The following is a 113,553-nucleotide window of genomic DNA, read 5'->3' as shown; positions in this document are numbered from 1 at the left end:
GGTAACATGCACCACAGTAAATCCACTTTCACAAACTACACTTTTGGAATAAACCTTCCTTTTCCTCTCTCCCTTTCCCTCTGTTCAATAACCCCTCAGAATCCTAACAACTTAACCTCCTAAGTACCTCCCAAATGTTTCTGCATTTCAAACTCCATCACCATCTCTACTGTCTAAGCCAAAAATCATTCCTTGGCAATAGTCTCCTAACTGGTTTATAAATGTGCATTTTCCCTCTTCAATCTAGGATGCATGCTGCAGCTAGAAGGATTTTTTTTTTAAATAAAAATGGCCTATAAGATCATGCATTACATGGCCCCAGCCCACCCCTCCAACTTGTCACGCCACTCTGTTCATTACTTGTCAATCACAAGCCCCACTAGCCTACTTCATCTCTTAGGCATGTCACAGACTTTCCATCTTCAGGGTCTTCACTAAGGCTATTCTTTTGGGGTGAAAGTTTCTTTTCCACTCCCTCTGTCCAAAATCCCACACTCTTCCCAAGTTCAACCGGGTCAGGTTCTGTTGTATGCATTCTCATGGATCGCTCTACTTATCAAACGGAAAGAAATAGTAGTCTCAATAGTTGTCAAATGCCTTACTCTCAAACCAGAATACAAACTTGATGAGGACTGGGTCCACTTTTATCCATTCCAGAGTGGGTAAATAGTTATCGAATAAATAATAAGTATTAACATAAACTTAGGGGAAACACACAGCACTCAATTACTTGATTGCTGATTCTGTAGTTCCAACTACCACAAAAATATATTAAAAACAAATAAGTAGTATAAATATTGGAAAATACGCCATTGGAGTATTGTTGGCAAATTATGTCTGTCTATTTGAAAAACACAAGAATATTTATAAAAGAAGTACTCAAAAACACTTTACAAATGCAGTCAGATCTCAAATAAATATCCAGTATTAGTACAGGTATTGATTTGACTAATAATAATGGGGAATATAATGGAAAAAAACAAGAATAAAATAATAAAATGTGTATTTCCTATGTGGGGGGAAAAACATGAAAATTTACTGAGGAGCATAAAATATAAATGGAAAGATATCTGTTTCTGGCCTGAAAAATGAAATAATGGGAAAAGACAAGTTCTGGGTTCATGCTGACTTTCTAGCCCAGCTCTTCTACTTACTAACGGTGCAAATTTGTACATCTTACTTAACCTCACTGATCCTCAGTTTTATCACCTGTGAAGTGAGATAATACTACATCCACATACTATATCTATCAAAAGGATTGCTGTAAAGAGACAGTCCTTGGAAAGGCACAAAGCCAGATAAGCATTTTTTAAAAAATAGGTTTATTTATATATTTTGAGAGAGAGAGAGACAGAGACAGAGACAGAGAGAGAGAGAATCCCAAGCCTGACCGGAGACTCAATCTCATGACTGTGAGACAAATGCCCTATGATTCTCCCATAAAACAAACAAACCGAACAAAAACCAGGTACCACCTACTACCCTAGAGTGGCCTGTCTCTTCCTTCCCTTGCTGCGCCCCCCCCAGTGGGAGTTTACATCTGGAAAGTTCCCAAGGTTTTGAAGCAACAGAAAGCCTTCTCAGTTGATACCCCAAAGAAAGAAAACCATAAAGAAAACTACTGATGGATTTAAATACATTAAATTAAAAAGTGTTTTTTTTTCCTATGTCAGAAAAGACAAGTAGACAAATGAGGAAATCTGCAACATTAACTGGGGGCTAATATGCTTACTGTTAAACAAATTCTTACAAATAAGTATTTTAAGGCTGCCCAGTTAAGTAAAAATAAGTAACACATAAACAGGCATTTACTGCAAAAGATATATAATTGACCCACCCTAAGAGTTAAATGAAAATAACATAAAATGCAGATTTTTCATCTATAAAATTGATAAAATAATAATAATCAGTGTTGACAAAAATCTAGAGAAAAGGAAAATTCAGAACAATTGCAATTTTCATTTGTTAATCTTTCACAAGTACAATTTAACAAGACAAATCCAAGGCTTAAGAGTGAATTTCCACTTTTGGAAATCTAAGGTGAAGAGAAAATAGATGCCCATACCTTTGTTGATTGGAAAAAAAAAATAAAACAAAAACCAAAAAAGGTTAAGACCTCATAACAGTGAATTGCTGAATTGCAGTACACTCAGCAATACAATTCTCTTTGACAATGTTGTTGAAAAATCTATGTCATTGAGACATCTAAAATCTATTTTTTAATTATTATTTTTTTAAGTTTCATTTATTTTTGAGAGAGAGAGAGAGAGAGAGAGAGCGCGAGCGAGTATAAGCTGGGGAGGCACAGAGAGAGAGAGAGGGCGCGAACGAGTATGAGCTGGGGAGGGTCAGAGAGAGAGGGAGACACAGAATCTGAAGGAGGTTCCAGGCTCCAAGCTGCCAGCACAGAGCCAGACGCTGGACTCGAACCCACGAACCAGGAGATCATGACCTGATCTGAAGCCGGATGCTTAACCACTGAGTCACCCAGATGCCCCAAAATCTATTGTTTAATGAAAGAAGGCAATACAAAACAGTATGTGCAGTATAATTTAACTGCTTAAAAAAGAAAGTAACACATGGGCGCCTGGGTGGCTCAGTCAGTTAAGAGTCCTACTTGATTTCAGTTGGGGGTCATTATCTCAGCATTGGTGCCGTTGGGCCCTGCATCAGGTTCAATGCTAACAGTGCAGAGCCAGCTTGAGATTCTTTCTCTCTCCCTCCCTGCCCCTGCCCTGCTCACGCTCTCTCTCTCAAAAACTAAATAAACTTAAAAAAAAAAAAAAAAAAGAATATACTACATATACACATAAGTAAAAAATATATATATAATAGAAAATGTTGTCTTCTTGGGGGCAGACTTAGGGTGGGTTTTATTTATTTTGAGAGAGAGAGAGAGAGAGAGAGAGAGAGAGAGAGAGAGAGAGAGATGGAATGCAGGCATGTGCCAGTGGGGGAGAGGGGCAGAGTGTGAGGGTGAGAGACAATCCCAAGCAGGCTCCACTCTCAGTTCAGTGCCCAAGGAAGGGCTTGATCCCACGACCCTGGGATCACGACCTGAGCAGAAATAATGGTTTGAGGTTCAACTGACTGAGCCGCTCAAGCGCCCCTTAGGGTGAGTTTTATATCCAGTTATGTCTACATTTCCTATAATGATCATCTTTTCTAATAAAAATGTATTACATACGCATTTATATATGGGGGTGGGGAGCAAGACAGAAGAGATTTACAAAATCCAAACCGCCAAATGTGGGGGGTAGGGTGAGGGGCTGGAGGTGGGTTAAACCTCCATTTAGGTAATTCCCTGGTTAAAATCTGGAGACATGGTGGACCTCGACTGCACACCGCCCGGATCCCAGAGAGCATCGTTCCACCAATTCTCCCGGCTGCGGCAACCTGGAGACACCCAGAAGAAGAATGCAGACCGATACCTCTTTTCCCAAAGATAGTAACTGTTAAAAACAAAACAAAACAACAACAACAATAACAACAGCACCCCATCTGGCAGCACGGCCGCCCCCGTCTGGCTGCGAGATCCCCAGCAGAAGGGTGAGCCCGCAGTTTAGGACTACAGCCCTGGGTCCAAAGCCTCCGCCCACAGCCGCAAGGCAGCGCTGGTAGCTGAGGTTCCGCGACCGGCCCCACGGGCTCCCACACTCACTAAGGTCCCCGACACCGGGCTAGCAGTTTCCAGGCAAGTGGGTAAAAGGGTGGGGCGCCTGCGCGAAGCGTCGTTAGGTCCGTCCCAGCCGCGCTCCAGGTGAGCCGCGCGCTCCAGGTGCAGGGTCAGTGGAAGGCCACGGTGTCGGTCAAAGCCCCGGAGCATTTGAAGGCCTCTGGGGATCTGGGTGTCGGCAGGTAGCCAGTCGCTCGCCTTCCGTGCTCCTCGAAGGGTTCCGACTTTGATGTTTGATATTTGGTGGGGATGGCAAAAGACGTGCCTCCCTCCCTCCCCCATCCCGCCGGGAGCAGGTTGCCAAATTGTGCTTACGCGCGCGGAAGGCTTATTGTGTCCCTTTGCAGAATTTTTATGGGCTCAGCTGGTTCTAAATAGTTGTAATCGCTGTTGTAGGGGGTGGGTGCCTAGGAAGCAACACGCATCAGTCCTGAAATGCCATAAACTCTTAGCTGCCTTGCAGTCTTTATGGAGTTTCACGAATGACATTATTTTTGGGTTTCTCTCATAGCCTACTCTACAGCTTTCATAAAAAAAGGTCTGGAAGTTTTTATATTAGTGCTAAAAGTGGTCATCAGTTCTGCACAGCAGCAGATGCAGTTTTGTGTTAAAATGCAGTTTATCAAATTAATGTGCAGATGACAACAGTGACTTTGACTTTGTTAGTGCAAATTCAACTAGGATTGATGGGATTAATTTTATGATCCACAATTTTTTTAAAAAATTACTTAAGAATTGTTTGTACAGGAATTACTTTTACAAATAAAAGTGGACATGTGGACAATGTTTCCTGCCCACACTTTTATTTTCTAATAATCCTTTGAACTTTTAACCTTAGTTTGATTTGGTACTAATAGTTTCTTTTCAGAATTTGACATTATTTCTTTGTAGATTATGTCCAGTTCAAGATATAGATCAAATTAATACAGTGATAGATTGTCATTGTGGAATAAATGTACAAGCAGTTTTTCCTATTAAGGATGTTTATATATCAAGTATGTAATCATTGGTAATAGTCTAAGGAAGCCATGTTTCCTATGCCTCTAACATTTTTTACTTAAAAAAATTTTGTAACATTTTTGAGAGAGAGCGAGCACGTGTGCAAGTGGGGGAGGGGAAGAGAGAGAGGGAGACAGAATCTGAAGCAGGCTCCAGGCTCTGAGCTGTCAGCACAGAGCCCTATGTGGGGCTTGAACTCACAAACCGCAAGATCATGACCTGAGCTGAAGTGGGCTGCTTAACTGACTGAGCCACCCAGGCATCCCTCTTGCTGTCTTAATAATCTAATGTCTAAATTTGACAGAAGGTCTCAAGGAAGAGAACTTATAAAGCTACTTAATTTCATTGTTTGTATGTTACACTTGAGATTATCTGTACATAGAAATGTGGTATGTAAATTAAAATAATGTACAAAGACTGAAAAAGTTTCAGCATTTTGGTCCTGCTAAAAGTAACTGCATCTTCTGGCCCCTTTGAAGGCTTCTAGGGATGTCAGATCCTTTGCTCTATAGGCTTTTTCATTCACATCTGGAAGTGACTGGAGGACTCACTCTACATGAACAGCTGGTCCATCTGACTGTTGTGACAGCAAAGGAAAGATTGGTATTTACAGGGCAACTGACACGACAATGGGCAGTAGGGGTGGAATCTGGAGAGGTGCATAAGAGTTCATCCAATATAGGCCCTGTGCTATAAATACCTTTCTGATTCTTATTTGTGTTTGTGTGAAGCAGACTAAAACATCTTGGACAAATCTGCCATGATGACCACTCTGTGACTTGAAGCCTTTTTGAGCGCAGGCCATCTTTCCCCATTCTTTCTCTTGGCCTAACTACACCCTTAGGTAGATCCTTGGGGCATAGCATCTTTGATGTCCTCTGGAGATACAACTGTTCTCAGGTATTTCCTCCTGAGTGGTCCTGCAGCATATACTCCCAGCCTCCAGGGCTGTAAAAAAGTAGGTCCTAGGAAAGCTGGACTTGTGGAGATGTACTCATGTTGTGGCCATCCAAGACACGCTTCTGTCCCTTCTGTCCTTAAGTCCCCCTAATAAACCATTTCTTGTCAAGCTGGACTCATAGTCCTTCAGTCTTAGGGCCTTGGTTTTTGGAGGTCATTTTGCATACACCTCCCTTCCTTTTACAGAATGGTGTTTAACCACCTTTACATTTAAGATCTACTCACATTGCCTTGTTAGTTCTACTTTATTCCTTCTGAATTCTACATAGTATTGCATCATATGTATCATATTGCACTTACTGATTCACGTAGTGATGGGCACATAGGTTGCCTCCAACTTTTTACTAAGATAAATAATGTATTGTGTCTGCCCCCGCCTGCCCCCACCCATTCCTCTAACCAAGTTTGAATCTTCAAGGAATACTCATTGCATGGTACTGACTGGAGTGCTGGCAGCTAGTAAGTATTATTTGATAAGTATTTTGGGAACTGACTTATGGAGGGCCACAAAAACCAGGTAGTGTGTTTATTTGACTCTAGGTCAATTGCTGAAACTAAATTTATAGAAAGCCATTTCCAGTATGAAAAATGTGTTGATCCAGTTTGCCAAGACCAAATTTTGTAAATTACCAATCTGATGAGTTGTTGAAATCTGTTGAAAAGTTTGAGCTCTGGTGCCTCAGCCTTCTGTGAGGTGAGCCCAGGGACAGGGACAAGGGAAGTATACCAAAATAGAGAGGAACTGCCAACTCTGTTCAAGAAAAACTTCCACCTGTTTGTGTATCAAATGGCTGGGTAGATGCAAAACTAAGACTTTGGGAAAAGTCTACTTGGCAATCTGGCTTTCAGCTGCTAGTAACAGGCACAGAAAATGAAATGAAACTGGTTTTATTTCATAACAAGCTGTCTAGAGATAGGCAGGGGCTGGTGTTGGATCGGCAGCTCAACAACGTAGGAACGGGCATCTCTGTGGTTTTCTTGGCCCTTCCTGCCCTACTGCAGCTTCAGCCTTTTCTGTAGTGTCTGTGGCAGGAAGGGGAAGAAGAGGTGCCCTCGCTGCATCTGTGCTTTTGACCAGGAAAGCAGAAGTTTCCCCAGTAGTCCCCCACCCAAAGTCTTGTGTTGAGACCACCCCTAGCGGAAGAGAGGCTGGGAGAGTGAACATCTAGCTTTTCCATGTTCTTAGTGGAAGCAGGGCTGGGGGGACAGGCGGGAGAAGATGGCAAGCTGGACCTGCCTCTCCCTCTGGTGTAATTAATTTCTCTTTCAAAATGGGTAATTTCTATGTCAAGAACATTCTATCAACGATTTTAAGATTATACTTAAAACAGTTCTCCTTTCAGTTATGACATCTTTTTAACAGATACATTTCAGCTATACTACCTTTTTTCCCTCTTTTTTCCCCCCTAACATTCTGGAAGGGGGCTAAAAAAGAATTACTTCATCTTTCAAGAGACAGTGGAGGGAAAAGTCGAAAGGCCAACAGTGACAAAATACTTTCAACTACTCCTCTGCCCAGTCATTGTCCTTCCACACCAAAGAACATCTGGAAAACATCTGCACAACCTTTGGAATTTAAAAACTGATACAGCTGACCGAAATCCATATGGTTTCCTCGGGCTCCATTCACGCTGAATACTTTTTCTTCAAAACATGAAAATTTTCTCTCTCTTTCAATTTTGTCATTTGCACCATCAAAAGGAATGTCTTCTCGATGGCGAATTAAAATTCTCTTCCAGTTTAATTTTCTGAGTCTGAAAAGAAAGTTTCAAAGTAGAAATAGTGAGAATTTGTTTTGCCTTCTAGAGCACTGAAAATACAAGTTATATAACAGACTTAGCAATGCCTCTTCCTGGAAGTAAAAAACCTACTTTTATCTCACAGGGATTTGTTTTAATCAAATATGATGCTGGTCACCATCCTATCCCCAAACTCATTTATTGCTACCGCCTCATATCAACATTTTAGAAATGTGGAATCTGCTCTCAGATTCTCAAGAGGACGTCTTAGAAATTCATTTAGGAAGTCAGTACAGAAATAAGAAGATTAGAAATCCCTTTGTTTCATAGGTATGCACAGTTTGTCACATCAGTAAGAAGAATCAGATCAATGGAACTGGAGGGGATCATAGCATATTGGGCAGCGGCTCAATTCAACAGTTATTTATAGAACATCTCGTATGTGCACTGTGTCAGGGAGGGGGGGTGATGCCAACCATGTGTAAATTCTGTCTTATCCACTGACTTGAGACTGAATCCCCATAAGGTACAATCCCGGGGATATACTAATTCCCTCATCTCTAGTATCCTGTTTACTACTAAAATTATTGACCCAGCATACAAAATTTGTGAAAGCAAACCTTGACCAGAATTCTTCACAGGCACTTTGTGGGCCTTCCACACAGACAACACCAGGTTTCCCAGGCATGCTAAATCCAGAGAGGGAAAGCTCCTTTGCCCACTCTAGAATATTCTTTCTTTTGCATTTGTTGTAGATGTGATGGCTATAGATCCACAGTCTTGTGAGAATGAGATCAACTGGCTGGACTGTACTTCCTGGAGCAGGGCAAGGTGTGGTGTCTCTGCTGATATAGCCAGAAGCATGGTCTCTAACCCACTCTGTGGCATTCAATATACAGACATCTCCGAGACAGTTCTTTTGCAGGTATGCAGTTAGATCTGTGTTCAGCTGAGTCTGCTGAGATCTACTTAGTGATACTGATCTGATGGAAAAGATATGGAATACAAAAACTAAATCAATTTTCTTGCAACATAAAACAAACTTAAGAATTGCTTTCATTTTCAGATAAATTTGAAGTCTAATGTTGGCCAATTTCTGTAACATACCTGACAGTAATTTCAGGCAGAACTTCAGGGTATTTAAAGGGAAGAATACAGGCCAGAGAAAACATCACCTGATAAAAAAGGAAGAACATGTCCTAAGTGCTGTTTTAAGTCTTGATATATTTTAGTTCTTCCAAAAGCAAACTGAATTACCATTTCTTCCTCAGATATGTCCAGGTTCATATTGATAGTAAAGTAAACTTTTGAAGATCGTCCATCCATTGTCCTCTTTTCAATACAATCTTTCACTTCTGCTAAAGCCAGCTGGTCATTCACTATGAGCTCGTTTTCACCAGGGAACATACTGGCGAGCAGGTCTAGCTCAGAGAGCTGGGCCTCTGCCTGTTCAATCTCAATCATTTTTGGATATCTGTAAAATTCTAAGGAGGTGAGGATAAGAGAGATAATTTATAAATACAATCTTGGGAGAACTTAATAGATCAACAGAGGTACTTATTGAAAGCGTATTTGATTTCTTCATAAAACATGAAATTTAAACAGATGTAATATACTAAGGATCCAAACCATAGGCCAGTCCAGTGAAAGCCATAAAACTCTAATAATAACCAGGCACCAAATTCCTCTGTATCTAGATAGTTGATCTGGCATCTTGAGCTACCACAATGAGCAATTTCCTTGAAGTAAACTAATTATGTAGTCAAAAGTCATATCAATGATATAGCCAGGAGAGAGGCTATGACTGGTTACTTTGGAAACCTAGAATGAATAGAGTAGAGTTAGTTATGTAGATGGTAAATATTTTTCTCTTAATATTAGTGTTTACTGGTTTTTAAAAAGCAGAAGACTGTGAAGAAGAGAAAATAAATGCTAATAATCCACAGTGCAAGTAACCCCTACTAACATTAAACAAACAAACAAACAAAAAACAAAAAAAAGGACAAGGTAAAAAAGTCCAATGGTAGAAGGTTGAAAAATGAAGATACAGTTTCTGCTGGTGATCTCTTCCTCTATCTGCCTAAGTCTCCCGTCCAAGACAAAGAGTTTTGGTATTTCAGAAACAAAACATTTTAGGCATGACATATATACCTCTATAGAAAATAGATGGTGGTATAAAGTTTAAATGTATGTAAAAAGTGAGATATATAATCAAAGTATACCCACAGGGATCACATATACATATCTTCCCCCTCCCCCCACTTCTTCCCCTCCAAATATATGTTGCAGATCTATTCACAGTCAGTACATAGGGGTTTGTCTCATTCTTTCTAGTGGTTGACTGTCAGACTGAATCATGCAGACATGTCATGATTTATTGCATTCTTTACCTATTGATGGGCACTTGGGTTGTTTCCACACTTTTGCTGTTATGAACACTTCTACAATAGAAGTTCTTTTTAGATATACAGTTTGGCAAACTGTTAATACTGTGTACTCAAGGGTAAGTTTGTAGAGGTGGCTTGCTGGAGCAATAGGTACAACATTTAAAATTTTGGCAGATATTGCCAAGTTGTCTTCCAAAAGTTGCCATACTAAAGCTTAAGTTTTTACATAGTAACCCCTCTCCTGTTTAAAAACAAAGAATTCTTTTTTTGATTTATTTAAGTAATCTCTATCCCCAACATGGGGCTTGAACTCACGACCCTGAGATCAAGAGTGGCACACTCTTCTGAGCAAGCCAGGCAACCCTAAGAAAATTCTAATAGTCTTTTTTTGTGGTATTTTGTTTGTGTCTGTGTGTACCACTCATGAGTTTTTAAGTAGGCATATTCATCAACTTTTGCTTTCATAGCTTCTGGATGTTGAATCTTTGTTAGAGAAGTCTTCCTCATTCCAGGCTTATAAAGGTTACTGAGATGCTAATCAAGTAGGATTTTTAAAAAATGTTTAGTTATTTATTTTGAGAAAGAGAGAGAGAGAGAGAGAGAAAGTGCAAGTGGGGTAGGGGCAGAGAGAGGGAGAGAGAGAGAATCCCAAGCAGGCTCCACACTGTCAGCGCAGAGCCTAACCTGGGGCTCGAACCCACAAACCGTGAGATCATGACCTGAGCCAAAGTCGGACATTAAACTGACTGAGCCACCCAGGCACCCCCAAGTTGGATTTTTTAAAAGATAATTTTAATTGCATTTTCCCAAAAAAGTGTGGGGACTTCTGATAAAACACGGAGGATGAGCCTTGTATAAATATTTCCCTTTCTCTGGGACCCCATTAAAATGAGAGTAAAAGGATAAATTCTCAAAGACAAAGGGAAAGGGAATAACAAAAGCTATTAACAAAATTTTGAAAGGTGGAAAGTGGCAAGTGAGTTGTAATTTAGATTTCAGCTTTCTTTCCTCTATTAGCTGCTTGGTCAGGTGGGTAGGGAAGTTGCAGAACTTTAGGAAGGCTCAGGAACCAGCACTAGGTACCTTAGAAAGCAGCTAGAAAACATGAATTTGTTGAAAGTCTAGAGTCTAGACTTAACTAGATTCTAGTTTAGGATTTCTCAATCTTGGAACTATTGATATTTCAGACCAGATAATTCTTTGTAAGTATGGGTTTGTGTGGGGGTGAGGGGGGCAAATCTCTGCCTTTTAATTACTGTATTTAGACAATTTACATTTAATACAATTACTGATATGTTAAGGCTTAAGTCAACTATTTTATTTTCTGTTTGCTTTCTATATTTTTCATTTCTTTGTTTTCTTTTCCCTGCCTTTTGTAGCTTGAAGATATTTTGGAATTCCATTTTGGTTAATGTATAATGTTTTTGCATTTCTTTTTATAACTCTTTTAGTGGTTACTCTACACACACCTATATAAAACATCACACACACACACACCCGTAAAACATCACCAGTGTCTTATTTTAGCAGTTTGATGTGCAGACACTTTATGTTACTTTATGTTCCTTTACCTTCCCCCATTTGTAATATAACGACCTTAAAATTTTCTTCTGTATACATTTAGAACCACAAGAGTGTTATACTTTTTGCTCCAGCCACCAAGTATAATTTAGAAAACTCAACAGAAGGGAAACCCATTTTATTTGACCATACTGTTGCCTTTTTCATGACATTTCCTCCATAATAATTCTTTTTTTGTTTCTTTTCCATATAGAGAACTTACTTGAGCCATTTTTTTAGGGTAGGTCTGCTGGTGACAAATTCTCTTAGTTTTCCTTTATGTTAGAATTGTCTTGATTTACCCTTCATTCCTGAGGATATTTTCACTGGATGTGGTATTCTAGGTTGACAATTCTTTACTTTCAGCACTTGAAAAATATTATGCCTCTTTATTTTGGCCCCCAGTTTCTGGCAAGAAATATTCTCTTATTTGAACCTTATAGCTAAGGTTCATGTCTTGCTTGCTTTCAAGACCTTTTCTTTGTCTTTAGTTTTCAGAAGTTTGACTATGATGTCTTGATTTGAATTTCTTTGAGTTCTTTGTGCTTGACATTCATTCAATTTCTTGAATCTGTTTATGCTTTTTGACAAATTTTGGAAATTTTCAGCCATCATTTCTTCAAGTACTTTTTCAGCTCTGTCCTCTCCTTTTGGAATGACATGTTAGATCTTTTGTTATAGTCCCACGTGTTCTTAAAATTGTTTGTTCATTTATTTTTGGCCTATTTCACTCCATTGTTTAGATTGTATAATTTCTATTATTGTGTTTTCCAGTTAAATGATCCTTTCCTCTGTCTCCTTCCTTCTGTTGTTGAGTCTATCTACTGTGTCTTTAATTTTGGTTATTGCATTTGTGAGCTCTAACATTTTCATTTGGTTCTTCTTTATATCTTCTATGTCTTTACTGAGACTCTTGTTTATTTATTTTGAGAGACAGAGGTGGGGGGGAGGAGCAGAGAGAGAGGGAGGAAGAGAATCTTGAGCAGGCTCTGTGCACTGACAGTACAGAGCCTGATTCAGGGCTCGATCTCATTAACTGTGAGATCATGACCTGGGCTGAAATCAAGAGTCAGACGCTCAAATAACTGAGCCATCCAGCTGCACCACCCCCTGCTTTTTTTGCTTGAAGTGTGTAATTGTCACTGAAAAATTTTAATGATAGGTGTTTCGTTTATTTTTTAAGATTTATTTATTTATTTATTTATTTATTTATTTATTTATTTATGTAAGTAATCTCTATACCCACTATTGGGCTTGAACTCATGACCCCGAGATCAAGAGTCCCATGCTCCTCCAACTAAGCCAGCCAGGCAGACTTATGATGGGTGTTTTAAAATCTTTGTCAGGTAATTCTACCATCTCTGTTATCCTGGCATTGACATCTATTTTTTGTCTTTTTCACCTAGTTTGAGATTTTCCTTGTTTTTGGTATGTGAGTGATTTTTTTATTGAAATCTGGACATTTTAGGTATTGTGAGACTGAACACTACTCAAATCTTCCATTTTAGCATACTTTTTCTGATACTGCTCCAGAAAGGAGGGTAAAAAAATGGGGGACTTATGGCTAGGAGGGGTGGGAGTGCCTCCTTATTGCTACCCATGTGGCCTCTGCTAACACCATGTTGAGGGGATCCTTTGTTACTGACAGGCGGTGGTGAAAGTCTGGACTCCCCACTAGGCCTTTTGGACATCACTGCAGCTGGGTGAAGGAGAGATGCCTTGTTATCGCTGCATGAGAGTGGAAGTACAGGCTCCCCATGTGGTCTGACATGGATGTGACACAGGTCTAACACCAAAACTGTGGTAAGGTCCTTCTTATCACCAGGCAGGGAGGAAAGTCCTGGGTCCCTAATCAGATTGTTTTTGGTACCATCCTGACAAGGAGTGGGCACTGAGTGCTTATTATAGCTCAGTGACGATGGAATCAAGGCTCCTTTTGCTGGTGTGGGTCAGGTAGAGGCTACAGTATTTTCTGTGCTATTTGCTTGGTGTAGAGCATTTAACTATCTAAATGTTTTCCATCTTGCTTGGCTGCACCTTTCTTGGTACTTTAGAGAGAGCAGGCTTTTTGGGGGCTTTAAAATTCTTTTTTGGTCTGTACCCTTGGTATTTCTGGTTTGCTGCTTCTTTAATCAAGTCTGGGATATTTGAGGCAAAAAAGAATACCGAAGGAAGTTACCACTGTGTCTTTCCTTGGGTCCCAAGGTCCCTAGTTGATCTGCCTTCTTCTCCACTTCTTTTGTGTTTCCTTTAGAAATAATGTTCAAGATTCCTAGTTGTATTTAGCAGGACAACTTAGGAAAAGTATACCTATTATGTTGTACCAAAAGTGGAAGTCACCCCAACATGATAATTTTAACTTATCAAATTGGCATGTGTTCACACACACACACACACACACACACACACACACAAAGGTGGTTAATGTGGGGTAAGTGTCACAGAAGAAAAAGTTGCTATAGGAAAAACTGGTCTAAATATTCCAATTCTGTGAAGCTGACCTATGGAAAAAAATCAGACATTATATTAAAAAAAAGTTTTTTGTAAGGATGTTCACTGCTTATTATTTACAATAAATCAGAAATGACCTAAGTGTTCAACAATAGATCAGTTAAATAAATATGTATCTAAATAGTAGAAAATCATGAGATCATTAAAAAAATGTATATTAACACTGATGTTCATGATACATGGTTACCTAAAAAAAGTAGATTGTAGAAGGATATAAACAATTATGGTCTTACTATTCTTGTTATATCATTACACATACATGAACAAAGTCAGAAAGAGAATTTACCAAACTATGAACAGTTGGATAAATGTGGGTGGAGGGAAGAAGGGAAGGACTGATTTGTATGTTTCTGTATTGTTTGAAGTTTTAGGATTACTATTTAGTGCTTCTGAATTCAGAAAAAAAGAAAGGTTACACATCTGAAAAGAAAAACAGAGCTCAGTCCCACTGCTCCAAAGGAAACATGGCTTACCTTCTCCAAGAGAATTTACTCTGTGAAATCAAACACCATTATCTTGGTTAATCCTGTCTGTCTTCATGGAATTCTTCTCACCTCTGATAAACGTTTATTGAGTAACTACTATATGTAGAGCTTCATCCTTCATTCCTTCCTGGGGTTTTCTTTTTAGTTTGAGGATCAGGACGTATTATCTAATAAGATATATAACAATGAAGATAAAAAGGCTAAGCGTTAAATGACCCGTATAGGCATTATTGTGGGGATTAAGAGGAGTGCACGATCAATGAAATGGGCTATCAGGAAAGATTTAAGGAAGGAGACAGGATCTGAGTCAAACCCTCAAGAGAGGCTGAGACCAGTGGAGAAGGAGACATAGTGGGGAGAGAAAAAAGGTCTGTGAGGCAGGAAAGCACAATTAAATTGGTATGGGCCTGAACCTGTCCCTTCCTCACAACCCTGACCACCAAGGCCTGGTTAGGGGCTCATCATTTGGACAATTTTCTCTTGTGCTAGTTACTTTTTGTTTGTCCCCTAAACACATGCTTGGTCCTTCTTTTCCCTGCTCTGGACTCTGAAAAACTGACTTCTGCAGCCTATACCATTCAACTTTTCTGCTTTTCTTATGGTTGGGTTCAGCTAATGCCCTGTTAGGAAGGAGGAGAATGGCAGCAGAAAGAGGCTAGGGCATTTCTTCACTACCCCTTTCCTGTTTGGGTGGGATTCTAACAATGGCTATGACCCCTTAAGACCATAGCTTTTGTGGGCAGTCCTTCCTCAGTGCCAGCAGACCTTTCAGGCCTCGGGATAGTAAGCGTTTCTTTAAACCTGGCCACACCTCTGTAAACAGCCCCTTCATTAAGCGGTCTCTTCAAAATTTCAAAGTTGAGTGTATATCTATTTCCCTCTAGAACCTTGACTTCTCTTACCTGGACTCTGCCTCCATCAACTCATGCTCTGAACTGTCATTATACGTATTGTATGCAGTGTCTAACAGAGGTCTATGAAGACACTCAAGAGAGTACTGATTATCTAACAGAAAAATGTTCACCTAGTTTGTGATTGAGTGAGAGAGTTGCAGTCTGAGAGGAGGGGTCCGGCTGTGTTAGGTTTCCCTCGGTTGATGGCAAACTAGCCCAAGACCCTGACAGCTACTTAGTGGAGTGAATTCATCCCAGTTCGTGATCGGGCTGTTAGTTTCACAGACTGGTAGCACAAAACACCAGCACATGTAGAGGGGATCCAGGTCACGAAGGTGCCTTGGATGATCCATTATCAAGCCCTCTAGCAACATGTCTCTTCCGTTATTCAAATCTTCTTTATTCCATCCAATATAACTGATCATTTCTTTAATATCAGAAAATGGTATTTGGTTGACAATTGAGCTAGTTCACTGTATGGTGCTTTTAAAGAATAAAAAAGTTCTACTTAAAGAGAAATGTCAATTACTCACAGGTGGCAGATCAGTAACAGTAATGGGTTCTGTCACAGACACTTCAAGGATTATGAGAATGACTAAATGTGGTGGGGTGTTAAGTTCATTAGGATTAACTGGATAGGAATCAGGAAAATTTGAGGCACTCTTGCACACAATGGGCTGTCTCCACAGATCAGAGTATAAATCAATGCCAACACATCATTCCTAATCCCAATGCTTTTTCAACTTAAAGTCATTAAAACATGGTTTATCAGGGTGTCACTGCCATGCTGGGGGAAAAAAAAATTACACAAAGAATTTTGGGCTTAAATAAGTTCTGGAAATGCTGAATGACACAAAGTTTAACAAGCTTCTTTAGGGTGACCATGAGTCATGCCGTTGTACCAACTTAGTTTAGCATTTATCTTAGACAAAAATAACCCCGTTTGGAAAGTAAATTATATGGGCACACTTTTTGTGTGTGGCATCTCGGTCTTTATTGTTACATTCCAATATGCATTGTGAATTTCTAAGAAGTTTAGGATACTGAGTGTCCCAAACCTATTTGACCCCAGAACATTTTTTTTCCCTAGACCTTCTACACAGATCAGGAATCCCTGGTTTGTCCTCAAACCACCCCAATTTAAGTAGTTTAAATATTACCAGCCCTACTCACCATCTTTAGGCCTTTTCAAAACTGTTACAGCAGCAAACACTTCTCCCTCCCTTAAACACAATGTTTCCCTTACTAGTGACTTCGTATAATTTTATACCCTATTTCCATTTGACATGCTACCTTAAGGATTTGCTCTGTTATTAAAAAAAATACTCATGTAAGTATTTAAAATCCCTGACCTCACTGGAATTCGATGAATATCTTTTCTAGTCTGTTTTATTTTTTAAATGTTTATTTTTGAGAGAGACAGAGAGAGAGGAAAGAGAGTGCACGGAGGGGAGAGGCTGAGAGAGAGGGAGACAGATAATCCTAAGCAGGCTCTGTGCTGTCAGTGCAGAGCCCAACATGGGGCTCGAACTCAGGAACTCAACTGTGAGATCATGACCTGTGCGTCAGAACCAGACATTTAACTGACTGAGCCACCCAGGCACCCCTAATCTATTGTTTTTTTATTTTTTAATTTTTTTTCTACATTTATTTATTTTTGAGAAACAGAGAGAGACAGCATGAGCAGGAGAGGGGCAGAGAGAGATGGAGACACAGAATCAGAATCAGAAGCAGGCTCCAGGCTCTGAGCTGTCAGCACAGAGCCCGACGTGGGGCTCGAACCCACGAACCGTGAGATCATGACCTGAGCCGAAGTCAGACACTTAACCGACTGAGCCACCCAGGGGCCCCCCGACTGAGCCACCCAGGTGCCCCACCCCTAATCTGTTTTAAAAGGAATCCAAGAAACAACTGGGTAGATGGCTATTAGAGGAAATGAATTTACTTTGGCTTTTTATCATAGTGGCTTAAGGATGTACTCTGTGACTTAGACTGCCAACGTGCCCGTACCAACTGTGTGACCTTAGGCAGGTGGCTTAATTTCTCTGTGCCTCAATCTCCCCATCTCCAAAATGGGAATGATAGGGTCACTTGAGGATTAAATGATGATGTGTGGAAAGTGCTGAAAACAATGCGTGGCAATACAGCAAGTACTATAAAAGTGGTTGCTATGATTGTTATTTGTTCTTCATCCACAGATGTTTCTTGAGTCCCTATTGTGTGTCAAGCATTGTCCTTGGCATTAAGACTATAACAGTGAACAAGAATCACACAAAAATCTCTGCTATCATTGAGACTTAATTCGGTGGGAGAAGACCATGACAACAAAAACCAAATATGTATGTCTAGTGGATAAAGACTGAAGAAGATGAAGGGGATAAGGAACAAGTGGGTAGGAGGGAGGAGAGGGTTTTTCAACTGTACACAGGGTAGTCAGGGACCACTCCTCTGCTAAAGGTGACCACAAGGAAGAGACTGGGAGGGACTGAAGAATGAATCTAAAGCATTAAGAGATTGGAAGAATGGATTTGGCGTTTATTTAGGTAGGGAAAATGGTGGAAACTTGAAGCCTGGTTTTAGAAATACTATGGAATGGGGGTGCCTTGATGGCTCAGTCAGTTAAGCCTGTGATTTGTGATTTCTGCTCAGGTCATGATCTCACAGTCCTGAGTTTGATGGGTGGCTCAGTTGGTTAAGCAGCTGACTCTTGATTTCTGCTCATGATCTCATGGTCTGTGAGTTCCAGTCCCGTGTGGGGCTCTGTGTGGACAGCATGGAGTTTGCTTGGGATTGTCTTTCTCCCTCTGTCTGCCATTCCCCCCTCGCACACACACCCTCTCTCTCAAAAATAAATAAACATTAAAAAAATAAAAATAAAAAATTCTCTAACAATACATTAAAAAAAGAAAATATGGAATGAAGTGCCTATTAAGACACCTATTCAGTAGAGATGTTCAGCAGACAGTTGGATGTAATTATGCACTTTATGAGGTATCCAGGTGGAGATGTAATTTTGGGAGTAACCAACATACAATAAAGGCATGTTTGTTTGGTCACTCAGGGAGTGAGTGAAGTTGGGAGAAAGTCCCACAGAGTCTGGAGGTCTGGAAGATGAAATGGAACCAGCAAAGAAGTTTGAGACCCGTGTGCGGACAACTCTGGGAGTGATGTCACAAATATATAATTTACTTGTCAAACTTATTTCCGTAGATGAGATTTCAATGCAAACAAACAAAAAAATCTTGAAGAGAATTTTCTGACTCAAGATTTCAATGAATGCTGTACAAACGTAGAATGCAACTTGAGTTTCCTAAGTGGAGTCATTCTTTTTTCCTCGCAGATTTTTATTTTACAGAGGGGATGGGGGCCAGGCTGCACAGGACCAGACACTGGGCAAGCGGCTGGAGCCCGTAACCGAAGCCCTGTGCGCAGGCGCCGTCGCCCCTAACACCTGACCGGCACGAGGGGTAGTGGCCAGGATGGAAAGGGGGGGGTGGGGGGTGGGGGGGGTGGTCCCGGCTGTGGGCGGCGTCAGGAATTGCTCTAACCAATGAGCAGCGTGTAGCCCGCTGGAAGGCGGTGCCACTACGTCGCCAAGTTGCCTTAGGGTAAGACAGGCCCGCAACATGGGAAACCCCCGGTGCGGCTGGGTGGCAGTAGACGGAAACCTCACCTGGAGCGCTGGATCCCCTCCGTGCTGGAACCCCGGATTTTCTGGCTGCACGAACAGCTCAGGTCTCATCCAGAAGGAGCCTCAGAATTCCAGAGCTAGGCAATCCGAAGCCCACAAACTCCAGCGGGGCGGCCTACGGGAAGTGAGAAGACACCCGCCCGGCTTGGCGCATGCGCGCGCTCGGGGCCGCGCGCCCCGGAAGCCCAGTGATGCTGGCCGGTTTGTCCTGGCACCTGCTGGGTGGCTGGGATTCTTGGCTCCGCTCTGTTCTCAGTCATAGAGTTCTTCTTATTCTACCCTATGGGGATTTGCCAGCTGCTGCCACTGTCACGGAGAAGTATTAGCACTGTTTCCTGTCAAGGAATGGTCTATTAAAGTAACTAACGCTCCTCAAATTCAAGCCCGTGTAGGAATCATTCGGTTTAATGTAGCTTGGGTTTCGGTACGTAGATATAGGGCCCCCTGTTCTGCGTTCCTAACATCTTCCCACACAATAGGGATGCTGTTGGCCCCTGAATGGCAAGGCATTAGGGAGAGGTGAGCCTGGATGGTGGTTGTGGCTGACGACCTTAGGAAATGCCATGTGCATGCATAGAACTTTATCTCGGCTAATAAAAGGGTAGTTTGAAGGCGACTCCACCATTAGAGTAATTTTTAGATTTTTCTTCACAGTCTAAATATCGGTAATGCACTTTTTTCTTTGTTATGTTATTTATTTTTAGAAATCTCAAGATTTTTTGCTAAACGCTGATTGATATTCACTAGTATTAATAACTCGCACTTTTTCCCCCCAAAATAAGATTAGTACATGTGTTTTCATGGCGTCATCTTTTACTTGGTGGTTTGTGGGCATTTTCCAATGTCATTAAATGTATTTTTTTTCCAACTTTTATGAAAAATTTCAAGCATAAAGTTGAGAGAATTTTACAGTGAAACAGGAGCAATTCTTAAGGGTGTGGAAAAAAAGGGTGGGCGATTTTGCTCCCGGGGGGGCAAAAATGTCTCAGAAGACATTTGGTAATGTCTGAATATATTTTGAGTTGTTACAACTGGAGGAGTGCTTCTGGCATCTAATGGGTAGGGCCTAGCCATGATGCTCAACTTCCGCAATGCACAAGACGTCTCTCTACAACAAAGAATTTGGTGGTTTAAACTGTCTATAGTGCTAAGGTTAAGACACTGACACTATCATGAATCTAGACACACTATCATAACATTTTATTCTACCAGCTTTGTTACGTATCTAATCCATTCATCCAATCCATCTGTTTTGATCCATTTCAAAGCAATTTGCAGACATTAGCACACTTCTCCCTAAATACTTCAGCATGTATAACAGACTTAAATATTTGATTTTTTTATTTTGGGGTAAAAGTGAAATGCACATCTTAAATGTATATTGGTTGAGTTTTGACAAACGCATACGACTTTGTAGTTCAAACCCTATTAAGATATAGACCATTATTAGCACCCTAGAAATGCTCCTTCCTAGTCAGTCCCCCTCCAAACCCCCAACAGGGAACCACTGTTCTGAGTTTTTCCTGCCATAATTAGTTTTGCCTGTTCACATGCATGGAATTAGTAGGTATTTTTGTATAAGGCTTCTTTCAGTATATTTTGAAGATTCGTCCATATTCTTGTGTCTATCAATTTTATTGCTTAGAATTCCATTATAAGACTATACCACAGTTTTCCTATTCTTTTGTTCAAAACATGAGCTGTTTCTAGTTTTCTGGCTATTATGAGTAAGGCTACTATGAATACTCTTGTAAAATTTTTCATTTCTAATGACCTTCAATAAGCATTAAGCATTTACTATGTTGCCAACACTTCTGGTACAAGGGAGAACCGTGAACAAGACAAAGATGTTTCATCTCTCAAAGCTTACATTTGCACATTTCTGTGTAGGTATGGGAATTGGGGGGGGGGAGGAGAAATATATAAGTAAACATGAGAAAAAAATACTAGATAGTGACAACTGCTGGGTAGTGGCATAAAATAAAGTGATGTGAGTGATCAGGTGGCTATATAACCTAGATTGCCCAGCCAATTTCTCTGTGAGAAAGTGACTTTTAAGGTGTGAACAGAATTACAATTACCAACCACAGAATATCATGGGGAGCAGCATTCCTAGGCAGAGAGAGCAGGTGGTACAATGTCCCCAAGGCTGTGTTTTAGAATGGAAAAAATAAAAATGCTTGTGTGCTAAGATACCTTAATGAAGAAAGCTTAAAAAATTATATCAGCAGTAAAGAGCAGGAAAGCCAGATCCCCCCCCACCCCGCCAAGAGCCAAATGTAACCATTGTTACTCTGGACAATTCGACAGATTAGGACGCCACTATCTTAACCTACTTTTATCTGCTCACTAATATGGATGAACATTTCTTCATATCTTTTAAGACCAAGTGTCCTTTTATCGTGAATTACCTGTTTATATCCCTTGCCTATTTTTCTACTGGCGCTTGCATCTTTTTTTTTTTTTTTTCCAAGCGATAACTGTGTCTTCTGTAGAAGACTAAATAAACCCCAGGGCAGCGAGCCTGTGTGTTTAACTCACTTCACAAGGGGCTCGGCACGTACATATCTTGAAAACGAACACAGTAAATGTTTGAAAAATTTACCCTCCCTCGGCAAGATTAGTTCAAGACACTATACGTACTTAACTTTAGAAGTCGATCGGACAGAATTAGGGGAACTGCGTGAAATGTAAATGTCACCCTTTTGGCCAGCCTTCAGATGTAATATGAATAAGGTAACCCATCAAGGAGATTCCAATACTCTGACCACCATCAGGTACTTATGCTTCCGAAGCATTTAAACAACCCCATAGTTAACCAGAGTGGGGAAAACTGCTAGACTCCTCCGAGCAGCTGCATCTGAACTTCCGGAGGGAGCCGCGCGCAGGCGCCAATAAAATAGCGTGGGCTCCGCCGGCCCCTGGGGATAAATTACTTCCCATAATGCCGCGTACCGGAAGTTGTTGCTTTCTAGCGGTCACTCAGGCTTCGGCTCTGTCGCTGTCTCTGTCACCAGGAGGAAGACGGAGCTGGCTGTCCAGCCCAAAGGCCCATTAGGGGATGCAGCTATGGGCGCTGTCGCCGTGGGTGAGTTCTGTTCCCACTGACTCTCAGTCACCGCTCGCAGGACGTCCTGCATTCCGAGAGCCCGAATTTCCTGCCTTGACCTCGTTCTCCTCTCGAAGGCTCCTCTTCCTTAAGCACGTTACCTGGCCTCGGCCCGGTACCGCGTTCTCATTGGTTTCATGTCCTGTCAGTTCCAGGAGCTGGCCAATGAGTTGTCGGTGCTGGCGCCCTGTTCGACCCCGGACCCCAAGGTTTCTCCGTGGGTGCGGAGCAGTTGGAAGGGAAGGGGAGGTGTGATGGGCGCCGCGCGGCCGGGAGCACCCTACTGGTTGGGGTTGGGTTTGCTGCCGTGTCCATATGGTGGTTAGTAGGAAAAGCAGGATCTGTCATCTCTCTGAGTCAGTGAACCTAGGGTAGGTCAGACCTGTGCCAAACTTGAAAGCCATATTTAAGACTTGGTGACAAAGTTTTCTAAATACTTCCATTTTTTTTTTTTTTAATGGAATCGAGCAGGAATGGGAAGACTGGGAAGGGAAGGGAACTGGATTAATATGCGAGCTGGCAAGACCAGCTTTGATTTACATTTTGTGTGGAGTCCTGCAAAGAGTAATTTGGCTAAGAAGCTGACTCTCCTCTGAAGACTCGCCTGAAAAACTTAATAGGTTTATTGATGTTTTATAGCTGATGGTACTCACCACTCTCTTCTCTCGACTCATTTGATGCCCTTTAATAGCTGCTAAAGATTTACTGCAGCGTTTTCCACAGCTTTGCAGTGACCCCCTACTGTCCTCTCCCTGTACTAGTTACAATTAGTCTTTGAAGTTTTTCTTTGGAATCTGGGCTACTGCACTCCTCAAACCAGATTTACTAGTTCTGTTGTCTTCACTACTGGAGACTTCTTCATTCTTTACCTTTTTGATTTCCCAGGAACCTGTTTGCTTCATTCTAATGTGTGCCTACCTTTGCGCCTTGTAATCACCTTTATATCTCAGGTACTATGCTCTTTTCTATTTCGATGCAAGAAGTATTTCTGAGGACCTACTATGTACTAACAATCATTAGATGCTTTAGGCAATTCGGAAGTAATACCTAAAACCTTTCTTTTTCTCCTAGAACTTTAGATTCCAGACAGAAATAACACATGTCCAGAACAAAGATTTAAGAAGCCGCCCATTATTGTATCAGGTTAGGGGACAAAATGAGTAGTGCACATTATAAAGATTGGGGAAATTCAGTTGAGAGATTTATTTAGAGTAGAATGGTTGTCTACAGTTTCATTGAGAGGGACAGCTTGGAGGATTGATGAGATTCGGATGGATGGAGAGAACTCCCAGCTAGAGATCAAAGGCCTTGAGGTGGGGCCATGGTGTTTTGGAGGGGACACTAGGGGAGACAGTGGCTTGACTGGAATGTAAATAGTGGTGGTCTTGGAATCGAAAGATCTGTGTTTTCAATCCGTCTCTGCCACCCTGTGATCTTTCATCATTTTCTTTCTGAGTTCCTTCTTATAACAAAATACCCCACTTAAAGGGTTGTTGTGAAAATCAAATAAGATAACGTTTATGAAATGGCTTGGAAGATGGAAAGCACCATGTAATTACACTTCAGTGGTTTTTTGGGGGAAGTAATGAGAGTCAGGATTACTAGAGCATTGGGACAGTTTATAAAGGACTGTGAATGTACAGCTCAGGAGCATGGATGTGATGAAAATGGTATTATTAGATCTATCTGGTACTGGGATGCAGCACAGATTAGAGCAGTTGGATTGGAGGCAAGAACTTGAGTACTATTTTTTCCCCCCTAAAATCTACAATTCTGAATAAGATAAATTATGTAACATGTTATTTTAGGATGACAAAATGTACACAAAGTATACCCTAGTTTTATATATATCCATATACTTTGTGTTCTTTTGTTAGTTGTTAGTTAATTCACGTATATTGTGGACATGGAGACTTGTTACATTTTAGATGATCCTTGGAAAGTTTAATAATTCCTTGATGTGGCACTCATTTTCCACTAACTATTTTGAATTAACTATATTTACACTAACCAATTAAGAGCTAGAAGATGAATATTTCTAAGATGCTAAGCCAGGACAGGATGACAGCTAAGTATCAGAATTAATTGGGAAGTGTTTTCAAAATATATCTTCCAGGTCCTACTTTTCACTTACGTAATCAGAATTTTAATAAGCACTCCAGGTAAAATAACAATTATAGTCATTTAATTGACTTTGGCACTAAGTTATCCTATGTGAAGAACAAGTTTTTAAAATCATTATTATTTAGTTAGGTAGACCTGAATGTACTTTCAGCGCTCTTGATGTTTTCTAATTTTGAATTGTTGACTAAGGAGGTGAAGACTTGATGTGCAGCTAGATTTGTCATAGTCATCCAAACTGATTTTGGCAATAACATAATAATGTAAACAGTCGAGAATGTGGTTGTAATAAATTCTCAGCTATTATCCATAGGAAGTCCTGGTGTGGGAAATGCGGAACAGTGGATCACTTTTTAATTTTTTTTTTAACATTCATTTATTTTAGAGAGAGAGAGACAGAACATGAGTGGGAGAGAGGCAGAGAAGAGAAGGAGTCACAGAATCCGAGGCAGGCTGCAGGCTCCGAGCTGTCAGCACAAAGCCAGATGCGGGGCTCAAACTCACGAAACATGAGATCGTGACCTGAGCCTAAGTCGGACACTTAACCAACTGAGCCACCCAGGTGTCCTGGCTTCGGCTTTTTATATTTGGCTTTGAAATTTGTAAATTTTCTGACTCCCTTTAGAAGATTATCTTCAGACTTGTTTTAAACTTTTCTTGGAGAAATGATCAGTTTAGACTGCAGACCTAAGAAGCATAGTTTAGAAGGAAGGGGCATTATCCTGTTTCAAAGTGCTTACCACCATTACACATTTATGTAGTGAGAAATTGAATTCCCAGTAGTGTGAACGTGCTGAGATTTCTCAAGAAAGACAGGTTCTTTCCTGACCTTTACATTCATTGCCAAACTCTAAACCTTATTAAGAATCAGTTTTCTAAGCTATGAAAAACAGGGGTAATACTATCCTGTCTCCTTCAGAGTTCTTACTGATAATATGTGAATGGTCTTTGTATGTTACAAAGTGTGATGGACATGCAAAGTATGTGGCTTAGTTATATTACTGTCTGCTAGAGAAATATAAAACCTACTTTTTTTTTTTTTTTTTTTTTGTCAAGCTAACTTTATCTTGTTTTCTAGATTGTTATTTTGTGTCAGTAAGTAATCCATAAAGTGCCAACATGGGAAAGAAACGGACAAAGGGAAAAACTGTTCCAATTGATGATTCTTCTGAATCTTTAGGTATATTTCACCAATTGAATCTTTAAAGTTATGTTTATATCCCTAAATGGACATATATTTTAATATGTACAAATGGGATCAAAGTGTACATTATCATTCTGTAATTGCATTTTAACTTAATGTTTATATCTATATGTTATTTAATAGTTTTGACAGCATTAAAATTTTTTTTTAATGGTTATTATTTATTTTTGAGAGAGAGAGAGACAGAACATGAGTGGGGGAGGAATAGAGAGAGAGGGAGACACAGAATCTGAAGCAGGCTCCAGGCCCCAAGATGTCAGCACAGAGCCTGATGTGGAGCTCGAACTCACGGACCATGAGATCATGACCTGAGCTGAAGTCGGACGCTTAACTGACTGAGCCACCCGGGCACCCCTTGACAACATTTTTAATGGCATGATATTCCATTGATGTAAGGACCATGGGTTCTTATTTCATAATTTAGGTAATTCCCCACTGTTATACATTTAGGTAATCTTTACGTTTTCAGTGATACGAATGGGTTGATCTTAAACATTTTTGTAGCTAAATCTCTGTGCACATCCAGTTCTCTTTTTAGTACATATTCTGGAAGTAGAATTGCTGAAATAAATGGCATACGTATTTTCAAGGCTCTTTTGGTTCTGTTGCCAAAATGCCCTCCAAAAATATTGTAGTAATTTACAGGCCTGCTAGTAGTGAAATAAAGTGCCAGTTTCCCCAACCTTTATCAATACTGGCTGGTATCATTTGTAAAAACCTGCTGATTTGCTAGTTGAAAAAGAGTATTTTCTTTTTTTAGTTTGTGTTCCTTTGGCCACTTGCTGGGATTTAGTAGTTTTTTAATATGATCTCATTTATATTTATTTTCTTTTGGTGCAAGTTCATTGTGCGTAAGCTAAATGTGCCACTTGACTGGTTTCTGAACCTCTGGGGTCCTTGAAACAACTGAAGCGCTTTAGAGTGGCTTGCAGAGCTCTTTATTGATCTGGTCCCAACAGGGTTTTTGGTCTCAGGTCTCATTTTTATACACATGTGACTGCCAGTCTGAGGAGACAGTATGACATTTTATACCTCCGTACTCTGTTCATGGGATGTGGCCTTTTCAGTTGTTTTTCACTCCCTGAGTTCATAGCTTCAAGTGTGAGCTTTGAGGTCAGAAAGATGTGAGCTCAAATTCTGGCATAGCCACTTAGTAGTTATGTGATCTTGGGCACTAAATCTTAGTTTTCTCATCTGTCTTTGGGGATAGTAGTGTCTTTCTTTTAGGGGGGGAATCTGATAATTAAATGAGATAGTGTATGCAAAACATTTAGTACAGTATTAGGCTCATAGTAAGTACTTAATATCAGAACATTTTATTACTGTTATTAAGGCTGTACAGATGTTACCTCCTGTATGTAAACTTTATTAATTTTTAGCCCTTCTTGTACTGCGCTAGCACATTTTGGAGATTCTTATGTGTTTATTTATTTATCTGCTTCTGCCAGAATATAAGCTGTTCAAAGAGAAGGGCTGCGACTTGGTCTTTTTTAGGTTCCCTGGCCTTTACCACAGTGCTGGCCCTGTGATAGTTTTATTGCTGACTGAATGAAGGACCTTCTCCGTGAACCTTTTAAGATAAAGGGGATAATTAATATGATAAAAGCCTTAATTTTAAAGGAAATAGTTAAATAAATTGAAGTGATTGGAATTGGAATGGTGATGGTTGTACCTAGGAGTTCAAAAAACAAAATTTCAGATTTGTGTAAACTCTCTTTCTCACATAATCATAATATTCAAACATCAAACAGGAATTTAAGTTTTTAGATTATCTAACAGTCTGTTAATGGAGTAAATTCATTTTTAATGTTCACATGAATGGTAAGTTTTGAGATTAACTGCAGAAAGCCATATTTTACCTCACCTACTCCTTTTTATTTGTCTTAATAGAACCTACGTGCAGACACATTAGAAAAGGATTGGAACAAGGTAATTTGAAAAGGGCCTTGTTGAACGTGGAATGGAATATTTGTCAAGATTGTAAGACGGACAATAAAGTAAAAGATAAATCTGAAGAAGAAACGGAAGAAAACCCTTCAGTTTGGCTGTGTCTTAAATGTGGCCATCAGGTATGCTTAGGTTTTGATCAACATGGGTTTTGTAAAACTCTTTGAATTTATTTTCGAAGGTATTACCTAAAATCGCAGTTCGGGTGAGTAGGCTGCCAGCTGGCATAGGCCCTGTTCCCTGGAGACCAAATCTGGGGACTGAGGTTTGTGTATAGGTGGTTTACTGCAGAGTGTTTCCTGGTACCACAACCTGGAGGAGAGTTAGGGAAGCAGGATTAAGCACAGAGAGAAGTTGAACTAAAGTGGAAGTGCGATGGGGCCTCACCTGATCCCATGATGAACTCTGGCCTTCAGAGAGGTTCTGAATTGAGGCAAGGGGCCAGGCGTTTGTACTTGTGCGTAGGCTAAGCATTGGATGCGGGATGCCCCTGAGAAGGGGGACTAACCTTAGGCAAGGCAACTCCATTCCACTGAGGATAATTCCTGGGGATGGACAGACTGAGCTGTGAGCTGTGAGCAGGCCACATTTATGACAGCTGGGGGATGGGTAACTTCATCGTGGGGGATGGAGGGTATCTAGGTAACAGAACAATTGACAGATATTGCCAGGGTGCTGAAGGTCAGGGACTCTTAGTTTCTGTTAGTGGTGGCAAGTCAGGTTCATATTTTGGGCAACTGGGCTGCTAGGCATTCCTGTCATGAAGCTTTAAGATGAGGCAGAGAACTTTTGTTTTCCCTCTTCAATTGAAATTTCTATTGAGATAATTACAGATTCACATGCAGTATAAGAAATAACAGAGATATCTCTATGTAGTTTGCCCCATTTCTCCAAGTGGCAACATTTTACAAACGTCATAGATGTCTGTAGAGTTTTGTCACCTAAGTACATTCATGGATGCACCACCACAGTCGAGATACCAAGTAGTTTGAAATCACACGGATCTCTTTGTTGCCCTTTTTAAATCATACCCACTTCTCCACTGCCATCTCTCGCCCAGGCCCATGACAGCCACTAATGTGTTCCCTATTTCTAAAATTTTGTCATTTCAAAAATTTTACGTGAATGGAATCACACAGTATACAGCAATTTTGGATTGGCTTTTTTTACTCAGCCTAATCACCTGAAGAGTCATCTAAATTGTGTGCATCAGTAGTTCTTTTTTTTATTGCTGAGTAGTGTTTCCTGGTATGGATATACCTGGTATATCACAGTTTGTTTAACTGCTCTCCTGTTGAAGGACATTTGGGCTGATCCCATTCCAGATTTGGTGATTACAAATAAAGCTGCTATGAACATTTGTGTACAAGTTTTTGTGTAAACTTAAGATTTCCTTTTTCTGGAAAAATGTCCTCAAAGCGCAATTACTAGGTCATATATTAATTGAATTTTTAGTTTTTAAGAAACTGCCAAACTTTTCCAGAGTAATGTTTTTTTATTCCTACCAGCAGTGTATGAGTGATCAACTTTCTCTTCATTCATGCTAGCATTTAGTATTGTCATGACTTTATTTTAACCATTCCAATAGGGGAATAGTGATAGTTCATGGGTCAGACAATTTGACGATATCTGAATGTTAGCAAAGAACATATTTATTGTATTTGAAAGGTTTTCACTGAAGGTCTTAAGTATATAGGTGAGAATTGTTACTTCAAATTTTCCAGGATACATTTCTTATTATATATTTTATTTTGCTATCTTTTTAATTCCTAAGGGTAAGACAGTATCACTATCAAGTGTTAACTTTTGTCCTACTCTAGTTACCTTTTGCCCTGTTAGCAGGTGATTCTCTCAAGACAGGGCATCTCATTCTTAGGTTTCAGGTGATCTCAAATGGTGTTATATTTTTCAAAATTAATGTCAAATTTCAACTCATTTATTTTAGAATCGAATGTTGAGTGGGATAAATTAAATCATTAGTGTTGATATCATAGTTAAAAGATTAGAAACCATTGACGAACATTTCCCCTTCAAAGTATGTTTTTCGTTATTATAGAAACAGGACCACTTCTGTAGTGCAATCCAGTGGAGTTAGTTGGTGGCCTGGTTCAGATAGATACACAGGGAAGATATATCTTAGCAGTGATTTGACCAGCAAAAAGCAGAAAATCCAGTCAAGTTCTTTTATGAATAGGCCTCTACATCTTGTAGGTGGAAATCTCCCATTTACTTGTTCAGTTAATGCTTATTAACCTCCTTCCATTTGCTACATTTTTTGGGTAACAGAAAGATTGATTCTGTTTTCTGGACTTTCAATATTTATGGTCCAGGGGAGGAAAGGATACAAACATTGGTAACTTTATTTTTTTATTTATTTATTTTTTTTCAATATATGAAATTTATTGTCAAATTGGTTTCCATACAACACCCAGTGCTCACTTTAATGTAAAGTGGAAGATGAAGAATGCCACAAGGAATTTACACCATGTTTTGTAGGAGTTTGTTTACAGTAAGACTACAGTGTTTTCTCATCCGGGAGAATAAGCATAGGCTTCTGAGAGGAGGTGGCCTTTGAGCTAGATCCTGAAGACTGGGTGGGATTTGATACAGGAGAATATGGGAGTTAACCCTGGAAACATAGGTTGAGGTCAGATGGTATCAGGTTTGTTAATTAGGGGTTTCAAAGCAATTTGTAATTTTTGAATGGAGTGTATGAACAGAGCTTTGTTTTAGATACCAATAAACTGAAAAATATGATTGTGAGGAAAATGCTTAGGAAGCCGTTAAGTTGCTCACACCATACCTACTGAAAGACTTCATTAGCGTGGTGTAGTTGGGACTAGAAAGGACAAGTTGGAGACGAAGAGTGCTTTGAGTGCACAGTTCCTAAATACCTTCTTCCTGAGTTGTCCTCAGTTGCCTGTTCCTATTTAAGTTTTCACAAAATTTGGAGTCTGTCTAGAATCTAACACCTTATTTCCAAAATTGTAAGAATGACAGTTTCTCAGGCCACTTCCTTGTGCATTAGGGATTATGAATTCTCTTGGTGAACGACTGTGGCTTTGAGGTTTATGATTATGATTCTCTAGGGCTGTGGCAGAGATTCTCAGGAGCAGCATGCATTGAAGCACTATATGACACCAAGGTCCGAACCTCATTGTCTGGTTCTCAGTTTGGACAACTGGAGTGTATGGTAAGTTTCAACTCTTGTGCCTGTCGGTTGACTGGAAACTGTTTGAAGTATTGGAGAATGGGAGTGTTTGAAATGTCTCGGGAGCAAGAAGGTTTAAATTTTTGTAGAATTTGTTTAAATACCATCACTTATGGAAGGCTAGAGAATGTCATATTTGCGTGCCTTTTGCTTAGTATTGTACACACATAGAAATGGTTGCGTGTGGAAGACATAAATCTTTCATTCTTTTGTTTTTCTTGCTTGTGATACTATAAATGGCATGTGGTCGGTTATTATTTAAAAATTGGGACGCTGAAAACAAATTTCAGATGAAGTGAGAATATAGTAAAATTTTGACAGTTAATTTGCGTGAAAATCAACGTGGGGCTGGTGTGTGTATTTCCTGTATTGTACCATCATCAAAACAAATTTTCACATCTTTAAAAACCATTTACACAGTGGTGTACATTGAACATCATCTGTCAGTTGTAAGATTTGTTAATTTTGATGATGTAGATCTATATTTTGAAATCTGTGTAGAAAAAAACTTTTGACTTTAATATTGTAAATAGCCATTTCAGTAAAATATTTGGAGTTTTTTTCACCCTGTCTGTCTGTAGCCATGGTTCTGGCTAACCTTACTAATGGTCTCCTATTAGTAAATCTTGGACACTATGGATAGTCTTCTTCAAGAAAACACAGAATTTTTATTTTCACTTTCTTTAATAGGATAAATTGGTTGTTACACACTTTGGGTTCCAGGAATTATAATTTGTCCCCTTTTTTGGTTGACACTTTGTCACTTTTCTTCTCTGTGATCTTTTGGGACACAGGTGTTACCTATGTGATGATGAGGTCCAGTATTGTAGTTCAAACAGATTGGGTCAGGTGGTTGATTATGTTAGAAAACAAGCTGGAATTACAACTCCAAAATCAGGTAAAATTATTTATTTCTCAATATACTCTGTAATGTTGACTTGTATATCTTATCTGTCTTATGAATGTATTTAGATTAATTTACCGTACTACTTGGCATTACATAAACCTCAATAACATTAATTGTGGTTGATTTCAAACTATGAAACTATTTTTGGTTAAGAATGTAAAACAGTGGGAATAGAGATAAGTATGTGTCAGAAGGAAATCTGAGGAACAACCTAGTCAGATGTGATGAAGAGTCTGTGATGAGTCTGGAGTAAGTAACGAACAGTGATGCCCTTTCTGTCGGGGCCTCGAGGTACACCTGCCTCATACTGAATGTATTTTGTTACATTTGGATGATATACAAGTGAAGTGCTTGTAACTCCTTCAAAAGGCCAGATATTTCACAGAGTTTCTTCATACATAGTTAAATTGGGTTGGCATACATCATCTGCTGCTTTAAGCTTGTTTTGATTTTCACAGTCACAGAAGTATCTTTGGCACAGCCAGAATTGTTTGTTCCTAACTTCAGTATTTGTTTTTGACCCATGGAATTTCATTTAAAAATTTATTTCATGTCTGCATTCTTCACTTGATTGTTTCATACTCTAATTTCATAAAGTAGGATGTGCTTGCTCATTTGCAAAAAGCTTCTGTGTAGTAAGAAAGGAAAGATTTGTGCCAGACATAAACTGTTCGGTTTTATTTGTCAAACTGTTGCTTACATCACTTCTGAATTTTTTTTTTATTGATTTTTCTCTTTTGATGGTAATTTACTTATATTTGTTAGAAAACATTTAAAATGAAACAGCTGGTGAATAATGATGTTGGGTAAAATTCACGAATTCTAGTACTCTGTCCCAAGTATTACTTTGCATTTGGTATAGTTGTACTGCACATTTTGCCAAATCCTTTTTCTTCCTTTTTTTTTTTTAAAGCAGCAAAAGATGGTAACATTGAACTTGAAAATAAAAAATTAGAAAAGGAGAGTAAAAATGAACAAGAGCGAGAAAAAAAGGAAAACTTGGCTAAAGAAAATCCTTCCACGAATTCTGCTTCCCAAATAACTGTGAAAGGACTCAGTAATTTGGGAAATACATGTTTCTTCAATGCAGTTATGCAGGTGCCAATGTTAATTTTTCCCCTATTAAGAAATTTTTTCCCCTCATAATATAGGATGTTTTTGCATGCTTGTTACTTAACAGTATTTTTTTCCCCCAAGTAATTTATTTCTGGGTTTTTAAAGAACACTTAAGGAAAGGTTGACTTCGCGTGACAATAAAACACTGTGCTAAGTATTGGGGTGCGTTAGAGGCCATGCTGGTCTTGAATTCTGCCTTCATAGAACTTGCACTTGGGTGGGGGAAACACAGGATAACCTAGTACAAAAACAAATACTTGGTAGGGTAACTACTTCATGTTGGGTAGTAGGTAGTGCCCTTTTGTTTTTTTTTTGTTTTTTTTTTTTAACGTTTATTTATTTTTGAGACAGAGAGAGACAGAGCATGAACGGGGGAGGGGCAGAGAGAGAGGGAGACACAGAATCGGAAGCAGGCTCCAGGCTCTGAGCCATCAGCCCAGAGCCCGATGCGGGGCTCGAACTCACGGACTGTGAGATCGTGACCTGAGCCGAAGTCGGACGCTCAACCGACTGAGCCACCCAGGCGCCCCGGTAGTGCCCTTTTGAAGTGATGAGTAAACTCTAAACTGAAGTACTTATGAGCCAAATAAAGTAGGGAGAGTAGCATGCCATTACTTTTTGTTTCCTGAGATAGATATAATAAAGGCTGCAGTGTTGATAGTGATTTTCTGTTTCGATAGAATGGACACTTAAGAAATACTTGAATTATTTAGGGGCGCCTGGGTGGCTCAGTCACTTGAGTGTCTGACTTCGGCTCAGGTCATGATCTCACAGCTCTTTGAGTTAGAGCCCCACATCAGGCTCTGTGCTGACGGCTCGGAGCCTGGAGCCTGCTTCGGATTCTGTGTCTGCCTGTCTCTCTGCCCCTAACCCACTTGCATTCTGTCTCTGTCTCTCTCAGAAATAAACAAACATTAAGAAATACTTGAATTATTTAAATACTTGAATGATGAAATAAATATTTGATTTGCCTTTAAATAATTTTCCTTTTCTTTTCCATTCTACATTTCAGAATTTGTCACAAACACCAGTGCTGAGAGAACTACTAAAAGAAGTAAAAATGTCTGGAACAATTGTAAAAATTGAACCACCTGATTTGGCACTAACTGTACGTACTTTAAGTTTTTTTTTTTTGTTTTTTGTTTTTTTGTTTTTTTTTAAGTTTATTGATTTATTTTTGAGAGAGCTTGCAGGCGCGTGCAGGGGAGGAGCAGACAGAGAGAGAGAGAGAGAATCCCAAGCAGGCTCAGCCCTGCCAGGGCTGAGCTCAATGTTGGGCTGGATCTCATGAGCTGGGAGATCTTGACCTGAGCTGAAATCAGGTGTCAGACGCTTAACCAACTGAGCCACCCAGGCGCCCCAGGATTTTCTTTTACAGTCAGTAATTTTCCTCTCTGAATATACACATTCTAAATTACTATCATTATTACTTCTTAATGTTTATGTATTTTTGAGAGAGAGCATGAGCAGGGCAGGGGCAGAGTGAGAGGGAGACAGAGAGTCCGAAGCAGGGTCCGTGCTGTCGGTGCAAAGCCCAATGTGGGGCTCGAACTCATGAACTGTGAGATCACGACCTGAGCTGAAGTTGGACACTAAACCAACTGAGCCATCCAGGCATCCTGCCATTCTAAGCTATTTTAAAGAATTGATGCTCATTTTCACCTTTTTTGTTTGTTTTGTTTGCTTTTGTTTTAGGCTACTGAGTTAAACATTTTCAGGCTAATAGATTTAGCTTTTGGATTTATTTGCTATGTGTATGTCATATTCTACTGTGCTCTAGCGTTCAGTGTCCTTCTTGGGAAAGTTGTTGATATGCGTGAAGCCCTAGGCATACGTTATTTTTTTTTAACAGCTTTTAAGGTGACTTAAATGCTGTGTAGCCAAATGAATTTTACCCTATCAATTTTTTTTAAAGTTTATTTATTTTGAGACAGAGATAACGCGAGTGGGGGAGGGACAGAGAGAGAAAGAGAGGGAGAGAGAGAGAATCCCAAGTAGGCTCCACATTGTCAGCATGGAGCCCGATGCTGGGCTCAAGCTCATGAACCGTGAGATCATGACCTGAGTCGAAACTAAGAATCTGACAATTAACCAGCTGAGGTGCCTAGGTGTCTCCTACCCTTTTTTAATTATTCATATTTTGCTCTGGCTCTTTCAGTTCTTAGGTGGTAAGCTCCTGATACTCTAAAACTAAAATAGTAGAACTGAATTCTTCATCAATAGTCAGTGACCAGGAACTTTCTCTGTTGTTCCTGATGTACATTTTGAATTTTGAAATGGGACAGTTTTGTCAGGAACACTGGCAAATGCAGGCAATACTAGCTACATTTTGGTAAAATAAACGTTTCCAAAATTTGACTGAAGAAAGCAATTTTTATTCCCATATTCAGGAACCCTTAGAAATAAACCTTGAGCCTCCAGGCCCTCTTACTTTAGCCATGAGCCAGTTTCTGAATGAGATGCAAGAGACCAAAAAAGGAATCGTGACACCTAAAGAACTCTTTTCTCAGGTCTGTAAAAAGTGAGTATCTGCCTTGATTCTGTTTTCAGTGCCTCAGTAAGATGCTGAGAATTAATATGAAAAACTTAGTAGCGTTAGAAGTCAACCCAGTAAATGTATTATAGTGTGGTTTATTTCTTTTGGATTAAAAAATATGAACTTTATGTGAGAATTAAATCTGCCAAGGATGTTGGTGAACTAAAGGGATATTTTGAGAAACTGGAACACTCTGAGATTTTGGATACAATCTTAAGATTTTTGTAAAAATAGTTTCATATTTTAATAGACTCATCATTGCTTTTTTTTCTTTCTTTTTTCTGTTTTGTTTTCTTTCTTTATCTTTTATTTTCTGTAGAGCAGTACGGTTTAAAGGCTATCAGCAGCAAGACAGCCAGGAGCTGCTTCGCTATTTATTGGATGGAATGAGAGCAGAAGAACAACAAGTTAGCATATTTCGACCCGTATATTTTATGATCCCATCTTCATTAACTTGTCTGTCATTTGAGGTCTTAAGGATTGTTAAAGCAATGAAAACTAGTTACTGAGGCCATCGTATTTAACATTTTTTTTCTATACCAGTGTTTTCAACCAGTATGTTTTATCACTAGAATGAATGAAGAGAATTAGAAACGATTCTCCTTTTCATGATGCTCTGTTTTCCTTGCTGGTTAGAGCATTATTGTTCCTTGGGAGTTCTATCGTACTAGCCTACACCAGAGAGCTCCAAAGCGTTGGAAAATGTTTCTCCCAAAACAGTGCCCAGTTGCAGCGCATTCCTACTCTTATTCTGAGTGTGATTTAACACAGCTTTTTGAATCTAGGAAGTGCGTTCACTTTTAAGAGTCAGGGAGCATAGTTACATTTAGAAATCTCTGCAGATTGCCAGGATATAAAGTAAAGTATTTGGGGATGTTGAGTATAACTAATGAATGTAATAATAAGACTAGTGATAACAAGTGATAACTAATGATAATATTCAGTTTGCTCTTATATTATGTCGAGCACTGTTCTCAGAATCCTATGTGCATTTCCATACTTGGTCCTCACAACCTTTCTGTGAGGTAGATGCTGTTAATCATTTTCTCACTCCATAGATTGTGAAACTGGGATGTAGAAAAAGTGCATTACCTGGTTGAGGGTCACCCAGTAATGATGGTGCTTGGCTTTGAGGACCAGAGTCCCCTGTAGCTCTCATTTAAACAGTCTGCTTCTAGGACATGATATTTCAGTGGTCTTTCCAAAGGAGGTGGGCATGTGCTGAAAAGCTTTGGTTTGAATAGATTAAAATCTTGAAGTAAGACAGTGCCTTTGTTCAGGGGTTAGTGCTTGTTTTATAATTCTTTTTAGCTCCTTGAATTAATTTTGAAAATGTGATTTTAGAAATACTATTTTTTATTCATTAAAGTTTGGGGAGCTAATTCTTGATCACTTTCTTGACTTGATTACATATTTTCTAAGGAAAACAAACTATAAACCTTTAAAAATTTAATAGTATATATATATCCATTTTATTACTTTTAGAGAGTGAGTAAAGGAATTCTTAAAGCATTTGGTAATTCTACTGAAAAATTGGATGAAGAACTAAAAAATAAAGTTAAAGGTAATGTCTGACTTTTTGAACTAAAACACTGTAGTTGAATTCTTCTGTATCTTAGGACAAGATATTGGCACGTGTATTTCAAATTCACAGTTATTAACATAAATTTTTCTTTATCACCATTGATTTAAAAAAAATATTCAGAATTCCAGGGGTGAATATTTTGGAAAAATTTAACTTTTGGTGTATTTTTATGCACTATTGTAGTGAAATTTTTAAAGGTAGAGCTAAGATGACATCACAGTTTTATATTTCAAAAGCTGAAACAGTTGACCCTTGAACAATGCAGAGGTTAGGGGTACCAGTCCTTTCCCTAGCCATTCCCACACAGTCAAAAATCTACTTATATAACTTTTGACTCTAAAAACTTAACTACTAATAGCTTACTGTTGACTGGAAGCCTTACTGATAAACAGTTAAGTAACACATATTTTATGGGTAATATATATTATGTACTGTGTTCTTATAATAAAGGAAAGAATGTTATTAAAATCATAAGGAAGTTAAAATACATTTTCAGTACTGTACTATATTTATTGAAAAGAATCGCACGTGGACCCGCACAGTTCAAACCCGTGTTGTTCGAAGGTCAACTGTATTTCTAATGAGCAGTGATATGTGAATTAGACTTGTCTGTGAGTTGTCAGTAGCTGGCTTATTAATTGTGCAACCAACTTCATTATTACGGTTTTGTGTGGCATTTAAAGGTTTAGGACAGATCAGTCCAATAGAACTTTTGTGATAATGGAACTCTTCCATATTTATGCTGTCTGATACAGTAGCCACTGGCCACATGTGGCCATTTAACCCTTGAAATGTGACTGGGGTGACTGAGGAGCTAAATTTTTATTTTTATTTAATATTAATATAAATTTAATATTCACAAGGTCTAGTGGCTACCATATTGTAAAGCACAGTTGTTTGTTTTTTTAAGTAGACTCCATGCCCAATGTGGGCCTTGAACTCTCACGACCCTGAGATCAAGAGTTGGATGCTCAACCAACTAATCCAGCCAGGCACCCTTGTAAATCACAGTTTAGAATCAACACATAGCACCCGTTTGCCTCCTTGGTGTCCTTTAGGGCCAGGCCAGTGACAGAGAGAATCCTGCCCTGTTGGCACTATCTGTCATCAAGTGTGTTTCTGTACAAATGGGTACACCTGTCATTTGAATAAGGGTGATGCATTTCTTGTGTTTAGAAAATTGGGTGACCAGGTAGTAAAATTGTCACCTTACACTAACTTACCAAGATTATTTCTGGGAACATAGAAAAATCAAAAGAAAGATTTTGTCTGAAACATTTTCTCATGGTTTTTTTTGTGTTTTGTTTTGATTTTAAATGGAGTTCAGTCTTAGAGTTCATAAAACAAGTTACATGCGTTTTCTCCTATGTTTGCTGCTGAATATTAGAATGGTAGAGCTAGAAGTGGTCTTGAATACCGTGTAGCTTAGCCCCATCTGTTCATGTCACTAGTGGGGATATTGATAGATAGAAAGTCTCACTGACTTGCATGGTTTATTTTGCACTGACTAGATCTAGGGTGAGAACTTTTTCTTTTTACAAGACACGATTGTGTTACATTGTGTTTATGCTCAAAATTGGAATATATCCTGCTGATGATAGCATAAAAATAAAAATTATAGTAATTATGAACGGAAAAAGCCTGTGGGATCAGAACTAAAAATAAAATTTTAAAGTTAGGTAAGTAAATAGTTTTAACTTATTCAGTTAATTATATAAGGGTAATTGATAAATGTTTTTCCCTTTATAGATTATGAAAAGAAAAAATCCGTACCAAGTTTTGTGGACCGCATCTTTGGTGGTGAACTAACTAGTACAATCATGTGTGATGAGTGCAGAACTGTAAGTTGCTGTGGTGTGGACTGGATCCACACATTAAGATTAATGCAGTGTAGTTTGTGAGTTGTGTCCTTCAAAAACAGAAGTATCTAGTTTTATAAGCTGTTCTTGGTTCAGCTGCCCAAATCGGCATAGTTCTGTCCTGGGACTATGAACCCGCCCCTTAGATCTGAAAGGAGTTAGTTTAACATTTTAATTTATTTCCCCTAACCCTAAGTTTTCAATGCTGTATAATTTTTCATTTTCTTAAGTCTTTATTTTAAAATGTCCCCCTCCCCCCATGATCTTACTATATAATGTCTAAAGTGAATCTTTTTCTTCTTTTTACTTTTTTTTTTTTTTTTGGGTTGGTTAAGGTCTCTTTGGTTCATGAATCTTTCCTTGATTTGTCTCTACCAGTTTTAGATGATCAGGTAAGACTTACTCAACTTACTTTATTTAAGTAGATTTTTTTCCCCCTGTGTTAGCTTTTATAACGGAAGCCTCATCAATTTTTTTCCAAGTTTGTACATTAGCCCTTGTAGGAATTTTTAAACATATATTTAAGATAGAAGAATTTTAAAGATTTGAATAAAAATTAGGGTAAATATCTTTTTTTTAAAGAGGATAGTTGGTGTGTCTAGAATTCTTTATAGATAATTAACTTGATTGGTATACATATAGGGAAGTGTTTTCTTCATATTAAAAGTTACTATTTCTTTTCATTATTTAAGAATAAACACAAATCCTTTAAAGTCTTCAGTTCATACATGTTAATAAGAGTATGTCAATTTTCAGCCGTATCAATTTGGTTCCTATCAAGTAGTAGTTGGAGGAAAGAAAACACGCTATGAATATTGGATAAATCATTATTCAAATTAATATGAATGAGGGGTCCCTTTAATCACTGTTACTTAGTGATTAAAGTCTTACCAAACTTACTTTATTTTCTCTTTTTCTAAAACTCTTTAACGTGGAAAGGAGAAAGATAAAAAGGGCTGCCTTAGTGGGACAAGTACATCACTGATAAACACGAAGTGCATTTAGAAACAGACACAGTTACAGTGTGATAGAGCATGTACCTAATAACATTCATTATGTTCCTTTCTAGTTAACTTGCATGTAAAGTTGTCTTTTGTACTGTTTTGTTTGGTTGCTTGTTTTCTCAGTATGTGAGGATTGCTTTCTAGTAATTGAGATGAATGAATTTTGTCTTGGATGTATTTTCAAACATTGTGGAAAGTAAACGTAGTGTAAAATAGGAGTAGAAAAATATTTAGGTAACATGAAATCTTTTCACCAAATAGTAGTTGTAAAATTTTATTTTTGGCCCATATTTTAAGAGTGGTAAGAAAAGTATAAATGATAAAAATTTGAAAAAGACGATGGAGGATGAAGATAAAGACAGCGAGGAAGAGAAAGATAATGACAGTTACATGAAAGAGAGGAATGACATTCCCTCAGGAACAAGTAAGCACTTACAGAAAAAAGCAAAGAAGCAAGCCAAAAAGCAAGCTAAGGTGGGTAACTGGGAAGAAAACTATGCTTTTCTAATTTTGTATCTGCGACTGTTACGTTTGAAGTCTGAGTGACTGAAAGAAAAGGTTGTGCTTTTTTGTTTTTTATCTTGCATTACTTGTGAGAACTTTTAAGAATTTTAGTTCATCTTAAACAGTTTTTTGAGTTCTTAAAATTTAAAAATTTAAAAATCTATAAAGATGTACAGTGAGAGGCCCCCACCAAGCCTGTCCTCTTACGATGTTGATGACCACTTAGTTTCATACGTGTCCTTCCACAGTTTTTTGGGAAATAGGATTAAATACAAATACGTAGTCTTGGTTTTTCCTCCTTTAAAAAATTATACGCACTGTTCTGGACCTTGTGTTTTGTTTGTTTCTACTTAATTAGACTCGTGGAGATTTTTCTGCATCAGGACACAGAGAGTCAGTTGTTTTAAACAGCTGTATGCTATTCTGTTTTATAGATGTAACCATAGTTCATTTAACTGTTCTCTGTTGATTTAGTTTGTAGTCTTTTGTTAGGTAATAACCTGTGCTCTGCAGGGAATAATCCTATACACCTGTCATCTGTAGAGCACATTTTGAGAAGAGGGATTGCATTTGTAATCCTCCACAAAGGTTGTACCAATTTATATTCCCACCAGCAGCATACGAGACTTGCTGTTTCTCTTCATCCTCAACAGCAGTTATGTTCTATGACTTCTCCCAGTCTGATGGAAAATACTATCTCAGTGCAGTTTTATTTTCCATTTCGTTTAACATAAGTGAAGTATGTTTTTGTGTTTGAGTCATTTGTGTTCCCTTTCCTTTGCAGTATTGTCTTCTGTCCGTTCTCCATTTTTCTTTCATGGTTTAACTGTTTTTAGCCAAAACACATTGGAAAATGTGTCCTGCGTATTGTCCTTCAGCCGTCTGGAATTACAGATTAGCCTCACAGGGACTGTCATTTTACCTAGAGTCTTCAGGCATTCCAGTGACAAGAGTGTGCTGAAATGCCTTCCCCTTCTATGTGGAAATAGGCTGCAAATGGGAAATAAAATGCTTCTAGGAAGGAAGTCCTTTGTCGTCCTCTGTACATGAGGCTTCCTTGCTTCCTCCCTAATTTTGGGGTATTTGTTTCCTGGAATGTTCTCCTCCATCTTGCCCAAAGCAGTCCTGTACTTGTGCATCCTTGAGTTTTCAGTTTGCTTTTTCTTCCCTCAGTGAACCTTTGACCCAATAATCATAACTCGCACGGGTATACCCCTTCCTGTTGTGTGTATAGTCAGACTCCCTGCTTGGTTCCATACTAGTCTGCTTGGGTGTACCAGTTACCGTCTCATCCACTGATCTGTCTAGATCACTTCTCTTAGAGCACAGACCATGCCTTGCACAGTTTTATTTGCCCTGTGTAATAGTATTTTGATGATTGGTGATGGTTTATTCCTGCTTTAAAGAACTTTCTTCATAATTTCTTTGATCCCTGATAGTAAAGGAACTTTTAGGATCAGAATTCTGGGAATGAACTCTTCCTTATAAACTTATTTTGGATTGGTAAGCAAGAAAACCTGATGTGGTACATGCATACTTTCTCTTCCTATTTTTAAAAAACGTTTTATGCTTTTTGCACAGAACCAACGAAGGCAACAAAAAATTCAAGGAAAAGTTCTTCATTTAAATGATATCTGTACCATTGACCATCCTGAAGATAATGAATGTGAGGTTGAAATGTCACTTCAGGGAGAAGTGGATGTTAAATCCAACCATATCTCAGAAGAGGAAATCACACATAAAGAATATTGCGTTAATCAGAAAGATTTGAATGGCCCAGAAAAAATGATAGAAAACAAAACTGACAATCAAAAATCCACAGAGGAAGTAGATATGAGAAATGTCAACATGGATAATGATTTGGAGGGTCTGGCCTCTTCTCCCACTGAATGTCCTAGGAATTTAAGTGGTGCCTATCTGACAGAAGGGAACAGTGGAGAAGTGGACATTTCCAGTGGTTTCAAAAACCTTAACTTGAATGCTGCTCTTCGACCTGATGAAATAAATATAGAGATTCTGAATGAGAGTCATTCTCCTGGGACCAAGGTGTATGAAGTTGTAAACGAAGATCCAGAAACTGCTTTCTGTACTCTTGCAAACAGGGAAGCTTTCCATACTGATGAATGTTCAATCCAACATTGTTTATATCAGTTCACCCGAAATGAGAAACTTCGAGATGCAAATAAACTGCTTTGTGAAGTATGCACCCGGAGACAGTATAGTGGACCAAAGGCAAACGTAAAAGGTATTTGGAGTCTCTCACTGAAAGTGAAATTCATGTTCAGGGGCCCGTTTTGCACCGCATAGGTAGAGTACTGCTATTGTAGTTGTATCAGGATTTGGACGGCATCTGGAAGTTCCTTCTCCTGTGTAAATATTTTGGTAGAAGGATGGACAAACAGATTGAAGTGGCTGGTGCTGTGTGGCAGCCTGACAGCAGATAGAGCGGGACAGTTCCCTCTCCAACACCTCTTTCTGTGGCCAAATTATCCCCCTGGGATTTATCACAACAGGGTCCTTACCCTTACAGATAGTGGCTACTTCTTTGCATCCTCAGTTTCCTGTCAGCATTTGTGATGGCCCTCATCTCCTTTGTATCCAGGAAGCTTCACTTCATCAGTGTACTCATGAGATATGCCCAGTGCCAGGTACTGGGAGGACAGCGCTTTCTTCTAACCTCCCTCAAATATACAACAGAAAAATACTGACAATTCCCTTTCTCCCCAACAGCCCCCCCCACCTTTTTTTGAGCTTGAGTAAGTGGGGTAAGGCGGGATTGTGGATTCCTAAGGATTCTTCCTAGAGTTGTTGAAACATTTTAAAGGTCTAGTTTTTTATTTATTTGAATGTCAATACAAATAGTAAATTGTGTTGATTTTATAGCAGTTCTGTTCGCCTTAGAGCAGACATCGACAAACTGTTGTCCACAGGCCGAGTTTGGTCTGCCATCTGTTTTTGTATGGGGTCTCGACATGTTTTTATTGATGAGCATTTGAAAGTGATCCGATGGTAGTACTAAGTATGAGCCCCAATTAAATGGTATCTGCCCAAAAATGATTTCATTTTTTCCCTCAGTAGACTGTAGTCGTACTCATTTGTTACTGTATTTAGAATTACATCAGTGAAAAGTTGTGGGAATTTGTGGAAATTTTTACTGATACCTACAGCATATACTTAATTTTGCCTCTTGGTCCACAAAGCCCAAAATATTTATTATCTGGCCCTTTCCAGAAAGTTTAAAGATGATTGCTTGAGATGTTTGAAATGATTTTACAGTAAATGTGAATGCTTTAGAAATCTAAAACCATTTCCACACTGCTAAAATTTCTTTTTTTCTTTAGGTGACAGGAAACATGTTTATACCAATGCCAAAAAGCAGATGCTAATCTCTGTTGCTCCTCCTGTTCTCACTCTCCACTTAAAGAGATTTCAGCAGGTACCCTTTGGTTACCTCAAATTTGTTTTAAATATTTAATGCTTTATTTGTTACTGTCTCACTATATTCCTGTGTTTCTTTGGTTTTCTGTTATTTCTTAATTCTAACTTTCAAAAAGTAGAGAAGTAAGAAATATATACGGGTGTGACAAAAGCTTAGATGAAGATACCTGTCAAGGTGGAGGAGAAACTTAGGCACAATCCTTCCTCGATTTTACTAGAATTCATGTTGCTCTTTTTAGTAAAATTAGTATCTCACTCTATCCTTAATTTCAGGCTAAAAAAAAAAAGTCCAGTTTACTAGCTGTATTTCACAGTTAAGAAATTAGTGCTATTTTTCTGTTGGGTGTGTGGTACGTTATTTGTACTGACCCTTGATAAAAAGACATTGATACCTTGGATTTTCATCATTTTGGTGACCCTGTTTTTTTCTGGAAGACTTTTACTGTAAGCAGTACAAGTTTTAAACTCAGTTCCAAATTTCCAAAGAACCTTAAGAATGTATTCCCTCCTGTGGTTGTTATATGGGTTTGATTAATTGGGTGGGTGTCTCTGAAATAAGCACTAAGCTTGGGTAGGGAGGGAGGCTCGAGAGGATGTGTTGTACAGGAAAGTATTTTCCAGTTGTTGAGTTTTAAGCACTTAAAACCTCTGGTCTAATGTGGCTTTTCTGGATGGCTAAAGCAGAAACACTGAGAATTTTCTCATGGGAGTAGTTTTTTTTTTTCTTAAGTTTATTTATTTACTTAGCATGCATGCATGCTTGGGAGGAGCAGAGAGAAAGGGAATCCCAAGCAAGTTCTGCACTGACAGTGCAGAGCCTGAGGCGGGGCTCGAACCCACAAACCACGAGATCATGACCTGAATTGAAATCAAGAGTTGGATGCTTAACCGACTGAGCCCGTGTGCCCTGGGAGCAGCTTTCTTAATCTGTTGGGGTGTGGGGTGTGTGTTTGGTGTGCACTTCGCAAAAATCATTTAGTGGTCAGAAAGAAAAGAGTCTCCTGAGAAGACTGAGCTAGGGTTTGATGTTGGTGTTCTTTTGTGCATTGGGTGGGACTACAGTTTACTTAATGTGTACAACTTTTCTAGGAAAATAACTCAATCTGTTGTCTCTCTTTTTTAGGCTGGTTTTAACCTACGCAAAGTTAACAAACACATAAAATTTCCAGAAATCTTAGATTTGGCTCCTTTTTGTACCCTTAAATGTAAGGTAGGTGAAAGTGGTCTTTTTGGGAAAATCCTTTAAAGGGAAATCATAGCTTATTTACCAGATACTCCCAACAGTAACTCACTGAAGTATGAGGTTGATAAGAATGAATAGAGTGGGTCTTTGATCTTTGTACCATTACAATTTCAAGATCTGTGATGAATCATTTGGAACATTAGGTTGTTAATTTCAGTTAATTTTTTGAATCTCTATTAATTGTGGCAGACATTGTCTTGGGAGCTGAGGACACAAAACTAAAGATCAGCAGATACATTAAGTAATTTCAGTTAAAAGAAAATTTTTTTTAATGTTTATTTGTTTTTTGATAGCGAGCAGGGAAGAGGGAGAGAGAGGGAGACACAGGATCCAAAGCAGGCTCCAGTTTCTGAGCTGTCAGCACAGAGCCCAATGTGAGGCTCGAACCACAAACTGCAAGATCATGACCTAAGCCGAAGTCAGAGGCTTAACTGACTGAGCCACCCAGGCGCCCCAAGTAATTTCAGTTTAATATGGTTGAGTGTTATAGACACAGAGCGGGGGTGGTATGCACTTAACCCAGTATGTTGGTGGTTCAGGAAATGCTCTGTGAAGTAGACCACACCTTAACCACTCTTTACAGGAGTAAGAGTTAGTGTGATGGGTCAAGAGGAAGTTCAGTTTTCCAGGCAGAGGGACCAGCCAGAGCAAAGACAAGTAAAATGACATGGTGGGGGCTAGGGACTAGCAGTAGAAGCAGTTGTAGAGCTTCTGGTACAAAGCTAGAGAATGTTGGGAGGTGAAGCCAGAGCAGTGAGATGCAATGAGGTTTGGAAGATTATCATGGTGAGCAACTTGGGCTTTATTAGGTATGCAGTGGGGTGCCACTGAAGAGTTTAAAGCAGTGGGGCGACAGCCGGATCTGTGTTATTATACGAGTTACTTGCTGAAGCATGGACGTTGGATTTTAGGCAGGAGCTCTCTAGTTTGGAGGCTGTTGAATTAATTTAGTGAATAGATGGTGAGAGCTTAATTTAGGATAGGAGAGGGCAAGCTTGAGAGAATATTTCATGGGGTAAAATTATCCAGACTCATGACTTATACAGGCTCTGGAAGCTGAGGAAGAGGCCTTGAAATGGATGGTAAGGGTAGCGCAAAAAAGAGTTGAGCATGATTCCTGAGGCCTGGCTTGAGTGACGAGGCATCTGGTAGATGGGAGTACCATTCATTGAGGTAGGAAATACAGGAAGAACAGGTTGGGAGGTAGAGAAAGGATAATGAATTTGGTTTTAGATACACTGAATTTCAGGTATTTTTGAAATACTCAGGGGGACACATTTAGATGTGCATGTCTGAGGCTCAGGGCAGAGAGGTCAGGTCTGGAGATAAAGATTTGGAAATCAGTACATAGGTGATGGTTAAAACTATGAGGCTAGGATCCCCTGTGTAGAGCATGGAGAAAGAGAAGAGATGGTTAATGACAACTCTGGTGAGCATAGGGGTGTAAGAGGCCTATGTACAAGAGGAGGACACCACCAACGATCTTGACAGATCTCCGTGTTGAAGAATTTGGACAATTGGAGAAGCTGTGTTTATATTCGGATTTCAAATGCTTCAGTATAAACAGTAATTTGTGTGCAGAATTTGAAATGATAGAAATTCTCCTATCCTCCCTCCCAACTTAAAATTTTAAAGTTCTCCAAGAAAGGTATTTCAGAGCTGGTGGGCAGAGTGAATTGTAATTGTTTTTATATTATCACCATGGTGCAGGGCCACGTTTGCCAGTAAGCAGAAATACCTTTGGTTGGATTAGTTTGAACACAAGGGTATTAGGAATCCATTGTTTGCCTACATTGCCCTGCGCTCAAGCTTAAGGGAGAAGACTGGGTGGCCTCAAGTGTCAGCATATCAGAGAAAAAGACCTAGAAAGTATTTGTGGATTAGAAGGTATAGAGGTCATGGTAAAATTTTTAAGAAGTATTGGTGACTTCAGTGGATTGAGCAATGAATGACAATATTGGAAATAAAGCATATAGGTATGTTTGAGGCATTGTTGAAAAGGAAAAGTGGTAGATCAATTTTTTTTTTTTTTTTTTTTTTTTTTTTTTTTAAAGTCTGGGAAACTTAGGTGGGTTTGCAGAGCAAGAGGAAAATCTAGAAGTTAAAGATACAGAAAAGAGAGATTTGACTGAGCAAGACCCTGGAGGAAGCCAGAAGGGCGGGGATGAGGACATTAAGTTGGACTGTTGTTTCCGAACAAAAGGGACAGGATACTTCATCTTCCTGAGAATGGGCAACTTACGGTTGGGTAGGTTTTATCTGTTTTCCTGAAGTGGGAGGTGAGGTCAGCTACAGAGAATAATAAAGGTGATAAGGAGAGGCTATAGGAGTGGTTAAAGTCTGGGCCCGTTGCTGTGAAGGATAGCTGTGGAACTAAGGAGCTAACTAAGGAACAGGTTCCAAGATTACACAGTCACATGGGGGACCCTCATGAGTCCTCAGTGAGTTTATCAGTCTGCAGGGATATGTAATTTTGCTTTCTGGCAACACCAAACAGCAGCTGTTTGGGTGTGTGGTTGGGAAGGCTCATCGTAGGATTCAGAAAGGAGTTTTAATTAAAAAAAAATTTTTTTTTAATGTTTACTTATTATTGAGAGACAGAGACAGAGCAGAAACACAGGAGGGGCAGAGAGAGAGGGAGACACAGGATCAGAAACAGGCTCCAGGCTCTGAGCTGTCAGCACAGAGCCGGATGTGGGGCTCGAAGTCACGGACCGTGAGATCACGACCTGAGCCAAAGTAGAGGCTCGACCAGCTGAGCCACACAGCCGCCCCTGGAGTTTTAGGATCAGTGTGTTGGCAAGGCTGGTGGTGGGTGTTAAGAGAGATTATTTGTAAGACTGATACACATGGTTCAAGTTCTCCAGCTTTAATATGCTTGTCCTTTGGGCATCAGTAGGTCTTGGGTGGGGGTCTAAGATTCTGCATTTCTAATAAGCCCTCAGGTAAATGCTGACACTGCCGTTCTGTTGCCATCTTGAGCAGTGAAGACACAGACTTGATAGGGGAATGAGGCCAAGAGAGGCTTCCTCGGCCAGGAGAAAGTGAGGACTCCAGGATCCAGTTAGGTTAGAGAGAGGGGAGATCGGTGAGAGGAGAACTGGAAGAGTGGAAGCCTTGTGAACGGAGACTAGAAAAGTGGGAAGACTTGAAGTTGAACAGTTCTGGGCCGAATCAATTGCAGAATATAGGCCTGGCACTTAAAGTGGGATGGCAGGAGAAATCCTGAGCAGCTCACTGAAGGACACTGAAGTCCCTAAGGAAGCAGACAGGACTTGGAGTGAAGGATGAAGTTCTTCTGTGAAGAGGGGGCCACAGATTAAAGAGACGACAGTATTATTGACGGATAATGATGCCCATTCAGGGGGACTTGTTACAAGAGAACCTAAGTGGAGTAGTTGTCTGAAAGCAGCCCCAGCTCAGAGAATGCCTGTCCTTGTCACCAGCCATGTAGCATATGGGGTCTTAAAATAAGCAGCCTCCACCATCTAGCTAGCGGAAGTGAACCCTTGAGGAGCCAAATCTCTGAGGAACATTTGTAAACATAAGGGGTGGTTTGGGCACGACTTAAACGCGATCCTCTTGCTGTTAAAGGCTTACAGTCTCGGCAGGAACTGGAACGATAGAGCTGTTAAGGTATCTCGCAATTATCAGAGCCCAGGACTCCTATGGAAACTGGCAAGTTCAGTTACTGAAGTATCTGGGCCGGGAAGCTGCAATTGAGGCAAGTGGCCTCTGGTTTGTGATTCTGGCAGACCGCAACGGTGACTTTCTAATAAAAACCTAAGTGTGACACTACTCTGTAGGGGGAAAATAGTCGTCAAGGTCAGACTCATGAATGATTTTACATTCTCAAAGGTTAGAAAGCCTTCGCTTAAATTACCTTGCCCATGGCATCTATAAACGGGACTAGAACTAACTTCTGAATTCTCATTTTGAAAGAATGTCGCGGAAGAAAACACAAGGGTACTTTATTCCTTATACGGAGTCGTTGAACACAGTGGCACCATGAGGTCAGGGCATTATACTGCCTATGCAAAGGCAAGAGCTGCCAACAGTCACCTCTCTAATCTTGTTCTCCACGGTGATATTCCACAAGGTAGGAGGGCGTGGGAAATTCTGGCATTCAGAGGATTATGGCCAAACCAAAAAATAACGGAACTTTCCATTTGTTTTCTCCTGACAGATTTTGAAATGCAGTCAACCAAAGGGCAGTGGTTTCACATCAGTGACACGCACGTGCAAGCTGTGCCGACAACGAAAGTCCTGAACTCACAGGCGTACCTCCTATTTTATGAGAGAGTACTGTAATCGTTTCGAAAAGTGCTTTCTCCACAAACAAGTTTATAGCTTTTAAAGTGGCTCTAATTAATAAGCGAAGACTGACTGTAAAATGTTTAATAAAGAAGCGAAGGCTCTAAGATCATGTTCACTTAAATACATGCCAGAAGAAATGTTTATTAAAATATTGAAGGGAAAATACCTAAAAATTTACAGTGGTTTTGTATTGTCATAGTGGTTTTTATTCTTGCTTCCAGTTTCTGGAAAGGATTTTGAACCCCAGTCCTCTGTGCTTAAATATGTCTGGTTGATGGGTTGTAACACATCAATAAATCGACTTACCCCCAAACCTTGTTTTGTTACTTGGAAGATGTAAAGTTGTGTTCTTACTCTACCACGTAACATTTTAAAATACGTTTGGCTAATGAAACTTCAAATGTATTTTTAAAAAGTGTTGACTTTATAAGCAGACATTAGATAATGGCAGTAGTACATACTTGGAAGAAGTCTCTTACCTACAATTCTGCTGACACCATACAGTGTACATAAGCTGGGGTGTAGGCCTGACTCTGCTCTTTTTCTGTGAACAGACCCAAAGTAGACACTCCTGCGACTCTTAAGTAATTCAGTACCAGGTCCCCTTAATGCCAGCATGCCAGAGAAAGTCTGCGAACTGTCCTTTTACCCAAGCGAGCGCCAGCATCTGGAAGTTGCGTGCAATCCTAAACCTTAAGGCTCAGCCTCCGTTCTCTAAACTTCCATTACTCTCGACACTTACTACCTAAGACCCAGTGAGTCTTACGGCTTCCAAAATTTCCTTTCAAATACCAAAAACAATTTTTTTAAAAAATGTAACTTTTTATTTTTTAACGTTTATTCATTTTGAGAGTGTGCATGCGGGGGAGGGGGACACACTCCCAAGCAGGCCCTGTGCTGTCAGCCCCAAGCCCAACCCGGGGCTCCATCTCACAAACAGACCAGGACTTGAGCAGAAATCCAGAGTCAGATGCTTAACCGACTGAACCACCCAGGCGCCTTCAAAATGTTATTCAAAGACCAAAGATTATTACGTGACCAAGACATAGGAGTTAGCACATGTCCCATAAAATCAGTTGACCTTTCATGTTAAGTTTTTTCAAAACTCCTTACTTGATCTTAAGAAAAAATAAGATCTACTTTACAAAAACCGAATTTCTATTAGCAGATACGTTTTCAGTGGTATTACAACTGTCTTTATACTACACTGCTAGACTATTTTAACTAAGCCATTCAACAAATGGGTATTAAAAACATGTCCTCTCAAATCTTAGAATTCCCAGAGCAGAGATGTGAAAAAAAAACCCCTGAAATCCAGTCTGGGGGTTGACCGGCTTCCTGCAAAGTAAGGGATATCAAATATTTTTGGCCCTGTAGGTCACTTGGTCTCTATTCATGACTACTTCATTGCCATTTCCTTGCAGGAAACAGCCATAGACTATATGTAAATACAGAAGCACGGCTGTGTTCCAAAAAGGCAGCAGGCCAGATACACACAGGAACAGGTCCCTAATTACTTAAGTGGCTTGCCTTCAGTCCCACAACTAATTTCATTACCAAGGTTGAGACAAACAGGTCATTTACATCCAAGAACGGTGCTCATCAGACTATGAGGCTTCGATAGCAACCTGTTTATTTATCATCCAGCTGAGGATATAAACACAAAACACTTCTTAATTTAAGGAAAATACGAAAACATCAGGCAATTCCTAGACTATTACTACAAACGTAGTCTTCACCTACAGTAAAAACTAAGGCAGTCAATCATTTTGGTCATCATCCCAGTCTTTCTTCCCACTTGGAGGTTTGGGCCCACCGGCTGGTTTTGCCATGATGATCTGAGAAAACAAAACCATAAGCACATACTCATAAACTCAACCTTTAAAATGAAGAGAAAATATTTTTCTGAGGCTGATTCAAGATGAAGCAATCATCTCAACATAAGCAATCTGTTATAAACTGCATATGAGGCTCTATCAACATCAAGTTGTTAGCTTCCAGCAAAGCGTTTCCTGCTTTTATGGACATGAACGGCCACATGATCCACGCACGTTAGTAAAGGGCATTTTGAGACACGCACTTCAAGAACTCAATGGCCCTGTGAGCCGAATGTGAAAAATATCTGCATGCATTACTAGTATAAATCCGTCAGCTCGGCACCTGATTTGCTACTTATATATGAAGTTCGTCTTGCCAACCATCTTTATCCCAATTTCCTTGTGGTTTAGGAGCTTTAGGTCCACCTGCCAGTTTTGCCATTATAATCTAAAGTGGTTGGTACATAAACAAATATGTATAAAAATTTAATACTGAAATTTCCTAGTACCTGTAAAATGAAAACCATTCATGTGGTAGGAAGTGTGTATTCAAAAAACGTTACCCAAGTAGGGAGACTTCCCTGGTAACTTAAAAGAACACAGCAGGAAACCTCTAATTTATCTAGAATGCATTAACCAAGTACTTTGCAAATATAACCATCTAGCATTTTTTAAAGGATTCGTTTGGAGAAAAAAGGGTGGTGGCAACTCTGGGTTCAAATAAATTTGGGAGAAGCTAAATTAGCTTCCTCAAAGTGGAACTCTCAAACTCTAATCTACATTCTGAATCTCAAAACTATAAACAGTATTCTTTGCTTCCCAAATTGACAGGACTGAGATCTTTCTGTACAACATCAAGGGGTTGGGGATGTGTCTCAAGCAACACTAAACTGTAAAACATCTTCACCACCACTTCCAACAGATTCAGCACCCCTTTTCAGAAGCTTCTAGAGGAAATCTAACCTTGAAATCCTTGGAGTAACATTTTACTAATTGAGATTAAGTTCAGACTGAATTAAAGGCACTAAGGACAATTTTAGAACCTAAGTGTAGCTTGATTAAAAAAGACAGCCAGAACAACAGTTCTCAAGCTGGTAGGCACCAATCATTGCAGAGCTTATTTGAAACATACTCCTGGGGTGCCTGGGTGGCTCAGTCAGTTAAGCATCTGACTTCGGCTCAGATCATGATCTCATGGTCCGTGAGTTCGAGCCCCGCGTTGTGCTCTGTGCTGACAGCTCAGAGCCTGGAGCCTGCTTCAGATTCTGCGTCTCCCTCTTCCTCTCCCCCTCCCCTGCTCATGCTCTCAGAAACCAACATTAAAAAAAAAGATAATAAAAAAATAGAAAACTCCTGGCCTTCTTCCAGAGTTTCTAACTCAGTGGGACTGCTTAGGGGCCTGAGGATTTATATATAATTTTTCACGTTCTTAGGTTATCTTGATGCTGTTGATTTGGGGACTATATCTTGACAACTAGTGAAATAAACACTCGAACAAAGATGAACCCAGCTCCACATTATCCAACACTTAAAACTTGATTTACATGTCCCTTTCCAGACTATATACTATACAAAATTAGTTAGAACTATTAAAGAGTACAAGTTCACTATAGTTATTAACAAACTGGTTATTGATAGTCATGGGTTCTTCAGATCATGTATTTTAGCAAAGACCAGGGACACATAACAACGAACATCCTCTACTGTAAAACAGAGACTTCCCAGTTTAAAACCAAAACTGACAAGTGTCTTTGTGATCAAGGAACTTGTATTATTACAATTATTATGTCATTTGGGTAATGGACATTCAAAAAAGTTCCTCTATTAGAATTCCGGATTACCTCATGCTTCAATATACTCAGCTTCCCCTGTCCCTTTCTATTTTAAGCTTCCCCTATTAGCCACATGCTAATTTTTAAAACAACCATTTCCTTAGGCTTCTATTATCATTTCAGAACTCCAAAACCGCATTCTTCCACTGAAAATTACCTAAATTTACTGATATAAAAACACCTATTAGTAAATCCAGTACATGAACATCCAATTTATTTCCAATGGGTTGAAATTGGACATCCAGCTCCATTTTCTGGTCATCTCAAGCTAGGAAAAAATTGTTCTTCCTCTTACTGAGATGGAATGTTTGCTGTAATTACCACGAACTAGTCCTTGTTATGCCTAGAGTAAGTCTAATTTCCTTCTCGTTTAGTTTTTACCTACAACTTGCTTCTCCCAAAATTAATTTGGCATGATTTCCACCTAATGGATCTGCCCTAGGCCCCTTGCAATTCCAATTTTCCATTAAGTATTTACGAATAGTTTATTGCTTAATAATCAGTTTGAGAAATCTGCAAGAAAATGGATTTCACTGTTTTACTAGAAAACATCTTTTTGAAAAACTTTGAATTCAAGCTTATATCTGAACCTACCATTTTCCTCTGTGCCACAATCTCCCTCCCACTACCCTCTTGGAAAAAAAAGGTCAAAAATACTATGATTTTTAACACTTTTCTTTCAGTTCCTTCAAGATATAATTTGTCACACCCAGAAGAACTTTAAACACATAGATTCTACCTCCATGCACAAGTAGAGGTTTCGTTTTCCTTAAAGTTGGTGGCACACATGTGTTTCAGGGCTTTATGGGCCTTCCACATTCCACATTAGTACACAGTAAACTCCCTCTCCAGACTGCTTGTATAAAGAGATCCTTAGGCTAAAAAAAGTCCGAAAACTATAAACCTTAAGTTTGTTTTAACGATTCCAGTTTAAAAATGGCAGAAGTTTCTTTCACTGGAAAGATCCTTTCAAATTCGTTGAAATATACTAAATACAATTTAAAACTGTAACAGAAAAAAATAAATGGGCGGGGGGGGGGGGAACTTTAGAAACACACTTTTGAGTAGAATGAGAACTGTGCTATATTCTGGTTCCATAAAAATACACTACTGACCCACATGAAAATTAGTACTTTTAAAGATCAAAATTTCACTTGTAACTCACCTGATCCACCCTAAGTACAGTGACAGCAGCATTCGTAGCCAGTTTGATAGCCCAGTATTTTCCCAAGTAAGTGTCTAGAATACCAGCTTCCAACATGTCCTTTACAGCGGGAACTTCAGCCTGTTGGTACAAAACAATTTTCACTCCTTCACTCTAAATTCTTATGTGAAAATTAACTCAGTAACAAAACCCCAGGGCTCTTTGCCTGGATGTTGCCAGGCAAAAGTCCTCTCCTACACACAATATAAAATAAAGACTATTTTAAGGAAAACCATAGACAAACTCTGTCAGAGCTCTTTGTTATGAAAATCATTTGCTTAAAAAATCAGAACATTTTTGATTTTCTTTTAAACTTACTACTTCCATTTTTATATTACACATTCACGAAATAAAAGTTTAAATTCATGGTTTTTTTTTTTTCCAAATACCTCAATATCTAATCCAACATTTTTATTTCCTTCTTGATGTACTGCATAAAGTTTAGAGATTACTTCATTGGCTTTCACTCCAGAATTTTCTGCCAGTGCCCGGGGAATAGCTTCAAATGCCTCTGCAAACTTCTTAATGGCATACTGTTCCAGTCCAGGACAGGTCTACAAGAAAAACGTGTTTAGTATTGTATTTTATTCAAGGAACACGAAGGAAGGAAATTTATACAGAGAAAGCTATACCTCTCCATATGACGTGATCTGTTTGGCTAATTCGATTTCCGTTGCTCCACCTCCGGGAACAAGACGTTTATCCTACAATATGTAGTTAAAAAAAAAAATTTTTTTTTTTTTTACGAAGAAGCAATTTATAGTTTCCTAATCTTCTCAGACTCCAGTACTCCAACCAGACTAGAGGTACTGTTACTCAAATTCTAATTACAAATTTTGTAAAAATGGAATAATCTGGGCAAATTACCTTACTGTACGTAGGGTCTGGTATATGAAAGAGGAGAACCAAAGTGGGGAATGGGAGCAGCACACAATACCTCATCTGCATGTCCACAGCACTAAGAACATGCTTAAGCAACTGAAGGTACATTTAACTCAAGAACAACCATAAACTACCTTTAACAGTTAAAATTAAGATCACTGCTAATACTAACCCTTGTGAGAACTTTGAAAGTGTTAACACCGTCATCTACTGCCCTTTCTATATCATCCATCAGATTGTCTGTAGAGCCTCGAAGCACAATGGTAGAAATGGCACCATCTTCCTTTTCTGTCAATAAATTTAAAAATATTACTACAAGCAAATGAACAGCCCCCACTTAAATAAACATACTTTGCCCCATCTCCACATACCATGCTTAAAAACCACCACCTGTGTGTCTCCAACTTCTGAGAGATAAACACTGTCACAATGTCCCATTTCTTCAAGGACAGGAGGAGTCTGTAAGAAAGGGACTATTGTAAAACAAAGTAATTCCAATACATTGTACTATCTTTTAATGTCCAAAGTACATACCAATCTAGGAAGAGCTGTAGCACCAACTGTTTTACATAGTCTTCTGAGATCCCATTTGGAATTCAACCTTAAAAAAAACCCGAAGACCTTAATGAAAATTTCAACACCATTAGGCGCCACAATAAAATAGAGATGAAATGGGAAACTGTACACTGGTCCCCAAAAGTCACATTCTTTTGATCCTGAATTTAAGTTCAGAACAGGTTTGGACAGCACAGTGTAATCCACACACAGGTGTATACGGCAGTGTTCTAGAATTGGGAAAATTCAAGTTTCAGTAGAATGTCACAAGTTCTAGTTCTAAAACACTAAGGAAGGCCTGGGATACAGAAAACTTGCTATACTCTGGGCAAGCGCATGAGCTGTGAGGAAGAGGAGTGATTTATGCTGCAGATTTGGTTTGGAGGTGGGAACGGGTAGGTCAGGTGTCTGGTGTGCCCCACAAATGGGTTCAAAGGTTAAAAATGACATTCCTGATCCCACACTCTGACAGTGTGTACCAGGCTTGCGTCTGGTCTCTAATGTTTCTTTTGTCTGGAATGCTTTTCCCTCTTCCTCTTCAAATAACATGTTGATTGCTCCACCTCTCAGTGCAAATGTAAGCATTCTCACAGGTGTTTCCTGTCTCTCTAGATCAAGTTAAGTCCTGCTTTTGGAGCCAAGATGTTATATTTGCCCTTTTGTAACAGGCATGAATTCACCATGTATTGAATGTGTTTTGTGTTTCACCAGCAAAGGGCCATTTACAGGTTAATGGAATACAGCAGTCTTACCTCACCAACATGATATTGTACTTGTTGGCATAATGAAGAGCCATGTCTGCCACTTTGCCACCTGTTACGATGACATTTGCACCGGTATCAGCTATAGCTTTGACTTGTGCATCCATGAGATTCTCTTCTCCCCTACTAAAATTCATCAATTCTTCAGCAGTCTTTATCAGCACTGTTCCCTAGTAAGACAAACATGCTCTTAAGAACCATTTTAGTACCTTGGTGTCCGAAGTCACGGGGTAACATTTTACTGAAGAAATATTTGGGGAAAATAATGAGATTATACATGCATTATGAAATACAAAGTATGTATGAAACTCAGCTTATTCCTAGACCCCCCCACTCCCAAAACCGATGCATTTTCCTCTTTGACAGGCACTTTGATGGAGTAGTTGGGAGAAATACTGACACCTATTTTAGATATATTGGGCAGGTGTCTTGGCATTTGTCTTTTGACAAACATCAACTAGCGTACCAAAACAACCACACCGTGGTTCTGAATTTTTTTTTTCTAGAATATGGACTCAATGACTCTTCCTGGCCTATCGCCAACCTGTGGAACTTTTACAACTATGAACTCAGATTTTAAGAATTCTAGGGACCAAGACAGAAGTGACCTATAAACAAGAACTTCAAACTTCGTAACATGTATTTTTTAAAAAAAACCTATCAACTTCAAATTACATTGGCATATTTTGTTTCAGAATGCTATAGGACCTCAATGTTAAAATACATTAAGGAAGAGCACACAAGTATTTGTATTCAGTGAGCATTTTACTTGCCGAGCATGTAAGAACTACTAGAAGAGCTGTATACTAGAACATAAACAACACTGCCACCATTTCACGTTTCAAATTTAGTATCTGAATTAGGTATTCAGAAAAGAAAGGGAATCTGACTTTAAAAAGCAGATACGGGGGCGCCTGGGTGGCTCAGTCGGTTAAGCATCTGACTTCTACTCAGGTCATGATCTCGCGGTTTGTGACTTCAAGCCCTGCTTTGTGCTGACAGCTCAGAGCCTGGAGACTGCTTCGGATTCTGTGTCTCCCCCTCTCTCTGCCCCTCCCCCTTCACGCTGTGTCTCTCTCTCCTTCAAAAATAAATAAACGTCAAAAAAAATTTTTTTTAAAGCAGATATATAATCCTGGGGCATCCGGGTGCCTCAGATGGTTGAGTGTCTGACTCTGGATTTTGGCTCAGGTCATGATCTCACGGTTTCAGGGGATCGAGCCCTATGTCGGGCTCTGTGCTGATAGTGCAGAGCCTGCTTGGGATTGTCTCTCCCTCTGATTCTCCCTTGTTCTCTCTCAAAATAAGTATATAAATACTCCTGTAACATATATATACACACACACATATATATATACACATACATATGAGGGTATATATGTGTATGCGTATGTGTGTGTGATGCTACAATCTTCCTTAATTATGTAGTATTCACTGAAGAGCACAATCTCCACCTAAAAACTTAAAAATCATAAAATGTTAATCCGAATGGACAACCCCAAATTTTTACTTTTAAGGTTTTAAAGTCTACATACCTTAGTTTCAGTTATCATGCCATCAAAAGGACAAGAATACACTGCTATTTTTGCACTTTTGACAGATGTTACATCACCTTCAGTTTCCTTCTTAAAAACCATGCCATGCAATACTGAAGAGGAATAGATACCAGAGCCCTAAGGAGTTGAATACCAAAATCATCAGTGATCTCATGAAAATAACATCAGAGCTCAGTTGTTAATTCTTCATGTACCAAAAATAACGTTTTCCACATAACATAATATGCCAAGGGGTGACTCCTGGGAATAAGGAGTGGGGTGGTGGATGTAAAACACACCAGTCTACTTAAGGTAGAAACCACTCTGAGAATGAGCTATTAATGAAAGGGGGGCCTTCAGGGTACCGGGAACAACCAAGGACTGAGAATAACTCTTCTAAGTCATTCATTCAATCACTCACCAAATACCTGGTGCCAATGTACTAGGCACAGCTGTTAGTACTGGGGACAGGAGACGGAACAAAGCAGTACAAGTGTCAGAAAACGCACAGCATCTATGCATGCATGAGCGTGCACACAGATACACACACACCCTTGTATTTACGTAAGCTAAACTCAACTGCAATCACAGGTTTTACTACAGGAAGCACTAAATTTTTTAAATACAAAATACTCTTATTTCAATACTAACAACAGTAACATGTGAGTTCTATTACTGTAGATCAACAGAACATCTCATTCAAAACTGGTTCTGAAGGTTATGGTTTTAATTCAGCACACATGAAGAATTCAAAACACGTAATATTTGATGCATTATTCTCAACCTTCAAAGTTGTGATGGAAAAATGATAATTTCATAAGGAGATAATACATCAAACACCCTTTAAAATTTAATAGTAGTATTACAACCTTCGAATATCAAAATGTTACAAATGTAACAAAGCCCTAAATGTTCAAAATCTGAGGTAAAATTTGGGTTTTGATAAACACATACATTTTTTCTGTTTGCAAAATATAATGGACCTATTAGACAACACTTATGCATTTTCTAAACTTACCAGAATCTTACACACTCTGATGTTATCAACATTGAAATGGCCGGAATCAGGAAAAATAGATACTGTTTAAAAAAACGAGACACGTCAAAAGATGCATGGAGACAACAAAGAAAATATCTTAGTCTCATTAAAATATTTTTAGTTTGGATCTTTTCATTTACTGAGATTTACTCACCACATGCCTGAGCAATGAGCTTGGCCAGAAACACTTCATTGCCGTACTGTTTACTCATTATGGAGGTATGGAGCACAGAGGACACTTCATCAACATCCCGAAGATTTTTTGCAGAACAACACACTAAATCAGGAAGAATCTCATGGGCTTTTCTGCAGGCTATTTCATAACCTTCTATGACCTTAAATGTAAAAACCCAAAGTGTTTCTTCAGAAGACACAATTTTGACATGACTTTAAAATATAGCTTATTTTGGGACCCCAACGAATATGGGTATTTGTTTTCCATATAAAATGACAAAGCACTTTCAGAACAGCATTCGTGGCAGGACGTGCTCATCACGAGTGTAGGCTTTTGTGATGGCCCGAAATTGAATGCTGTCACTTATTAGCTGTTAAGATCTTGAGTAAGATTTTTTAAGTGTCACTTTCCTCATCTAAAATAAAAGAGAATTAATTTTTATTAATTTTTAATTACTCACACGATTCTTGTAAGGATGGACTAAGATACTGCATAGACAGCACATGTACTACAATGCCTGGCACAGAGTAAACTGCTCAATGTTAACTATTACTACAACGATGACTCTATACAGGCACAAATTAAATAAAAGTACATTACAAAATGAACACTCGCCTCCGAAACCGAGAGCCCAATTCTCAGCAGCTCTTCAGCTAGTTCCAGAAGGGCTCCAGCAAACACCAGCACAAAGTTTGTGCCATCTCCAACCTCTTGCTCTTGCATGTGAGAAGCCATTACGATCATTTTTGCAGCAGGATGCTGTACCTGGTAGAAGGGGTTTGAATTTTAAAGTGCAAAACATTTGATCCTGAAAGCAATGTGAAGTTTTTCATTTTCATTTCTTTAAAAAAAATTTTTTTTTTATTTTTACATATTTATATATTTTTGCCAGAGAGAGACAGAGAATGAGTGAGTCAGAGCACGAGCAGGGCAGGGGCAGAGAGGGAGGCACAGAATCCAAAGCAGGTTCCAGGCTCTGAGCGGTCAGCACAGCCTGATGCAGGGCTCGAACTCCCCAACTGCGAGATCGTGACCTGAGCTGAAACCAAGAGTTGGATGCTTATACAATTTAGCCACCCAGGTGCCCCTCATTTTCCGTTTTTTCTTAAGCTAATACACTTCAATCTCCCTGTGGGCCAGGTAACTCCAAAATCACACTGCTACATACTATTCAGTGCGGTGGCCAGAAGACAGTCCCAATCCCTCAGAGACTATCAGCACAAAGGCATCACTACAAATGCAAACAACCTGAAACCGTATCTTCTTTTGATGGCCAGTCACCCAGTACATACATCTCTGCACATAAGGTGCAGAAAATTACATGTCCACTAAGTTAAAAAAGTAATTCCAAAAACCAAACCTAGGCATTAAAAACCAAAATAACCACCCATTTAATCACGAGTCTCAATGCCTATGTACATTTCTATTGTAAGGAGTATCAATTGTGGCTTTTTAGAAGACAGAGGTTTCTTAAAAAAAAAAAAAAAAAAAAAAAAGGTATCAAGATTTTAAGTAGTCTATCCTTTGGATTTAGGGTTTAAAAACCAAGCAAGGAGTAACAACTGATAGCGGTGAGAACACTACAAAGTTGACACTATGGTTTTTATTGAGGCAATATTTCCATCATGGCTGAATAACTCCTGAGACCACCATAGCGTCCAACATTAACACTCACAAAGACTAATTCCTCCTTGTGGAATTAAATTTGTTTTGTTCACTACATTAACAATATTATTTAGTTATTTAAGCAGTTAGAGAAATGTTAACACACCTATAGTTTCATTTGAAAAGATTAAGCTACAATTCTCTAAGAGCTAAGTTCAGGACAATTTCTTGAAGTTGAAAACATCTTTCAACTACAGAGCAGCTAGATGAGGAAGAGTTCTCTGATGTTCAGGTGCCAGACTTTACTTGTAATTCTGCCTGCAGAATCTATTCTACACACTCTGCAATATCAAAACTGCAGGTAAGCAAAGCAAAATGCCACCATTTTTGTGTTTCATTTTCACAAAGCCAAAGACCTGGTTTAATTTTTTTTTTTAAACAACTGTTTTAAGTATCAGCTGTTTCTGCATTTTTGAATAACTCACTTTGGTGTTATACTCTACAGAACGAGACAGCATACTCAATTTGATATGATTATTAGCAAATGTATTTTTATCACAAGCAAGCCTCCATGAATTAATAACTTGGGAGATTTTTAAATTTAAGCAGCTAAAAAGTTAAAACTACATAATAAATTTTCAAGTTGGGAAAAAAATAGTCCCTTATTATCCTAAGAGGTTTCTTCTATGTTAAAATAGGTTTAATTTTGGGGGCACCTGGCTGGCACAGTTGGTTAAGCGTCTCTCTGACTCTTGATCTCGGCTCAGGTCATGATCTCACAGTTTCTGAGCTTAAGCCCCACATTGGGCTCTGTGTTGATGGCATGGAGCCTGCTGGGGATTCTGTCTCTCCTTCTCTCTGCCCCTCAACCTGCTTGTGTGCTCTCTCTCCCCCTCTCCCTCCAAATAAATAAATAAACTTTAAAAATATATACATATACACTCAATTTTTGACATCACCAAAACATTTCTTGGCTTCAAAGTAATGACCTACTTCTAGCTCTCTTAAAATAGTGGCTGCATCGTTTGTCACAAACAACTTCTCCAGGTGGTTGATAACCATTTTGTTCATTCCTAAAAAAACAAAAAACAAAACACAGAAAAAAAAAAGTTAGGGGGGGAAAAATAAGCTCAAATCCGTCTCCAAATACCCCCCAAAATTTAGTCAAGAAATATAAACTTGTATCTATTTCTTAAGGTAACTTTGTAAAAACTCAACACATATTATCTACTCTGGCACCCTAATGGGACCCCTGTCATTATTCCTGTCCTTTCTAATCTCCTATAATGTTTACCTGGGAGGATGTCAATCTTCTCATAGTTTTGTTCAATAAATGTAAATTACATTAACGTGTAGAAAAGACCAAAAAAATCTAGTTTTGGGGCGCCTGGGTGGCTCAGTTAACTGTCTGACTTGATTTCAGCTCAGATTATGACCTCAGTTTGTAGGTTCGAGCCCTGCATCAAGCTTTGTGCTGACAGTGTGGAGCCTGCTTGGGATTCTCTCTCTCCCTCTCTTGCTGTCCCTCCCCCCACAAAATAAATAAACATTAGAAAAAAAAGTATAGTTTTACTGCTTTCCATACATTTGTGTCAATTAAACTCAGTTGACGATAGGAGGCAAGAGAGATTTTCTCCCTTACATTAGGTACCATATCTCAATGGTGAAAGCTCCGTAATTTTTCTATCCTCTCAATATGATAAAAATTAACATTTTGATTCCTACTTTTCTAAAGAGATATGAGTTGTTGATTAAAAACTGAAAACATTACACTGGTGGCAATAAACTATACAATTACTTTTGTATTATGGCTAAAACTCAGTTTATGTATCATATTCTCACAGAATAAGTTTGAAGAAGCTAGCACACAAAATTCTAGTACTGTATCTTTTAAAACATGAATTTAGAAATTACCGTTTGGTCCATATGCTGTACGAGTTGTTTGGGCAAGCTCCTTGCAAGCCTGTATGTTCCTGTATACAGCCTCTTCTAATCCTGAAAAATGCTGTAAAATAAACCAAAAACAAAAACCCTTCTGATTAGACAAAACAGTGAAACACAATAATCTTCTTCATCTGTAAAATGGGGATAATAATAGTACCTACCTCACAGGACTGTTGAAAAAAAATCAAGCAAAGTTTATGTATGTAAAGCATGGTGCTTCAAATGATCCGTAAATTTGCTCACTGGTTGAATATAATGAAATTTTCAGAGACCACATGTATCTACTTACACGTCAAAACATAAAGCATATATAAAAATGTATATATATATGTATATATATATATAAAATGTAAAGCATGTACATATTTTTAAATGTTGTGAAAAGTACAAGAAAGAATGCTACGATCGATCAGCAAAAGATAAGATATTTTAGGTAAAAATACCTCTTCAGAGTTTATCATTACTTTTTGAAAAGTTGAAATATGGTATATTTCTTTTATTGTTAGGAGCCTGAGCATCATAAAACCATCAGTTTTCCGATCACTGGGAAATCCCACTTAACACACCTGCTGCCCAAATGTTTAGTATCCTGACTGCTGAACGCTCTTGTGAATTGCAACACAATTCCAATGCATACACATTGAAAAATTGCTTAACTGCTCACAATACGAAAATTCTCAAATTTTACACTGGACTTCTTTTAGAATTGAGATTTACATGTAGCTTCAGATGGGTTTCATGAGCTTCCAGTTTGTTCATGTGAACATTTTTATACAGTTGCTACGCCCAATAAAGGAGCCACTGGTCACATGTGGTTAAATTGCAAGTAATTAAAATTAAAAATTCGGTTTCTCCACTGCAGTAGCCACAGTTCCAGTGTCCAGTAGGCACATGCGGCTCATGGATACTGTACCAGAATGAATAGAGAATACTTCCATCATTGAAGAGCTTCTAGGAGACAGTTCTATCCTAGGCCATAAGACGTGGCTTTTATACTACTCATAAAAGGAACTGTCATCCAAACGAGGTGAATAATCATTACTTTAGAAGTAGTGTCTTTAGAGTCAAGGGTTGACGGACTCTTATGAAAGCATTTAGTCTGACCTGGCTTACACTCTAGTTTTTTCCCTTTACCCGTTCTCTGAGGAACAGCCATGTGATCATAAATCAGATCCCATCAACGGTCTGCCGTCACTCTTAGGATAAAATGTAAATCCCTCCTGAAGGCTACAAGGTCCTATATGTTCTGGTCCTAACCTACAGCTCCTCTGAAGTCATCTCTCACCATTTTTGCTTTCCCTTGATGAGCTTCAACCTCATTACCTCTCTTGCTGTTTTCTTTTTTAACAGGTCAAACTCATTTCATCCTCAAGGCCTTTATACTTACTGGTTTTTCAGCCTGGAATACTGCGCTCTTCAACCTTGGCTGATTCTTTCTGTCGCTTAGGACTAAGCTAAAAGTTTTTCCTTGAACATCTTATTTACTGGTTCTATCTATTCCTGACTCTTCCCTTTTTTGGGGGAGGCAGACTTGTTTACTTCATTCTCTACTACAGTACTTTCTATCTAATCTTTTTGTTTATTTTTACTACAGTATTCTTTATTTCCTTTATCATTATTTGAAATTATCCTGATTTGATCGTTTATTTCAGCCTCAAAATAAAAATTATGAAAAAATTGCAATCTTTTTAAAGTAAGCAGTCCATGGGGCATCTGGGTGGCTCAGTAGGTTGAGTGTCTGACTTCGGATCAGGTCATGATCTCACAGCTCGTGAGTTCGAGCCCCGCATCGGGCTCTGCGTTCACAGTTCAGGGCTTGGTGGCTGCTTCGGACTTTGTGTCTCCCTCTCTCTGTCCCTCCCCTGCTTGCACTGTGCGTGTCTCTCTCAAAAATAAATAAACGTTAAAAAAAATTAAAGTGAGCAGTCCATGTCATTACCTGCAAAGCTGTTTTACCAATATTTACATTAAACCCTGATATGTGATATGTTGTTATCCCAAAAGTGTATTCTGCAAACAATGACCTAGTTCCCTAAAACTGTTACTGTAAACTGCACGACAATAAATTAGATCTCTTTAACGAGGCATAGGGAATTTGGGGGACAAATAAAGCCAAGATTTGATTTGAACACAAGAGACAAATTTATCAGCAGTATATATTACGATGTTTTCACAAATTATGCTCTTGAAATACATTCATAACCTGGGCATAAAACGAAGTCGTTTTCATTAGCCCAGGGTGTCTCTTACACTTACAAAGTCAGATAGTTACAAGTCAAAGGTACCATCTTTTGGTCAATTTAAAGACGAGGCAAGGAAGATCTGGGGGTTGGTTTTACATCAAGCCGGCTAACCTAGTTGGGAAAGAATCCATTTGGATTGAGTAACGTTTGTCCTACCACAACGCACTGCTGCGAACGAAACGGGGAGCCCTCTAATTCTCATCTGAAGGAAAACCGTCGAGAACTGGCCCCTGTCCCTCTTCTCTCCGGATTACCCCCTCCTTGAACAGTGTCAACTGGCTTCGCGGTTCCCAAGCCTACATTATTCGACTTCACCCTCAAAACACCCTTTAAGGGTAGAGTGGCAAGTCAGCCCGGTTTTAGGGATGGAGGGAAAATGCACGAACGGCTTTCCTTTTGCCCAGCGAGGAAACACAGAATACGAATCCTGCGGCCTTGCCTCTCTCTTGCTCCTTCTGCCCGTCGACCCTTCCCTGCATCGGGGAAGAAAGAAAATACCCGCTCGCCTTAGTGGCCGAATCCCCTCCTTCGCCCCCCTTCACCGAACACCTCCCTTTCTGGAATCTTCTCTGCCTCCGACCGCTGTACCCAGGGAGCACACCCGGCCCGTTACCAGGCCCTTCTTCCCTCTAGCCGCCGCAGCCCTACGTCGACTCTCCTCCCTCTCCCTTCTTCCATTGCTTACCTTCGCCCCCTCCTTAAGCATCTGGGCAAAGCCCGGGGCCTTGGGGACGTGAAGCGCCATGGCCTCTGCAAATCGCCGTTCACGCGCTCGCTCAGAAGATGCCGGAGGAAGCGAGGGGCACGCAAAGCCTCCTGGGAACGCAGCGTGCGGCGACCTTACGCTCCTCCTTTCTTTCCAGCTGAGCCTGCCCCTTCCTTAGCCTCCTGGTCAGAAGCCTCGCGAGAAAAAGCGGTTCCCGCAGCCAGAACTGAGTTGACGATCCTCGATCTTGTCGATCGGTTACGGCACTCGCAGGGCGGGCCTTTGGTCTTCTGGCTGGCGCACGCGCAAGCGGTCGGGCCGTTATGACTCGTTCCGATTTAACCCCTTTGCCAAGACTCCAAGGTCGGGATATGTGATATTTGCCATCTGTGACCTGAAACCCACTCCTCCTAAGATTTAACTTGCACGAAATCTTCCAGACCCACCCACAAGGTCAGGGCTGGTGTGCCCTTCCCCCCTCACCTCCAGGCAGAGCACCTGCCTTCCCCCCCCCCCCCCCCCTCCCCCCCCCCCCCCCCCCCCCCCCCGCCTTCAAAATCTTTCTCTGGGCATCTGCTCTGTCTGTGAGAAGCGCGGGCGACTTAAAGGCGGTAAATAAAATCTGTAAGAATAACTACACACCGAATGCTCATATGTGCCGGGCTCTGTGTTATTTAGGTGCGACATTTTAGCTAAGGGTCGATCTTACAAGTTAACTATTGCTGTCTCCATTTGATACATAGAAAAGTTTATAAATGGTAATTTGTTCAAGATCACAGCGCTACTAATGTTAAACGTAGGATTCTTTTATGGATTGACTGACTACAAAACGCAAGTTCTTTTTTTTCTTTTTCTTTTTTAAATTTAGATTCAAGATAGTTATAGTGTAGTATTGGTTTCAGGAGTAGAATTTAGTGATTCATCACATAACACCTAGTGCGCATCCTAAGAAGTACCCACTTTAATGCCTATCACCCATTTAGCCCATGCCCCCCACCCCCACCTCCTAGCCATCAACCCTGTTTGTTATCTATGTTTCAGAGTAGGTAAGAGTACCTAAGAGTATGATTTGCCCCCCTTTCTGTTTTTATCTTATTTTATCCCCTATGTTCATCTGTTTTGTTTCTTGAATTGCACGAGTGAAATCATATATTTGTCTTTCTCTGACTGACTTATTTCATTTAGTATAACTTATTTTGTTTATTTCCATCCACGTTGTTGCAGATGGCAAGACTTCATTCTTTTTGATTGCTGAGTAATATTCCATTGTATATATGTACCACATCTTCTGTATTCATTCATCAGTTGATGGCTATTTAGGCTCTTCTCATAATTTGGCTATTGTTGATAGCATGGCTGTAAGTATTGGGGTGCCTGTACCCCTTCAAATCAGCATTTTTTTGTATCCTTTGGATAAATGCCTGCTAGTGCAATTGCTGGCTTGTAAGGTAGCTCTATTTTTAATTTTTTGAGGAACCTGCATACTGTTTTCCGAGTGGCTGACCAGTTTGCATTCCCACCAACAGTGCAAAAGAGTTCCTCTTTCTCCACATCCTCCCCAACATCTGTCCTTGCCTGAGTTGTTAATTTTAGCCAATCTGACAGGTGTGAGGTGGTACCTCATTGTAGTTTTGATTTATATTTCCCTGATGATGAGTGATGTTGAGCATCTTCATGTGTCTGTTAGCCATCTGGATGTCTTCTTTGGGAAAGTGTCTGTTCGTGTCCTCTGCCCATTTCTTCACTCATTATTTGTTTTTTGGGTATTGAGTTTGATAAGTTCTTTATAGAGTTTGGGTACTAACTTTATCAGATACGTCATTTGCAAATATCCTCTCCTATCCCATGGGTTGCCTTTTAGTTTTATTGATTGTTTCCTTTGCTGTGCAGAATCTTTTCATCTTGATGAGGCCCCAATATTCATTTTTGCTTTTATTTCCCTTGCCTCCAGAGACATATCTAGTAAGAAGGTGCTGTGGCCAAGGTCAAAGAGGTTGTTGTTTGTTTTCTCCTCTAGGACTTTGATGGCTTCCCGTCTTATGTTTAGGTCTTTCATCCATTTTGAGTTTATTTTTGTATGCAGTGCAAAAAAGTGGTCCAGGTTCATTCTTCTGCATGTTGCTGTCCAGTTTTCCTAATACCATTTACTGAAGAGACTCTCTTTTTTCCATTGGATATTCTTTCCTGCTTTGTCAAAGATTAGTTGGCCATACGCTTGGGGGTCCATTTCTGGATTCTCTATTCTGTTCCATTGATCTGAGTGTCTGTTTTTGTGCCAGTACCATACTATCTTGATGATTACAACTTTGTAATACAGCTTGAAGTCTAGAATTGTGATGCCTTCAGCTTTGGTTTTCTTTTTCAGGATTGTTTTGGCTATTCGAGGTCTTTTCTGGTTCCATACCAATTTTAGGATTATTTGTTCCAGCTCTGTGAAGAATGCTGGTGTTATTTTGATAGGGATTGCTTTGAATATGTAGATTGCTTTGGGTAGTATTGACATTTTAACAATATTTGTTCTTCCAATCCATGAGCTTGGAATATTTTTCCTTTTTTTTTTTTTTTTTGGTGTTTTCTTCCATTTCTTTCATAAACCTTCTATAGATTTAGGTCTTTCATCCACAAAATGCAAGTTTTTAACAATTACCTATATTCCTCTCTTCTGCTTCTTCCTGGAAATAGAAATCTCTTTTAGGAATAATTTCACACTGTGAAAGTAATCCATTCTTCTTGTAGAAAATACAGAAAATGTGAAGCAGAATGTTTTGGTTCAATATTTGTTCTTTGACGTGGACACTTGCAAATTGCTTTTTTTTTTTTTTTAAATTGGGACAGATTTGGTGTGCCTTATGTAATAATCAGATGTGTCCAGTGTATCACCAGTTACAACTTCTAATAAACACTTAAAATATATAATTATTGAAATAAAAACTTTTTCCCACCTTAAATCAAATGGTTTGTGAACCATCTGTTGGGAAACATTACAAGACACCAGGGCTTCTCAAAGTGTGGTTCAGGGACCTCTGAAATGCACCAAGACCTTTTTAGGGTCCATCAGGACAAAACTATTTTCATAAGACTATGACATCTCCTTTCCCATTCTTTTATTGGGAGTTTTCCAGAGATACACAGTGTGTGTGATTAAAACAATTTGAAGCATTTTTTAAAGTTTATTATTTTTTGAGAGGGAGAGAGAGAGAGAGGATCCCAAGCAAGCTCCCTGCTGTCATCATGGAGCCTGATGTGGGACTTGAACTCCAGACCATGAGATCATGACCTGAGCTGAAATCAAGAGTCAGATGCCTAACTGACTGAACCACCTAGGCACCCCAAAAACAGTTTGAATGTAAAGTGCATGGGAAGCCAGTTTTCTATTAAGCCAGATATAAAAGAGATTTGCAAAAACATAAAACAATGCCACTCCTGATTATTTGGTTTTGAAAAATAGAATATGTAGATTGAATATGTAGATTGTTTTGGGTAGTATCAACATTTTAACGGTATTTATTCTCCCAATCCATAAACATGGATTAACCTAAAAACTGTAGGTTAACATGTGATGGGGTATCACTGTTATTTTAAGATACTTAAAAAGTTATCTGTTTTAATTTATAATACAACCAACATTGATAACTATAATCCACACAAACAAAAGCTCATTGAGAACTTCAATAATTTTTAAGAGTAAAGGGGTCCTGAGACTGAAAAGTTAGAGGCCCATTGCAATAGATCAGTCCCGAGCCATAGAACCATTTGAGATTTTCTCATGGATTAGATAAAATAAACAAACAATTTTATTCATCTGCACCTGAGGATTACACATAAACATAACCAACACAAAATAAAACTGAAAGGGATTAAAAATGACACTGATGAATGTTATTAAAAATGACTAAGGAATCAAATTTGATGAGGACCATGGAAAATTAAACTTGAGGACAACTATTGATGAACCAAGTTTCCATGGAAAGTTTGTAATAAAAAATCAATCTCACATTAATTTTAGTAAATTGAAAAGGAAATGGAAATAACTGAAATCAATTAAAATTGTCTGTATGGTAATGTACCAAAAAATTAAATTGATTTAATTGCTAAGAAAAATGCTTTTTAGATGAAAATTCATTGCCTTTGTATTATTTGGGTTAAACTGTGTATTCATCAGCATGGAATCAAAACGTCGAGGGCAACATTTCCTCAGGATCCAAATAGCAGGTCAAATATTCTTCACTCGGGGTAGAAAAGAAACAAATTCTTTTTTAAAATTTATTTTGAGAGAGGGAGCATGAGCAGGGGAGAGGCAGAGAGAGAGGGAGACAGAATCCCAAGCAGGCTCCACGCTGTCAGCACAGAGCCAGATGCAGGGTTCGAACTCGCAACTGTGAGATCGTGACCTGAGCCAAAATCAAGAGTCAGATGCTTAACCAACTGAGCCACTCAGGTACCCCTAACATAGGTTCTTAATGTGGCTTCAAGGCCTAGGTTCTGGTCCCTGCTTATCTCACATGTATCTTCTCCCTCTTGGCCTTCTTCTCTGTCTTTTGGCCACAACTGCCTGAATAGTTCCTCCTGTCTGCTTTACTTCTGCCTCAGGTGTTAGCCTCTGCTGTTCTCTCTACCTAGAATGTGCTTCTGCTCTCTTTTGGCTGAGTTCATTCTACTTCAGTAAACAGACACAAGTTAGAAAGCCTTTGATGATGCTCAAGACATTTTCCATTGGTTATTTTAATAGCTTCTGTGTTTCCCCTTCATAGCACATATCAGAATTAAAAAAATTTTTTTAATGTTTATTTATATTTGAGAGAAAGATAGTGAATAAGGGAGGGACAGGGAGAGAAGGAGACACAGAATCTGAAGCAGGCTGTAGGCTCTGAGCTGTCAGCACAGAGCCCGACGTGGGGTTAGAACCCATGAGCTGAGAGATCATGACCTGAGCCAAAGTCTGAGGCTCAACCAACGGAGCCACCCAGGCGGCCCACCCTTATCATAACTGTAATGATAAAATTAGTTATAATCTTTCCTAACCAGTAGGTGGTGCTGTGTCACCAGCACCTTACTGGACATGGTGTAGAGACCTAATGGATGACCAAATGCCAAGTCAAGAATAGGAGACCAAAGAACGTGGAGGTGAAGTCTCTATTTGTCCCATCTGGACAAATGTGCTGTAAAACCAGGCAACAACAAAAAGCAATCAGAAGCGTTTGCCCAGGAGTTTGCAAACGGTCAAGGAGATTGTAGGTTTCTTCTGCTTTGATTTAAGAGTCCAGGTTCCTCTTGTTAGGTAGCAATGGAAACACATTGCTTCCACCATCCAGATGACTTGAGGATAAGGGGTGCCTCCCCCTTAGCTCCCCATTCAGGAGGAACTCCACTGTTGACCTGGGGATGTCTAAGCCATCTAAGAACTTTGATACAGACTCAGGTCATTAATTGTTTCCTGTGGCTACTTCTATTTTTTCCTCTTTCTTTTGTTTGCCTAAAGTTTTAACCTTTTTGCTTCAGACTTGTTTTAACATTTTTGCTTTGTCTGTGTGTTTTGATTTTTCTTTTTTCTTTTTTGGTATTCTTATTTAATTTTACCGATTCCCATTAGGTCTCTAATCTTCTGGCTTTATTTCTATACCCTCCCACCTATTTGTATTATCTGTTTTGTGTTACTATACCTTACTTTTCACTATTTTCTATTAAAATTTAATTCTTTTTATTTGATTTTGGGATTTTATGACTCATTTTGTATTGGCTTATTATTTTCCTTCATTTTTTTTCTTTGTTAAAATCTCTTAATTTTCCTTTGTAAATTAAAACTTTTTTTTTTCTGTTTTAATCAAATTTCTTTGGTCTTAGGGAATCTGTGTTCCCTCTCCAAGTTTGGGAATAATCCCATGGGAGTCAGGCAGCTGGGATTGGGAGCATCACTGGACTTTGGAGGATATGATTTGGTGTGAAAGCCCAGACATGCTTGTTCATGGTTGCTGCATTGCACTGAATTGCAGTGCAGAAGCAGAAAAGAGGATGACAAAAGACAAGCTCTTAATGGATTAATTCCATGTAATCAAGAGAGGTGGTTCCATGTCAGTTACCTATCAAACCAGATCACTCCCTCTAATCAGGGGAAGTAAGGAGCGAAACAGCAGACCAGGGGGATTGGGGAAACCCAGAGGAATGCAAAGAAACACCCTCCTCCCACTGTGTTACTTTCAGGTCTTCACCTCCCTCCAAACCTCCAACTCCTAACCTTCTATCTATGGGTTGGGGGCATGGTTGCACGAGATTGGGCCTCAGACTACCATGTCAGTCTCACGGCTTTTCCGGTTTCTGTCAAGCACACTTGAGGCAAAGGAAGGTCAAGGCCAAGTCCTGACTGATTTGGATGATAAAGATACAAGGAACCACAGAGGGGCTGGGAGATTTCAATGGCTGGGAAGTTGTGGGATACTCACTTGCTGAGGTGCTAACTCTAGACTAATTGGATTTATATTCTGCCCCTCTATTCTGCAGAGAGTAGAATAGGAAGATCCATACCTCATCAGAATGCTGGAGATGATGAGAAACTGCCTCATGACAACTTCCCAGAGGGGAGGGGAGGTGGTGAACTTTCTAGACCCAAGATGGAGCCACTCCTGTGCAGGTTGGCATATCAGCAACCTGAAATTTAGACTGCTCTTGTGTCCCTGGAAATGCTCTGCTTGACCAGAAATTCAGTATATCCAGTTTCAGCCAGTCCCCAAATGTCAAGCCAACCCTGGGTTTTCTCACCCCCAAAAAGGTTGAATCTGTGACCCCAGACAATACAATCAGAAATTTTCTATTTGTCTCTTTCTTATTTTTTTTAATGTTTATTTATTTTTGAGACAGAGAGAGACAGAGCATAACAGGGGAGGGGCAGAGAGAGAGGGAGACACAGAATCCGAAGCAGGCTCCAGGCTCCGAACTGTCAGCACAGAGCCCGACGTGGGGCTCGAACCCATGGACTGTAACATCACACCCTGAGCTGAAGTCGGGTGCTCAACTGACTGAGCCACCTAGGAGCCCCTTTATTCTTTATCTTATAAGAGCTTCTTGTCTTGCACTGTATTTTGCAGTTCTTCATAAAGGTGACTGCTTCATGAAGTGTTAAATAAAGTTTGTTTTTATCATCTAAATAGTCTTCTTTAATAATTTTTTTTAAACAGAGGTGAGAGGGAAATGGCCTTGGAGAAGCTTTTTGCAGGCCTCCCCTCCTCTTGTGTTCCAAAAGGATTACAAGGCATACTGCCAAGACTCAGATTAGTTTGGGATGAGCCTTAGCCTGTGTGGTCTATGTGGATACATGCAAAATTGCCATGGTGCCATGGCAGAGCCATTCCCCTAGAGTTCCTTGGCACTGCTTTTCCTTGTGGCTATCCTTAGAGGGCTCACTCCAGCTGGGATTCCTGGTCCTCAATGAGGCCCATCTTACCATTCCATCCTTTGAATGCTTATTCTTCCTCCCTGCTCGTCTGAAATAACACTTCCCTAGCTCCATGTTGTGAGAGATCTTATAGCCTTTGGCTACCCCTGATTATTTTCTTATGCCTGTAGTTTACTGGCGTCCTACAATATCACCAAGACCACATGCTTATGAGACAAAGCTCAGTTTATTGTCCTGCAGTCAGGGAGAGTACTACTTTGACAGTCTTAGTAAGACCTCAGTTGGGGGAGTTGCAAAGTTAGGATGTTGATAAGTTTTTGAAATCTGGGTCATGAAGGTCTTTCAGTGCAGGGGTTTGGGTCAGTCTGAATAAAGATCATGATACAGGATTGATGAGCACAGCAAGGTAAGGATTTGAGGCAAGGTGTTCAAAGAATCTCGAAGCATAAACTGTCATTTGATGCTTTCTTTTGAAGAGTTGGTGGGTATTTCAGGAACTTCCTGGAATAAACAATAAAGCTATTTGCAGTTTTTATCTTCCTGGGTCAGTGTTTCCTGGAATAGTTATGTTGATGAAGACATCGGGACTAGTAAAGTCATGCTAATGTGGACGTCACACTGTGTGGGTTGAGATGGTTTCAGTTGTCACTCCTGACACTTTATCTAGTGACAGTCAAAGGAGATCCTCTCCAGATGATTAAATCTCCCATGAGCTCAGCAGCAGGAATGGTTTATTGGTTCAGAGAGCCTGTGCATTTCCTTTGATCCAGTTGCTGTGGGGGAGGCCATGTTTGGAATCAGAAGGGGGGCTGGATCGATGCTGCACTATCACAGGCAGAGGCAGCTGTGGCTGACACCAATCCCCACACCATGACCAATATGTCCCTTCTCTATTAGCTGGATGTTGTTTCCCTTCCAATGAATAAAATTCCTCTGTTAGCAGGTGGCATAATTGGGACCTTAAGACCTTATTTTAAAAACTTCTAAGTAAACTTACTATATGTGTTCTCGCACTATTAGTCATTTGAAGGAAGGAAGCCTTAAATCCAAGGTTTTAGGTCCCTCTTTTCCTAGTTGAGGGGGGAAAAAACTTTCACAGAGACAAGGAGGTGCTACTTATGTTCACGTTTTTCAAACTTACAGGAGGCACAGGGATATTGCTCCCATGCTCTCTCTTAGCTCAGGCTGCTATAACAATATAACCACAGACTGGGCAGCTTAAGCCAAAGAAATTTATTTTCTCACAGTTCTTGAGGCAGGGAAGTCTAAGATCAAGGTGCAGGTGATATGCCCAAATTCGAAAGACCCCCAAGAACAAACCACCAGAGTCCAGAGTCAAAGCCAAGCGGCAAGGGTCGTTTATTGCAGGTTCGAACCCGGACCTCCACGCACTCGTTACCGGTGACGCTAAGAGGTCCCGAGCGAGGATCTTACAGCTTCTTTTATAGACAGGCACAAACAAGTTAGGGATTTTTCGAGGTTACAGAGCTGTTATTGGTTGACATTTAAATTTGAACACTCAGCAGAACTTGGTTGGTTCCCACCTTTAGGTCAGACCACAACCGGGCACGCCCTGGCTGGTTCTGGGAATGGGGGGGGGGGGAGGTCTTTTCTTTGCAGTTGTGAGTACACCTGGTAATTTTTCTCTTAGTCTCTCACAGGCAAGGCAGGTTTTATCCTGAGGACTCTTTCTTGGCTTGTAGGTGGCTGTCATCCTGCTGTATGCTAGATCCTTGATGTCCCTTCTTATGAGGACATCGATCCTATTGTATCAGGGCACCACCCTGTTGACCTCATTTAACCTTAATTACCTCCTCATAGGCTTATCTCCGAATATAGTTACATTGGGAGCTAGAGCTTCAACCTACGAATTATGAGGGAGGTACAATTCAGTCCGTAGCATTCTCCATTCTTATAGAAACTTTTTGTCTTGATTAATTTCTCTGATAAATCGGATGAGATTCCCCTCAATGCACATATTGCCCTTAGCAGACTTCCCACTGTCTTCTGGGTGTTGGGCCACATTTCTGTCATCTTTGGATGTTCACTTACTCTATGAACCCCCTAGCAGGAAGAACTATTTAAACACCTGGTCTGTGAAAGAACAGATGGAGACATTCCTCAAACCTCAAAACATCAAAAGACAGATTTAATTTCCCATGAGCCATTTCTCTGGGGCCCCCAAGGGGATGTTGAATGGCAAATTTCCCACCAACTTCATTTTCAAACAGAGGCTACTCATTCTAAGCAGGAACACAAGGCATAAACCTGGAGAAGTCATTTCCCTCTATTCTGGGAAGGGTTATTGTAGGAGTTAGGCTTCTGAGGTTGCGGGAAAGAAAATCTACATGCCAAGATCACTTTGGAGGGTGATGTTTTTGTGTTTTTTTCAATGTTTGTTTATTTATTTATCTATCTGTTTATTTATTTAGAGAGCAAGTGGGGGAGGGGCAGGAAGAGAGGGAGAGGGAGAATCCCAAGTAGGCTCCAGGCTGTCAGCACAGAGCCTGACACGGGACTGGATCCCATGATGGTGAGATCATGACCCAAGCAGCAATCAAGATGCTTAACCGAGACCCCCCAACCCCCCCGAGGGTGGTGTTTATTAAGGATTATAAAAAAGTAAGAAATTGTACATCTGTCCCAGAGTTGGATGACTTTTCATGTATACTGCTGCATGTTGGGTGTCTCTGAGTTACTATTTTTATACCTTAGTTTATCTCCGTTCTTATGGCTTCTACCAAGGTGGCATCTGCTTTCTTCACCTCCTTTAACTTTTTGTTCTACGTCTTAGCTTCAGCTTGTTTCTTTTCCTCTATGTGTCCCTTAGCTTCCCTGCCCTCCTCAGGTGGGTATCTGTGTGTCTCATATTTAAACATCCCAAAAGAGAACATCTGGTTGGTTCAGTTAATTGCTATCTAAAGAAAAGCCTTCTGGCTCTTTTGAATTCTCAAGTCAAAGATACTATAAGCCTCTATGGCTGCCTTGGCCTCAGCAACAACTGCTGGCATACTTAACGGTGACCAGGGGCTGGGATCATCTGTTAACTTTAGTGTAAAGGATGCTTTATGGCTGTTTTGTTCCAAAATGGGGTGTGCATGTGATCCAAATTTAGAGTTTCATAAGCAGGCCAGTCAATCTGTCCAAGGCAGTGCTGTAGTTAATAGCTCCCCTAAAGTCTTTCTGGATCCAAAGCAGAGAATAAAGAAATGAAATGTGCGATAGTTAATCACTCCCTGATTATTACCATTCTGAGAATGGAGATCTTGGATGCTATGAACCTGATCATTTCCCCTTACTTTAAATGATGGCTTAGTTGTCCCTGGGTTGATTTGTACCTAGCCAGGATTACACTGGTTAGGTTATGGGGATGAGAAAGTTGAAATGGAGCAAGACATGTTTAAATTCTATCGGTGATGCTTTGGATCTCGGGAGATTGATGAAACCTCTGTCTGGGGGGACTGGGAGAGAAGTTTGCCTTTGGCTTTTACGAAGAGATTGTTGAGAAAATAAAACTGTGCTCATCAGTCCCTCTTTTAGAAAAACTAGGAGTTATTGCCATAGCTTCCCAATAGACATGCTAGACTGGCCTGTGTTGCAGAGGCCAGGAAGCCAACTGCATTTCCCAGATTCCCTCTCAGTTACGATTCTGGATGTAAATGAGTCCCCGGCAGTTAGACACATTCATAGGAGGCTGGAAGGTGGGAAGGAAACCCGGTTTATTTTCACAAGTCCTTGGTGTGTCCTTTAGCAGACAGAGTCATGATGGGTGGCATTTTTGGCATCCCGATTCCATAGTTACTCTTCATGCAAAATGTGTGGTGGGGTGACAGCTTCCTCATCCTGGCCTCTTGCTCTCTGCATTAGAGCTGTAGTGGGGATGCTCTTGGTCTCAGTCCATCCATCCAGTGGTGTTTCCTGATTCCCAACTTTCCCATCATTTAGAAAATATAGCTCCTAAGGCTGAGTCAGTTCTGTGACATCTGGAATTGGTTCCCAGAGGCCAATCCCCTCACGGTTGTTTGAAGCATCTGATTCCTTGTATTAAAGCCTTTCTGCTTAGAATACCTGGAATGGTTTCTGTTTCTCACATGGGATGTTGATTGAGATATTCCTGTGTATGTGATTTTTAGCTAAAAGCAGTCATGGCCAGCCTTGTGATCTAATATAGCAAATGAAATTCAGAAGTCACTCAGGATCTTGCCAAATCCAATTTTTACCCTTGATTTAAAAAAATTTTTGTTTTGTTAAACTTAATTTCTTGTGGCTGGCTCAGACGTGGCAGTTGCAGCTGAGTCAGGAGAGATTTTGAGATGAACCTGGTGTGGATAATTGAAGAAGATCCAATAACAAATGATGCAAGAGACCAAGTCCTCCTTTTCTCAAATTTATAGTTTGAGATAAATTGCTCTCTCCAGTATATTCAGAAAACATTCCTTTTCATAGTCTTGCTGATTTAAAAGATCAAATTAATGAGTTCTCTGGTGAAGATTTTCTCTTCTTAAAATAGTTTACAGTCTGCTGATGATTGGCCTTTCTAACGTTGTTATTTTAAAAAAATGTTTATTTATTTAAGAGAGAGAGAGGGAAAGCATACAAGTAGGGAAGGGGCAGAGAGAGAGAGAGAGAGGGAGAGAGAGAATCCCAAACAGGCTCCAAGCTGTCATCTCAGAGCCAGACGCAGGGTTCGGTCTCATGAAACATGAGATCATGACCTCAGTCGAAACCAAGAGTTGGACACTTAAGTTACTGAGCCACCCGGATGCCCCTGTAACTTTGCTCAGATGGACCAAGAATATAGTATGTCCCACCCTTCCACCCCAACTTTAAAAAAAAGATAAATCCTCTACTCCTTCCTAATTATGGATTTATCAGATTACTGTTTCTTTCTTTCTTTCTTTCTTTTTTTTAGATTAGTGTTTCTTTAAAAATTTTTTTAGGTAGTTTCTCATGACAAATTGCAAATCTGGATTTCTCAGACCAATATTCTATGGAAGGAACAGGCTTATGGCAAGGCCATTCCACAGTAAATTATTTTTCCTTTCTGTATAGTTTATGCAGAAATCTTTCAAGAACAAGATAAGATCGTTCACATCTCTTATTGATCCTTACTCAGTATTTGGCTTTGAGGATAGGAACCAGTTGTAGTCTAAACTGTACAACCTTGGACCCAGTCCTGAATCTTCCATAGAATTTGCATCTTAATTACCAATGTAGAGATCTGGGTTTGGAAGAACAGTTTCCTGATCAATTAAACAATTATTTAAAGATGAGTGAAGCAGCGATGTATGAGAACCTCTTTTCTTTTTACTCATTTCTTTTTCTTTTCTTTAAAAAAATTTTTTTTACGTTTATTTATTTTTGAGACAGAGACAGAGCATGAACGGGGGAGGGTCAGAGAGAGGGAGACACAGAATCCGAAACAGGCTCCAGGCTCTGAGCTGTCAGCACAGAGTCCGACGCGGGGCTCGAACTCACGAGCCGTGAGATCATGACCTGAGCCGAAGTTGGACGCTTAACCGACAGAGCCACCCAGGTGCCCCTTCTTTTATTTTTAAGTTAATTTTTATTTATTTTGAGAGAGATAGAGACAGTGTGAGTGGGGGGACAGAGAGAGAGGGAGAGAGAGAATCCCAAGCAGGTTCTAAGCTGCCGAGGCCGAGGTAGGGCTCAAACTCAGGAAACCGAGAGATCATGACCTGAGCTGAAACCAAGAGTTGGATGCCTAATCAGCTGAGCTACCCAGGTGCCCCTCTTTTTACTCATTTCTTAATATTCAATATTGCTTTTGGATGAGCTAATTGAATCCCTCCCTACTCCCATTGAGAATAAAAGTAGGAAATATTACCTACTGATATTACCAAGCTCAAGAAATGACTTTACCAACTCTTGGTCCTATTTTCTAATACGACATAAAAGAATAGCTCGAATTCAGGCACTGTAGCAGTTAATGATTGCTTCATCAGTTATCAATAACAAACCACTCCAAACCTTAGTGGCTTAAGACAATGGCCACTTATCATTCCTCTCACATACAGGACTGGTTAGGCACCTTGGCTGAACTGGGCCAGGCTTTGTTGTATTAGGGCAAGGGCTGCATATGTATCTAGAGAGTCAGCTGTTGGGTAGGCTGGGAGTCAGCAGGTTAAGAGGTTAACTAGAACAATTCAGCTGTGCTTTACATGGCTTCATCCTCCAGCAGGCTACCTGGGCTTGTGCTCGTTGAAATGGAGGGTTCCAAGAAAGCAAGCAGAAATGTGCAAGCACTTTGTCCAATTTGCTACTATCTCACTCGCTGAAGTAGGACACATGGCCCAGTCTAGAATCAGTATGGAAGGACAGTATCAGAGAGTGTAGATGCAAAGAAGTCTGACAACTGAGGATAATGGTGCAGTCTACCATAGCCACTCAAACTCTAATAATCTTTTTTGGTAAGAGTTTTCCAACATTCATTGGCTTTTTATTCAATAATTCTACTCAGCAAAGTCATCTTAGGAATATATCAGAATGAATTTGTTTTGTAGGATTCACTAGAAAGCATTATTACTTGAACTAAAGTTTTCTTCAGTGTTTTACAGATTTTTCTCTCTTTTTCTTGAGCCACAGTGAATGATTGTAATATCTGTATTGAAAAGATTCAAGCTAAAAATTAGTGTGGTTGGGGTGCCTGGGTGGCTCAGCCAGTTAAGTGTCTGACTTCGGCTCAGGTCATAGTCTCTCAGTCTGTGAGTTCGTGCCCCGCGTTGGGCTCTGTGCTGACAGGTCAGAGCCTCGAGCCTGGTTCTGATTCTGTGCCTCCCTCTCTCTCTGCCCCTCCCCCACTCACACTCTGTTCGTCTCTTTCTCAAAATTAAATAAACATTAAAAAATTAAAAAAAAATTAGTGTGGTCATTCTTTGTGTTGTTGAGCCTTGGTATCATTGTTATTTATTTATATTTTGAAGTGAATTCTGAGATTTTTTGCAGGCACGACATTAGTCCATTCTAAAGGTACTTGGGTGTTGGTTAGTTCTTCAGTTTTCTCTGCTTTATTTTGCTACACAGAATATCTGCACCTTGGAATTCTAGTTTGAGAATATAACTTTTAATCATCCTTTATCCTTATCAGAAGCCTAATTGCAAAAATTTATGTTTGAGAGAAATCCCCTGAATACCAGGCAGCTCATTCTCCTTTAGATAATAAATTTGCCATTGGATCAAGCCAGACCACCAAAATTCTAGTTCTTTGGAGAACTGAGTTTGACAAATTGCATTTTGGTATCATGCCATTGTCTTCTAATAAGGAATAGCAAAAGGCACAGCCAAATGTAATGGACTGTTGTCTCTAGGACTGTTTTTGTGGATGTCAAACATTTCATTACATTTCCTTTATTTTTATTTTTATTTTTTCTTAACATTTATTTTAGAGACAGAGAGAGACAGAGCATGAACGGGGGAGGGTCAGAGAGAGAGGGAGACACAGAATCTGAAGCAGGCTCCAGGCTCTGAGCTGTCAGCACAGAGCCCGATGCGGGGCTCGAGCTCACAGAGTGCAAGATCGTGACCTGAGCCGAAGTCGGATGCTTAACTGACTGAGCCACCCAGGCGTCCCATTACATTTCCTTTTTATGTGACTTGTCAGGAAAACTTATCTCATTATTCAACCATTGTTTTTATTTTATGTCCTCTATGAGTCTTACAACTGTTGTGTTAAACTGCTGGAATTTTTGAGCCAAATGTGTAACCTGGCTTTGCCAACCATAGGGGCCAATGGTACACCATTTTGTATACTACTCTTACTACTTGATGATTGTTCATTCAATGTTTCAATTTTTTAAAAAATGTTTGTTTATTTTTGAGAGATAGAGAGAGAGTGCAGGGAGGGGCAGAGAGAGGAGGACAGAGGATGCTGATAGCAGAGAGCCTGATGTGGAGCTTGAACTCACAAGCTGTGAGGTCATGACCTGAGTCAAAGTCAGCTGCTTACCCAACTGAGCCACCCAGGTGCTCCACTACTTAGTTTTATTATTTTCTTGCTTGTTCTTTCTATTTTTGCCCAGACTGTCTCAACTTCAAAAAAAAATATTGATTTTATTTGCTCTTATAAGCCACGACAAATCCTTTACAGAATAAAATGGGATAAAAAAATATATCTAACGTGCTATTTTATGGACTTACACATGGTTTGAGAATGATTAAAGGGGTTAGAAGTCTCACTTCAGAATTTTTTTTTCGCCACTGGTTTAGGGAGAAGAATTTACAATTTTTGCTAGAAACAACCAACAACGAGTATGACAATACCAAGGTATAAAACAAGCTTGAGAAACTCTCACATTACTATATATAGATTCTGTTAAAAATAGTAAGGGGAGCTAAAGGAACATTGTAGAATTCTTTTCCTCAAGGTACGCACACTGATTGATTCATATTAGATGGTCCCTGGTTTCTTTTGGGTACTTAGCCCATGAGGCAGTATTTATTTTTTGTGGTTGGATTAGTAAGGACGCTTGATGATTCAAATGCTTATCAGCCATCGTCATGTTTGCTTGTCCTATTCTTAATGTTTTGGCTATTTTTATTGCAGTGATTTCCACTAGGATTTTCATTAGGGTCAGTTTCAGGGAGAAAAAAGTAAGAACGGATCCATGTGTCTATTTATGTAGTGGTTGGCTAGAGAAATTACATGTTCTCATTGCTATTTGATTTAACTGTTTTCTATTCCTTCACAGATATTCACTCTTCAGACTGTGCCAAATTGTACTACTGAGGCCAGAGTTAAATCACATCAGAGATCCTGATGAAGAAGAAGGGTAATGGCTACCAAAAATCCCTTCTAAAAGATCTATCCCCTTACATCACCATACAGGAATCTTTTTGACAACTTAGGAAAATGCAGCCTAACAACACTTAGAAATTAACTTTCTATTTATTAAAAAGTTTATTACTTATTTTGAGAGAGAGGCAGAGGGAGAGGGAGAAGGTGAGAATCGTAAGCTGACAGCACAGAGCCCCATGTGGGGCTCGAACCCACAAACCGTGAGATCATGACCTGAGCCAAAATCAAGAGTCAGATGCTTAACCTGTTGAGCCACCCAGGCGCCCCAAAATTAAGTTTCTGAGATGAATAAGATAATTTATGCATAAATGAAAGATACGGGAAATATGTTTGGAAAATGCCATACTACACGGTCACTTATCTCCAGATGACTCTCCAATGGTGCCAAAACATTGCAAAGGACAGAGGAAAACACGTTAGCAAGGAAAATGCAACCTCAAGCCCACCACTTTCTTCTCATTTAAGATATGAAATGACTCTTAGGCCCTTAGCTGGGGCCTTTTGGACTGAAAATTATTGTCCCAAAATGCCACTCACTCCCATAAACTTTGTGCCATAGCCCAGGTTCTCACACACGGCAAATGGGAACAGGTGTGAGAATGCACAAGTTAATAGTCCTACTGATAATAGTGAGGAATGACAGATAATAGCCAGACGGACAAGGACCTGACATACTTAAATGTTTATTTATATTTGAGATAGGGAGAGGGGAGAGCACGAGTGGGGGAAGGGCAGAGAGAGAGGGAGCCAGAGGATCTGAAGCTGGATCTGCACTGACAGCCATGAGCCCAATATGGGGCTTGAACTCACAAACCCAGAGATCATAACCTGAGTCAAAGTTGGACACCTAACCGACTGAGCCACCCAGGTGCCCTAGGAGCTGATATGCTGAAAGGAGACGTGAAGGAACAGAGGAGGTCAAGTGGGGCTATCTGGTGAAGCCATCCCTTTGCAGCAGTGTGTTATGCTTCCAGCGATCACTGGCTGTTAAAAGATAAAACAGGGGCACCTGGGTGGCTCAGTCGGTTAAGTACTGGCTCTTGGCTTTGGCTCAGGCCATGATCTCATGGTTTATGAGTTCGAGCCCCACTTCAGGCTGCACACTGCTAGCTTGAGATTCTCTCTGTCTCTTTCTCTGCCCTGCCCTCACTCTCTTTCTTCCAATAAATAAATAAATAAATGAGACAAAACAAATAATGGTTCTTGCATCTTGTTTAAGTGGTTGTTGAATATGTAAAATACATTTAAATTCTATCAAAAATGATGAAAAAACATCTTTTGATCCTTGATGGGGGGAAGCTTCACTTGTCTGGAAAATTCATGTCTGTAGAAAACCTCATTCCCCCCCATATTATATATGAGTGAAATGTGACTATGGTTAACAGTATCGAATGCTAATGACTGGTTAGTATGTTGTTTGAAGCAGCGCTGTGATGGCTTTGATGTAGAACCCTAACTCTTTACCACTCTTTGTGAAAGACAACTGGGGTAGTTAGCATCACTTGCATGTGAAGAGACCAAGTCGTTCAATCACTGCACCTTTAGTAGTCAGATGGGATGTGACAACAGACCTTACCGTATGGCGGCCCTCTCCCCACCCCTTCCTCGTAAGACCCTCGGCCACAGTCTTGTTTTCATTAACAATAGGGTATGAAAAATGTAGAAAAGCAGCAGAGAGAAGTGAACCCAGAAGTCTCATAGCCAACTATCATTGTTGGTCAACTGTGGGCAATCTGCGTGAGGTTAGTCGTCTGTTTGTTGAAGTGCCAATTGAAACTCTAAGGTTCTTTCCTTTAATACAAAACCAGTTTCCAGCCAAGTCATTTAAGACCTTTTGAAAACCTTCTCTAAAATAGCATGTGATATCCTGAGGAAAAAATAAACCATGATTTAGTAAACTAAATGGTCCACATAGTAAGGATGACTTTATATGGTGGTGTCACAGAAAGAGAAGGCACAGATGGTCAAGTGTGGCCAGGAAAAAAAAAATAATTCTTTGGCACACCCATGTGTGCAACTTGAAATGGACTTCTTGATATTCCCAGCCCAGTTAAGTGTTTGCTCCCTACCAGCTCTGGGAAATGGGTAGAAGGATTGTCACCAAACCTGGGAAATAGAAAGTCCATTTACCCAACGATGCTCTGGAAGAAATTAACGAATGTTTATGTCATTTCATAGCATTAAGTATTGCTCCTTCAGATTGATTTTGCCATAGACACATTATCATTTCACTCCGGATGGCAAAAGTCAAGGATGGTGAAAAGTGCTGGCCTAAGATTGGACCTCAGTTTAATTGATGATAGTCATGATGAGAAAGACAGTACAGTAAAAGAGGCCGCACAAAAATGAGAAGCCTCATTATAATGAGAATTTGACTTTATGATGCTTGGCAATTGACTTCTACCCTCTGATCAGGCCCTTTTCTCAATTAATCTTACAATAAACTGACCCTGACTTTGCTCTTCTCTTTTTATGTAGGCTTCATGCCCAGTGCAGAGTCCAATGCTCATGGCTCTGAGATCAAGACCTGAGCTGAGATCAAGAGTTGATTAACTGACTGAGCCACCAAGTATACAAGTTTGCAGCCTTGACCCTGACTTTTATAGGAATAAACATTTTGGGCCTCGCTTACGGTATCATGTGTCAGAGTTATTCATGTGACAATGATGATGACGACATCACTTTCAGGTGAGTCCTCACTATGTGCCTTGGGTTTGCTGCGTGGAGCCCTTCATGGAGGTTATCTCATTTAATCTTTGCAACCACCCTGATGCAAATCCTCTGGTGACTTCCCATTGGACTTCAAACAAAAGCCAGACCCTAAACCAGGAGCTCTAAGGCTCGGCATGATCTTCCCTGTCTCTATCTCACATCCTGCTTCTTTTTCACTCATTCTGCCTCATTTTGCTCTTGGAACACGCCAACCTCATTCCCTCCCTAGAGCCTTTCTACCAGCTGTTCTCTCTGGACATCTCTTCTCCTAGACCTCAGCACAGATGGCCTCACCTTGTCATTCAGGTCCCAGATGAAATCTCACCTCCCAGAGAGGGCTAGCTCAACAACTCCATCCAAAGGACCTCTGGATACATCCTTCAAGTCACTATGCTTTATTTTCATCCTAACACCGAATACTCTCTGACAATGTTCATGATAATTTCAAAACTCTCTATCCCCACCCATTCTAATGTCAACTTCCTGAGAACTTGGACCACACATGCTCTTTATTATTATGTTCCCAGCTCTTACAACAGTGCTTGGCACATGCTAAGTATTGGATAAATGAATGAACTACAGTTTCCAGAGCAAGAAAACTGAACCATCAAGAGGTTAAGATATCTGTCTTAGGCCACACAAATCCTAAAGACGCGTGCAGGATTTATCCAGGCTTAATTCCAAAACCCGTTTTCTTAACCACTGTGCTATGACATGGATTAATAAGTCTCTTTACATCAAACCTGGACTCATACAAAGGTTATAGTGAAAACAAAACTTAGATGCCCATGAGGGGGATTCTGGTTGTGTTTTAATCTACTAAGTTAATTGAGTGGGTTCAGAGCTTCTTTTTTGAACCGCTATGCACTTTTTTTCTGAACCACTATTAAATAGTGCCTATATTGCTCAAAAGTGCTGGATTTCAAGACTGTGCACTCAGGAGAGAGCAAAACTGTGAAAATATTTCACTTATGTTCTAATAACTCTGATCAAGATAGATGCTTTCATTTTTTTCAGTAGTTGATGGGAAGCAAAGCTGAAATGTTTAGACACACAATTTAGGCTGTTCTAAATATTCTTGCTTAAGAAGTTTAAATATAGGCACAGGAAACACCAACTAACAAATGCTAACATCTTTGTTGCATTGTTCTGCATTTGTTTATTTTAAGATATGTAATCCGTATTTGACAAAAAGTGTACAAGTTTGCAGCCTTGCGTTACATTTTCATCATGTCTTGAATTATGTGTAAGAAATAAATATAATTTCTGGGCTCTCCCAATCTCCTTCTCTGAAGCTCTCCTTAAGTTATTTCACACCCTGCAAAGTTTAATTTAACCATGCTAGTTTTATTTGATAGGTTAAAAGGAATTAAATTGGTTTTAAAATAAATTACACTGCAAATAATAAAAATGCTAATAGGAAATATATTCCATAACACTAATGCTATATTTCTTGAGGCTACTGAAGCCCAGTTATTATTATCATTACAGACAGTCTTAGCCTACAATTGACCAATTTATGGATGAATTTTGGTGACACAAGGAAAAGTGTGTGTGTGTGTGTGTGTGTGTGTGTTGGAGAAGGCAGGGCAATCTACCTTTTGTAGTTTCTTTCTTTCTTTCTTTCTTTCTTTCTTTCTTTCTTTCTTTCTTTGTAGTTCTGCTTTCTTTGATGTCACTAAGATGAGAAATTCCCTTTGTTTCCTTTTTTCTCTAGTTTAGAAATCTCGGGGTGTAGTTGTGCCAATGAGAGAGCTCCCTTTTTTGGCAATGTAGAAAGCTAAGAAGACACTGGTGCTCAAGGTATCTGCTATAGGTATCCCAGAGGTATGTACCTCTCATCTCTAAATCCAAGAGTTGTGAGAGCTGCTCATACTGTTCAGGGAAAGGAGGATGGGCTCCTGAGATACCAAGTTGAGCCTTATATTTGTCTCCCCCCACCAAAAAAAATACTTATATACTACTATTTGACAGAGTAGAAATAATGGTGTTATTAGTGTATTGTGTATTTGTATATTTTCAAGCTTGCCCTTGAGCAAATGAGAAAAAGATTTCCAATTGTAAACGGCCAGTGTATAAGCTGCCTTTGGAACAGGATAACCCCTTCCTAAGTTGAGGGCTGCTTACCATGATGCACTAGACCCTATTAAGTTTGTAGCTGGTGAATGTTTGTGGTCTCGCTGTGTCTTGACCTTGTCTGTGTGGCTGGGCTTGGAAACATGAACGAGGTATTAACCTCAGGAAGACATTGTACGGAAATAAGCAGCATGCATCTCTAAGTTGAATTTGACCTTATGGCTTCTGTCTTTACACAGGATTTATATAAAAGGTGTGTCTGAAGGGCTCAGAGTGAAAGAGAGAAAAAAAAATGAAAGGAAAGAAGGAAGGAGGGATAAAGGCAGGAGGGAAGAAAAGAAGAAAGAGTTGGCATGACCTAATAACTAGTTTCTACATTATCAAACCTCTTTTCTTGCCTTTGTTTTCTTTTTTTTTAAAGTTTATTTTATTTATTTTGAGAGAGAGAGAGAGAGAGAGAGAGAGGGAGGGACCGAGACAAAGGAGAGAGAGAGCCCCAAGCAGGCTCCATGCTGTGAGCACGGAACCTGATGCGGGGCTCAATCCCACCAACTGTGAATCATAACTTGAGCTGAAATCAAGAGTTGGATGCTTAACCAACTGAGCCATCCAGACGCCCCTTGCCTTTATTTTCATCATTATTGAATCCATGGTGGAAACTGTAAAAGCAATAATGTGACACGTAATTCATTCATTCATTTATTCATTCTACAAGATTTTTACAGATTCCTTCCCTGGGCTTATTTTTTTCTTTTAAAATTCTACTAAACAGCCTGCAGAGGGCGCACTTTCCTCAATTTAGTCCTTTCAAAGACTTCCTGACCCACCGAGAACAAATTGTTCTACAAGATGAAAAACTGTTATCTTGTCATTCATGACAACATGGATGGACCTGGAGGGTATTATGCTAAGTGGAATATGTCAGACAGAGAAGAACAAATATCATATGATTTCACTTACATGTGAAATCTAGAAACAAGACAGATGTACAAACAAAAACCAGAAAAGGACTCATAAATACGGAGAACAAACCGGTGGTTGACAGAGGGGAGGGGTGTGCGTGTGGGAAAATGGGTGAAATAGGTGATGGGGATTAAGAGGTACAAATATCCAATTTATAAAATGAATAAGTCACAGAGATGAAAAGCACAGCATAGGGAATATCGTCAATAATATAATAATGCTATATGGTGACAGATGGCTGCTACACTTACTGTGCTGAGCATTGTGTAACGTACAGAATTTTCAAAACTCTAGGCTGTACACCTGAAACTAATGTAATATTGCATGTGAACTCAACTTCAATAATAAAAATTAAGAAAACTTATCCAATAAAAAGAGGTGAGAGAGGTACAATTTCTCTTTTCTTTCCTCTACCAAATATTACAAAATGGAATATGTAAAAGGCATACCTCTATTACCTTTTTGCTAATAGAAAAATCAATCTTGATGTCTTCCTTTCCTTATGTGGAGCTAGGATCATCAAGCCTGTATCCTCCCTCATGAACTTAGTCTTTTTAAAAAAAAATTAGCTACATCCTTGGGGCTTGCTTTTTTCCTCACTTGTGTGTGTGAGGGAGGGGTAGGGGGGTATCCATAACTAAAAGTGTATTACAAAATGGTGCTATGTATGCAGGGACCCTTTATGTTTATCTACTAATTAGGAAGCAGGAAACATGAGAAATGGACTGTGCTCCTTTGAGAGACTTTCATCTACCAGTTCTGAGAGATTTTTAATAGAATGTAAATAATATGTCTTAGTCACTTTTTAAGTGGCTCTAATTTCTTCTGTCACAACATGAGGTATAGTTTAAAAATTTTTTTATGTTTTTACTTTATTTTTGAAAGAGAGACAGAGTGCAAGCAGGGGAGGGGCAGAGAGAGAGGGAGACAGAATCTGAAGCAGGCTCCAGGCTCTGAACTGTTAGTGCAGAGCCCGACACGGGGCTTGAACTCACGGAGTGCAAGATCATGACCTGAGCTGAAGTCACATGCCCAACCGACTGAGCCCCTCAGGCGCCTCAACAATATGAGGTATAGATTTTAATCAAAGCCTTCAATTTTATTTTTCTGGGTGTCCACTTTCAAACAACTACCATTTATTTTATACTCCCTATGTGCCAAGGATTGTGTGCTAATTGTTTATCTGTAGGTTTCCATTTATTTTTTATTTTTATTTAAAAAAATTTTTTTTAACGTTTATTTATTTTTGAGACAGAGAGAGACAGAGGATGAACAGGGGAGGGTCAGAGAGAGGGAGACACAGAATCCGGAACAGGCTCCAGGCTCTGAACTGTCAGCACAGAGCCCGACGCAGGGCTCGAACTCACGGACCGTGAGATCATGACCTGAGCCGAAGTTGGCCGCCCAACCGACTGAGCCACCCAGGCGCCCCTGTAGGCTTCCATTTAAAAGGTATAGTAGACCTGGGGGTAGCTGGGTGGCTCAGCGTGTCGAGTGTCTGACTTTGGCTCAGGTCATGATCTTGCAGTTCTCAATTTTGAACCCCGCATCGGGGTTGCTGCTGTCAGCACAGAGCCCTCTTTGGATCCTCTGTCCCTCCCTCCCCGCCCCTGCCCCACTTGAGTGCTGTCTCTCTCTCTCAAAAATATAAATAAACATTAAAAGTTACAATCGCCCTTTGGGTTGGGTACTATTACCATCACCTCTATTTTAAAGATGGGGTATCTGAGGATGGGAAGGTTAGGGAGTTGTCCTGTGTGGCCCAGCTAACATGGCAGAATTGGGACTTCATGTTAGGTCTCAGTGACTCTAATGCCTGGCTTTTTAAACTTTACCCATGGTGTTTCCCAAGTTGTGGGCATATTAACTGCAAGTTTACGATGTTGGTAAAGAGGAGAATCATACTAATGGAAGGAATCCTAGGCTTTCTGTAATCACATCTCTCTGCTTTATGGAAAAAAATAAAACCCAAACCTGAGGCTAAAGGAGGCTGATTGGCTTCTCCATTGAACATCCAGGATCAGAACCCAGGCCTTCTGACTCCAGGCCCAGTGCTCTTTCCTCTGATTAGAAATATTTCCAGATTTAAACTCCAGTTTATAGGACCATTAATAATCCTCTCTAAAGAAGAGGCAAGAGGTTTCAAATTCTCAGAGCAAAAAAGAACTGACATCAAAAGGTTTCTTTGGGGTCATTTGTCTCATTGTGACTTTGATTTGGCCTTGATCTTTATTTAGAATTTCAGTTTTATGCTCTGTAACAAGTTTGGCCTTGTTGGAGGACCGTCCAAAGGTCAGCGAGTTGGCTGTTGGTGATTGGATGCTCACTGAGAAGCCAAAGTCTATTACTGTGCCCATGGAAATCCCCAGCTCGCTGAGGGATGAGTATCACATCCACTCTCTGGAAGCTGTGAGCTTTGCAGGCTTTTTGCACACTGCTCCCTAGGAACCTAATGCTGGTTGAACAACACTTCCTTCTGCAAGGACCTGGGTCACAGGGGGACAACGGCTCTTTGGTGTTCTGGGCTTTCTCTTTCCTTTTCTCCTTCGGCCAATGATTCTGATTCTGTTTCACTTTCTCCTAGAAGATGTGGTTTAGGGGAGGAAGAATATTCCTGACTTTGTTTAGCTGTGCTATTTTTTACTTCTCTGATTTGAGTGTAAATCTCCCTAGTATCTCTAAGGCTCATGCAAACTGTCACAAGGATTTTATTTCTAAGTAACAGCCCATGCTGTTTATGGATGGGCTTACCCTACTCGTTCATACACAGCACATTTTTCATATTGAACATTCTGCTTAAGTATTTCTACACCTATTATGTCTCAGCTAATATTGAATTTATTCCAAAAGCAATATTTTTCAAGGATAGAAATATTCCCTCTATAACCCTTCTAATAAGATATTTCTCTTTGTCTATGAAAAGGAAAGATCTGGGTTTGAGTTCCAGCTCTGCTACTTAGTAGACAGTGAATTTGGGCACATCAAATGACATTTTTGAATCTCAGTTTTCTTACCAGTAATACAAGAATGATAATTATCTTCTGTGTAGGATTAATGTGAGGAACAAATGCCATACATATGAAAGCGCTTTGTAAACTATAAAGTCTTCAAACCTTAGTTTATGTCACATTGTCACATACCTGTGAACGCTCGAATACATATGTTATTGACATGATTGTTTATATATCATGATTTAGGTTTGGACCAGTCTAGGCCATACTTGTTACTATAGGGCAGTGGTTCTCAACTGGGGGCAATTGTGCCCCCTTAGGGGATATTTAGCAGTGGAGATTTATTCTGGAGATATTTTGGAGTGTCATGTTAGGGGGCTGGTACTAGAATCTAGCAGGTAGAGGCCAGAGACTCATCTAAACATCTTACAACACACACCTCCCTAGAGCAAAGAATTCTCTGTCCTAAAATGTCAATAGTGCTGAGTTGGAGAAACTCTCCTCTAGAGCAGTGCCTCTCAACCTTTAGCATGCATCAGAATCACCTGGGAGGCTTATTCAAACACAAATGGCTGGGCCCCATCCCCACAGTTTCTGATTCAGAAGGTCCAAGGTGATGGCCAAGAATTTGAATTACTAAGAACGTCCCAGGTGATGCTGATATTGCTGGTCCAGGGACCATACTTTCAGAACCATTTCTGGAAACAATTCCATCAATAAGCACTGGTTGATTTCATAGGCTTCTTTGCTTAGTCAATAGAGCAATACAGTGTCTTTACTTGTTGAATGGTGCAAAGTTCATATTAGCTAGTCGAGGAGTCTGGCTCCAGGTCTAAATCCTTTGTGTGATCTATGTGGGGCCTGGCAGGCCTCCCTACCTCAGAGATGGGGCACAGACAGTACATTACAGTTTCCTGGAGGGAGATGCATTCAAGGACTCAGGTGCCCCTGTTCCCCCATGCTCATATGTACAGCCGCCTTCCTAGTTCAGATGTCTCTATTTATTGTCTTGATTAAGACACTTCTCTTGACTCACCTTCCCATTTCTAGCCCTTCCTATCTTCCTCCCTCCAGCTTATGGGGTTGGGAAGTCCATCAGTGAAGTTGGCCTCAAGGGGAATGAAACCATCAGGCCTGTCTCTTTGCTTTCTTATTGTCCTCTACCTCCCGTTACGTGCTGGCCTTAGCTTCTTCCCTTTCAGAGGATCTTCCTCCAGATGGTTGGGGAATGACAAGGAATGAGTAGAGGCGTGATTAGCTCAAGGTTTACAGCATCTCATTTAGCTACTATGAAGAAAAGCGAGGTCTCCCTTTTTTTTTAGGATGCGTATAAAATCTCAGATAAGAACTCTGATCACATCATGTACCATTCTAGGCCACTGATTATAGCTGGGGAGTAGGAGGAGTACTGTGATCGGCTGCACCATCAAAATCACAGGTGGGGGACAGGGATATCATCTGAGAGAGAAAGGAGATGCAATTAGCAGAAAAAAAGGGCAAAGTGATATGGGGCAGGCAGAACCAGAATAAATATTCACAAGCATCTAGTAGGAACATGGAGGGAGTGTGCCTGTCATGATAAGACCTTGGACTTTTAACGCAGCTTAGATGATAAGTTTGATTTTGAACACATTGTTTGCGTGTATATGGACTAAATGGTAGCCAACAGATATTTGGAACTCACCTAAGGAAAATGAGAAAAGAAAAGAAAGGAAGAAAGGAGAAAAGGAAATTGGAAATATTACTATTATGAATAAAATATGAGGTAAACAAAATTAACATTTCTCAATGTTAACAATCACCACTGCAATTCCCTGTAAGTCAACCTTGAGATGCCTGGTAAGTACCTGTGATATGATGACACCTTCAGTTCTTAGGCTAGAAGACAGTGAGATTTATTACCAGTTTGTTTAGGTCACAGCCGTCCTTCTGAATCCCCTGAAATTAATCATTTTTCCTAGAGGCACCATGGCCAAGAAACATGATATATAGTTTCCACTGTATTTGATTTCACATAATTTAGGCATAAGAGTAATATTCCAGCTTAATTAAAACACGTAAAGATAGAATTTTTATGATGATGCTTACAGTTGATCAAAATGGGTTACCTATTAATGTTATAATATTGAGATTAGCAGAAGTAGTGGAGTCTTGATAATTTTTTCTAGGTTTTACCTCAGTCAGTAGAAACTGGTCAAGTAGTTAAGACTGGATAAGATCATAAGAGTGTATGTGAGAGCAAATTGTAGGTTCTGTAAATTGTGTCAGTATAATTTGAAGGGATTATGGGGGAAACCATCTGGGGAGTATATTACTTAGACTTGCACTGTGCAATATGGTAAATACATAAACTTGGCCATAGAGCCTTTAAGAAAAATGCTTAATTTCAAGGGGGTTCAGAAGCTGATGGGGGTATGGGTGAAATAGGTGAATGGGATTAAGGGTATACTTATCATGATGAGCGCTGAGTAATGATGTATAGAATTGTTGAATCACTGTATTGTACACTGGAAACTAATATAGCACTGTTATGTTAACTATGCTGGAATTAAAATAAAAAAATTAATAAAAAATATTAAATTAAATTAAAAAAAATCAGTTCCTTAGTCATGCTAACCACACCACAAGTGCTCAATAAGCTTATGGGCTAATGTCTACCATATTGGACAGTGCCTACAAAGAACATTTCCATCATCCCTGAAAGTTCTATTGGACAACACTAATCTAGACAGAATTGGGTCAAGTTCCCTTTCTTTGGGATGAAGTAAGCTAAATATAAATTTTAACAGCGGTTTTTCTCTTTCTTTGTGTCCTACGGTAAGTGCTATCAACTCTTAAAACACATCCTAGATCCACCCACTTCTCCTCTTTTCCACTGATACCCTGAGTCCAAGCCATTATTATAACCCCTTTTGTACAAATGCAGTAGCCTTCCGACTCATCTCCTTGTTTCCATTCTTTACATGTATATATGGTTTCCTAGAGCAGTCATGGTGATTTTAAAAATTTACATTCCCTGAGAGAAAAAAAGCATGCAAAAGAAGAAAATCTAACATTTACTGAATTCCCACTATTTGCACCACTGTGCATTGCTCTGTCTTCTGTAACCTTCACAGTGATACATGAGGGAAGTCTCGTAATGCCCTCATTTTTGCAAAGGTGGAAATTAAGGCTCAGAGAAGGCAAATAACTTGTCTGTGTTCACCTAGCTAAGTGGCAGAGCCATTGAAGAAGCTAATGAATGATCAGACAGCAAAGTCCATAGGCTTCCAACTAGACTGTCTTGCCAAATACTATTACACCCTGAGAGAGATTTGTTATTGGGCTTCCTTCCATCAAGGAAGAGAGGAACTATATGTATCTTTATCTACCTTTATCTACCTGTTTGTTTATCTGGACTTTGCACCCTCAGCTATGAGGACCATAGTCTCCTCATCGGGTTAAAGTAGAAGTTTTCTATTCCTTTAACTTCCAAAGATGCCAAAGCAGTGAATGGAGTTTTGAAGTGGCTTTTACTGGAAGGATCCCCATTCTGACCAAGTTGGGCCATTGTCCTAGGGCTTAGGGCAGTGGCTTCCACAGTTTGGGGTTTGAGGCTTAGCTGAAAATATTGGTTTTTGAAGGCACACTGGGACAGATTGGAAGAGTCAAAATGGAACACAGAAAAAGCCAGTAAAAATGATAGCAAAGTATGATGAGGTAAAGCAGAATCTCGGAACATGTAAGTAAATCTACCGTTATCACACTGTTCATCATGGCGTCCCTCTCTGAGACCACACTGCTTCTTTCCCTGCTTTGTTTCACACATTCTGTCACATCGCTCTAGTAAGAATGTGTACACTGAGTTACAGCAAATGTATAAGTTTTATTACTTTCATTACATTTATTGCAGCTGGGGGATCTCTGTTAGAGCAGAAGCCTCTTTCTTTCCTCCTAAGAAATAGACCTCGTCCCCCTTCTATCCTCTGAATGACAGCCCTGGGACATCAGAGAAGCCGCTGGCATCAGCTACATAAACAATGGAGATGTAAGCCTCAGTGGGTTTTGACTTCTATGTATTTCTTCAGCTAAATCAAGTGATCTTCAAACCGTTGCCTCTCACCCTCAACATTATCTACTATAAAAATCATTTAAATGTTTTTATTTATTTATTTATTTTTGAGAAAGAGAGGGAGAGAGAGAGAGAGAGAGGGAGAGAGAGAGAGAATGAGTGGGGTAAGGGCAGAGAGAGAGAGAGAGAGAGAGAGAGAGAGAGGATCCGAAGCAGGCTCTGTGCTGATAGCAGAGAGCCTGATGTGGGGCTCAAACTCATGAATCGTGAGCTCATGACCTGAGCCTGTCAGACGCCTAACCGACTGAGCCACCCAGGCGTTCCTTAGTATAGAAATTATTTTAGTTTGCTTCTTGGGCTGTGCATGAAGCAGAGGAGGGGGATGAAATTGTATAATATTAGAAATGAAGAATTTGTTTCAGTTCCTAATTTTGCTGATGAGGAAAATAAGAGATTGATGTAACTTGCCCAAGGTCATAGAGCTAGATAAGGGAATCATTTCTTGTTAGTGGAGAGAGTGTGGATTTTAGAGCCAAACTGGATTTAACATTTGAATCCTGTCATTTGCTAGCTGTTTTAAACTTGGGAAAGTCACTTAAATACTCTGAGCCTCTGTTTCCTCATCTGTGAAACCAGGATGATAATATCTGGATTGTGGGGCTGCTGGATGTCGCAAGTTTAGAGATACCTATTACAAACCTTTAGAAAAGTGTATTAGTTATCTATTGCATGTTACAAATAACCCCTGGACTTAGCAACTTAAAACAGCAAACATTTTTGATCTCACAGTTTCTGTGGGTCAGGAATCTGGGGGTGGCTTAGCTGGACACGTCTGGCCCAGGATTTTTACAAAGCTGCATGATATGTCGTGCAGAATGTCATTTACGTGGGTGTGAAAAGCAGGAGGTTGGATCACTGGGGATCATCTTAGAGGCTGCCCAGCAAGGAGTACATACATAATGGTTACATAATGGTTGATTTGGGTTAGATGCTGGTCAAATTGTAATGGTACCCAGACAGCCTATAGGATCAATGTTCATCTCTAGGTTCTGTTCTCAGCCTGACCTCATTTAAAATTTTATCAGTGACTTAGATGATGATACAAAGCAATTCTTGATCATGCATCTATAAAAACTTCACAGCATCTACCTCAATATACACATGTTTATTTATAAATTTTAAAGATCTACCAATATTAATTTATAAACATCTGCCAACATTAATCAACTAATAGTAAGGTTTAATTTTTTTCTTTCTCTACATAAAAACAAAACAAAGCAAAACAACTCTTAGAAATAGAAGTTTGTTTTTGTCTAAACCTGAACCTGAAAGGATTGTCTCGTGTATTCTCTGGGTATGTATAACCCACTGACATAGAAAGTGATGGACAGGGCACCTGGGTGGCTCAGTTGGTTGAGTGTCTGACTTTGTCTCAGGTCATGATCTCGTGGTCCATGTGTTCGAGCTCTGTGTCGGGCTCTGTGCTGACAGCTCGGAGCCTGGAGCCTGCTCAGGATTCTGTGTCTCCCTCTCTCTCTGCCCCTCCCCTGCTCATTCTCTGTCTGTCTCTCTCTCAAAAATAATAACTAAACATTAAAAAAATAAAAAAAGAAAGTGATGGAGAGATAGGGAAGGTGGTGAATGTCAGAGCCAGGATCCTAATAAATCTCAACAGGCTGGAGTAACAGACAAATATACCAAGATTGGGGACAAATCATGTACAAAATCAATATCCCAGGCACATAAGTCACCTTATGTAGATCCTTGCAGAGGTGGCCCCTCCAAGCAAAAGAATGACAAAAGTTGTTTCCTTCAGGGAACAAGGCTTGATGAGTTGAGTGCAGGCTGGATTTCAGCCCCAATTTTTTATCTCATCTGGGCCCCTTACACAGCGTTCAAACTGTACAACCAGGCATGGCAGAGCTGTGGCTTGCTTCCCAGGAGCATATGTAAATGAACTGAGGCCCAGGGAACAGAGAAATCAAGTACATCATAGAAACAATCCTCAGGAATAAGACTAATTCTCAATTATTAGAAATGGAGCAGACTTGGCCTGAGACATTAAGACTGAATCGATGCCATCATCTTGTTTTTATCTTTTGACCCCTCGAAAGGGAGACACTAATCCTCTGCCTGTTGGGTGCGGGCTGGGCAAATGACTCAATTTCAAAGACTAGGATATGGCAAAATATGTATGACAAGGTCATAAAAAGACATCATGGCTTTTTCCTTACTCTCTCTTGGATCTCACATTCTGGAGGAAGCCAGCCGCCATGTTGTGAGGACACTTAAGCAGCCCTACGGAGAGGTACATTTAATGAGGCCTCTTGCTAAAACCATATGAAATAGCCATCTTGGAAGCAGATCCTTCAGCTTTCGGTAGGTCTTCAGATGACCACTGTCCCAGCCAATGGTTGACTGCAACCTCATGAGAGACTCTGAGCCAGAAACACCGAACGAAGCTGCAACTAGATTCCTCACCTACAGAAACAGTGTGAGGCAACAGATATTTGTTGTTTTAAGCCAGGAATTGGCAAACTATAAATTGAAGGCTAAATCCATCCTGCTATCTGCTTTTGTAAATAAAGTTTTATTGGAACACAGCATGTGTATTGATTTACATATTGTCTATGGCTGCTTGCCCTCTACAATGGCAGGGTTGAATAATTGTGATAGAGGTTATGTGACCCACAAAGCCAAAGATATTTATTATTTTTTACAGAAAGAAAATTTGCCAATCTCTGCCATAAGTGTTAATTTTTGGAGTAATGTTTTTTGTTTTTAGTTTTTTTTTTTTTTAAACACAAGTGTAGATATGTAATACAGAGGAATATAGAAGAGATTCCTAAGAGAGATAGACAAAAATAGACATTATCTTCTTTGTATTGATTTTGGCATATCTAGCTATGATCTCTGGAACAGTTACTGCCATCTTGTGATCATGACAGGAGTCAGTTGAAGGATAAAGCCAACACAGTGAGAATAGCAAAAACCTGGGTGTGATGTTAATTCTATGTGTCCACTTGACTGGGGTAGGGTGGCTAGATAGCTGGTAAACATTATTTCTGAATGTGTCTGGGAAGGTGTTTCCAGAAGAGATTAGCACTTGAATCTGTAGATTAAGTAAAGATCACCCTCACCAATGAGGGTGGGCATAATCCAATCTTCTGAGATTCTGAATAGAACAAAAAGTTAGAGGAAGGGCAAATTTGCTGTCTTGCTTGAGCTGGGATATGGATCTTCTCCTGCTCTTGGCCACTGGTGCTGTTGGTTCTTGGGCCTTGAGTCTGAGTTCGGAACTTACATCTCTGGCTGTCCTGGATCCCAAACATTTAGGTTTAGAGTAGAACTACATCACCAGCTCCCATGGGCGTCCAGCGTGTGGATGGCAGATTGTGAGACTTCTTAGCTTCCATAATTACATGAACCAATCTCTTATAATAATTCCTTTCTATATATCTCTGTGAATCTTAGTGGTTCTTTTCCTCTGGAGCATCCTGATTAGTACACTTGGTCTGTGATGAAGTCATCAAGCCGCTGAATTAACGCATACTGGAACTAGCTTACCTCAACTCTGTCTTGTACCCAACAGATTTTCTTACTGTTTTAGTTCTCTGAGTTGGGGTTTTGGTTACTTGCAGCTAAAATCATCTTAATTATGTGACCGCATATTTGTACAAAGTGGCTCTGCAAGCGAAAGGAGCCTAAACCCTCTCAAAAGCATATTAATTTCTCAAGGCAACTGGGGAATGTGTCAGGGGAGCTTGGCTCCTTGTAACAAAACTCCAACTGCTCCCACCTCAAATCACTTCCCACTTTCCATCATTTCCTCCTCCCCTCCAAATCTGCACCAGTCTCAGGGAAGGGAGCCAGGACACATTGGACTGCCCTGGATTCCTGGTGCCTTGAAGGCCACTCACAATAAGTTAAAGATCTGACCCAAAGAAGAATGGGCCCAAAGAACACACTGATTGCCTGTGGCAAGTCCATTGCTTTCATGATGGCCTCATCGCCTGCCCCCAGTCTGACCAGTGAGTGGTCCAGGGAGTGCAGAGTGGGCCTGGTCTGGTGGGATCAAAACTGTGCTGTGGGGACTCACTCCCACCGTTAGCCTGGCATTGACCAAGTGGGGGTGGGCTTTGTATTATGTACTTCCTCTTCTCATTTCTGGGTTCGTTTTTGACACAAAGCAGCTCCTTGATTTCTTCTTTTGCATAGGGCATCTCTTGCTTGCTTTCTTGGTAACTGACTCTGAGTTCTGTGGGTCAGATGAGAAAATCAAGGTAATGAGGCTATTTCTGTATGTTCTTCTTAAGAACTTTTGCCAAATTCCTTTGTATTAAGAACTTATTACTGTGGGGCAAGTTACTTCAAAAGGGCCATTCTATCCTCATCCTTCATGGCTTTGCAGCGCAACGGGCCTACTGTGCTGAGCTCCCTTCAGCACAAACTCCAGCCATGATGCTGTGTATTTACATGTTTTTCTTCCTGACACATGTTTTTTTTGCAAATCAGTCTTGTGCAAGGGCTTGTGTCCCCCAAGGACCTGCTACTCAAAGGGTGGTCCTTAGACCAGCAGCATCAGCACTGTGCCAGATGATCCTTTAAAAACAGTACACTATTTTCCCTTGAGGTTCTTTCTGTTCTCCTTCCAGAAACATTCTCCAGGTCTCTTCCTAGCAAAGAGCGATGGTTTATGTTTAAACTCTCATTGTCCCAGCAGAACATACCCCTTTCCACAGTTAAATGTGTTCCCTTCTTCCCTTCCCATTGTGTGTGGTCTGCGTTGGGACTCCCACGGCGGTCATTTTATTTCCAACTGCACAGCGGTCTGAACAATAATCAACTCCTCCACGTGGAGGCGAGCTTTGCTGTTTTCCACTCTGTGCTGACCTGCCTTACCCACATACCGTGAATTTGAGAACCTTCTTTGCTCAAAGGGAAAGCTTGTCTGGATTAGAAAAGTCCTGCGTAGAAACTTGACACTGTCCTGAGCCGGGAGTATTTGGAATCACACACAGGAAAGGGCTGCGTATTTGTTGACCTGCCTAAATGGCAGAATGTGTGTGTGGCCATCTCTAATTACAGCACTCCAGGAAGCATCACCCCGAAAGTACGACTGCTATGAACCACACCATGTCCTCCAGCTAATCCTCATTAACCGAGGTGGAGATTCTCTTTCTGCATGCGGCTTCTCAACCGGTGCTTCCTACAGTCTTCTCATGCCTTGGCGACTCATTGATCAATCTCGTGGTGGCACACCGGCATGTCTCTGCCTCTGACTCAATACACTTAATAGTTATTTGTGAATAACCAGCTCTCCCCAGCCAAACTCTGGGTCCCATGAAGGACCACCCACAGGGGTCTGGAGATTGGACTTCTCACGCCGAGAAGTGCGTGATTCTTGAAGAGAAGGGAAGGAGCTCTCATTGGCTTCCTCTTATTGTCCCAGGGGCCGTTTGATTTTTACACAGGTATCTGGTCCTGGCCTCGTGGTGGGACCAAGTTACGGATTAGCCTCTGGGCCAGTCCAGATCTTTTGCTTTCTGTCTCTAGGACTCCAACACGGGAAGTAGAGTTTGTCCTGGGGAATTCTGTGCTTCAAGAAGGCCTTTCTCGCTGATGGTTCTCGGTCTTCCTGGAGGTGTTCATGCCTTCTCTTTCACACACCTGCTGGCCATCGTACGTCTTTGGAAACACGTCTACCTCTTCAGACTGTGCTTCACAAAGTGACAATTAATTGTATCAAATAATGCTCTTCCTTTGTTGAAAATAAAACAATATTTTTCCATATAACTTAAAAAAACCTTCATATACTTATGTATAAATGAATAAATATGATCAAAACTTGCCTCCGTATTTAAGTAAATTTCTTTTTTGGCTTGGCTTTTTCTCTCCCCATCCTTAGATTCCCCACATTTCCCACTGCTCCTGCTACCAACTCATGTTAATAAAAGTGTTCTTTCAAATTTTTCTCCATGCCCACATAATCATATTCAAACACAGCTATGTATAAGCCTACTTAGGAGTATGTATATGTTTTACACAAAGAAATTGTATTATACATGCTTTTCTGCATCTTGTTTTTCTAACTCAACAACCTCTGGAATAATCCCTCCAAGCCAGCATCAGTGGCTCTAATTCATCCTTTTTTTTAAAAAAAAAAAAATTTATTTCTGAGTGAGAGAGTATGGGAGCAGGGGAGGGGTGGACAGAGAACCCCAAATACGCTCCCTGCTGTCAGCGCAGAGCCCTACTCGGGGCTTGACATCACAACCTCCAGATCATGACCTGAGCCAATATCAACAGTAGGCCTCTTAACCAACTAAGCCACGTAGGCATTGCTCTAGCTCATTCTTTTGAATGGTTGTATAACAATCCCTTGTATGACAGTACTGTGATTGAATTAGCTTTCTCTTGCTCATGAGCCCTCACTTTGTTTCCATTTTTGCCATTATGTACCATGCTCCAACAAATAATCTTTTTTTTTTTTTAATGTTTATTTATTTCTGAGACAGACAGAGCTTGAGTGGGGGAGGGGCAGAGAGCGAGGGAGACACAGAATCTGAATGAAACAGGCTCCAGGCTCTGAGCTGTCAGCACAGAGCCCGACACAGGGCTCGAACACACAAACTGTGAGATCATGACCTGGGCCGAAGTCGGCCGCTTAACCGACAGAGCCACCCAGGTGCCCCCCAACAAATAATCTTGTACGTATACTCTCTGTAGTGTTGCTTTCATTTTTTGTAAGGTAGACTTCCAGGGGCGGGACTTCCGGGTGAAAGGGTATACAGAATTTTTAATTTCAGTTGATGTTGTCAGGTTGCTCTCCAAGAAGACATTAATCCAGCAATGCACAGCTGTGTGTTTTTCCTGCACTCCTGCCAATAAGCCATGCTATCTGTTTTTAAGAGGTTTTCAGGACAATGACATATAAAGTGACACGATGTTGTGTATTTGATTTAAATTTCCTTGATTCAATAAATTTGAGCGCACTTTTACTTTTCTTCAAAACTTCTACAACTTGTACTCATTCAGCTTTTTTTCCTTTACTATCTTAAATTATATCCTGGGCCCAGACATTTTACTTTAAACGCAAAATTTATCTTTTTCCTTCATAAAAAACCTCACATCCATTATATGAACATACATTCCTATTTCTCTGCCATTATGTACTTTAATCACCCATGATTAATTAGTTCCAGATCTTAACTAAAGCCATTAACTTTGAAGTACGTTTTCTACTTTTTCCCTTTCTGAAAGTGGGTCTAGTCCTCTAATTTCCTTATCTCCCCCCCTCCCGTGTTCCATTTTCTTTCTCTGTGCCTTTTTTTCTACTTGCCGGTGGGCCCTTAATTTTCTTTTCCACCCTTTCTATCGAGTTTTTCATTTCGACTTTCATGTGCTTAATTTTTTGGTAGGTGAACTATAGATCCCCCATGGGGCTTGAACTCACAACCCCAGACCAAGAGTCACATGCTCTATGCACTGAGCTAGCCAAGCACCTCTCATGTTCTTACTTTCAAAGAACTTCTTTTCCTTCTCTTAATGCTTCTTTAAAAATTTTTTTTAACATTTATTTATTTTTGAGAGAGAAAGAGACAGAACATGAGCAGAGGTAGAGGCAGAGAGACAGTAGCCGAAGCAGGATCCAGGCTCTGAGCTGTCAGCATGGAGCCCGATGCGGGGCTCAAACTCAAGAACCGTGAGATCGTGACATGAGCTGAAGTCCTGCGCTTAACTGACTCAGCCACCCAGGCGCCCCTCTTATGCTTCTTTTATTTATTTATTTTTTAATTTTTTTTTTAACGTTTTTATTTATTTTTGAGACAGAGCATGAAGAGGGGAGATGCAGAGAGAGAAGGAGACACAGAATCGGAAGCAGGCTCCAGGCCCTGAGCCATCAGCCCAGAGCCCGACGCGGGGCACGAACCTGCGGACCGCGAGATCGTGACCTGAGCTGAAGTCGGACGCTCAACCGACTGCGCCACCCAGGCGCCCCTTAATGCTTCTTTTAAAAATGCTCTCCAGGGCGCCTGGGTGGCTCAGTCGGTTAAGCGGTTAAGCGTCTGACCTCAGCTCAGGCCGTGATCTCACACTCTGTGAGTTCAAGCCCCACGTTGGGCTCTGTGCTGACAGCTCAGGGCCTGGAGTCTGCTTCGGATTCTGTGCCTGCCCCTCCCCTGCTCATGCTCTGTCTCTCTCTGTCTCAAAAAAAAAAAAAAAAAAAAAAAAAATGCTATTCTACTTTTGTTTCATGCATGTTTCCTCTTTTAAATCTGAATATAAATAAATATATATATATTCTGAATATGTATATCAAATTTGAACATATATTTATTGATGTATAGTTAACATATGGTGTTATATTAGTTATATTAGGTGCACAATATAATGATTCAACAGTTCTATACATTACTCAGTGCTCATCATAATAAGTGTATTCTTAATTCCCTTTATCTATTCCACCCATCCCCCTGCCCTAGCTACATATATTTTAAGAAGTATGTTTTTCCTTTCTCAGCAGTCTCTGTACCTTCCAAATTGCTTTTTTTTCTCCTCTTTATTTTCCATGTTAGAGATGTTCTTGAGGTGTCTGCTGGTCTCTGGTGTCTGAAACCAATATTGCACTGTATGCCAACTAACTAAAATTTAAGGAGCACCTGGATGGCTCAGTTGGTTGAGCGACTGACTTTGGCTGGGCTCACGATCTTGCGGTTTCGGGGGTTCGAGCCCCGCCTCCAGCTCTGTGCCCACAGCTCAGAGCCTGGAGCCTGCTTTGGATTCTGTGTCTCCCTCTCTCCCTGCCCCTCCCCTGCTCGTGCTCTGTCTGTCTCTCTTTCCCAAAAATAAATAAACATTGCAAAAAATGTAAACAAGCAAAACATGAAAGAGAAAACAAAATGAAACGAAATAAAAATAAGGAGCTAAACGCTGGCCGGAAGCTGTGAAGGCACAGGGGGACCTGTGTACCCTAGGGTGATCTGGCTTTTGTGTTTGTTGGCAACTCTTCCTCCTCCTGGTATTAGTATCTTTTAGACCTGTCTTCTTGGGCCTGTCACATCTTCCTGAGAAGAATCTTCCAGTCTCCTGCCTGCCTGTACTGTGGAGGGGAGGACAGGAAGACCCATACTTTCACTTAACTCACACCCCCCAAACCCTGCCCTGCCCCTTTGCTGGTGACCCTGCTCATCCTCTCCTCTCCCTTCTCCGGAGAATAAAACAACTGTCCTCTACTGGCAGCATGGGGTAGAACAGGAAATGTCAGGGTCTGACTTCCTCAAACAGATTTCAACCCATCCACCTTATTTTATTCATTTATTTATTTTAAATATTTTCAATGTTTATTTTTAAGGGGCGGGGAAACAGCAGAGAGAGGGAGACACAGAATCTGTCACTCTGACGTCTGGATATTTCCAGACCCAAACTTCGGGTTGCCTCCTCTCCTTCTCTGTCTCCTTAAGGCTCCACATTTTTTCATTACAAAATCTTTTGCTGTAGTTTTGGAAAGATGGAAATTAAATGCAGTCCGCTGTCCTTATGAAGGCAAATCTTTCTTTAACACTTGTTTTACGTGTCTTCCTTGTAATTATTTCCATACAGTTAGGATTTCTTTGTTAACCCAGTTGGACATTCTCTGCTTTGTAGGTTAAGGATTGATAGGTATTAGATTTTATTCCTTACCTCTGATTTTATATTTGTTACATTTGTTAGATGCTTATTTTCTTCTTTTCTCTTCTTTGGTAGGTCTGATCAAATCGTAATTCATTCTTTTTACTCTAAAAATTACTGTTTTTCCATTCTATTTTCCATTTTTGTTTCTTATAATTGTTTTTTATTTTTCTACCATTGTTAAAAACAAGACACCAATAATTTCCCTTATCAAGACGCTCTTTATACTTCACTATATGTCCCTCCCATCTTGATTAGCTGACTCCAGAATATTAAAAAAATTTTTTTTAAAGTTTATTTATTTTTCACAGAGAGAGAGAGAGAGACAGAGCATGAGCGGGGGAGGGGCAGAGAGAGAGGGAGACACAGAATCCAAAGCAGGCTCCAGGCTCTGAGCTGTCAGCACAGAGCCTGACGTGGGGCTTGAACTCATGAGCTGTGAGATCATGGCCTGAGCCGAAATCAGACGCTCAACTGACTGAGCTACCCAGGGGCCCCTAGAATATTTTTTACTCTTCCTTCTGCCTTTTCTTCTGACAAAGGAGACCTTTGGAACTTTAACATTTTCCTACCCCCCCCCCCCCCCCCCCAGATATAACTCTCAATGCCAATATTTCTTTAATGAAACACTTAACTTTTGATTCTATGGTTTTGTTAGAATTTCTCCTTGCAGTATGTTTCTTCTTCAAAAGTCCCTATTTGAGAACAATTCAGGGTTATTATGTTTAAAAACTTAGAATCTGGGAGCCAGACTGCTGTTTTGTTTTGTTTTGTTTTTTAATGTTTATTTATTTTTGAGAGAGACATAGAGAGTGAGCAGGGGGTGGGGCAGAGAGAAAGAGAGAGAGAGGAAGACACAGAATCTGAAACAGGCTCCAGACTCTGAGCCGTCAGCCCAGAGCCCGATGCGGGGCTCAAACTCACAAACAGGGAGATCATGACCTGAGCTGAAGTTGGACACTTAACCGCCTGAGCCACCCAGGGGCCCCCAGACTGTCTGGGTTTAATCCTGGTTTTGCCCCTTCCTTGTTTTATGTCTATAGGGTCAGTTACTTAATCACTTTGTGCCTCCTTGGTGAAATGGGGTTAATACCAGTACCATTCTTATGAGGACTCTGTGAGGGTTATGCTAGTTACTGCATGACAAGTGCTTGAAACACTGCCTCTTTCATACTTTAATAAACGTTAACTTCTTAATACATTCATGCACATTCTTAAATATTATATCATTAATTTACATGTATATCATCAAGCCATACATGAATGTATCTATATACATGTGTGTATGTTTGAGTGTATCTATCTGTTTGAATGCGTGTCTATATTCAAGGTTTATTTCTTATTCCCTCCTCTCTTTTCCCTCTGTGCCTTGAAACCTCATTATAATTTGTACTCACAGGGGTTTGGACATAGGATTCTTGGATTCTAACCATTTTCTTTCAAAATTCTGTATTTTCCTTTCGTGATTCTATTTATAGTTTTGCCTTGTGCCTTAAGATATTCATTTCCTTAGATATTTTACACCACTCTTTTGAATATCAACATGGCCTTCCTTTCCTCCAGCTCATCTCATGAAATGTTAGTTGGAAAATTATAATTTTTAGCTTCAACCTGTTTTTGTTTTTTCTTTTCTTTTAGAGAGGGAGAGAGAGCTCAAGCGGGACAGAGGGGCAGAGACAGAGAGAGACAGAGAGAGAGAGAGAATCTTAAGCAGGCTCCCTGCTCAGCACAGAGCCCAATGCTGGGCTCAGTCCCACGACCCTGGGATCATGACTTGAGCTGAAATCAAGAGTTGGACGCTCAACTGATTGAGCCACCCAGGCACCCCACCAACCTGTTTTTGGACCTGAATTGGGATTTCTTTTTTTTCTCTTGGTATTCTCCTCCACCTCTATTTCTCTTGGCATGTGCTAAATTGGAATGATCTGATTGCTCTTTCCCTCTGAACCTCTTTATATGTGTGTCTGTATTTCTTTGCCCACTCACTGTGGGGTAGTTCTGCCCACTGGGGCCTCCAAATGGTGGCAGCCAAATGTCCTGGGAAGGTAGAATAGACACAGGCAGGTTGCTAACTCATTGCTGAGACACCTGGAGGGAAAGTCTCTCTTCCTTTTCTCTTAGGCGTTCCCACCTTCCAGGTTGGGGAGGGCTTACCTCACTGTTTCGAGGGATAAGGAGACCATTCCTTGTGGTTCCATAGATCCCTGCAGTGCTGATTCCCAGGTCCTCTCCCAACCCATGGGAGAGAAAGCCTGTATCAGTTTCTCTCCTCTGCAACTTGCACGGAGCCCAAAGACTTCCTTGTATCCAGTTGTTGATTATGTGGCATTTGTGCCATGATGGGAGACAAATGGGTTGGAGTTGGTCGTGGAGGAGAAGGGAGTATTGGTTACAGACTCCCTGAAAAGAGCCTTCAAATATAAAAATGTTGATAAACAAAGTAGAGTCTGTAGCCTCTTGGCAGTGAGAGGGTAGAGGTGGAATATTTATAGCTTCTGGTTTAAAGTGAGTCTTTCAACATGGCGGGGATTGATGGGATTGGGCAAAGTTTGTTATAGAATAGTTCAGAACTGGTGGACAAACTGAAAATGAAAGTTGTAATAAAGCATAAAGAATCATTTGGTGAGTTTGGATGAGGGCTGTACTGTTCCGAGAGGTAGTTATTTACTCTAATGAGGACCAATGAATCGTCTAGGTGTTTGGATAAATGAATTTTAGGGAAGTTCCTGAGACACTCAACTTCTTTACACTTCATCTTTCAAGTTTCCTGGAATAGTAATGTGACATTGATGTAGACAATGACCTGTGTGGATGCGGATGGTTTTTGTGTTCAGGGGTCTGGGTCAGGCACCATCTTTCCAAGCTCCCCTGCTGCCAACTATGGCCTTCACAGGTGCATCCTCAACTTTGCTCTTTTAGGGTCAGTGCTTCTGGCTTTTGGTTGCACATGGAACAATGATGTCACTGAAAGGAATTCCAGGAGGGAGGGACAGGTTATCTGATAACAGCCAAATGCAGATTGTATTTGGGGACAGGGAAGCCTCTTTGGGAATCTTGATCTGGCCCTTGGTAGTTCTGAGAAGGGAGACAGAGGTTGGGCAACCTCCTAAGAAGACTGTTGTAGGCCAATTGACTAAATATTACAAGGTGTAGAGACCCTGTTGACCAATCAGAAAATCACAATAGTCAAAGAACTATGGGACCCTGTTGCCCTTACATAATCCAATCATCAAACATGCAGTTTTATCAGAGAACTTGAACATGCTTTAAAACCATTCATATCATGGTTCTGGTCGGCACTGGGCAAGGGCATTTAGCAATAAGAAGTGTGCAGAGTTTCAAACAGCAGTTTCCAGGGTTCTCACCATTTCTGTTCATATCTGGGTGGCCTTTTTTGTTGACCTATATTTCAAAGTTAGTTTTGCAAATAATAAAACAAGAGTTTTATTCTGATTAAAAAAAATCAAACATAGAATGCAGACAGAAAACTAAATAGCAAATAATCATCATAATAAAAACAATAAGAACTCTCAGAATTTAGGTGGTATGGACCAGGCCTTAGATTAATGGGGAATGTCTGCAGTCCATACCCTTGAGCTCACAGATTTTAGTCAAAGTGAAACACCCACAGTTACCTTAGATAGAAGACGGGGATAGGAGGGGGTTGGCAGGAAACTCAGCCAAAGGAGGCCAGATGCTTCTCCCCACAGGACACTCGACCTTTGACTCAGAGTCCTCAGGAAATCATGACCCTTTTCTTGAGTATTTGATCCTCAGCTGATGCAAACCTTTTATTTATGTTTGCCCATTGGACAACGGGGCAGTTGGTCTGTCTTCACGTCTATAAAAGGCAGCACAGAGTGCTTCCTTTGATGTGTTCCGCCTCTGTTGTGGCATCGCCATTGCTGGCTAACTTGGTCTTTCCCATGTAGGGCTCTGGATCCCACTCCTAAAAGCTCTAATTTGGGGATCAGAGCCCGAAATAGCCCCAAAGGTATCCTGTTTAGCTTGTCATTTAAATAGCTAAGCCCCTGCCATGACCATTTCAAACCCTCTCGCCTTTCATTTAGCTAAGCAGTTCTTTTTTCAAATTCAGCTTGTTTGTGAATGCAACATCTCTTTTTCTTTTTCCATTGCAATTCTGCATCTATAAAAAGCCTTGATTGAGGGAGGGAAGAGTGAAATCAACATTCCTCTTAGTAAAGGACCTAAGTTAGAATTGTAGAACTAGCTAGGAACTGAGCACAATGGCTTCCAGTGTCTCCCCGGTGAGTTCAGAGGTGTGCAGCGTGTGAATCCCAGCTCCAGTGAGGACTAGCTGTTTCACCTTGGGCAAGTTACTTAACACCTCTTTGCCTCAGTTCCCGCATCTGTAAAATGGGAGTGGTAACCTCATCGACATGACTGGTTACATAATTTGCAGAGTCCCTTGTTCAAATTTCAGTGAAATGACAATGCTGGGCCTCTAGTTCCAATTTCAAGATAGCGACAGCAGAGCATTAAACCCAGCATGGGGTCCTTCTGAGCACGGAACCCTGTGTCACTGCAGGAAGCTGGCCCTGATCTAAGATTGTTGTGAAGATAAAATGAATTATTGTTCTTAAAACTCTTAAAGTAGCATTTGGCATATATACCATCTATGTAAATATTAGATGTGAAAAATGACAGCTGGGTGATCTGGGAACTGAAGAGGTTGTCACCACTTCAGGGAAACAGTGGGTTGGTGGTAAATCGAGGCTCAGGCTCTGTCTGCCCAATTGCTTCCTTCATAGTTTATTTACATAATATGCTTGATGCTTTTTTTCAGCGAAAGTCATTCATTCAATCAGCATTTTCGAATGCTTTAATGTTCCATGCACAGTGGGAGATTGTAGCAGTACGTCATTCATGAGTTTTGTTTTTTACTTACAGTGCATAGCACTCTAGACTAGACCTCAATTATACTAACTGTCATTGGTTGGGCCTTGGGATTCTTACCTTATTAAGCTTTATCAATTTAGAAGAGTCAGCTAAACGACACTGGGATCTTGTCCTCAAAATATAAACAGAACTTAGAAGTGTAAATTATTTAAAAAATATAAATGTAAATATAAATGGTGGGTCAGTCTCTTCATGGGTTCAACCAGGGGATGATTTAGATGATTTAAAAGAAATCTAGTTCCAGCATTAGTGATGTCATCACATGTGCTCCAGATTTGTTAATGCTCATGTAGACACAACTGCAAAGACCTAGTTAAAATTACTCTGTTTTGCTCTTAATGTGTCCTTAAAGAAAATTATTAAAAACATCTCAGATCAATGGCAGATAAAATTTTCTTAAAATCTTGTCTAAAGACCCTAAGTGGAATACAAAATACTGTTCATTCTATATTCTCATGAATCTTCATTTACTCCTTTTCTTGGTAAAGGGAATATAATTCAGATTCATGTGAGTTTCAGAATCTAAATTTGGAAATGGAATCCTAAAAGCATGTTAATAAGGCTTTGCAAAGAGTTCTTTAAAAATTGACTACACCCATCTAGGGAGCACTGAGTAATGTATAGAATCGTTGAATCACTACGTTGTACGCTTGAAACTAATAATTGATATTGTATGTCAACTAGACATCAATAATAAATTAAAAAGTTTGAATATATATATATATGTAATTTTAACATGCAAAGTATGAAGTAGCTACAGTTAGTTCAGAAGACTTTTTAAAGCAATAAACTTTTTTGGGAGGTGTCTGTGTGGCTCAGAAGGTTAAGCATCCAACTCTTGATTTTGGCTCAGGTCATGTTATCATTATTCGTGAGCTCAAGCCCCATGCCGGGCTCTGCACTGGCAGCAGGGAGCCTGCTTGGGATTCTTTCTCTCTCTTTCTCTGCCCCTCCCCTGCTTGCATGCTCTCTCTGTCTCTGTCTCTCTCTCTCAAAATAAATAAACAAACATTAAAAAAATAAAAAAAAGAGCAAGAAGCTTTTTTAACGTTCAGGAATGTTTTCCTGATAAATAACTTCCATTTTCATGGAACTCAGGCCATAAAAGACTCTGTACTACCGACTTGTCTAATTTGAATTATTTGGACTAATTTGGCAACCTGTGAAATATCACTTTGGTTCTTGTCTTGGTCATGCTCACTTTGAATAAGGCTTTTTGTTCATGATGCAAACTCTTATCACCAAAACAAATGCATTTGTGAACTCTGTCGTAACTACTGGTAGGTTTCTTATATTTAATATATAATCAAATCTCAAAAGGAGATCATCTCCTGTTTTTCATTAGGATTTTTCAGTTCCAGGAACATGTCGGTTTCTATTTGTAGACTCTTCTAGGAAATTTTCTTCATTCTCATGTAGCTGGAACAATGATGAGAAGCTGTCGCTTCTCTGATGGACTTAACAATGCTATTTCTGCATCTCATTGGAGAGGCTAGGCCGCCATTCGTTTGTGGCTAATACTGTAATTCTTAAGACGTATTTTTAAGAAGTGGATGGAGATATCTGAAACTCCATTTTCGTTTGAATGCTATCACTGCTTAAGCACACACAGAAGTGTCAGCAAAGTGCTGTTTGTGTTGGGCGACTTCTATGAATTGAAAGTAGCTAAGCTAAAAAAAGGGAAATTGACAGGTGTCTCATTAGGCTGTAGCTATTAGTCATTTTTGTATCTGCACAAGTAGGTGACACTCCACTTCTAAACAAGGATTGTGCATTTGCATGTTTTCAGGAAGAAGTCCTGCTGGGTGATTCTAGTCCACTATTTTGGGATGTGATGGCTTAATTTGAAAAATGTTTTGATGAACAAAACATGATCTCTTCCTTGTCACTTTCCTCCGGTTTCACAGTATAATCAGGGACTGAATGGATTTTGCTGGGGTATGAAATATCTGATGACTAAATGGGTTTGGCAGTAAAATTGGGGGTGGTGTTGGTAACTGGCTTCAACAGGAAAAAGAAGAGGGATTATCTTCATTCTGTTCTTTTCTTGACAGTTGCTGTAAAATGTATTTTTGGTTTATTACAAACCAGTTGACCCTTTACTACTCAAAACTGGGGAAGGAATCCTGAGGATAATTATTTGTTTCATTTTTGGGGGCTGCTCTCTCTCCTAAAATGAACGGTTTGGAGTTATAAGAACTTTAGAGAGCCTAAAATTTAAATCTCTCCTTTCCGGATGAGGAAAACTGTAGCCCAGGGATGTGCAGTAACCATCTCGATGTGGCTAAGTGAGTGGGAGGCGGAACCAAGATGAAAAGGTTACTGAAACACTCTGTGGACTCCTTTTTCCTTTATTCTTGCCTTGGTGACTTTTTCCACAAAAAGGCAAATTGCTGAGCCGTATCCCACTCTCATCCTTACCTTAATTCCAAGTCATTTTACTTTCCTCCCACCTCTGAAAACATGAATCTACATGAGCCGATAATCAAATGGAAAAGTTTGAGTTGGCAGTTTGATTAATTAAATACCACCACCACCATTAACAACATTTTTCCATACCAGCAGCTTCCCCTTTAGATGAATCCTACAGCTTTCTGTGTCATTGGCCTTTGTGATACCACTCAGGAATAGTGTCATCCTCCAAAGCGACCGTACCCATTGGGTAATCTCTGTTGTCTCCTCACAAGCACCTTTCAGTTCAGACTCACTACTTTTTTATTTTATTTATTTATTTATTTATTTATTTATTTATTTATTCTTTAAATGTTTATTTATTTTTGAGAGAGAGAGAGAGAGAGAGGAGAGAGAGAGAGAGAGAAAGAATCCAAAGCAGGCTCTGTGCTGACAGCAGAGAGCCCGAAGTGGGAACTCATGAAACTGTGAGATCATGACCTGAGCCAAAGTCGGACGCCTAACTGACTGAGTCGACCAAGTGCCCCCTCACTACTTTTTGACATCCTCAAAATACACACGTCCAGAAATACTGGTTGACGGTAGTGGTGGTATTTAATTAATCAAGAAGTGGATTTTCCTGAATGTTTCCTAGGGAAATAGAGAGAATGATTTCATCACATACTGCCCCCCAAAACGTACACTGTCCCTTGGGAATCTCATGTTTCTCTTCTTGGCATCCTGTTTTCGGTCCCTTTCTTCACTTCCTCTTTCTCACACAGCTTTTTCAATTCCCTTTGTTTTCTGGAGCCCCTCAGCTCTGGCCTAAAGAGTGAATGGTAATCCACCTAATCCTTGGAGGGTGCGTTCCAAGACCCTCGGTGGAGGCCTGAAGCCACGGATGGTACCGAATCCTATGTATGCTATGCTTTTTTCCTATACCTATGATAAAGCTAAATTTATAATTTGGCACAGTAAGAGATGAACGACAATAACTAGTAATAAAATAGAACAATTATAATAACATGCTATAATAAAAGTTATGTGAATGCTGTCTCTCTCTCTCACGAAATCTCATCGTACTGCACTTACCCATCTTGTGATGATGACAAAATGCCCATGTGATGAGACGAGGTGAAGTGAATGACACAGGCATTGGGGCGTAGCGTTAGGCTACCATTGACCCGCTGATGATATATGTCAAAAGGAAGATCATCTGCTTCTGGACCATGGTTGCCTGGGGGGTTAACAGAAACCAAAGAAAGCAAAAGTGGTGATAAGTTGGGGAACTACTCTATGCTGCTCAGCAAAACAAAGGCCCCTGGTAAACAATGATCTGGTATGTTCTTTATGCACGACTTTAAGGGCAGGGGTGCCTCAATTCATTTGGTCATAGCTGTGGGTTTTTGGTTACTGATTCTTCACAGCAACAGATCTAAAGTTAAGAGGTTATCTTGGATTCAGGTCTAGCAGTACACAAAACTGGAGATGCTGGCAGAGTCAACTGATATCTCTTAATTTTTCTCCTAATACCCCTGGCTTCTCTGGGTGCTGTCCCCACTAGACACTTGTAGCCCGGATTCGATTTAGTTCCAGAAATATTTATTGAGCTCCTGCTATGAACCAGGCACCGTGCATGTGCCTTTGCACTAGTGGTTTAATGCGGGAAGGGAACAAAGGTGTAAAGAGAACAAAACCACAAGGTGCTGCTGAGTGCTTTAGCTTAGTCCCTTTAGCTTTAGCAAAGGGACAAATGGCTCTGGGAATAGTGAGCTTGAATGGCTGCACAGAGGAGGTGACAGCAGAAATGGCCTTGATCTGCAAAGGCACAACGTTGGTACCAAGGCTATGCTTTTTTTCCCTTGTTCTCTTAATGTTTATTTATTTTTAACAGAGAGAGAGAGAGAGAGAGAGAGAGAGCGTGAGCAGGGGGAGGGGCAGAGAAAGAGGAAGACACAGAATCCGAAGCAGGTTCCAGGCTCCGAGCTGTCAGCACAGAGCCTGACGCAGGGCTGGAACTCATGAGCTGTGAGATCATGACCTGAGCCGAAGTCAACCGCCCAAGGGACTGAGCCACCCAGGTGCCCCTGTGGCTATGTTTCAGGACACTAATGTCTCAGTGTGGCCCCCTTGTGGTGGTGGGGAGAGGTACATGAGATGAACACAGGCAAAGAGGCCAAATTGGGAAGGTCTTTGAATGCTGAATGTTATCTTCTAGGCAAGGCTCAGTCCACAAATGGAAACTTAGACATTTTTATCAAAGTTTGACATGCTTGTACACTGAAAAGTCAAGTAGTTCTCCAAGGCTTGTTGCA

The 113,553-nt window shown here is 40.1% G+C and overlaps 3 protein-coding genes across 10 annotated transcripts; 1 reads left to right on the top strand and 2 right to left on the bottom strand.

Annotated features, from left to right (window-relative positions):
- Window positions 1–6,507: 6,507 nt before the first annotated feature.
- On the bottom strand, window positions 6,508–22,118 carry RWDD2B (RWD domain containing 2B). Of its 4 annotated transcripts, none has more exons than XM_042998786.1 (8): window positions 21,857–22,118; window positions 18,884–19,016; window positions 14,306–14,484; window positions 8,632–8,858; window positions 8,482–8,549; window positions 7,995–8,357; window positions 7,202–7,389; window positions 6,508–6,658 (listed from the first exon to the last, which is right to left on the bottom strand). In XM_042998786.1, exons 4-8 carry the CDS (start codon window positions 8,836–8,838, stop codon window positions 6,579–6,581), a joined length of 906 nt encoding a protein of 301 aa, XP_042854720.1. In that variant the 5' UTR covers window positions 8,839–8,858; window positions 14,306–14,484; window positions 18,884–19,016; window positions 21,857–22,118; the 3' UTR covers window positions 6,508–6,578. The 4 variants fall into 4 exon arrangements, with proteins under 4 accessions (XP_042854720.1, XP_042854721.1, XP_042854719.1 ...); XM_042998787.1 differs by lacking the exon at window positions 21,857–22,118 and adding an exon at window positions 21,545–21,701; XM_042998785.1 differs by lacking the exon at window positions 21,857–22,118 and having other exon boundaries at window positions 18,884–19,085.
- Window positions 21,851–49,315, top strand: USP16 (ubiquitin specific peptidase 16). 5 transcript variants are annotated; one of them, XM_007075042.3, is made up of 19 exons: window positions 21,851–21,989; window positions 22,896–22,960; window positions 25,210–25,311; window positions 27,226–27,404; window positions 30,372–30,475; window positions 31,288–31,391; window positions 32,314–32,498; window positions 33,529–33,624; window positions 34,907–35,037; window positions 35,372–35,459; window positions 36,538–36,616; window positions 38,387–38,478; window positions 38,832–38,888; window positions 39,798–39,974; window positions 41,586–42,249; window positions 43,346–43,440; window positions 44,566–44,652; window positions 48,628–48,784; window positions 48,872–49,315. In XM_007075042.3, exons 3-19 carry the CDS (start codon window positions 25,251–25,253, stop codon window positions 48,994–48,996), a joined length of 2,481 nt encoding a protein of 826 aa, XP_007075104.2. In that variant the 5' UTR covers window positions 21,851–21,989; window positions 22,896–22,960; window positions 25,210–25,250; the 3' UTR covers window positions 48,997–49,315. The 5 variants fall into 5 exon arrangements, with proteins under 5 accessions (XP_007075104.2, XP_007075105.2, XP_007075103.2 ...); XM_042998783.1 differs by lacking the exon at window positions 21,851–21,989 and adding an exon at window positions 22,268–22,381; XM_007075043.3 differs by lacking the exon at window positions 22,896–22,960 and having other exon boundaries at window positions 32,317–32,498.
- A 1,303-nt stretch (window positions 49,316–50,618) lies between these two features.
- Window positions 50,619–65,461, bottom strand: CCT8 (chaperonin containing TCP1 subunit 8). Its single transcript, XM_007075040.3, has 15 exons — window positions 65,280–65,461; window positions 62,322–62,412; window positions 61,401–61,480; window positions 59,418–59,567; window positions 58,782–58,962; window positions 58,607–58,668; window positions 57,589–57,726; window positions 56,045–56,223; window positions 55,272–55,338; window positions 55,109–55,196; window positions 54,910–55,025; window positions 54,488–54,559; window positions 54,245–54,409; window positions 53,817–53,936; window positions 50,619–50,840 (listed from the first exon to the last, which is right to left on the bottom strand). Exons 1-15 carry the CDS (start codon window positions 65,337–65,339, stop codon window positions 50,763–50,765), a joined length of 1,647 nt encoding a protein of 548 aa, XP_007075102.1. The 5' UTR covers window positions 65,340–65,461; the 3' UTR covers window positions 50,619–50,762.
- Window positions 65,462–113,553: the final 48,092 nt, after the last annotated feature.

The sequence above is a fragment of the Panthera tigris genome, chromosome C2, assembly GCF_018350195.1.
Source record: "Panthera tigris isolate Pti1 chromosome C2, P.tigris_Pti1_mat1.1, whole genome shotgun sequence".
Taxonomy (NCBI): Eukaryota; Metazoa; Chordata; class Mammalia; order Carnivora; family Felidae; genus Panthera; species Panthera tigris.
Note: the sequence above shows the minus strand (reverse complement) of the source record. Positions and strands in the feature narration are given on the sequence as shown.

What these genes read in the sequence shown, in the direction of transcription:
- USP16 (XM_007075041.3), top strand. Translation starts at nt 25,251, where the DNA reads ATGGGAAAGAAACGGACAAAGGGAAAAACTGTTCCAATTGATGATTCT. An exon ending in TTGGACAACTGGAGTGTATG is followed by an intron (nt 30,476 to 31,287) that starts GTAAGTTTCAAC and finishes TTTGGGACACAG; the next exon opens with GTGTTACCTATGTGATGATG. An exon ending in TTTTCTCAGGTCTGTAAAAA is followed by an intron (nt 35,038 to 35,371) that starts GTGAGTATCTGC and finishes TATTTTCTGTAG; the next exon opens with AGCAGTACGGTTTAAAGGCT.
- RWDD2B (XM_042998786.1), bottom strand. Translation starts at nt 8,838, where the DNA reads ATGATTGAGATTGAACAGGCAGAGGCCCAGCTCTCTGAGCTAGACCTG. An exon ending in CTGCCTGAAATTACTGTCAG is followed by an intron (nt 8,358 to 8,481) that starts GTATGTTACAGA and finishes CTTTTCCATCAG; the next exon opens with ATCAGTATCACTAAGTAGAT. An exon ending in TGTGAAGAATTCTGGTCAAG is followed by an intron (nt 7,390 to 7,994) that starts GTTTGCTTTCAC and finishes CTTTCTTTTCAG; the next exon opens with ACTCAGAAAATTAAACTGGA.
- CCT8 (XM_007075040.3), bottom strand. Translation starts at nt 65,339, where the DNA reads ATGGCGCTTCACGTCCCCAAGGCCCCGGGCTTTGCCCAGATGCTTAAG. An exon ending in TCAGAGTGTGTAAGATTCTG is followed by an intron (nt 57,727 to 58,606) that starts GTAAGTTTAGAA and finishes TCAACTCCTTAG; the next exon opens with GGCTCTGGTATCTATTCCTC. An exon ending in TACAATATCATGTTGGTGAG is followed by an intron (nt 55,339 to 56,044) that starts GTAAGACTGCTG and finishes GTTTTTTTTAAG; the next exon opens with GTTGAATTCCAAATGGGATC.